A 144,179-nucleotide genomic window follows, 5' to 3' on the forward strand; every position below is an offset into this window, starting at 1 on the left:
ATTAAGAAAATGGTAATAGGAACATACATATTGATAATCACCTTAAATGTAAATGGATTAAATGCTCCAACCAAAAGACACAGACTGGCTGAGCAGATACAAAAATAAGACCCTTATATATGCTGTCTATAAGAAACCCACTTCAGACCTAGTGACACATACAGACTGAAAGTGAAGGGATGGAAGAAGATATTCCATCAAATGGAAATCAAAAGAAAGCTGGAGTAGCAATACTCGTATCAGATGAAATAGACTTTAAAATAATGACTGTTACAAGAGATAAGGAAGGACATTACATAATGATTAAGGGATCAGTCCAAGAAGAAAACAACAATTATAAATATTTATGCACCCAACATAGGAGCACCTCAATACATAAGGCAAATGCTAACAGCCATAAAAGGAGAAATCAACAGTAACACAATAGTAGTGGGGAACTTTAACACCCCACTTACACCAATAGACAGATCATCTAGACAGAAAATAAGGAAACACAAGCTTTAAATTACACAATAGAGCAGATAGACTTAATTGATATTTTTAGGATATTCTGCTAGAAAGAGGAAGAATACAGTTTCTTCTCAAGTGCACATGGAACGTTCTCCAGAATAGATCACATCTTGGGTCACAAATCAAGCCTTGGGAAATTTAAGAAAACTGAAATCGTATCAAGAATCTTTTCCAACCACAAATGCTATAAGATTAGAAATCAATTACAGGAAAAAACCCACAAATACATGGAGGATAAACAGTGTGCTGCTAAATAACCAAGAGATCACTGAAGAAATCAAAGAAGAAATTTTAAAAAACCTAGAAACAAATGACGACAAACACACCATGATCACGCTGATCCAAAACCTATGGGACACAGCAAAAGCAGTTCTAAGAGGGAAGTTCATAGCAATTCAAACTCACCTCCATTTTCTCACCTTTTATTTGAGAAAAATCTCAAATAAACAATCTAACCTTACACTTAAAGCATCTAGAAAAAGAAGAACAAAGAAAACCCAAAGTTAATAGAAGGAAAGAAAGCATAAGGATCAGAGCAGAGATAAATGAAATAGAAACAAAGAAAACAGTAGCAAAGATCAATAAAACTAAAAGTTGGTTCTTTGAGAAGATAAACAAAATTGATAAACCTTTAGCCAGACTCATCAAGAAAAAGGAGAGGGATCAAATCAATAAAATTAGAAATGAAAAATGAGAAGTTACAATGGATACCACAGAAATACAAAGGATCATAAGAGACTACTACAAGCCACTATATGCCAATAAAATGGACAAACTGGAAGAAATGGACAAATTCTTGAAAAAGTACAACCTTCCAAGATTGAACCAGGAAGAATTCGAAAATATAAACAGACAAATCACAGGTAATGAAATTGAAACTGTAATTAAAAATCTTCCAACAAACAAAAGTCCAGGCCCAGATGGCTTCACAGGCTAATTCTATCAAACATTTAGAGAAGAGTTAACACCTATCCTCAAACTCTTCCAAAAAATTGCAGAGGGAGGAACACCCCCAAACTCATTCTACAAGGCCACCATCACCCTGGTAGCAAAACCAGAGAAAGATAACACAAAAAAAGAAAATTATAGTCCAATATCACTGATGAACATAGACACAAAAATCCTCAACAAAATACTAGCAAACAGAATCCAACAACACATTAAAAGGATCATACACCATGATCAAGTGGGATTTATCCCAGGGGTGCAAGGATTCTTCAATATATGCAAAACAATCAATGTGATACACCACTGAAACTGAGCAGGACCCTGCAGGGCCCTCCTGGGTGCAAGCCCTTCTGTGTCTCCAGTTCTGGTTTGTAGAAAAAGCTTTCCTTTCCTAGGCCTTCCTGAAGTTTCAAAGAGTAGACTCAAATTAATGATTAGAGAAGTAGAAAATGCGAAACAAAGGACTTGAACAATAGAGTCAGAGGACTCCTAGTTCCTCCTGAAGGGATATAGATAACAGTCTGATGCATATCTTTGAGTTGTTCTGCAGAAACTAAGACTCCCATCTGGTGGAGGGTGTTGACTACATGTGGATCACAAGATCATAGACCCCAGACTGGTAGGAACCAGAAGATTAATGATTAATATTCCTGAAACTTCACCCTGTTACCTCACCACCAACCAATCAGAAGAATGTCCGCAAGCTGATCACGCATCCTGCAACCCTCACCCCTAAAGTTGCCTTTAAAAACCAAAAGCCATTGGGAAGTTTGGGTCTTTTGAGCATTAGCTGCTAATTCTCCTTGCTTGGCGCCCTGCAAATAAATGCAGTACTTTCCTTTATCACAGCCTGGTGTTAGCTGCGTGTCAGGTGAGTGGACCCAAGTTGCGTTCAGTAACAACACCATAGGTTCTTTGGCCTGTTTTTGAATTTTTTATAAATACTATGTTCTCTTTTGTTTATGGCTCCTTTATGGCTCAACATTGAGATTCACCTATGTTGTTGTGTGTAGCCATAGCTCAATGATTTTTACTGCTGTGTAATATTCCCTATATGAATATACCATACTTTATTCTATTGCTGATGAACATTTGGGCTGTTTTCAGCTTTTATCTATATATTATGAATTGTGCTCTACGAACCTCTTGAAATGTTTTATAGGGAACATATGCATACATTTCAATTGAGTAGGTATGTAGGAGTGAAATTGCTGGGCCATAAGGTATACATATGTTTACCTTTAGTAAATACTGTCATATAGTTTTTACAACATGATCTACCAATTTAACTCTCACCAGCAAGGTGTGAGAGTTGCATTTGCTTCACTTCCTTGCTAATATTATTAATCTGTCTTTGTCATTTTAATCATTCTGGTGGGTGTTGGTGGTATCAGATGGTGGTTTTAATTTGCATTTCCCTAATGACTGATGATGTTAAGTATCAGTTTGGCCAAAAAGTTCTTTCGGGTTTTTTCCGTACGATGGCACAGAAAAACCCGAACGAAATTTTTGGCCAATCCAGTAGCTTTTCATATGCTTATTGCCATTTGGTTATCCTGGAAATTCTCTTTTGATTACCTTTATTTTGTTCAGTGAGATAAAGATGATTTTATGAGATGTGTATGGGGGAAGAGATATTGGAGGTTTAGAAAGAGGAATATGTATTAAATGATGGTTTCAGATTGGAAACTGGAAAAGAAGCCAGATTAAGGGGGAAAAAAGATGCCTGGCAGTATTAAGAACCCACTGACATTAGGGAAAGTGAGTTTGAAAAGAAATCAGCCATTCATTCACATTCAGCTGCAAGAGTACAGGCATACATTAGGCAGAGGGTAGCATTTACTCAGGTTTGTGATTTATCCTAGCAAGTATGAGAGAGAGGCAAAGGAGTTGAGGTTATGTTAAAGGGAGTGATCATAATGATGGACATAGAATTTTATCTGAGTAACATGGGGAGGGGAGGGGATGATGATGGGATGATATAAGGGGTGTACTGGAGTGTCATGTCCATGATGTGTTGGGATTGCTTTGAAGTGAGGGATTAATCCTACTTCAAGGAGTCTATTGAAGGTTTTTAGAAACAGTGACACTTGAACTAGGTCTTGGAGTTCACCAAATGATGAAAGTAATGAAGGGTTTTCCAGGTAAGCAAATGGGATTACCAAATGCATGAAAATACAGGGTATGTTCAGGGAAATAAATGTAGTTCCTTACAGGTAAAGAGGAGGTAGCTGGGAATGAGGGCAGGTGAAGATGAGCCTAGAAGGTGGCCAGATTACAGAAAACCTAGTGTTCTGCTTCTGTCAAGTAGTTTGGACTTTATCTGTAAGCAATGAGGACCTGTAGAAGATACTTTTAAAAGAAATCTTTAATATGGAAATCTTCAAGCATATACATAAATAGAATAGCATAATGAAACTCCCAAGTACCCATCATACAGTTTCAAAAATTATCAACTCCTGACCAGCCTTGTTTTATCTACCCTTGGCCTAACTTTCCAACCCCAACTGGGCTCTTTTGAAGTAAAGCCCAAATACATTCTTCCATTCATTTATTCTTTAGTATGTATATCACAATTGAGATAAGTAATAAACATTTTAAAAAACCAACTATATCATACCTAAAGTAGTAATAGTAATTCCTTAATTTAATGATACCAAATGTTTTTAAATCTCCCCCGCTGTGTCATAATTATGTTTTACAGTGGGTTATTTGAATTAAGACACGTTGGGTTGATGTATCTCTTAAATCTCTTTTAATTGTAGATTCCACCCTCTACCTTTATTGTATTGGCAGTTTATTTGTTGAATAAACTCGGTCTTTTTCCTCAACAGTTCCCCATATTTTAGATTCTGCTGATAGGATCTCAGCAATATTATTTAATATATTCTTGTCCCCAATATTTCTTGTAAACTGGTATTTAGAGTTAGAAGCTTGAAGGGATTCAGGTTTGAATTTTTGTCAAGAAAATTTCATTTTGGTATTTTGTATTTCCTATTCCATCACATCAGGAGGTACATATGTCTGTTTGGTCTGTTTTTTCTTCTTTTTTTAATGTTCGGATTGAACTGTGGGGTTTGGAAGTTGTCAGCCCAATTATACATTTCCCATAACCTTTTCACCTAATCGTTTTAGTAGCCATTGATGATCATTGTTTAGTTCTTTATATTTCATAACAAATTGCAAAATGGTGGTATCCTAATTCTACAAATCCTTTTTTATTTAAAATTTTCTATAAAGCAGAACTTTTCCTTATCAACAGTATTGCTACTCTGAAGAACAATTATTTCCCGTTACCAGTGTTCAGAACAATGAATTGGTTACCTAATGACAAACATTTATGTGTATTCATTTAGAACTCAAGAATTGTTAAAAAAAAAAAAAACAACCACATACTTTATATGCTGTGATTCACTGCAATTATTTGATGATGCTCAAAATGCTCCATCTTTGGCTAGTGTATTTTCCTATGGCTACAGTACCAAATTATCACAAACATAGTGGCTTAAAACAATAGAAACTTATTGTTTCACAGTTCTGGATGCCAGAAGTTCAAAATCGGTTTCACTGGGCCAAGTCAAGGTGTTGGCGTGGCCACACTCCCTTTGGAGGCTTTAGGGGAGAATCTGTTCCTTGTCTCTTCCAGCTTCTGGTGGTTGCCAGCATTCCTTGGCTTGTAGCCACATCACTCTAATCTCTACCTCCATGGTCATATTGCTTTATTTTCTCCTGTATGTCTAATGTCCTTCTGCATCTCTCTTATAAAAATACATGTGATTACACTTAGGACCTATCCTGATTATCCTATACTTTCCCCATCTCAAGATCCTTAGTAACATTTGCAAAATTTTTACTATATAAAGAAACATTTACACATTCTAGGGATTAGGACCTGATACCTTTGGGGACCATTATTCAGCATATGAAAACTAGTGAGAACTCTTTAAAGATGGTTCCTGTTTCCTTGTGACATGACTCCAGTAATTTTGGTTAACTTCCTTATTTTCTGTTACAAGAAGACTTTTGAAGCTTATTATATTTCCTATACCTTACCTTTAATCAGCCATTCTCATAGTTTTTTTTTTTTTTAAGTGTGAATGGTATTTATAAACCACAATTTGGGCATTAGGGATGCTCTTTGCTAATGGGTTGTCATTGAATCAAAAGGTCCAGGAATCAAGGGGGTAAGTGAGAATGACACTTGGCAATGTTACATCTAATAACCCACTCAAAGAATTTTTGCTTTCTGTACCTGCAATTTTGGGTTCTGCTGATTGGGTCCCAAAGGAAGAATACATCCACTAGGAAACCAACAATGCTCCCACTGAACTGGAAATTGAGACTCCCATTTGAGCATTTAGGGTTCTTGTGCCACTGGACCAATGGGAAAAGAAGGGGGTTATTATACTGACTGGGGTGCTTGATCCCAATTATCAAGGAACATATGGCTGCTGCTAAAAAATGTGACTCTCTGGAGTGCCTTAGTGCCCCCATATTCAGTTGTAAAAGTTAAGGAAGGCTATAGCAATTCACTAAAGGAAAATTCACTAAGAACTTAAATACTTCAGGAACGAAGTTTAGGGTCTCCCCACCAGGTAAAGAAACCCCAGTCAGCTAAGGTGCTGACTGAAGGCAACTGGAAAATGATATGGGCTATGAAAAGAAAGATCAGTCTGATGGCTATTTAATTTATAAAAATGAGGACTATGCTGTCTGTTCCGTGTGTTTGTGTGTGTGTATAAACATTACATGTTAATCATTTCCCTCTCTCTTCTGTTGTTACATATAAAAGTTTTGGTGGTGACTCATTTTTATAATTTAGTCTTAACAGTACAAAATATCTGGGGAGTGGGTATGTGTGTTGAATTAACTAGGAAATGAATTAACATCTCTAGCAGATGTTCATAGTGGTAGGAATTTGTGTCTTTCTTGTGGGGGATAGATTAAGCATATTTTGTAGAAGAGATAGTTTGTTGTTGTATGTAAGTCTCAAAACAGGCAAAAGGATGGGAATATATGCTGAATAGTCAAAGGAGGGTGCTGGATATTCTCTTTTCTTTCAGCTCTGCATCAACTCTTCTGTATTTCCCTTTGAACTGCTGTGGCAGGAGGAGATCCACAAGCTACATTTCCCAGACTCCCTGCAGCTGGATTTCTGCTTAGTTCTGCCTTTGAGAGGCACTACTGGGATACTGGAAGGTGAGAAGAAGGGAGAAACTATGTTTCTTAGACATTCTGGTAGTGTCACAAGCAACGGCAGTGATAGCAGAAGTGACAGTAGATGCAGTGGCAGCTGTGGCTGGTTAGTGTAGGACAATTAGTTTCTGATCAGGCACATGTTTCAACAGTAGTAGCCTCAGTGGCATAGTGACTGGGAGCTCCGAGTCATACTGTTTTCCTTTTTGCCTCCTCCAGCACTAGGGATGTTAGCTGCTTCCTCAGTTCCTATTCTTTAGACACACTTACGTTTCATCTGTTGCTCAAGCTGTTGGAACCCCTTTGTAACAAACTCCTTGTATTAAATTCCTTCCGTTTGAAATACTTAATGTGGTTTCTTTTTCCGAGTGGACAATGACTGATACATTTCCTCTAAAGTAGGCACAGGCTTCCCTGGTGGTGCAGTGGTTGAGAATCCACCTGCCAATGCAGGGGACATGGGTTCGAGCCCTGGTCCAGGAAGATCCCACATGCCGCGGATCAGCTGAGCCTGTGCATCACAACTACTGAGCCTGGGCTCTAGAGCCCATGAGCCACAACTACTGAAGCCCACACATCTAGAGCCACAACGAAGAGTAGCCCCCGCTCGTTGCAACTAGAGAAAACCCGCACGCAGCAACGAAAGACTCAATACAGCCAAAAATAATAAATAAATTTATTTTAAAAAAATAAAGTAGGCACTAGAGAGGCCCCCAAACAAGCTGAAGACTTAGTCGTTTTCAAGGCTCCTACAGGTTAAGTTTCAACACAGGTAGATTACATAACACTGTGTATGGTGGTCTGGGATTTCAGGGGAGGTTAAGAAGACCTGTGAAGCAGAATGGTGAGGAAATCTTAGAAGTGGTGAGGCTTGAGTAGAGCAAACAGATCTGTGATAGGCAGGGAGGAGACAGATTTGTCCCTCAGCATTTTTTATAAGTTTAATAACAGTTGTAAAATAGACATAAAATTTACCATCTTAATCATTTTTACGTGTACAGTTCATTCATGATGTTGAGCAACCAACCTCCAGAACTTTTTCATTTTGCAAAACCAAAACTTTACACCCATTAAACAACTCAATCCTCCAGCCCTCACAGCCTGACAACCACCATTCTTTCTTTCTCTAAAAATATGACTGCTCTCTATATAAGTGGAATTATATAATATTTATCTTTTTTTGACTGGCTTACTTCACTTAGCATAATGTCCTCAAGGTCCATCCATTTTAGCATGTGTCAGGATTTCTTTTTAAGGCTGAATGATATTTCATTGTATACGTATATACAATTTTGTTTATCCATTCAATTGTTGATAGACACTTGGGTTGCTTCCACCTTTTGGCTATTGTGAATAATGCTGCTATGAACATGGGTGTACAACAAATATTTCTGAGTCTCTACTTTCAATTCTTTGGGGTATAAATGCAGAAGTAGAGTTGCTGGATTATATCAAAATTCTATTTTTCACTTGCTTAGGAACTGCCATACTGTTTTCCATAGCAGCTGCAACATTTTACATTCACACCAACGGTGTACAAAAGTTCCAAGTTCTCTACATCCTCACCAACACATATTTTGTGTTTCTGTTTTTGATAGTGGCCATTTTAATGGACGTGCGGTGGCCCTTTTTAAGCACTTCTAAGATTTTGTTGTATTGTTTTCTAAGTACATAGTTTTTAACAAGAAACCCATGAGTTTGTTATCTTTGTCTCTGTGGTTACAAAGTGACTTACCTCTGATTACTTAAAAAAATTTTCTCTTTATCACTGGTTTTTAGCAATGATATTATGAGGTATGTGGTTATCCTGTTTAGAGTTTATTAAGCCTTCTTTTCTCTGTTGATTTATCGTTTTCATCAAATTTGGAAACATTTGACTATTTCCTAAAAATTGTTCCTTTCCTTCTTGGTGGGGGAGGGCGGTTGGCACACAATATGTAGAAATCTCCACTTGATATAATCCCGCACGTCACTGAGGCTCTTCATTTTCTCATCTTTTTGTCTCTGTGCTGTATTATTTTTAAATTGGAGTATAATTGCTTTACAATGTCGTGTTAGTTTCTGCTGTACAATGCAGTGAATCAGCTATATGTATACCTATATTCCCTCCCTCTTGGACCTCCCTCCTACCCCCCCACCCCCGCATCCCACCCATCTAGGTCGTCACAGAGCACCGAGCTGAGCTTCCTGTGCTTTATAGCTTGTTCCCACTAGCTATCTGTTTTACTCATGGTAGTGTATATATGTCCATCCTAATCTCCCAATTCATCCCACCCTGCTCTTCCCTTCGTGTTCACATGTCCATTCTCTACATCTATGTCTCTATTCCTGCACTGTTCATTTGTACCATTTTTTCTCGGTTCCACATATATGCATTAATATACGATATTCATTTTTCTTTCTGGCCCACTTCACTCTGTATGACAGACTCTAGGTCCATCCACATCTCTACAAATGACCCAATTTCATTCCTTTTTATGGCTGAGTAATATTCCATTGTATATACATACCACATCTTTATCCATTCATCTGTCATTGGACATTTAGGTTCTCCATAGCAGCTGTATCAATTTACATTCCCACCAACAGTACAAAACGGTTCCCTTTTCTCCACACCCTCTCTGGCATTTATTGTTTGTAGATTTTTTGATGATGGTCATTTTGACTCACGTGAGTTGGTATCTCATTGTAGTTTTGATTTGCATTTCTCTAATAATTAGTGATGTTGAGCATCTTTTCATGTGCCTCTTGGCCATCTGTATGTCTTCTTTGGAGAATTGTCTATTTAGGTCTTCTGCCCATTTTTGGCTTGGGTTGTTTGCTTTTGTGATATTGAGTTCCATGAGCTGTTTGCGTATTTTGGAGATTAGTCTTTTGTCTGTTGCTTCATTTGCAAATATTTTCTCCCATTCTGAGGGTTGTCTTTTCGTCTTGTTTATGGTTTCCTTTGCTGTGCAAAAGCTTTTTTTTTTTTTTTTTTTTTTTTTTGGTGTACGCGGGCCTCTCAGCGTTGTGGCCTCTCCCGTTGCGGAGCACAGGCTCTGGACACGCAGGCTCAGCGGCCATGGCTCACGGGCCCAGCCGCTCTGCGTCATGTGGGATTCTCCCGGATCGGGGCACAAACCCGTGTCCCCTGCATCGGCAGGCGGACTCTCAACCACTGCGCTGCCAGGGAAGCCCCGTGTGCAAAAGCTTTTAAGTTTAATTAGGTCCCATTTGTTTATTTTTGTTTTTATTTTCATTATTCTAGGAGGTGGGTCAAAAAAAGAGCTTGCTGTGGTTTATGTCAAAGAGTATTTTTCCTGTTTTCCTCTAAGAGTTTTAGAGTGTCTAGTCTTACATTTAGGTCTTTAATCCATCTGGAGTTTATTTTTGTGTATGGTGTTAGGTAGTGTTCTAATTTCATTTTTACATGTAGCTGTCCAGTTTTCCCAGCACCACTTACCGAAGAGGCTGTCTTTTCTACATTGTATGTTCTTGCCTCCTTTGTCATAGATTAGGTGACCATATGTGCATGGGTTTATCTCTGGGCATTGTCCTGTAGCATTGATCTATATTTCTGTTTTTTGCCAGTACCATACTGCCTTGGTTTACTGTAGTTTTGTAGTATGGTTTGAAGTTGGGGAGCCTGATTCCCCCAGCCCCATTTTTCTTTCTCAAGATTGCTTTGGCTATTCGGGGTCTTTTGTGTTTCCGCACAAATTGTGAAATTTTTTGTTCTAATTCTGTGAAAAATGCCATATATATAAATAATTGTTTTGACAATTATTTATTAATCAGTTTGATTCCCTCAAATCCTGTTTTTCACCTTTGCTAGGGTGGTTCTAAGCTAGAGTAGCTTTTACTCCATTTTAGCCTACTATTGAGGCATGACCCTCTGGTGTCTCACTATTTGATGCCTTAGGTGACTACTGAGAACTGTTTACTCTGGTTCCCCACCCTATGTGAGCTTTGGGAATTGCTGTTTATAACTAACTCCCTAGCTACTCTTTGCTTGGTCTTGTAATGCGTCATTCTACTTATGTGCAACCAAGTACACAGCAAACACTCTAGGGGACCCCTGTTTTGATTCCTTTCTAGAATGCTGCATCTTTCAATCACCTCAGTTTTCCTCTCTGATCTCAGTGTCTTCTCAACTCAGCAAGGTTGTCAGGCTCTGTTTAGGTTCCCCTCTCCCTGTGTCTATAGTTTGGGTATTTAAAAATATATATATATATATTTGGCTGCTTCAGGTCTTAGTTGTGGCATGCAGGATCTTCGTTGCAGCATGCGGGATCTTTAGCTGTGGCATGCAAACTCTTAGTTGCGGCATGTGGGACCTAGTTCCTTGACCAGGGATTGAACCTGGGCCCCCCCTGTACTGGGACCCAGTCTTAGCCACTGAACCACCAGGGAAGTTCCTATAGTCTGGGTATTGCCTCCATGCAGTGAGATGGAAGGTTGTAGACCTCAACTATTTCTTTGCCCCCTTTCTCAGAGATTACAGCCTTGTGCTGCCTGTTTTCCAATGTCTGAAAAACACTTTCATATATTTTGTCTACTTTTCTAGTTGTTTATGGAAGGAAGTCACGTCCTGTCCTTGTTATTCTGGAATGACTAGAAGTCTCTGAAGATGGGAACTTAAAAAAAAATTGAGATTAAAATTGACATATAACATTAGTTTTAGGTGTACAAAATGGTGATTTTATATACATGTATACTGCAAAATGATTACCATAATGTTAATATCCATGTTAATGTTAATGTTAAATCCATCACCATACAGTTAGAAATCTTTTTTCTTATGATGAGAACTTTTAAGATCTACTCTCAGCAACTTTTAAATATACACAGTTGACCCTTGAACAATGAGGGGGTTAGGGTTGCTGATCCTCTGCAGTCGAGAATCCATGTATAACTTATAGTTGGCCTTCTGTATATGTGGTTCTTTTGTATCTGTGGTTCCACATTTGTGGATTCAACCTACTGTGGATCGTGTAGCATTGTAGTATTTACTATTAAAAAAAAATCCCTGTATAAGTAAGTGGACTCGCACAGTTCAAACTGGTGGTGTACAATACAGTATTGTTAACTATAGTCACTGTGCTGTACATTACATTCCCTGGACTTATTTATAACTGCAAGTTTGTATCTTATGACCACTTTCACTCATTTTGCTCACCCTGTCACCATCTGCCTCTGGCAACAACCAATCTGTTCTCTGTATCCATGAGTGCAATTTATTTTAGATTCCACATATGAGGTCATACGATATCTGTCTTTCTCTAACTTATTTCACTTGGCATAATGCCCTCAGGAGCCATCTGTTTTGTTGCAAATGACAGGATTTCCTTTTTTTAATGGCTGAATAATCTGGTTCTTGTGGGCCATAGATGACACATTTTCTTTATGCATTCATCCATCAATGGACACGTATTTTCCTGTCTTGGCTATTGTAAATAATGCTGCTTTGAACATAGATGCAGACCTTTTCAAGATAGTGATTTCATTCCCTTCACATAAATACCCAGAAGTGGAATTGCTGGATCATAAGGTAAGTTTTACTTTTAATTTTCTGAGGAATCTCCATACTTTTCCATACTGGTTGCACTAATTTACATTCTTCCCAACAGTGCACGAGGGTTCCCTTTTCTCCACATCTTCACCATTGTTTGTTGTTTTTTGACAGTAGCCATTCTAACAGGTGTAAGGTGATGTCTTACTGTGGTTTTGATTTGCATTTCCCTGGTTAATGATGAGCATAGTTTCATGTACCTGTTGGCTGTACTTATGTCTTCTTTGGGAAAATGTCTATTCAGAATTGTCTTTTAGCTATTGTCTGAATTCTTTATATTTTGGATATAAATCTATCAGGTATATAATTTGCAAATATTTTCTCCTATTCTGTAGGCTGCCTGCTCATTTTATTGATGGTTTCCTTTGCTGTGCAGAGCAGCTTTTTAGTTTGATGTAGTTCCACTGAATTTTACTTTTGTTACCTTCGCTTTTGGTATCAAATACAAAAAAATCATGGCCAAGACTGATGTCAGGGAGCTTTACACGTTTTCTTCCAGTTTTATGGCTTCAGGTCTTAGGTTCAAGTCTTTAGTCCATTTTGGTTAATTTTTTGTGTGTAGTGTAGGAGAGTGGTCCAGTTTTCCCAACACCATTTATGCACAAGACTGTCCTTTCCCCATTGTACATTCTTGCCTCCTTTGTCATAAATTAATTGACCATATATGTGTGGGTTTATTTCTGGGCTCTCTGTTCTGTTCCAATGATCTATGTGTCTGTTTTTATGCCAATATTATCATGCTGTTTTGATTACTACAGATTTGTAATAGTCAGAAAGCAGGAAGCGTGATGCCTTCAGCTTTGTTCTTGCTTTGGCTATTCAAGGTGTTTTGTGGCTCACTTTGGTAAACAGAATGCGTAAAAGCAGAGGAAGAAAGTCTCAGAGAATAAGAGTTGGGACATTCACGAGAGAACACTGTTGACAGTTTTCTTGCACAAATGCTCTCTTAAACTAACGCTGCTAAATCCTTTGCTGTATGTTGCAAAGTTCTTATACCTCTTACAAGGTAGAATGCCTTGCCCCAAACCCCAAGCACATTCTATCTACCTATGTACTAGAAAACTAAGATTCTATTATTACTACAGCATATAAAAAATAGCTAGATGAATTTTCACCAAATTAGGGGGCATTTTTAGAATGGATTGACAAAACAAATGTTGCAAATTCTTATGGAGAATTTGCACTTTCCCTTACCATGCATTGTTTTGTTTGTTGATTCCAAATTTTATAACTATGCTACAAATAATTGCTTCTCCAGTTGAGTGAAAACACACACATACATTCCAATATATGTACATATTTTACTATTAGTGATTCAACTATGACCCACTCAAAACTGACGATAACGTACCTTGACACTAGGATTGATGTCTACCAAGAGAGAAAATACTTTTTTTCCCCTTAACATCAGCTGAAGACAGATCACTATAAACAAACCAAACAATGACCAGTCAGGCATTAGACCCAAAGAAGCTATTCTTTGTCCACTATTTGGGTGTTAAAGTAGTACTCAGTAATACATTGAGACAGGACCAGCTGTAAGTTACCACACAAAGCCCAGATTTTACATTTAGTTCTACTAATAGATGAATTAATGGACTTTTTTTCTTCTTCCACATTAACAGGCAAGTAAGCTTATTATCAGAGTCTGTGGCCAGGTGGGAGAGCTTACACTAAAGTGGTGTAAGCTCTGGCCGTGTCTCTTCTGTAATTTCCAGTGAAGTCCGAGTACTGCTGTGGGAAAGATTAGAACACCTATATCATTATGCAAATGTTAGCCATGTGTATACAACTAATTAGAACTGAGAGGCGGAAATGTCAGGCTATGACTTCTGTACTCCTGCCCAGGCGAAAAGAGAGGTGTGTATGTGGTGGCTGTCCTAAGTACAAGAATTGGTTTCAACTGGTGGAATGTGGTATAATCCCTAGGATTTACACCTAGGTACACTATAAACCCTAGGTATTCCACACCAGTTACCTGGATGAGTACGAGTGAGTACTGAGAGTGATGTAAGTTCTTCCTGTCCTTTGCTGTGTTTTCTCATGACTCCTTTGTTAAGAGCTCACAAGGGAAGAGCTCAATATGGGTTGTACTCAGATACAAGCGGGTTTAAGTTTTGAATGATGGATAGGGTCTTGATTCTGAAAGGTAAGTCATGAGAAATGAAGGAAACAGCATAACCAAGACAAAAGAGAAATCTGAGATCTGACTTGTTTCTTTCTCAAACTGAACTGGAGCAGACTATGTGCTCATTGGTAGGGAAGGTCAGGAAAAGAACACTGGAAAAGATTGTGCAGAATGGGCTACAAGGATGAAAGTTAGTTTTAATTTAAGAATCAAGGACTACACTGACGTGCTGAGGTAATACTAGGAGCCCGAAGGCATTACTCCAATTAATAGGTCATGGCAGTCAACCATTTCCTGTAAGAAACTCATCATCTAGGTCAACGTTACTTTTGTATGTTTGAAAGCACAATCTAGTGACATCATTTATAGGATTTAAAATCCCCCAAAGTATACACCTCCAGCCCTATACTTTTCTTAATATCTCAGAGACAGTTAATAACATGAAAAAAGTTTAAACCATAATTTACTCTTTAAGAAACAGAAATTTCTACAACCATTGTAAGTTTACTATCAACATAACCTGTCTCCTAACCATTATGTTGAACCTCCAAAATGAAAAGGGATTGATCTTGACTCACTGCAATTAAGAAAAATCCTAATTACGTAACCTTTGGTAATTAAGCTTCTAAATCTGTAAAAGGGGAACAAAGTTTTTCCAGGGCTGTTGTGAGGATTATCTGGAAGAATATAAGTAACACAGTACTGATAATGAAGTTAGTGATGTTGGCCATTATCTTACATAGATCAGACCTGAGCACTGATTACTTAGAAATGATGAAACCTATTATATAACATGCTTCTACAACTAAAAAATAGGGGGACAGTGTGCAATATAAAGATCTTTTTTAGTACTTTAATAGGTTTATGAAAAGCTATTTTGCTGACGATTACTGCCAACTCTATTATCTCTCAGCAGAGTGAGAGTGAAAGGACGGCTTCACATTGAAAAGGGTGGAACTGGGAATGACCACAGGATGGGGCTGTAAAAGCCTACTTCTACTAAATGATAAACATTCTCCCTCTGTGAAATTTTAGAAATGCCACTTTCTTCATCATATATTCCTAGATTGACAAAGAAAACTTTTTCCTTCAAGTACACAAAGATATGGGATACATTTAATAGGACTTTTTATTGAAAGTCTAATAACTGGTAAGATGTAGAATATTCTAAAAATGAAACCTGACTGATATGGACAATTTAAGAAATAATTTACATGTAAAGACTACATTTTGTTGTTTAATTTTTCCTAGTTGAGTTCTACTTAGATTTTTCACACCAATAATTACCCTTGGTTTCGTACTTAAAAAATTTTTTTTGTAAGGAAAGTTCCAGTCTGGAATTTTGGTCTTGCCCCTGCTAATGCTTTCAGCAGCTAAACTAACAAACAATTGATAAAAACTAACTTTACTGAAATGAATGCATTTTCTAATTTCCTTTGCAAGGAACACGGTGCTCTTTCAAAATGCTTATCTAATATTTCCATATTGCTTAGTAGCTCTAGCAGTTATTACTCACGTTGAGTTTTAAAATGAATTTATTAAAGAATGGTCTTAGGAAGGCCACAATGTTTGATTTGTCATTAAAAAAAAGTTCTGTTTCTTCATGCTGTATAACAAGGTAATGTAACAAGGTACAGAATTATAAGCTTCTTTCTACTGGAATTCTCTGATAGTACGGCACAGTGTAGTCATTTCTGCAATGCTAGAATAAATTAAAGAAAAGTCTCTTCTATGCTTCTCTTCAAAAAGTGATGAACAATAACAGGATGGCATTAAAAAGCCATTTTTTTCCTATTCATTCTGTAGTATTGGAGCCAGTATCTAGGAAACAGAGGAGAGAAACAGTAAATTCAAGCAGCAACTTAAATATGTTGAGAAAATCTTTCTTTCTTTCAAAAGTAAAACAGGAACTAACAGTGGTGAAGAAGGGGAGACAAGGGTGGAAAGGAAAAGCTGACCACAGTAATATCTTGTGCATGTAAATGTCTTTTTACCTCTGCCTTAAAAGGAAAGTTAATGCTTAGCCTCCATATTTATGTTAAGAAAAATCAAGTTATACTATATTTGGTTCATATAGCTGCTATACTTTTTTTCAAGTTCTCTACTGTCCAAAAATTTAAAACTGCAAAGGACTATAACATAGAATTGTTTTAATTCCTGGCAAGAAAAAGACCCAAATTCTAGCCACTATCAATCACTTCCTCTGCTTCTCTATTTGGAATTGAACTTTATTTCAGAAAGCTGGCTTTTAGAAGAAATGGGCTTATTTCACAGTAGTACTGCATTTATCTGGTTACTAAGGAATGGTATTAATTATTACTTAAGCTTCTACCTCTAAATGCCACGACTATTTATATTTTAATGATTGATTGTATTATTTTCTGCTGACACGAGTGCATGGAACACAATCTTAGCTTTCCTTGAATACTCAACAGTCTTTTCTTTGAAGAACAATTACTGTACTGTGCTGTAAGTGGGGCAAGTTCCTCAGAAGCCACTGCAGTAGGTAAGGCTGATTTGTATTTTATATACACTGAAGTTTGAAAAAAAACAGATAATCTTATATCTTTAAGAAGCAAGAGAAATACACTCTAAGGACTACCTATAAGGAAAATACATATGTTTACATGGACTCTTTGATTTTATTAAGTTTGCTCAGGGGCCTTCACTGACTTTTTGGTTCTTAGCTATGTTTCAAATGATTGATTGACACTCTACTAGTCTACATCTGTGCTGTCCAATGTGGTAGCTACTGGCTAACCACATGTGGCTATTTAAAGTTAAGAAAATTAAATAAGAATTAAAACATTAAACTTCTCAGTTGCCCTAATCCATTTCAAGTGCTTAACAGTCAGATGTGGCTATTGGAGAGTACAGACAGGAAACATTTCCATGAGCATGCAAGTTTTATGAACAGTACTGATCCATAGCATTAACTCATTTTGATAGTGGTCTATAAATTATACATTAATGCTCAAATTCTATAGTCTAGTAAAAATATGAAAACCTAAGGGTTATAAGGGTACTATTAGCCTAAATTATAAGAGAGACATGAAAAAAAGTATACATTATCTGACATACAGAAATGTTATCTGTGATCCAGGAACTATAAAATTATAAACATAGATTTTTTTTGGTTGTTACAGCAAAGAACAAAGTTATTTGGTAATTATATAAAAAAGTCATCTTAAAGTTCTTAGAATGGTTATCCCTAGTTAACCTTCCGAAATGTATGAACCACTGTAACATTACTAGTTTCAGACACTGACATCTGGAGATGATTTCTTTAAAAAGGGATAAAGCTATATAATTTTAGGCAGCTATCAAAAATCAGGTTTAAGAGAACAGTTAATGACTTATGTGTGGAAAATGATATATTTGCAAATGAGTACATGCATACATATATTACTGTAAAGATATGTAGAAATAAAGACTAGAAGGTTATACATTAAAATATTAAGTGATATGTTATCTCCAGATGATGTTACAAATGACGTTTTTCTTCTGTGTGGTTTTCTGTCTTTATATCTTTTCAGTGATAGGGCATTTCTTTGAAACCCAAAACATAAAAACCTAACCTACAACCTGAGAAACGTAGGGTACTGCTTTCTACATTTCTCTTGTTTTTCAAAATTCCCCTTCTTGGAAAGTGACAGTATTCTCTATTTAATTTCAGGAATAGCTGCTTTAAACACAAACTGTTCAGATTACAAAATAAAAGTAAGTATATTTCAAATACAATTTATATATTTAAAATTCAATTAGCAAAAAGAAACTATTCATGGAACAGAAAGCAGAGATGTATAGGTTTTGAAACATTTAAGGACCTGAAGAAGTTCCTAGGTCTGCTGTAAAAATATCTGCATGTAACAGACCAGAGGACTAGATATTTACCATTATGACTGATAAGGCTCTTATGGTTATTTAAAGTCTTTTAAATAATCATTTTTAAAATATAAAATGTATAGGTATCCAACAAAACAGACACCATTGGATAAACTGCTGAAATTAAACCCTTCCTTAAAGAAAAAGAAAAGCTTTAGAAACACTTCAAATCTGCAACTGAAATAGGGAAGAAAAGCTTATCAATATGCTTCCCCCCTGCCCCCGCACACAAAGTCAACCTGTGGAAGTAGTCTATGTGTCATATGAAATGTTTATACCTGAAGTTAGTAAGAGGACTATGTGAGATCTGGAATCCAGAATCTAGCTGAGAAAGAAGCCTGGTCTCTATCTGGGAGTGGCTCACTGGGCATTTTCTCCCTTAATTTCAGATGAAAATTTTTTAAAGACTCATGAAAACAAGATTTCAAGTAGCTTTGCTTTCACAGTAATTAGGGCAAACACTTACTTTTACCATCACAGGCTACAATTTTCACTTTATCCACTTTAATAAGTTCTGTCACCTCTCTGAATTCAACATCATTCAATACAAAAGTCCACACATTATCGCAGAATCTGTATGTATTTAGAGAGCCCTTTAAAACAAAACATTTAGACAAACCATGAAAAGTCATTTTTCCCCCCTCACATTTTTCTCCAGACAATTTAAGAAAACCTAGCTACAAGTACATAATTCTCAAAATAGGATGAAAATTAAGAAAAATCTTAAGCAAGCAATCTTAAGTGTTAATCATACTATCACTTAAAGAAAAAATTCTAGATAAATTTGCTAAGGGAAGAGTTAAAAAATATTTTAGTTAGCAGACTATTTTCAGCACTGGAAAAGCCTGAAATTGCTTACCTGAAATCTGAAGAAAAACTGAATGGAAATTTGAATCTGTATTTCTACTGCCCTCATGTGGCTAAATTATGAAAATTCATTTGAATTTTTTATATGACTACTTTTTAAAAGCAACCGATTTTATTGTGTATGTTGGTTCTCTGAATTTGTACAAAAGCAGGGAATTCCTAGAAACATTAATTTTCATCCTGTGACTTAGCTCAGATGAGTTACTGTATTAGCCACTAAAATTACAACATTATTGTCCTGTGCAACTGACATTCTAATTAATACATATTTCTCCAAAAAAAATTTTATCTGAACATTAAAAGGAACTTTTTGAAAAGTGTGATGTGTGATGAAGGTGAAAGGGTGGACACCAACAGAATATAATCAAAACCTGAGAGATATATACATGCACAAGTATTTACATATGAAATTTAGTATTCAATGAGACATTTATATGCCTTCAGAAAAAAAATTCAGCACAAAACTGTTCCCTGCAGTGTTACTTGTAATATCAAAAATTGAGTTCTCATTAATGGCTTAAGTTATAATAATTAGGGATATTATAATGGCTATGAATGAATAAATTTCATAAACATGAATAAATACTATTTGTTAGACTATACTAGGCACTGAGGATACAATGGTAAACAATACACATATGATCCCTGCCATCCAAGAAGCTTAGGTTAGCAGGGGAGATCACTAAAACAAGTAAATACATAGTGTAACAGTGCTATGAAAGATCGTTACTGGGTACAATGGGGGTACAGTAGAGGCATCCAAGGGTACAGGAGATAGGACAGAGAAAGCTTGAGTCCCAAAGAATGAAAAAGAGTCAAGGGAAAGGTGGGACAGCAGAAAGGAAGACAAACACTTGGAATGGGATAGTAAGTTCCTGAAAGGAGAATATGACAGGAGGTCCTAAGGTGAAAGAGATCATGGAGAACCTTGGGAAAGCTTTTCCCTATTGTGAGGGCATTAGGACGTCAATGAAGGATTTCAAGCAGAGGAGTAACATGATGAGATCTGCATTTTGCATTTTTGGTGATAACATGAACAGACTAGAGGGGAGTCTGACTGGAGGAAGGAGAGAAGCTGAGAAGCCGATAGCTTTTAGCTGGCTGAATCAGACAGGTGAAAGTGGCTGGGCAATAGCAAGGCAAGGGGGTCCAGGGAAGTGGAGAGATTTTAAAAGGTAGATCTGCCAACGCTTGATAACCAGCCTGATACGGTCGGGTGGGGAACAGAGAAATCTTTGTCATTCCCAAGTTTCTGGCTTGTGTAACAACGCATTCATAGAAAAAACTGGTTTGGAAGGAAAGTTAAATTTGAGTTTTAGCCACATCTTACCATATCCAGTAAGCAGCTGGAGTGTAGAAGCAAGCATGGGAGCATATCAATTTTAAAGCCAAGGACTGGATGAGATCATTCAAGGAGAATATGTGGAGCCCTAGATAACCCTTAAGGAAAACCAGCAATTAAGTGATACAAAGTAGCCTGAGAGAGGAGCCAGAGAATAGGAAAAAAAAAGCCAAAATAGTAAGATTTCAAGGGAAGTATGGGTTTCAAGAGACTAATCAATAGTTATCACTAATTATGCATTAGATTTAGCAATAAATAACTTGCCAAGAGAAGTTTCAGTGGAGAGGTGGGAGTAATGCATAGAAAATCACTCAGGACATATTAAGTAAAAAGATGCAGAGTTGTAAATGTAAAAAAAAAATTTGTTTAATTAGATCTGTTCCTTTGACTACAGCTTGAGCCATTGGAAGGCTGAACAACCAAATGCCAACCTCAATGTTCATTTTTGGCTTGTGTGTAATCAATGATCCTATAAGTGTGTAGGTTACTGTCATATCCAGTTGGTGGCAGATGTGTCAATAATTTGAACCAGGCAAGTCACTGCTATTTATGATTAGCATGTGAACATTCAAATATGCTGAAATTCTGTTCTTTATATTAAAAATTTCCTTCTATATGATAGATAACATGTGGCTAAACTATCTTTAATGCACCTCTAATAAATACATATATTTTTTACATATATCTACTGAATAACACTTTTTTAAAGTTAATTTACCTTTAGCTAAAGAGATCCAAACTAGAAACCTACAATAATACAACTAGAAGACCACTCAGGCCTTGTGAACCCTACAACTCTGATAAGTAGTCAAACAAATTTTCTACATGGGCAAGTATGTATCAACATGGATCAATTTAGAATTAAAGGATCAGATTCTGAATGACAAACCAGGCACATTTGTATGTATGGTTGTACAAAAAGGAAACTTTGCCGGCATTATTACTGTTAAAAATTCAAGAATCCACTGATAAAATTTTATAAAGACATGTTTTACTCCAGATCATTGTTAGGCATGTGAAACTGATGTGACTTATTTATATGAATATAAAATACATGCAGATTTTACCCCTTCACTAAAATAAGTCAAATGGGGCCTGTCTTCTTTTGCCGTGTATACCCAATAGCCAGAACAATGCCTCGTATTTAATAGGCATTGAAATGTTCGTTGAATAAATGATAATTTTCTTTTGTGCTTTTCATCACAAACTAAAACCAAAAACCCCAAACACTGATGTTCTCTTAAATGCAAATTAACATCTATATTCTTTTCATTTGTTGATTTTCATATCTTTTAATCTGAATTTGCCATCGAATTGAGAAAGACAGTTTTGTTCAGTTTGGGATTACTGTTCAAAGTACAAATGATTCAAATGAGATCAAGCTACCAGAAGAGACCATTATCTGCCAACAGGTCAGGTCTTTATAAGCCATGTTATCTAAGAGTAGGTGGGAGGCAACGTGAAGTTTCTAGAAATAACTCTGAGCTTCCCTGGTCAGAGTTTAAAAAACATAGCTGATCCTTAGAGATTACTCTCACTTACCTTCAATCTTGCAGATAATGTTTCAGACATTTGAAATCTCAGTAACTCTTCAGGGAAGGTAGCCAAACATACATAGGCTGATTTGTGAAACAACAGAACAAGAATCTAAAAACAACTCTATATCTCAGATTAAGTGGATGAACTTAGTATACAGATTTAAACATCAAGCAGAATTCAGTTATCAAACAAGTTCCAAAGTTTGATTAAGACATCTCTTTTTATGATTAATAAATATGTAGGTGTCCTAAAAAGCACTATTGCTAACAATCATGGTGCAGCTTGTAGATTTAAGAAAATATCCTTACCCTGAAATTGACTCTGTTCCTGACCCTCTGTGCCAACGCTGAATTTATAGCCTTATCAAACTGAAGTAGAACTTGAAGGGCAAGTTGGGGGGTAATCTGTTGAGACTGAGAAAAAATAAAGGTCATGAATATTCTTAGAGAAGAACATTAAAGAAAAAATAAAACAAAAATACATGAATTATAAGGCTTCCCTGGTGGCACAGTGGTTGAGAATCTGCCTGCCAATGCAGGGACATGGGTTTGGGCCCTGGTCTGGGAAGATCCCACATGCCGCAGAGCAACTAAGCCCGTGAGCCACAACTACTGAGCCTGCGCGTCTGGAGCTTGTGCTCCACAACAAGAGAGGCCGCGACAGTGAGAGGCCCGCGCACCGTGATGAGGCATGGCCCCCGCTCACCACAACTAGAGAAAGCCCTCGCACAGAAATGAAGACCCAACACAGCCAAAAATAAAACAAATAAATTTTTTTTAAAAAGCTAAAAAAACAAAAAATCATGAATTATCATCTAAAATTTAACTGAGGTTAACCAGAGTCTCTAAACTAGAATTCCTTATTCTTTTTTGCCATAACTGACAACTAAGAAGCAAAGCCTGACAATATTTTCTTGCATTATCTTGACACAAACATAATTTTAAAAAGAAAACATGCAGTGATGTTACAGCACCAGGACAAAACTTTGTCTATCACTCCTTCACAGTATCTGGAAAGAAGTATTCGATAAATTGAAGGAACCAAGTTTCTTTTAAATAAAAAACCTGGGACCAATAATACATTAAAAAAAAGTCTAATCTTATATATGAAAATAAATGGAAATGTATAATATGTTCTTGGATGAGAGGTTTACATAAAAAGGTTAATTTTCCTAAAATTAAAATATAAATTCAAAATTCTAATTTAAATCTCAAGACTTGTATTAACTTGTCCAAAGTTACCTTAAAGCTACATAGACTGCCATTCTCATAAGTATGAGAACAAGAATTATTATAGATCCATCTAAATAAAAATGTTGATTTTTAGTCCCTCACCTGTATAAGCTCATCGAGGCTCTCCTGAAGACTGTTTCCCAAAGTGGTATTTCTGTACAACTGATATGCCATGGCTTAGGAGGGAGAAATTCTTCTTCTTATTCAGGCTTGCATTGATATCCTAAAAATTTAATATGAAACTATTAAAAAAAGTATAAATTACATATGTAACATAGTCTACTTCATATTTTCTAATATATACTATTAGCATACTACATAATAACTGAGGAATTGCAAGGAATAGTTAAAAATAGTTTTTCTATTTATTTTTTCTATTATTTTGACGTAGGCATTTATACTCCTTTGTACAAAGTACAGATATATATATTAAAATGTACATCTTTACCATTTCTTTCAAATATCTACCTTTTGACCTAGTCTAGAATTTACCATGTACCATTCTTTTCTACTTACTGTCAAGTCACTGATCCAATCTTCAGCTCACATTTGAATGCCTTCCCCTTCATTTTCCTGTTCTCTTAAAATTCAGTATTTATAGAGTGCCTACCCAGAAGATAGCACTGTGATAGGTACCATGGAGAGGAAGATAAATAAAGATACACTTCTGACCCTAAAAAATTTATACTTTAGAAAAGGTAACAGACACATAAAAAAGTTAAATAGAGAATAAGAACTGTGATAGAGATTATATACAGTTATTATGGAGGCTGCCTGTGGACTGAATGAGTTGGCTCATCACAAAAGCTTCCTGATTCTTCAAGCTAGACTTTAGGCCAAGCAAAGGAAGAAAGTCATCTTAGGCTGAAAAAATAAATAGAATGAGTAAAGCCATAGAAGGATGAAATAATACAGCCCATAGACAGAACTATAAATTGTTCCATATTAAGGTATAGGTATGAATAGGAAGTGGTAGGAGATGAGGCTGAAAAAGATGACATGGATGGATTTGTCAGGAGAGGTGCCAGGATTTTATAATGCAGGTAATGGGGAGCCCCTGAAGCTTTCTAGACAGGAAAGGTCAGACAAATGGGCAGCAATGTAAACAATGTAGTCAAGTGCAAGATTAGAAAGAGACGAGGGATGAGGGCTCGAAGAGGGTGCCAGTAACACATATTCAGCAAATACTGAGCTTTTACTACATGTCATGTATTAGATACCTGACCTCATGGCACTTTCAGTTTAGAGATAGACAGAAGGAGACAGCTGTATTCCAGGTAAGACTCAGCAAAAGTAATAGTTATCAGTCTTCACATTACACACCTTGTGAGCATTTGATACACTTGATCATTTCTGCCTTCTTGAAGTCTTTTCTTTGGCTTCTGGGACCCCACACTCAGTTTTCTCCTCCCACCTCACTGGATAGTACTGTTTCTTGTTTCCTTCTGTTGGTTGCTCCTCAGCAATCTAACTTCTAACTAACTACTTGAGTGCCCCAAGGCTTCTCACGTCTTCTCTATATGGTTTACTCCCTTAGTTACCTCATCTAGGCTTATGGCTTTAAATACGTTCTATTTATCTGTTGATGACGTGCAAACTTACATTGCCAGTCCTGACCTTTTATATTCCCATGTTGCCATATATAAAACTGCCTACTTGACACTGGATGGAAATATAAAGTGGTAGATCAAATTAGTTACAAACCAAATTCTGGATACTCCTCCAAACCTTTTCTGCCCTCGGTTTGTCCACCTCAATTAACAGTAAATCTAGTCTTCCAGTAAGAGGGCCCCAAAACCTTATAGTCAAATTCTCTCTCACCCTGCGTGCAATCTGTCAGCCAATCCTTTCAGTTCTTCCTTCTGAATATAACCAGAATCCAGCAACGCTGACCATCTCCACTGCTAGCACTAAGTCACCATCAATCTGTCACTAAGATTTATGGTGATAGCCAAGTAAGGCGTCTCCTTCTTTCTACCCTTGTCTATCCCACCCCTGCCCCCACAGCAGCCACACTGAGCCTTTTAAAACACAAATAAAATCTCATCACTCATCTGTTCAAAACCTCCCAAGGCAGCATCCTATCTCAGAGTAAAAACCAAGGTCCTCCTAATGGTTTACAAGGCCTGCATGATCTGGCCCGCCCCCCCACCCCACCTCTCTGAACTTGACTTCTTCCACCTACTCCGTCATTCACTCTGCTTCAGCCATACTAGTCCCTTGCTCCAATATGGCAAGACGTTCTTGCTTTAGGGCCTTTGCACTGGCTGTTCTGTTTCAAATGTAATGCGCAGACACCTGCAGGGTTTACCTCTCATCTGATTCAGATCTCTGCTCAGATGTCACTTCATCAGAAATAACTTTTGTGACCAACGTATAAGAAAGAACTACCTCCCTTCCCCTTTACACTGCTTTATTTTCATTTATACCACTAATCGAAGCTGACATATATATGCTTATTCTATTTCCATCCACTAAAACAGACATTCCCTCAAGATAGGACTTATGCTCAGTTATATATTTACTATCTAGAACAATGCCTAGTATGAATTCAGTAAGTATTTGTTAGTGAATAACCTGGTGATATGTCAAAATGCTAATATCAAACTGTACTGCACTTACATGCATTTATAATAGGTTTTCTACTTTACTGAGGAAAGTGAAACAATGAAAACTTCAACTCTCAAAACTACATCTAACTACCTACCAATATCTACACCCATATACTCTGCCTGTCACTATAGTCAAACTAGCCATGCTGTTACCTAAATACAATCCTTCTACCTGTGGATCAGGTCCTATCCCCCCTATTACGGACAGGATATTTTTCCAACAATTCAATTATTCCTTCTATCCCTATCAAATTTCCCATCTCTATGGATCCTTCCCATTAGCAAACAAACAGACAGCTACTTCTCCCATCTTAAAAAAAAGTCTCAACTCGCTTCTCTGGCCAGCTCACTCTATTTCTCTATTCCTCTTTGCAGCAAAAACTCCTGAGTTGTCTGTACTCACTGTCTCTCATTCCTTTTCTCACACTTTCTCTTAAACTCACTCCTTATACAGTTTTGCCTCAAGCACTCAAATGAAACAGATGGTGAAAGTCACCACTGGCAATGCTAAAACTAATAATCCTCAATTCTTAGTTCTCAGCAGACTTAATCATTTGACATGGCTGATTACTCCCTCCTCTTTGATAAAGGATCTTGGTTTAGCTTCTGGGACAGTACACTTTTTGGGTTGTTCTCTTAAACTCACTGGTTCATCCTTCTCAATATTGTTTGTTGGTTGAGGCTCTTCTCCCTTAACTCTTAATGTCACAAGACACCTCTGTGGTTCTCTGCTTTCTGTCTACACTTGTTCCTTGGTGATATCGCTTTGTGTCATGGTTTTACAAACCACTGCTGATGATTCCCAAATTCATATACTAGAACAGACCTTGCCCTGAACTCTCACTCCTGGATCCAACTGCCTACTCAACATCTCTATGTGTTGTCCTTCCCATCTCAGTTGATTAACTCCATACCTCTATGGGCTTAGGCAAAAACCTTTGAAGTTATTCCCGACCACCCCTCCCTACCCCCAGTCTGGCCATCTTACCTCCACATCCAATCCCTAGCATAACCTGTAAACTCTACCTTCAATATGGATTCAGAATCCAACCATTTCTCACCATGTCCATTGTTATCACCCTGGTATGTGCCACCATCACCTGTCATTGGGATTCCTGAAATAGCTTCCTAACTGTTTTCCCTACTTCCATGCTTGGCCCCTAGATTCTAATCCCAATTCAGCAGTCAGGTGATCTTTTAAAACAAAGGTTAGAACATATCTCTTCTCTGTGCAAACCTCCCATGGTTTCCATTTCATTCAGTCCTTATAATAATCTGGCTACCCATTATCTCACTGACCTCATTTGCCATCTCCCCCTTGTTCTTGCCCTTCTCCAGACAAACTGGCTTCTCCTTGTTTTTCTTAGAACATGACAGACATGTTCCTGCCTATGTAAGCCTTTGTAAAGGCTCTCCTTTTTTTTTTTTATTTATTTTTTATTTTTTTATTTATGGCTGTGTTGGGTCTTTGTTTCTGTGCGAGGGCTTTCTCTAGTTGCGGCAAGTGGGGGCCACTCCTCATCACGGTGCGCGGGCCTCTCACTATCGTGGCCTCTCATTGCGGAGCACAGGCTCCAGGCGCGCAGGCTCAGTATTTGTGGCTCACGGGGCTAGTTGCTCCACGGCATGTGGGATCTTCCCAGACCAGGGCTCGAACCCGTGTCCCCTGCATTGGCAGGCAGATTCTCAACCACTGCGCCACCAGGGAAGCCCAAGGCTCTCCTTTTTACCTGGAATGCTCTTCCCCCAGATATCCTCTGGTTTTTCTTAATTCCTTCAAGTATAGCACGTATTTAATGAGGCCTAAACAGACCACCATATTTAAAACCCCAACTCCCACCTCCACTCTGTAACTGCCCAATCCCCCTCACCCTGCTATGTTTCTTTGATGGCACCATCACCTTCTAACATGTTATATAGTTTCCTTAGTTTATGTTTATTTTCTGCATCCTTCAATAGACTGTACAACCTACCAGGGCAGGGACTTTTGTCTGTTTTTGTTCACTGAAGTAAACCAGGCGTCTAGAACAAACATTTCCTGAGACATAATAGGAGACAATGGAATATTTGTTCAATAAATAAATGAACACAAAAAAATCAGTTAGTAAAATGTATGTGGGTAGCTGAGGGGGGATAAAAAGGGCAAGAAGGGGTCCCAGTAAGAAGATATAAACTTGATAAAGTGAGAGTACAGAATCTTGTGTCCTGCCCATTTAACAAAAGTCTAAGAGTTACCGGAAAATAACTATAAGTTAATAATGAATTATCAGAAAGAGAAATAATCCCATTTATGATTGCATCAAAAAGAACAAGATACTTAGAAATAAATTTAGCCAAAGAGAAATAAATTTAGCCAAAGAGAGGAAAGACCTGGACATTGAAAACTATAAGACAATGATGAAAGAAACTGAGTATGACACAAATAAACAGAAAGAAATTCCATGCACGTGGACTGGAAGAATCAATATTATTAAAATATCCATACTACCTAAAGCAATCTACAGATTCAACACAATTCCTATCAAAATTCCAATGGCATTTTTCAAACAAATAGAACAAACAGTCCTAAAACATATATGAAACCACAAAGACACCAAAATGCCAAAGCAATTTTGAGAAAGAAGGACAAAGCTCGAGGCATCATGTTTGCTGATATCTAATTCTATCGCAAAGCTATAGTAATCAAAACAGTACATTACTGCCATAAAAACAGATGTATAGAGGAATGGAATAGAATAAAGAGCCCAGAAATAAACTTACACATGTACAGTCAAGTAATTAACAACAAAGGAGGCGAGAATGTACAATTGGGAGGGCTTCCCTGATGGTGCAGTGGTTAAGAATCTGCCTGCCAATGCAGGGGAACGGGTTCAAGCCCTGGTCTGGGAAGATCCCACATACCGCAAAGCAATTAAGCCCGTGCGCCACAGCTACTGAGCCTGTGCTCTAGAGCCCCAACGCCACAACTACTGAGCCCGCACGCCGCAACTACTGAAGCCTGTGCACCTAGAGCCTGTACTCCGCAACAAGAGAAGCCACTGCAATGAGAAGCCCACGCACCGCAATGAAAAGTAGCCCCTGCTCACTGCAACTAGAGAAAGACCGCGTGCAGCAACGAAGACCCAACACAGCAAAGGAAGGAAGGAAGGAGGGAAGGAAGGAAGGAAGGAAGGAAGGACAATGGGGAAAGGACAGTCTCTTCAATAAAGGGTGCTGGGAAAACTGGGCATCCACATGCAAGAAAAAAGACACTGGACCATTATCATACACCATACACAAAACTGAACTCAAAATGGATTAAAGATGTAATGTTTAATGTAAGACCTAATATCATAAACCCCCTAGAACTCCTAGAAGAAAACATAGGTGGTAAGCTCCTTGACACAGGTCTTGGTGATGATTTTTTGAATCTGACACCAAAAGCAAAAGCAATAAAAGCAAAAATAAATAAGCGGAACAGGATCATACTAAAAAGCTTATGCACAGCAAAGGAAACCATAAAAAAAATAGGCTACCTACTGAATGGGGGAAAATATTTGCAAATCATGTATCTCATATGGGCCTGATGTCCAAAATGTATAAAGAATACATAAAACTCAATAGCAAAAAAACAATCCAATTAAAAATTGGACAGAACATTTGCAGCAACACGGATGGACCTAGAGATGATCATATTAAGTGAAGTCAGAAAGAGACAAAATATCATACGATATCACTTACATGTGGAATCTAAAAAATGATATAAATAAACTTATTTACAAAACAGAAATCAACTCACAGACAGAAAACAAACTTATGGTTACCAAAGGAATTGGCGAGGGGAGGGGGCAGGGGATGAATTAGGAGTTTGGGATTAACATATACACAATACTACATATAAAATAGGTAAGCAACAAGGACCTACTGTAGAGCAAAGGAAATTATACTCAATATCTTGTTATAACCTATAAGGGAAAAGAACTTGAAAAAAAAAAAATATATATATATATACATATGTATAACTGAATCACTTTGTTGTACACTTGAAACTAACACAATGTTGTAAATTAACTATACTTCTATAAAAAAAATTGGGCAAAAGATGTGAACACTTTTCCAAAGAACATATACAGATGGCCAACAGATACATGAAAAGCTGCTCAACATCACTAATTATCAGGGAAATGCAAATCAAAACCACAGTGAAATATCACCTCACACCTGGTAAAATAACTATTATCAAAATGACAATTAATAGCAAGTGTTGGTGAAGATGTGGATTAAAGGGAACCCTTGTGCATTGTTGGTAGGCATGCAAACTGTGGTGCAGCCACTATGGAAAAGTATGGACGTTTCTCAAAAAAGTAAAAGAGAACTCCCATATGATCTAACAATTCCACTTTGGAGAACTTATCGGAAGAAAAAGAAAACACTAACTGGAAAAGATATATGCACCCACATGTTCACTATAGCACTATTCACAATAGCCAAGATATGAAAACAACTTAAGTGTCCATCAAAGGATGAATGGATAAAGAAATTGTGGGATGGGAGACAAGATGGCAGAGTAGAAGGACATGGGTTCACCTCCTCTCACAAAAACACTGCAATCACAACTAACTGCTGAACAACTATTGACAAAAAAAGACTGGAACCTACCAAAAAAGATATCCTATATCCAAAGACAAAGAAGAAACCACATTGAGATGGCAGGAGGGGCACAATTGCGGTAAAATCAAATCCCATACCCACTGGGTGGACAATCCACAAACTGGAAAATAAGGATTACCACAGAGGTTATCTCATAGGAGTGAACGTTCTGAGCCCCACATCAGGCTCCCCAGCCTGGGGCCGGGTCTGGCAATGGGAGGAGGAGCCCCCAGAGCATCTGGCTATGAGCGTCTGTGGCTTTTGACTGCAGGAATTCCACAGGACTGGGGGAGACAGAAACTCCACTCTTAGCACACACAAGGTCTTGTGCACACCAGGACCCAGGAGAAAAAGCAGTGAACTCAGAGGATCCTGGGCCAGACCTACCTGCTGGTATTGGAGGGTCTTCTGTAGAGGTGGGGAGCAGCTGTGGCTCACTGCAGGGACAAAAACACAGGTGGAGGTAGTTCTGGGGAGTACTCATTGGTGTGGGCCCTCCTAGAGGCCGCCATTTTCTCACCAACACTTGGCCCCACCCAACACCCTCTAGGCTCCAGTGCAGGGACACCTCAGGCCAAAGAACTGACAGGGTGGGAATACAGCCCCACCCATCAGCAGACAGGCTGCCAAAAGTCTTCCTGAGCCCACAGCTGCCTGCTAAACACACCTCTTTTTTTTTTTTTTTTTTTTTTTTTTGCGGTACGCAGGCCTCTCACTGTTGTGGCCTCTCCCGTTGTGGAGCACAGGCTCTGGACGCGCAGGCTCAGCGGCCATGGCTCATGGGCCCAGCCGCTCTGCAGCATGTGGGATCTTCCCCGACCGGGGCACGAACCCGCATCCCCTGCATCGGCAGGCAGACTCTCAATCACTGCCCCACCAGGGAAGCCCTAAACACACCTCTTGACACAGCCCTGCCCACCAGAGGGACAAGACCCAGCTGCACCCATCAGTGGGCAGGAACCAGTCCCTCCCACCAGGAAACCTGCAAAAGCCTCTTAGACCAGCCTCATCCACAAGGGGGCAGAAGCAGAAGCAAGAAGAACTACAACTCTGCAGCCTGTGGAACAGGACCACAATACAGAAAGATAGACAAAATGAGATATCAGAGAAATATGTCCCAGATAAAAAAGCAAAATAAAGCCCCAGAAGAACAACTAAATGAAGCAGAGAAAGGCAATCTACCCAAAAAAGATTTCAGAGTAATGATGGTAAAGACGATCCAAGATCTCGTAAAAAGAATGGAAGCACAGACCTAAAAGATGCAAGAAATGTTTAAGAGCAAGCTAGAAGATTTAAGAAGAAACAAACAGAAATGAACAATAAAATAACTGAAATGAAAATACACTAGAAGGAATAAATAGCAGAAAAAATGAGGCAGAAGAACGAATAAGGGAGCTGGAAGACTGAACGGCGGAAATGACTGCCACAGAACAGAGAAAAGAAAAAAGAATGAAAAAAAATAGGACAGTTTAAGAGACCTCAGGACTTTGTTAGATGCACCAACATTCACATTATATGAGTCCCAGAAGGACAAGAGACAGAAAGCACCTGAGAAAATATTTGAAGAGATTAATAGCTGAAAACTTCCCTAACATGGGAAAGGAAAAAGTCACCCAAGACCAGGAAGCACAGAGTCCCAAAAAGGATTAAACCCAAGGAGGAACACGCCAAGACACATAGTAATGAAACTGACAAAAATTAAACACACACAAAAAATATTAAAAGCAACAAGGGAAAAGCAACAAATAACATACAAAAGAATTCCCATAAGGTTATCAGCTAATTTTTCAGCAGAAACTGCAGACTAGAAGGGAGTGGCAAAATATATTTAAAGTGATGAAAGGTAAGAACCTACAACCAAGAATACTCTACCCAGCAAGGCTCTTGTTCAGATTCGACGACAAAATCAAAAGCTTCACACAGGCAAAAGCTAAGAGAATTCAGCACCACCAGACCAGCTTTGCAACATATGCTAAAGAAAGTTCTCTAGGTAGACAAGAAAAGGCCACAATGAGAAACAGGAAAATTACAAATGGAAAAGCTCACTGTTAAAGGCAAACATACAGTAAAGGTAGGAAATCATCCACACACAAATATGATATCGAAATCAGCAATTGTGAGGAGAGCACAAATACAGGATATGGGAAATACATTTGAAATTAAGACCAGCAACAGAAAACAATCTTGTTTATGTACAGACTGCTATATCAAAACCTCATGGTAATCACAAACTGAAAATCTACAATAGATACACACACACAAAAGAAAAAAGGATCCAAACACAACACTAAAGTTCGTCATCAAATCACAAGAGAACAAAAGAGGAATGGGAGAAAAAAGACCTAAAAAAAAAAACCAAAACAATTAAGAAAAGGGCAATAAGAACATACATAAAGATAATTACCTTAAATGTAAATGGAATAAATGCTCCAACCAAAAGACAAAGACTGGATGAATGAATACAAAAACAAGACCCCGTATACACACTGTCTACAAGAGATCCACTTCAGACCTAGGGACACATACAGACAGAAAGTGAAGGGATGGAAAAAGGTACTCCATGCAAATGGAAATTAAAAGAAATTTGGAGTAGCAATACTCGTATCAGATAAAACAGACTTTAAAATAAAGAATGTTACAAGAGACAAGGAAGGACACTACATAATGATCAAGGGATCAATCCAAGATATGACAATTGTAAATATATATGCACCCAACACAGGAGCTCCTTAATATATGAGACAAATGCTAACAGCCATAAAAGGGGATATCAACAGTAACACAATAATAATAGTGGGGGACTTTAACACCCCAGTTTCATCAATGAACAGATCATCCAGACAGAAAGTCAATGAGGAAACACAGGCCTTAAATGACACATTAGACCAGGTGGACTTAATTGATATTTATAGAGCATTGAATCCAAAAGCAGGAGAATACACATTCTTTTCACGTGCACATGGTACACTGTCCAGGACTGATCACATCTTGGGCCACAAAGTGAACCTTAGTAAATTTAGGAAAACTGAAATCATATCAAGCATCTCTTCTGACTACAACGCTATGAGATTACAAATCAACTATAAGAAAAAAACTGTAAAAAACACAAACACATGGAGGCTAAACAATATGCTACTAAACAACCAATGGATCACTGAAGAAATCAAAGAGGAAATCAAAAAATACCTAGAGACAACTGAAAATGAAAGCACGACGATCCGAAACCTATGACACGTAGCAAAAGCAGTTCTAAGAGGGGAGTTTATAGCACTACAATTTTACCTCAGGAAATAAGAAACATCTCAAACAACCTAACCTTACACCTAAAGCAACTAGAGAAAGAAGAACAAACAAAACTGCAAGTCAGTATAAGGAAAGAAATCATAAAGATGAGAGCATAAGTAAATGAAATACAGATGAAGAAAATGACAGAAAAGATCAATGAAACTAAAAGCTGGTTCTTTGAAAAGATGAACCTGATAAACCTTTAGCCAGACTCATCAAGAAAAAAAGGGAGAGGGCTCAAATCAATAAAATTAGAAATGGACATATTGAGAGAGTGGCATGGACATATATACACTACCAAACGTAAAATAGATAGCTAGTGGGAAGCAGCCGCACAACACAGGGAGATCAGCTCAGGGAGATCAGCTTGGTGCTTTGTGACCACCTAGAGGGATGGGATAGGGAGGGTGGGAGGGAGGGAGATGCAAGAGGGAAGAGATATGGGAACATATGTATATGTGTAACTGATTCACTTTGTTATAAAGCAGAAACTAACTCACCACTGTAAATAAAGATGTTAAAAAAAAAAGAAATGAAAAATGAGAAGTTACAATGGACACCACAGAAATACAAAGGCTTGTAAGAGACTACTACAAGCAACTATATGACAATAAACTGGACAACCTGGAAGAAATGGACAAATTCTTGGAAAGGTACCACTTTCCAAGACTGAACCAGGAAGAATTAGAAAATATAAACAGACCAATCACAAGTAGTGAAATTGAAACTGTAATTAAAAACTTCTAACGGGGCTTCCCTGGTGGCGCAGTGGTTGAGAGTCCGCCTGCCGATGCAGGGGACACGGGTTCGTGCCCCAGTCCAGGAGGATCCCACGTGCCGTAGAGCGGCTGGGCCCGTGAGCCATGGCCGCTGAGCCTGCATGTCCGGAGCCTGTGCTCCGCAGTGGGAGAGGCCACCACAGTGAGAGGCCTGCGTACCGCAAAAAAAAAAAAAAAAAAAAAAAAAACTTCTAACAAACAAAAGTCCAAGACCAGATGGCTTCAGAGGCAAATTGTATCAACCACTTAGAGAAGAGTTAACACCTATCCTTCTGAAACTATTCCCCAACATTGCAGAGGAACACTCCCAAACACATTCTGTGAGGCCACCGTCATCCTGATACCAAAACCAGATAAAGATACCACAAAAAAAGAAAATTACAGGCCAATATGACAGATAAACATAGATGCAAAATTCCTCAAGAAAACACTTGCAAACCAAATCCAACAACACAGTAAAAGGATCATACATCATGATCAAGTGGGATTTATGCCAGGGATGCAAGGATTCTTCAATATCCACAAATCAATCAGTGTGATACACCACACCAATAAATTGAAGAATAAAAACCATATGATCATCTCAACACAGGCAGAAAACGCTTTTAACAAAATTCAACACCCATTTATTTTAAGAACTCTCCAGAAAGCGGGCATAGAGGGAACCTACCTCAACATAATAAAGGCCAAATATGACAAACCCAAAGCAAACATCATTCTCAATGGTGAAAAACTGAAAGCCTTTCCTCTAAGATCAGGAACAAGACAAGGATGTCCACTCTCAGCACTATTATTCAACATAGTTTTGAAGTCCTAGTCACGGCAATCAGAGAAGAAAAAGAAATAAAATGAATACAAATTGGAAAAGAGGAAGTAAAACTGTCACTGTTTGCAGACGACATGATACTATACATAGAGAATCCTAAAGATGCTACCAGAAAACTGCTAGAGCTCATCAATGAATCTGGTAAAGTTGTAGCACACAAAATTAATACACAGAAATCTGAGGCATTTCTGTACACTAACAATGAAAGATCAGAAGGAGAAATTAAAGAAACAATCCCATTTACCGTCGCACCAAAAAGAATAAAATATCTAGGAATAAATCTACCTAAGGAGGCAAAAGACCTGTACTCTAAAAACTATAAAACGCTGATGAAAGAACTTGAAGATGACACAAACATATGGAGAGATATAACATGTTCTTGGATTGGAAGAATCAACACTGTCAAAATGACTATACTAACTAGGGCAATCTACATATTCAATGCAATCCTTATCAAATTATCAATGGCATTTTTCACAGAATTAGAACAAAAAATTTCACAATTTGTATGGAAACACAAAAGACCCCGAACAGCCAAAGCAATCTTGAGAAAGAAAAATGGAGCTGCGGCAATCGGGCTCTCTGACTTCAAAGTGTGCTGCAAAGCTGTAGTAATCAAAACAGCATAGTACTAAAATATACATCAATGGAACAGGATAGAAAGTCCAGAGATAAACCCATGCACCTATGGTCAACTAGTCTATGACAAAGGAGGCAAGAATATACAATGGAGAAAAGACTGTCTCTTCAGTAAGTGGTGTTGGGAAAACTGGACAGCTACATGTAAAAGAATGAAATTAGAACACTCTCTAACACCATACACAAAAATAAACTTGACATGGATTAAAGACCTGAATGTAAGACTGGATATTATAAAACTCTTAGAGGAAAACAAAGGCAAAACACTCCCTCACATAAATCACAGCAATATCTTTTTTGACCCACATTTTAGAGTAACGAAAATAAAGACAAAAATGAACAGGTGGGACCTAATTAAACTTAAAAGCTTTTGCACAGCAAAGGAAACCATAAACAAAACGAAAATAACCCAGAGAATGGGAGAAAATATTTGCAAACGAGGCGACCTACAAAGGATTAATCTCCAAAATATACAAACACCTCATGCAGCTCAATATACAAAACAAAGAAAACAATCAAACAATGGGCAGAAGATCAAAATGGATGTTTCTCCAAAGAGGACATACAGATTGCCAAGAAGCTCATGAAAAGACGCTCAAGATCACTGGTTAGTGGAGAAATGCAGATCAAAGCTGCAATGAGGGGCTTCCCTGGTGGCGCAGTGGTTGAGGGTCCGCCTGCCGATGCAGGGGACACGGGTTCGTGCCCCGGTCCGGGAAGATCCCACATGCCGCAGAGCAGCTAGGCCCGTGAGCCATGGCCGCTGAGCCTGCGCGTCCGGAGCCTGTGCTCCGCAACGGGAGACGCCACAACAGTGAGAGGCCCGCGTACTGCAAAAAAAAAAAAAAAACAAAACAAAAAAAAACCACACACACACAAAAATCCCTGAATATAGAGCTATCACATGATCCAGCAATCCCACTCCTGGTCATATAATTGGAGAAAACTGTAATTCGAAAAGATACATGCACCCCAGTGTTCATTACAGCATTATTTACAATAACCAAGACACAAAAGCAACTGACAGAGGAGTGGATAAAAAAGATGTGGCATATATACAATGGAATATTACTCAGCCATAAAAATAGAATGAAATAGGGAGAGAGGGGGAAGATGACGGAAGAGTAAGACACGGAGATCACCTTCCTCCCCACAGATACATCAGAAATACATCTACACGTGGAACAACTCCTACAGAACACCAACTGAACGCTGGCAGAAGACCTCAGACCTCCCAAAAGTCAAAAAACTCCCCACGTACCTCTGTAGGGCAAAAGAAAAAAGAATAAACAGAGACAAAAGAATAGGGACGGGACCTGCACCAGTGGGAGGGAGCCGTGAAGGAGGAAAGGTTTCCACACATTAGAAGCCCCTTCGCGGGCGGAGACTGTGGGTGGCGGAGTGGGGGAGCTTCAGGGCCACGGAGGAGAGCGCAGCAACAGGGGTGCAGAGGGCAAAGCAGAGAGATTTCCGCAAAGAGGATCGGTGCCGACCAGCACTCACCAGCCCCGAGAGGCTTGTCTGCTCACCCGCTGGGGCGGGCCGGGGTTCGGTTGGAGTGCAGGGAGAGGACTGGCGGCGTGAACACAGCCTGAAGGGATCAGTGCACCATAGCTAGCCGGGAGCGGGAGCGAGTCCGGGACAAAGCCTGGACCTGCCGAAGAGGCAAGAGACTTTTTCTTCCCTCTGTTTCCTGGTGCGCGAGGAGAAGGGATTAAGCGCGCTGCTTAAAGGAGCTCCAGAGACGGGCGCGAGCCTCGGCTATCAGTGCGGACACCAGACACGGGCATGAGGCGCTAAGGCTGCTGCTGCCGCCACCAAGAAGCCTGTGTGCAAGTACAGGTCACCCTCCACACCTCCCTTCCGGGGAGCCTGTGCAGCCCGCCACTGGCAGGGTCCCGGGATCCAGAGACAACTTCCCCGGGAGAATGTAGGGCGCGCCTCCGGCTGGTGCAACTTCATGCCAGCCTCTGCCGCCACAGGCTCGCCCCGCACTCCGTACCCATCCCTCCCCCCAGCCTGAGTGAGCCAGAGCCCCCAAATCAGCGGCTCCTTTAACCCCGTCCTGTCTGAGCGAAGAACAGACGCCCTCCGGTGACCTACACACAGAGGCGGGGCCAAATCCAAAGCTGAACCCCGGGAGCTGTGCGAACAAAGAAGAGAAAGGAAAATCTCTCCCAGCAGCCTCAGGAGCAGCGGATTAAATCTCCACAATCAACTTGATGTACCCTGCATCTGTGGAATACCTGAATAGACAACGAATCATCCCAAATTGAGGAGGTGGAGTTTGAGAGCAAGATTTATTATTTTTTCCCCTTTTCCTCTTTTTGTGAGTGTGTATGTGTATGCTTCTGTGTGAGATTTTGTCTGTATAGCTTTGCTTCCACCATTTGTCCTAGAGTTCTATCTGTCCTTTTTTTTTTTACTTAAAAAATTTTTTTTTCTTAATAATTTTTTTATTTTAGTAACTTTATTTTACCTTACTTTATTTTCTTTTATCTCTTTCCTTCCTCCCTTTCTTTCTCCCTCCCTCCCTCCCTCTCCCCCCCCCTCTTTCTTTCTACTTTTTCTCCCTTTTATTCTGAGCCGTGTGGATGAAAGGCTCTTGGTGCTGCAGCCAGGAGTCAGTGCTGTGCCTCTGAGGTGGGAGAGCCAACTTCAGGACACTGGTCCACAAGAGACCTCCCAGCTCCATGTAATATTAAACGGCAAAAATCTCCCAGAGATCGCCATCTCAACAGCAGCACCCAGCTTCACTCAACGACCAGCAAGCTACAGTGCTGGACACCCTATGCCAAACAACTAGCAAGACAGGAACACAACCCCACCCCTTAGCAGAGAGGCTGCCTAAAATCATAATAAGTCCACAGACACCTCAAAACACACCACCAGACGTGGACCTGCCCACCAGAAAGACAAGATCCAGCCTCATCCACCAGAACACAGGCACTAGTCCCCTCCACCAGGAAGCCTACACAACCCACTGAACCAACCTTAGCCACTGGGGACAGACACCAAAAACAACGGGAACTACAAACCTGCAGCCTGCAAAAAGGAGACCCCAAACACAGTAAGATAAGCAAAATGAGAAGACAGAAAAACACACAGCAGATGAAGAAGCAAGATAAAAACCCACCAGACCTAACAAATGAAGAGGAAATAGGCAGTCTACCTGAAAAAGAATTCAGAATAATGATAGTAAAGATGATCCAAAATCTTGGAAATAGAATACACAAAATGCAAGAAACATTTAACAAGGACCTAGAAGATCTAAAGATGAAACAAGCAACGATGAACAACACAATAAATGAAATTAAAAATATGCTACACGGGATCAATAGCAGAATAACTGAGGCAGAAGAACGGATAAGTGACGTGGAAAATAAAATAGTGGAAATAACTACTGCAGAGCAGAATAAAGAAAAAAGAATGAAAAGAACAGAGGACAGTCTCAGAGACCTCTGAGACAACATTAAACGCACCAACATTCGAATTATAGGGGTTCCAGAAGAAGAAGAGAAAAAGAAAGGGACTGAGAAAATATTTGAAGAGATTATAGTTGAAAATTTCCCCAATATGGGAAAGGAAATAGTTAATCAAGTCCAGGAAGCACAGAGAGTCTCATTCAGGATAAATTCAAGGAGAAACACGCCAAGACACATATTAATCAAACTGTCAAAAATTAAATACAAAGAAATCATATTAAAAGCAGCAAGGGAAAAACAACAAATAACACACAAGGGAATCCCCATCAGGTTAACAGCTGATCTTTCAGCAGAAACTCTGCAAGCCAGAAGGGAGTAGCAGGACATATTTAAAGTGATGAAAGAGAACAACCTACAACCAAGATTACTCTACCCAGCAAGGATCTCATTCAGATTTGATGGAGAAATTAAAACCTTTACAGAAAAGCAAAAGCTGAGAGAGTTCAGCACCACCAAACCAGCTTTACAACAAATGCTAAAGGATCTTCTAAGCAAGAAACACAAGAGAAAGAAAAGACCTATAATAACAAACCCAAAACAATTAAGAAAATGGGAATAGGAACATACATTATCGATAATTACCTTAAATGTAAATGGATTAAATGCTCCCACCAAAAGACACAGACTGGCTGAATGGAAACAAAAACAAGACCCATATATATGCTGTCTACAAGAGACCCACTTCAGACCTAGAGACACATACAGACTTAAAGTGAGGGGATGGAAAAAGATATTCCATGCAAATGGAAACCAAAAGAAAGCTGGAGTAGCAATTCTCATATCAGACAAAACAGACTTTAAAATAAAGACTGTTAGAAGAGACAAAGAAGGACACTACATAATGATCAAGGGATCGATCCAAGAAGAAGATACAACAATTGTAAATATTTATGCACCCAACATAGGAGCACCTCAATACATAAGGCAGGGCTTCCCTGGTGGCGCAGCGGTTGACAATCTGCCTGCTCATGCAGGGGACTCGGGTTCGAGCCCTGGTCTGGGAGGATCCCACATGCCGCGGAGCAAGTAGGCCCGTGAGCCACAACTACTGAGCCTGCGCGTCTGGAGCCTGTGCTCCACAACAAGAGAGGCCGCGATACTGAGAGGCCTGCGCACCTCGATGAGGAGTGGCCCCCGCTTGCCACGACTGGAGAAAGCCCTCGCACAGAAACGAAGACCCAACGCAGCAAAAATAAATAAAATAACTTAATAAACTCCTACCCCCAACATCTTCTAAATCTTTTTACGTTGTAAAAAAAAAAATACATAAGGCAAATACTAACAGCCAGAAAAGGAGAAATCGACAGTAACACATTCATAGTAGGGGACTTTAACACCCCACTTTCACCAATGGACAGATCATCCAAAATGAAAATAAATAAGGAAACACAAGCTTTAAATGATATATTAAACAAGATGGACTTAATTGATATTTATAGGACATTCCATCCAAAAACAACAGAATACACATTTTTCTCAAGTGGTCATGGAACATTCTCCAGGATAGATCATACCTTGGGTCACAAATCAAGCCTTGGTAAATTTAAGAAAATTGAAATTATATCAAGTACCTTTTCCGACCACAACGCTATAAGACTAGATATCAATTATAGGAAAAGATCTGTAAAAAAATACAAACACATGGGGCTTCCCTGGTGGCGCAGTGGTAGAGAGTCCGCCTGCCGATGCAGGGGACATGGGTTCGTACCCCAGTCCGGGAGGATCCCACATGCCATGGAGCGGCTGGGCCCATGAGCCATGGCCACTGAGCCTGTGCGTCCGGAGTCTGTGCTCTGCAATGGGAGAGGCCACAACAGTGAGAGGCCCACGTACCGCAAAAAAAACACACATGGAGGCTACAAAATACACTACTTAATAACGAAGTGATCACTGAAGAAATCAAAGAGGAAATCAAAAAATACCTAGAAACAAATGACAATGGTGACACGATGACCCAAAACCTATGGGATGCAGCAAAAGCAGTTCTAAGAGGGAAGTTTATAGCAATACAATCCCACCTTAAGAAACAGGAAACGTCTCAAATAAACAACCTAACCTTGCACTGAAAGCAATTAAAGAAGAACAAAAAAACCCCAAAGTTAGCAGAAGGAAAGAAATCATAAAGATCAGATCAGAAATAAATGAAAAAGAAATGAAGGAAATGATAGCAAAGATCAATAAAACTAAAAGCTGGTTCTTTGAGAAGATAAACAAAATTGATAAACCATTAGCCAGACTCATCAAGAAAAAAGAGGAGAAGACTCAAATCAACAGAATTAGAAATGAAAAAGGAGAAGTAACAACTGACACTGCAGAAATACAAAGGATCATGGGATATTACTACACACAACTATATGTCAATAAAATGGATAACCTGGAAGAAATGGACAAATTCTTAGAAATGCACAACCTGCCAAGACTGAATCAGGAAGAAAGAGAAAATATGAAGAGACCAATCACAAGCACTGAAATTGAAACTGATTAAAAATCTTCCAACAATCAAAAGTCCAGGACCAGATGGCTTCACAGGCGAATTCTATCAAACATTTAGAGAAGAGCTAATACCTATCCTTCTCAAACTCTTCCAAAATATAGCAGAGGGAGGAACACTCCCAAACTCATTCTACGAGGCCACATCACCCTGATACCAAAACCAGACAAGGATGTCACAAAGAAAGAAAACTACAGGCCAATATCACTGATGAACATAGATGCAAAAATCCTCAACAAAATACTAGCAAACAGAATCCAACAGCACATTAAAAGGATCATACACCATGATCAAGTGGGGTTTATTCCAGGAATGCAAGGATTCTTCAATGTATGCAAATCAATCAATGTGATACATCATATTAACAAATTGAAGGAGAAAAACCACAGGATCATCTCAATAGATGCAGAGAAAGCTTTCGACAAAATTCAACACCCATTTATGATAAAAACCCTGCAGAAAGTAGGCATAGAGGGAACTTTCCTCAACATAATAAAGGCCATATATGACAAACCCAGAGCCAACATTGCCCTCAATGGTGAAAAACTGAAAGCATTTCCACTAAGATCAGGAACAAGACAAGGTTGCCCACTCTCACCACTCTTATTCAACATAGTTTTGGAAGTTTTAGCCACAGCAATCAGAGAAGAAAAGGAAATAAAAGGAATCCAAATCGGAAAAGAAGAAGTAAAGCTGTCATTGTTTGCAGATGACATGATACTATACATAGAGAATCCTAAAGATGCTACCAGAAAACTACTAAAGCTAATCAATGAATTTGGTAAAGTAACAGGAAACAAAATTAATGCACAGACAGCTCTTGCATTCCTATACACTAATGATGAAAAATCTGAAAGTGAAATCAAGAAAACACTCCCATTTACCAATGCAACAAAAAGAATAAAATATCTAGGAATAAACCTACCTAAGGAGACAAAAGACCTGTATGCAGAAAATTATAAGACACTGATGAAAGAAATTAAAGATGACACCAACAGATGGAGAGATATACCATGTCCTTGGATTGGAAGAATCAACATTGTGAAAATGACTCTACTACCCAAAGAAATCTACAGATTCAATGCAATCCCTATCAAACTACCACTGGCATTTTTCACAGAACTAGAACAAAAAATTTCACAATTTGTATGGAAACACAAAAGACCCTGAATAGCCAAAGCAATCTTGAGAAAGAAAAATGGAGCTGGAGGAATCAGGTTCCCTGACTTCAGACTATACTACAAAGCTACAGTAATCAAGACAGTATGGTACCGGCACAAAAACAGAAAGATCAATGGGACAGGTTAGAAAGCCCAGAGATAAACCCATGCACATATGGTCACCTTATCTTTCATAAAGGAGGCAGGGATGTACAGTGGAGAAAGGACAGCCTCTTCAATAAGTGGTGCTGGGAAAACTGGACAGGTACATGTAAAAGTATGAGATTAGATCACTCCCTAACACCATACACAAAAATAAGCTCAAAATGGATTAAAGACCTAAATGTAAGGCCAGAAACTATCAAACTCTTAGAGGAAAACATAGGCAGAACACTCTATGACATAAATCACAGCAGGATCCTTTTTGACCCACCTCCTAGAGAAATGGAAATAAAAACAAAAATAAACAAATGGGACCTAATGAAACTTCAAAGCTTTTGCACAGCAAAGGGAGCCATAAACAAGATGAAAAGACAACCCTCAGAATGGGAGAAAATATTTGCAAATGAAGCAACTGACAAAGGATTATTCTCCAAAATTTACAAGCAGCTCATGCAGCTCAATAACAAAAAAACAAACAACCCAATCCAAAAATGGGCAGAAGACCTAAACAGACATTTCTCCAAAGAAGATATACCGACTGCCAACAAACACATGAAAGAATGCTCAACATCATTAATCATTAGAGAAATGCAAATCAAAACTACAATGAGATATCATCTCACACCAGTCGGAATGGCCATCATCAAGAAATCTAGAAACAATAAATGCTGGAGAGGGTGTGGAGAAAAGGGAACACTCTTGCACTGCTGGTGGGAATGTGAATTGGTACAGCCACTATGGAGAACAGTATGGAGGTTCCTCAAAAAACTACAAATAGAACTACCATATGAGCCAGCAACCCCACTACTGGGCATATACCCTGAGAAAACCATAATTCAAAAAGAGTCATGTACCAAAATGTTCATTGTAGCTCTATTTACAATAGCCAGAAGATGGAAACAACCTAAGTGTCCATCATCGGATGAATGGATAAAGAAGATGTGGCACATATATACAATGGAATATTACTCAGCCATAAAAAGAAATGAAATTGAGTTATTTGTAATGAGGTGGATGGACCTAGAGTCTGTCATACAGAGTGAAGTAAGTCAGAAAGAGAAAAACAAATACAGTATGCTGACACATATATATGGAATTTAAGGGAAAAAAGTGTCATGAAGAACCTAGGGGTAAGACAGGAATAAAGACATAGACCTACTAGAGAATGGACTTGAGGATATGGGGAGGGGGAAGGGTAAGCTGTGACAAAGTGAGAGAGTGGCATGGACATATATACACTACCAAACGTAAAATAGATAGCTAGTGGGAAGCAGCCGCATAGCACAGGGAGATGAGCTCGGTGCTTTGTGACCACCTAGAGGGGTGGGATAGGGAGGGTGGGAGGGAGGGAGACGCAAGAGGGAAGAGATATGGGACCTTATGTATAACTGATTCACTTTGTTATAAAGCAGAAACTAACACACCACTGTAAAACAATTATACTCCAGTAAAGATGTTAAAAAAAAAATAGAATGAAATAATGCCATTTGCAGCAACATGGATGGACCCAGAGATTGTCATACTGAGTGAAGTAAGTCAGACAAAGACAAATATCATATGATATCACTTATATGTGGAATCTACAAAAATGGTGCAAATGAACTTATTTACAAAACAGAAACAGAGTCACAGATGTAGAAAACGAATTTATGGCTACCGGGGGAAAAGCGGGGGGATAAATTGGGAGATTGGGATTGACATAGACACACTACTACATATAAAACAGATAACTAATAAGGACCTACTGTAAAGTACAGGGAACTCTACTCAAAACTCTGTAATGACCTATGTGGGAAAAGAATCTTAAAAAAAAAAAAAAAAGAAGTGGGTATATGTATAACTGATTCACTTTGCTGTACACCTAAAACTAACATAACGTTGGAAATCAACTATATCCGCCCCCCCCAAAAAAAAACCAAGAAGATGCATGCACTTTTCTTTCACTGCAGCATTATTTACAATAGCCAAGATACCGAAACAATCAAAGTGTCCATCCATGGATGAATGGATAAAAACAATGCGGTATATAGAATGGAATATTATTCAGACATTTAGAAAAATGAAATCCTGCCATTTGGCACAATGTGAATGGGCTTTGAGGTCATTACACCAAGTGAAATAAGTCAGAGAAAAAAACACCACATGATCTCACTTACATGTGGAAACTAAAAAACAAAAGAGAAGAAAATTAAGCTCATAGATAAAAGATTGAGAGTTGGGGGAAAGGATGGGTGAAACTACAAACTTGCAAATATAAAATAAGTAAGTCATGGGGATATAATGTACAGGATGGTGACCAGAGTTAATAATACTGCATTGCATATTTGAAAGTTGCTAAGAGAGTAGATCTTAAAAGTCCTCATCATATGAAAAAAAAATTTTTTTCAACTATGTTTGGTGACGGATGTTAACTAGACTTATTGTGATCTTTTCACAATGTGTACAAATATTGAATCATTATGCTGTACACCTGAAAGTAATGTAGTTAAGTTATATGTCAATTATACCTCAATTAAAAATAATTTTAGAAATAGCTGTTATTTAAATGTTAGTTTAAGTTACTTGCTTTAATAATCTTAGATTTCTAAAAATTCCTTGTGAAATGTTTAATTTTTTCAGATGTGGTATGAGCCACGTAAATTTAGTATTACTCCATTTTGCAGTTTAGAAAATTAAAGTAGAAGGCTCCACATTCGGAAGTAACCTGATAGTCCTAGTCTTTCCTGAGCAAACCATCCAGTTTAAATTCATTCCGGTACGAGTTCACATGAGGTTGAAAAGCAGACTTCAAGCACCGAAGACACACAGAATGAGACACTTAAGAAACGCCGCCCCCCACCCCGGCAAGCCCGCCCCGATACTGTGGGGAAAAATCACCATGTAAGCTTTAAGACTTCCATCTGGCTAAAAATACGGTGCTGGGCTGAGGACCCCTGCCCCCCAATCCCCCACCCTCCGGACTGTTCACATGGCGCCCCGAGTACAAGCCTCCCAGCCGCCTCCCTTTCCTTTCCTTCCCTTCCCACCCCGGTAAGCGCCGCGGGGCCATCCCGGCAGCAAAGTCGGTAACGGGCCGAACGCAGGCCGAAAAGGCCCTCGCAGAAGACCCAACGGACGCAATGCCTGCTCTGAATGGTGGCAGAGAGCGCGGGCCGGCTCACCCAGTACCTGTGGAAAAGGCGCTTCCCGCCTCGGAGCCGACAGAAGTGGGTCGGCCAGAAACCCAGCAAGAGATTCCTTCTTCGCCGGAGTACCTCTCCGGCCACCGCAGAGAAAGCAGCGTTAGGTCGACGACCCGGAAGCACTCGCAGAAGCTGGAAATGACGTAGGCCCATGAGCCCCGCCCATTCCTGCTCCCGCCAACCACTCAAGTCTTGTGAGAGGGGAGGGATGTGGAGAGAGGAGGAGCGTGGGGCCGCAGTTTTCAAGCCTCAGACCGCTAAACAGGTTTAGCTCCCAAGTAATTCACCAGGTTCACTAAATCGTTAATAAGAGAATTACCATTTTACAGACTCTTCACTGTTAGACGCACAAGTAGAAAAAGTAAGGCAGTCACATTTTATTTCTCAAGTGTGTTCAGCGTAATACTGTTGAAGACCCAGTAATACAAAATTGAAGACAAATTCTTAAGTTTATAGCCAAGTATTTCTTAACGAAACAGGGCGGCAATTCATTTAACCCTGCAAGCGTTTAGTTTGTGAATCACAGAATTTCAATTCGGGAGAATCTGTATTTAAAATTTATGCTTAATGCAAGACAAATACTTCAGTTTGTATTTGCGTTTACGTAATCCCAAACGGTATCCTAACTGGATTAAAGGCAGCAGTAATGTGCACAGCTGTTTGCCGTTAAGCAGTTGAACAGTGATTAAGGAGTAAATGCAAAACAACTGCAACCAACTTGAACCTCTGCGCAGGTCCACAGAGTAAACAGGTTATTTTTTATGCCGTGTTTTCAGCCACTTATTGAACTGATTTCATTGGTGGATTCCCCATAACTAAAATAATTCTAAACTATGAAATACAAAGTGTGCTTATAGTTAATGTTTAAAATTGAAGCAGGATGAACTCTTCACCCACTTGAATAGGAAGCAGCACCCAAACTACAGAAACAAAAGGTCTAAAACTATTTGAAAAGCTTACAAGATAAACTTTGTAAAAATTCAGTAGTGAAATGGGAGACAGAAAAATGTGGCAAATGAGTCAAAACCAAAACTTTACAATTAATTTATTTAAATTCATTAACGTTGCAAAAATACGATGTGCAACAAATCAGGACACAAGTTATTGTATTCCTAACAAGTCAGAGAAAAAGAAAATATTACATCTTCTTAGTAAATCAAGACCAACCTTAGTATTTCTTACAGGGACCACATCAACATCTTGCACACACAGTCTTCAGAACTGAATTTCTCTCACTGTAAAAGGAGAGCACTAGGCTACGCAACATTATCTGAACAGTGGTAAATGATCACAGTACATTAATTGTGTCTAAATGACAGCATGTGAATTTATGGTAAGAAAAATGTATTAATCTTTGAAATATATATCAAAGTGCATTAGTGTCTAACGAACTCTGAATTGTGTTCCATGTGCCCCAAGGGCTGTGCAAGTCAGTGCCCTGAACACCATAAATATTTACTAGCTAGTTTATGTAAATAAACTGTTTAAGGGGCATAACTTCAGAAAACTCAAATATAAAAAGTGCAGTAGAGTAGCTAATTAACATTATTTTCCAAGTTCCTCCTTAGCCACACTGAATGTGAAAACGCATAAAAATTTCAAAATGCAAATGTTTTAACCTCTTGTAGAATGTCTTATAAAATAGAATTAGAGAGATATTATAATAATTCTTTAGTAACATGAAAGCATTAAACTTTGATTTTCTTCTGGTGTTTGATGTGTTTGTTATATTAAGTGCTTCATGTAAACTTTTCATAAAAGTAGTTCTCAAAACATAAGAAATTAAGTAGATCTATCATATATAGCTGCAACAAAGTAACAGTTCTGTTCAAATTTTAGTGTCACTCCTTGCTGCTCAACACATTATTTTCAATTACCATTGAGAATTTTAAAGGATTACATTACTGGGACTCACCACTGATATTGATTCTAATTCATTCAGGATCTTGGGATGGGAAGAGGGGGATGAAAGGCTCTCCAGGTAATTCTTCCTTACTATTAGAACATTGAGAATCTCCCACTTCTCTTACCAGCTGACCTTCTCATGCAAGTCTAAGTCCTTAACTCTTTCTCCCAGCAACTCAAATTATACAATCCCTGTTCCTACAAGATAAACTCTAACAGAATAGTTGGTCTAACTCTTAAGTACATTAATTCCTCTAGCTATCCCACCCTTCTGACATTTGTGATCCACTTCTCAAATAGCTATACAGGATGAGAAAAAAAAGGCATGAAAACAAAACAGAATGTGGTAGCCATATCTACCTATTTTCAGTCTATCTCCTCCTCCTCCTGTAGGAGCAATGATAGCAATTTTCCACATATCACATATCACATATCACATATCACATGGGCAAAAGGATGAAGCTACTGTCACCTTACACACAACTTTACCAATCTCACTAGGAAACTGGACATATCCTAATGCTAATATTTAACTATCAATTGAAGAAATCTAAGAAGCCCCTTCTCCTTTAATTCAAACACTTTCAAATTCCCTGAGCAATCACATAAAAACAGCCAGAGTAACACAGTCATTTAAAAGAAGACTATCAAAAAAGCAGATTCCTTACCTTTTTAAATTCTGGAATTGCAGTTGAAGAAAGTCTAGCAACCTATATATACCTGTCAATCAGCAAATTTCAGTATTCAGTATAGTTACTAAAGAGTGATGTCCATTTTGGAACAATACATTAAATGTTTACCAGCTATGAATGTCAAAAGTAACGTAACCCTACACTTTAATCTGAGCATTGTAATTGCTGACCCTCCCTGTTTAAAACCTGCTTTTGTATGAAGAGACAAAGCAGAGGAAAATATGAATTTTCACTGTTAAGTATTACCAGCCTTTGCCCCCTTCACTCCACAGTCTTATTCACATATTCTGTATGTAGCCTGCAGGTTTTCCTGATTGATACAAAAATGGTACCAACCGCTGCCATATACAGCACTTCCCTTAACAAGGACACATTCAGTGGAATCTTAGCTAACTCATTATCCCTTTATAGTTTTCTTTCTCTTACTTCCTTGTTTTGTTATCTTCCTTTCCAGGTCCTGCTAGGCCCTACTTGGAATCATATTTCTTTATATTCCCCCCACCCCCAGTTGAAGACTATTAAGCTTAAACTGTGGGATCAATATAGTGCCTTCCCTTGGTGCTAATAAGGAATATGACCAAGCAGAACACAATCAGATTACTTTATAAGAGAAACTTTTGACTAAAAAGAGGCACTCAGAACCCAAATACAACAAAAAATAGTGGCATAAGCATCAAATTAAACAAGTTAGAACCATGATCCCAGCAGAAAGATAAAATAACACAATTATATGTACTTTCACCTCAATCAGTAATGGAAAATCAAAACTGAATGATATGGGGAAAATGTCACATAGCTAGTAATTACAAATAACCAGTTTAATAAATGCTTTTCCTCTGACCTACTTGTTATGATCTTAAGTCTCATAGCTATGAAACATTACGGGGCATGTCCCCATACCAGATTTCATCTAGGTATAGGTTAGAACAGGTATTCTTTTAAATCTAGTGATTCACAGCACATCCCTTTCGTTATATCCCAAACGTTATCACTGTTCCCTCTAAATTTTAATGTTCTGATAGAATATAGGCTACCTCTACTTTAAAAAATATGTAGGAAAATGCACCACTTTTGTAACGAGTTGTATCTATAATTGGGACAATGCTTGCAAATGCAAAAGTCAATAAACAGTAACGTGTTGAAATTGAAGAACTGGGTACTTAAATGTGGAGGAAAGCCACCTATTTAAAAAGCTCAACCAGGTTTGACTGAGACACAAATTTATAGATGCAAGACTACTTATACTGATGAAAGGTCACTTAAAGCACTCTACAAATATAGACTCTAATCACAATTAAATTCAATATGATCTTTTATTCGTAAATTCAGAAGGAATGCCTAAACTGTTACTGTTAGTTTGCTTTTTGAACACAAAGTATTTCTAAGATCTGAGCAAGCAATAATGGTTTTAGATTTATTGACTATAATGACATTAGTTCAGGATCTGCCTACAGCAGCTGGATCCAAGTGAAGTCAGGAGGCTGCTAAGGAAAGTCTCATCCTGGGAATCCTCCAGCATCTGCCATAATTGGACTTGGGTTACTGTGTCAAGTTTACGACTGAGGAGGACAAAAAGTAAAGGAAATTCTCTTTTGCAATAGAAAACTTTACACTAAAAACAGCAATGATAAAAGCCAGTCTAGGATAGAATAAATCCTAGAGGTTTAGCTCCTGCACCTCAATTTTACTACTCTTTTGTAAATTACCTTATAAGAAGGGCTGGAGTGTGGTGTGACCCTTAAATCAGGCAGGTACTAAGTTTACCAAATGTATAAGTCACACAAGTATATGACACAGTATTAGACCAACCTGTTGTTTTGACCAACCTGTTGTTTTTGAATGATTTTGTGGGTAATTAAGTTCTATCTGGGGCATAAATACAATTTCAATGTAGAGTCAAGGTACTTACCAAATTAAACAAGGAGTTTATATGCTTACACCAAACGCAGAACACCATAATATGATGATGCTCTAAGACTTACAAAATAACTTAATTTACAGTACTGTCAACATAATTCAACAGAAAATGGGAAAACACACCTTATCTGACTGGGTCAAACACCTGATATGAGAGCATTTTGGTAAAGTGCCCACATTGAAAGTAGTTAAAAAAGCAGCCCCTATTTTCTAAAGAAAGGTAGTGACAGTGAATAACTCATCACATTCTCTGAATATTACACTGCACTCACACAAATCCAGGAGAGTGATACCCTGGACACACAGCTTATTTCACATTAGTGAACAAACCTAAAACTTTTATGAAGTTCTGACTTTTGGCCAGAAGATAAAATGTCTGATATATACATATATACAAACCCCAATTCTTAACCTCTTAAATTCTCTAATTCTAAAAATGGCTTTTTGACTTGTCTTTATGCTTAAAAAAAAAAGTGTGCAATACACTTGTATTTGTGTCTGAATTAAGAAATAAATGTTAAGTGAGAAAAAAACTCAGAATGGTACTAATCTACTTAGATTATGTATATGACCTTTGGGTATTCATGAGAACCAGTTTAACTGTCCCTCACTTTATGAGCATATTTTCTAAGTGACCAGGAAGTGTATTTAACCATTTACAAAACAAAAATTTTAACGTGCATTTTACAAAATCATGGTCTTATTTACCTGCATATTCTTCCATAAGAAAGGTATACATTAAAAAATATTGCTCAAAAACATAAAAATATATATTATCTCTTTCCTTTTCCATTTAGGCATATAAATATTTTACTGAAGAAAATGCATCATTTAATAAACAAATGCAAAAACTGCTTTATATAAAGTGTGGTTCTCTGCTATTTAGCAATATAAAATATAAAATGATTACAATATAATTAGCTAGTAAAGAGCTAAATTCAAGAGATCTGCAAACCAGTACAGCAGTGAACAGTCCCTTATACAAAAGTCCATTAAGAAAAAGTCAAGTCAGTTTTGTAACAGGTTACATAAAAATCAGGACCAATAAATGCATTATAAATGCAAAAAAGCACTGCTTCATCAGCACATTCTTCAGTCGTGTTTGGACTAGATGCCAAACTTACTGTTCACTTTTCGGTTCATCTTGTTTTCCATTAAGCTCTTGATCAACTCTGTTTAATGAAAAACAATATAGATAATAAGATATAAGCAAATGAACAATTCTCTTTCTAAAAATAATGGCTAATTTTACCATAGATTATTATTCTGTTAAAAACAAAGCTTTGCAAAGAAGCAGACATAGTAAAAAGGTTACCAAACATTTTCCCAACCAGGAAAGATAATTTTTAAAGGCAAGAGGACACTGGCAAGAATGTGACTTGTTTTTTTTAAAAGATTGTAAGATACTTTATATACAAATGCATATAAACTTTATTAAAAGTTCAAATTACAACAGGCATATTAAAATGTTGAACTGTAGCATGGCTGAGGCAGGGAGCTAAGTGATCTGAGTGGCAGGAAAAATAACTCCCTCCAAAATGATGTTAACTGAAATATTTAAATGCCACTAATGCCATCAACTGATCAACTTTTAAGTTCAGTGGTAAAAGTACATATTTATGGATGCCATAATTATTCTCCAAAATTTATTGGTACACTTAGAATGTGAATACTTTTTATTTATCTTGATAGTAAGAAGCCACAGAATTTAATAATCAGAAGTATCTAGATGTAGATTAAAAATATGACTGGATCAGGAGTGGGATGCATAGAGATCACATCAAAATTTAGGCAAGTGGGGATTAGAAGAATTATGTAATTACCACACAAAAATTATAGACAACCCTTCACAGATAATGTACAACAATCTCTTACTGTTATATTTGTATATTTATATTTGTAGTAGTTTGAATCACTGATGGAGGAGAGTTTAAAACAACTTGGTATGATATACGAAGATACTTTTCACACTTGTTTCCATTACTACAATCACCTGATTAACACTTTAAAATATTTTTTATATTGGTAACAAAAATTTGAAAGGTACATATTCTTGATAAGGCATGCAAAACACATCAATCTTTTCAACATGTGAAATATCGGTATGAACTAATTTCATAATCACTTTATTTTTAAACTCTGTTCAAATATTTTAACAGTCAACATCTACCTGGCTACACTTGCACTGAGTTATTTGAAACAAACATCTAAAACATTTAAAACTGCTATATTTCAGCACACTCACTTTTGAATCCTTATCACCAGTACTCATAGAAATTTCACCTTGGGTAATAAGCTCCCGCATGCAGTTTCTGTTAACTTGGTTTTAAAAACATGCCCTTCTATTTTTAAAACTTGAGTGTTACCCTTTTCAAGCTGACAAGGATTTATTATTTTTCAAGGCTAAAGAAATTTTGTACAAAAACTTAGAAGTGCCTAAAAGATATATGTAATGATTCTATTTAAGATTAAATGAAACAAAAGTTAAAAAAAATCAAGATAAAATAATATTGGTAGGTTTCAAACAATACATTTAAATAAAAAGTACAATTCTACTTTTTTTCTGATGCCTAAGTTACTTAACTAAGAATTTTGTAAAAAAGGCACAACATAGCAGATTTCATCAACAAAGGCAATTCATTTTGAAATCCATGAAGCAGCTGGCTTCAAAATATTCTACAATTATAGACTACATTTTAAACTTCAGCCACTTGTCTGGCAAATTCACACCAATGTCTTGAGAGGAACGAGAAATTAGCAAGATTTAAAATCACTGTCCTTATCTCTATCTTAAAATGTTTAGCTGTAAAGTGTCACATAGAAATGTAAAGCTATGACTCTATCACATGGTCAACAGAATTCTTGCTCATCAACAGAGCCAAAATTTGTTCAAAGTTAAGAATATTCCAGCTCCAGTTCCTTACAATGGTCCAAATGGTAACTACATACAAATCTCTCACCTTAACTCTTATGGGACTGTATCAAACTGTTTTGCTAATTTAGTTGTTAATATTTTAAAAATCCATTAACAAGTTAGATCTAAATCCTATAATTTTCTAAATTACTATATAAAATGGTAACTATTTTATACACTTGCCTTTCATCTTCTGTGCCAAGATATTAACAGATGACAGTTTGTTATGCTCAAAGCAGAAGTATTCAAAATTAAATTAAAGATGGAAAGCAGAGTGTTTAACTATTAAATGGTACATTGAACTTTTAGGTATTTTATCACATGTAGAATTTGACTAGTTAGCAGGCCATTTAAGCATACAAGAAAATCAATGTTGGTTAGCCAAAGAATATGTGCATTGCAAATATAATCATCAACCCCAGGGGGGAAAACTGATACATTAAAAAAGTGCATAAATATTTCAAAAGCACAAGTTAGAGATTTAAAGTATGGTGAAACTGGTAAGGTATTATAAATAATTGGTTTTCCAAATAGTATTCTTAGGAATTTACTGTCAGTATTTATACCAAAAGCAGGGAGGAGGAGGTATGGTCTTTATTTTGTAACTGGCATTATTATGGTGTTAAAACAGAGTGAATCCAAGCCATACTCAGCATCAGGAACTTTGGATTCACTCTATATTTGAATCCTGGGGTATATTTATATTTACAAATGCTATTATCTTTGTCTACGAGCTAACCAACCAATAAGGAAGAGTTAGTCTGTGCAATGCAAATGGACTAGTCTAGATGCAACCCAGTCAAGGTGTGCATATACCTTTTCTGTTTCTTTTTTAACTTTTCTTCTTCATACCTTGGTAGGGAAGAGTTATTTTAGTAAACATACATGTTATGAAGATGAACAAAAACTCAAAAAAAGGCACTAAAAATAAACTCATAAGTTTGCAGGCAAACCCAAAAATATTTAACATACGATACAGGAAGTCAGAACTGACTTAAGAAATGTGGTTTTGACACATTCAACAGACTAAAACCTCACATTAATAGAACAAAGAAACATTTTTCTATATTATAGCACTGTGATACTCAAGTATTTATGTTAACAGTGTTCTACCAATTCCTTTTAGAAGTTAGATAAGTGAATTTGGTAAACAGAACAAACTCCAGCCACTGGAAAGTATTAAGGTTAGACTGATATAAATATTTTACTTCCCTAATAATATTATTTGATGCCATGACAAGCTTACTCAAATCTGGAGACCAGCATGTTCAAGTCTGGAGAATGTTCCTTAGTACTAACCAATCAAGAAACCATCTCTTAAGACTGTAACTATCTTTAAAAATATAAATGAACCAAACCAGAAACAATTCCTCCTCCTCAACTGATAGCCTGAAGAAAATGGTGACTTATGGGGAAAGTGTTGGGAAGTGTCTTCTTTCCCCTTTTCTTTGTTATAAAAACAAGAGCAGTTATAAAATAATTATAATATATGAAGGGAGAAAGAATGGGTACTGAAATATTTACCTCTTGCACATCAAAATATAAAGATCCAATACAATTAAAGAAATGAAACAAAACATACTGTTTTATGCATTCTGGTATTCCAACATATTCCATGGGGACAAGTTCCGCTAGTTCTGCCAAATTAAAGACGTATCTAATTTTTTGGCTGAATTTTGAGCTATGGAAGGAAATAAAGATAATTACCTTAATATTTCTGACCAAGAGAACTGACAAGAAATTCATACAAGGAGTCTGTGGGGGGTTTTTTAAGAGTCAATGGTTCTCAGAAAATTACCTAATAAATGGTCTTGTAACAGCCAGAAGTGTTCTGATAAACCAAGAGGGATGTACAATGATTAGAGACTTTAGGTTTTTCCGTAACCTGGAGTTTAAAAAAAAAAGAAAAATTTAAAAGTTCTACAAATTCTAATGCTAGAAGAAAAGCTAAGACATCAGTAAGTATGTGCAAGTCTATACAAAAAATTGAAAAAAATCCTCATTCAAGAGTTGTCATTTGGATATGATATTCCTAAAGACAACAAAAGATAACAAACAAAAGAAAATGCACTCCTGAATTCCAATGGTCCTTCCCACTGCCACGAAATGAACTCTACTTCATTTGCCTAAATTTATGTCCACAGTGTAGCCTGTTATTAAATGTCTCCTAGTATACATTCACTTGTCTTCAAGACTGTCAACCAGGGGTAGAAGCCAATACTGAATATAGAAGTAAGCTCTTTTCATTTTTCTGGATGGAGGGGAAACTGTTATTAATTTCTTCAACACCATGAAAGGCACTGGGCAGGCAGAAAGGTGAGGGGAGAGATCACCATAGGAACAGGCAACATGAATCAGATCTAATGTATTCTTATGGAGTCTAAAATTTTGATTAAAAGTTAAAAGCATTATCCTAGACAACTTAAAATGATGAAATAGGGCTTCCCTGGTGGCACAGTGGTTGACAGTCCGCCTGCCGTTGCAGGGGACGTGGGTTCGTGCCCCGGTCCGGGAAGATCCCACATGCCACGGAGCGGCTGGGCCCGTGAGCCATGGACGCTGAGCCTGCACGTCCGGAACCTGTGCTCCACAACGGGAGAGGCCACAACAGTGAGAGTCCCGCGTACCGCAAAAAAAAAAAAAAGATGAAATAAAAACTGCTGTTTTTATCATCATATTTCACACTTACAGTGATGACTAAGTATTTAAAAAAAAAATCACAAGAACCAGCCAATGTCATGTTCAGGTATGAAGAGAAACCTGTTACTGGATCTGAGTTGATTAACCTAGTTTGAATTAGCTGTGGTCAAATCAAACCAAATAGAGGATCAAAATTCCTTCCATTAGCACAGATGACTAACTCCCAGGAGAATACATTTCTAGATCTCATTCCAAAGAAAGATTACGCCTAAATAAGCGTCTTAAGTAACAAAATATACTAAGCACTATAAATGAGGCAAAATCCAGAATGTAATAAAATAGGAAATGTACTAAATTCTCCATCCTTTCCCAAAATGTAAATTATAGGAAAATGTTTGATGTGGTACAAAGGAGAAATAAAGAGCTATTTTATAAGTTTGAAAATAGAAACTTACTATGAAATTAATAAATGTAATTTCTGAAGAAATACATGGTGACTTTAAGTGGCAACAGAAAATAAAATTTAATCTAATAGGACATAATAAACATTATTCAGATTAGCTTTCCACTTGCATTTACAATACCTTCTATCAATTTGTTGATAGCATTTCCTGAGCCATCCCAGACTGGGCATTTTTCTTCGAGTTGTTGCACCATTTAAATAAACGATCATGTAGTTTTCTGCTACTAACAGCTCCAAAGTGCCAATAACGTACCTGTAAAAATAAAGTCTTAGAAACACTGCTATGCAGAACCAAACCAGGTTACCCAAATAACGCAATTCCCTTCCCTCCCCTTCAGTGAGAGCAAAAATTTTAAACAGCATTAGTTGGTATTATGGTTATTTAAAGAAAAAAAGTTCTTTTCTTTTAGAAATACATCTTAAAATGTTTATAAATGAGATGATGTCTGGGATTTGTTTCAAAATTATGTCATGGGGAGGTATTTGTGGGAATAAAGTATAAACTGATAATTGTGGAACTGGGTGATTGTTACACAAAGATTTAATATACTTCTCTCTGCCTTTGTATATGTTTGAAATTTTCCCCAATAAAGCACTTAATGTGTCCTCAAGTGTAAAATGAAGTTGGAACACATAATCTGTAATATCTCTTCCAGTTTTAAAATGACAATTCTTCTGTTGAGTTGGAAAATGGATAGTTTTTATAACGCCAAGAGAGAGACTTAAGGAATCAGAACTAGGATTATTTATATTGGGTTGGCCAAAAAGTTCCCTCAGGTTTTTCTGTAACATCTTATGGAAAAACCCGAATGAACTTTTTGGCCAACTCAATAATTTCTACCCAGCTAAATAAAGTTCCCTTCCTTAAACTGGAGATCGAATGTACTCAATTCTGTCCAAACATTTTTGTGATGATCTACTTACTTAAAGAGATTGTCCATCAGGTATCTATAGTTAGGTTGACCACTTTCAGGCATAAAACAGACAGCAAACACAACAATGGCATTTAATCCATCCCCATAATATCCTGAAAAAGAAACCAGCATGATTATACTCTGAAGATTTTACAGGGGATATCATTTATGGTTGATAAATTACAGTGGTGCATGTTCCACACATTTCTGAATCAAAAAGTATGGGGTTTTTTTGATCTGACCCTGTATAGTCTTACAGAGATCTTTAAATCCTCTCTTCTCAAAAAGAGAATAAAATGTAAAGAGGAAAGAGTGGGCATAAAAACCAGAAATCCAGTTAAATTAGCATACTGAGAAAGTTGCCTTATTTTAGCAAGTAGGTAGATAATAATCCAACCAGAATACAACATCTGCAATAAAACATTCTTATGCAACTTCTGCTTAAAGTAGTTGCTCTTTAAAAAATAGTTTTACATTCAATGTCTAGCATTTTGTAGCTTTTAGGGTATTAAAAAGTAAGAAAAGATTATGTCTGACATAAGTCTAAGTGAAGAAAAACAGCACTAAAATATATGTTTTAATTACAATCTCTAAAATATAAATGTTTTAATTCTCATACAGATATTAAGCTGTAACCAGCAACAAATACTTCTGCTTTAACTTTCATTCCTATTGTTTACAAACATGCACTAAAAAGGAACATTTCAAGTACATTAGAATATTCACTACCTTGCTTAATCCCTTAGTCACAAAACACCTTGTGGTAACTCAATAGGATAAAATGGCCCTAATTATTTTCTCCTAAAAAAATAAAGTGCTATTTCTCAAAAATATTAGGTTTAAACAATGAGGCAGGTCTCACAACTTGCTTCCAATGAACTAGATGAATTAATACATGTCTGTGGACTTCGTGATCCATATTATCCTGTTTTCTTCACTGAGTAAGACTAAATTAGGCAGAATAATGTAACTGCAAATATTCAAGAGATCTGCTTTCAGATGAATGAAGACTACAGAAATAAGCAGAATGCATTTGGCAGAGGGTAAATTAAGCAGAAATGACTATGTGAAAAAACCCATCTGCTTGACCTATGTGGCCCCCTGTCCTGAATTAGGAGGATTTCAGGTCGTATGACATGCTCTATAGAGTTGTATTTTGACTACCACTAACATTCTGGTGCTATTTACACAGTGACTATGTAAACTTCTACATACAAGACAGTCAGACTGATAGATGCTATAAATGCACTTCATAGCTTTTCCCATTTGACTTGTAAATTTCTTAAGGAACAAAGCCTTATTTTTATATATTCCATAAATATGCAAAGTGGGTGTTCCAAAACAATGTGGAACGAACTAATTCTCTACTTTGTGGTAAAGCTAAATGATTTGTTCAGGGTTTTAAGGCAAATTAAGATTCATATTTTAAAGGGCTAGGTTGTATTTATAAGCACAAAAGAGTGTAAGAACATTCACAGGGGACTTCCCTGGTGGTGCAGTGGTTAAGAATCCGTCTGCCAATGCAGGGGACACGGGTTTGATCCCTGGTCCTGGAAGATCCCACATGCCGCGGAGCAACTAAGCCCGTGCGCCACAACTACTGAGCCTGCGCTCTAGAGCCCGTGAGCCGCAACTACTGAAGCCCTTGTGCCTAGAGCCTGTGCTCTGCAACCAGAGAAGCCACCCCAATGAGAAGCCTGTGCACTGTAACGAAGAGTAGCTCCCCCTCGCTGCAACTAGAGAAAGCCTGCGTGCAGCCCAACACAGCTCCCCCGCCGCCAAGAACAAATGAATGGCAAAGACAAAAAAAAAAGAGTGTTCACAGCAGTTTTAATCATAATAGCTCTAACTGGAAAATAACTCACAAGGCCATCAAAATAGCAATGGATAAGCAAACCGGCAGTAACAAGGAATGAACTATGGATACATGCAACAACATGGTTAAATATCAAAATCATTATGCTGAGTGAAAGTAGACAAGAGTGTAAACTATGATTCCAGTTACATAAAATTCTTTAACAAGCAAAACTAATCATGGGGTAGGCATTAGAATAGTGGTTATTGGAGAAAGGGTATTCATTGAAAGGGAGAACCAGAGAATTTTCTGGGGCAATGAAAATGTTCTGTCTGTCTGGGAGTGTAGATTATAAGTGTATATGGTTATATGGGCAATCATCAAAATTCAGTGAACTGTACACTTAAGATTAGAGCATTTCTTATGAAATAAGTCAGACAGAAGAATGACAAATACTGTATGTCACTTGTATCTGAAATCTAAAATAGCTGGACTCACAGAAACCGAGACTAAAATGGTGGTTACCAGGGGCTGAGGGTAAAGGGGAGATGTTGATCAAAGTACAAACTTCGAGTTAGAAGATGAATAATTTCTGGGGACTAATGTGCCACATAGTGACTATAGTTAACAATACTGTATTATGTACTTGAAAGTTGCTAAAAGAGTAGACTAGACCTTAAATGTTCCCACCACAAAAAAGAAATGGTAATTATGTGATGTGATACAGGTGTTAGCAAATGTTATGGTAGCAATCACTCGCAGTATATAATGTATCAGGGACTTTCCTGATGGTCCACTGGTTAAGAATCCACCTTCCAGGGACTTTCCTGGTGGTCCAATGGTAAAGAATCCGCCTTACAATTCAGGGGACTTGGGTTTGATCCCTGGTCAGTGAACTAGGATCCCACATGCTGCGGGGCAACCCGCGTGCCTCAACTAGAGAGTCTGCGTGCCGCAAACTACAGAGACCATGTGCTCTGGAACCTGCGTGCCACAACTACAGAGCCCAGGCGCCCTGGAGCCTGCTCACCACAACTAGAGAAGAGAAAACCTGCATGCCACTGCTAGAGAGAAGCCCACGCACTGGAACGAATGATCCCGCGTGCCACAACTAAGACCCAATGCAGCCAAAAATAAATAAAATAAATAATAAAACATTTTTTTAAAAAAAGAAAGAAAGAAAAAGAAAAAAAAGAATCCACCTTCCAACGCAGGGGACGCATTTTCGATCCCTGGTTGGGGAATTAAGATCCCATATGCCGTGGGGCAACTAAGCCTGCACGCTCTAAAGCCCACATGCCACAACTACTGAGCCCGAGGGCCACAACTAAAGAGAAACCCACATTGCAACGAAAAAGCCCACGTGCTGCAACAAAAGACCCCACGTGCTGCAAGTAAGACCCGAGGCAGCCAAATAAATAAATAAATATTAAAAATATATATATATATATATAATGTATCAAATCAACATATTTTACACCTTAAACTTATACACTATGTCAGTTTTATCTCAATGAAGGTGGAAAAAAAAAGGAATATGCAAATGCTACAAAAAAAGGATTGGAGTAATCCACTGTATATAAATTATAAATGAATAAAAAAGGGAGAAAGTCCCAATTTAGGGGTATCTAGGGATAACGGTGGAAGGAGACAGTTTTCACTGTACACTCTTACACCTTCTGAACTTACTGTATGCACGTGTTAACAATTTTTAAATGTTGGCTTTAGCCTTTTACTTCAAACCTGTTACATTTCTAAAAGGACATGATGTTTATTGTGCTTTCAAAATTATGTAATACCTCAAAGGAGAGATTCTCTTAAGCATTCAGATTTCTGATATTGTATTAAAAAATCTAAAAAATCTTTGGTAACCGTTACCTCCATGGCTAATAACTTTTTTATAGGGTTCAATTGCTTTCATATCAACCCTGTGGTCCTGTTCTCCAATTCTGAACATACGCCAGCGTCGTCCATCTTCTTTTTCCTCTGCTGCTGTATATTCAGTAATTGAGCCTTTCCTAATAACTTCAGTAGTCTTGGGTTTCGGAAGATCATCTATCAAAATAAAAGGTTTTTGAATCACAGATTATTATTTATAAAATAAAAATCAAATTACATGTTAACCACTTTACTATCTAATTAGATTGTTCAGAGAATTTTTTTATTATACCTTTTGTGGAATTTTATTTAGTTATTTTTGAACATTTTATTTTATATTGGAGTATAGTTGATTAACAATGTTGTGACAGTTTCAGGTGTACAGCAAAGTGATTCTTTTCCCACTTAGGTTGTTACATAATACTGAACAGAGTTCCCTGTGTGTGGAATTTTAAATATTTCTTCCGTAATAGAGGAAAAGGCTTATTCTTGATATAAGGCCATTTTGTTTTTGGAAATCATGGTTCTTTAACTTTTTTTGAATTGCTTAATTCAGAAAGGACCTAATCGCAGTACAACGTACATCCACAAATTCAGAAACGATAATTCATACAGCCATCAAAATCTTAGTACACTGGCCCTACAATGCCTTTCCAGATTCTATTTACAACATTGTCCTTGACAGACAGTTACCACTATAGGTTACTTAAAACAACTCTCTGGGAGCCAATGTTTTTTGTTGTTGAGCACATAAATGATTCCCCAAACATTATAATACCAGATAGAAAGTGGTTAACGAGTCAATGATTATTTCTCATTTGATCAGTCTTATAAAGCACAAAATTATTGATAATATTCTGAAGTGTACATGCAAAAGTCTATTTTAAATTGACATTAGTCAAAGCACAAGCACCAATGATTAGGTATAATTTACATTTTAAGATTGCACTTTAGCTGATTTTTAATGAAGCAATGATTTTTGAAATTTTAGTATCATAGTCCTTACCAAAAGATGGGGGAAGGGGAAACCTACTGTATGTTAGTTGTTTGTTTCCAAGACAAAGCTGTTAACGGAAAATATCCTTCCAGGAAATGACTACAGCAGCATTAAAGAAAGAAGAGACAAAACACATAGGCAGAAAACTATTTCAGTATCTTTATATAAAATATTGCTTATTACCGGATTGCATACTGAACCAGTGAAACAGGGAAGAAAAAAGGAGCAAAAGATAACAGCACATTAAGGACCTTACTCTTTACTGCAGATAACATAACTAATGATAAACACTGCTTTGAAATAAAAATCACTTTAAAGATGAACTAAACATATATAAATTATTAACAGCTATAAAGATACTGTAGAGAGCAGTTATCTAATTAAAGAAAGCATGTAAAGCAAAACACATGCCAATTCCTTTCAATTCCAAATAACTAATGATAAAGAATATAAGGGTGGGCTTCCCTGGTGACGCAGTGGTTAAGAATCCGCCTGCTGATGCAGGGAACATGGGTTCGTGCCCCGGTCTGGGAAGATCCCACATGCCGCAGAGCGGCTGGGCCCGTGAGCCATGGCCGCTGAGCCTGCGGTCCGGAGCCTGTGCTCCACAACGGGAGAGACCACAACAGTGAGAGGCCCGCGTACCGGGAAAAAAAAAAAAAAAAAAGAATATAAGGGTGGAGGCTAGGAGAATACATTAATTCAAGGTAGTTGTTTACAAAGTGCAGCACTATCAGGGAAACCTATTTAAAAAAAAAAACACCCTAAAAAAAAAAACACTCCCTTCAGAACTCCCTCTCTGCAAATTCTTAACTACTTTTAGCACATTCCCTAAAGCATAAGTTTCTTCAAAGCTTTTCTTCTTAGTTATCTACTGAATAAAAGAACATGCCATAATTATCAAGCAATATTGGGAGCAACACGGAAACACATAAGTTTACAGCATTGGGCAATTAAGAAAAAAATAGAGCCACATGTGTAATCTACTATAAACAGTTTTGAAAGCCATCATATTCAGTGTTTAGCCAAATTTCATATCTTTGCAACAAATATATGAACTTTAGAAAGTATAACATTTCAACAAAATCCCTTAGCCATTGATTTTTTTCAACAAAATCCCTTAGCTGGTTTCATGATCAAGTTTTAAGTCTTTCCAGTTATCCTAATATGAAAATGCCACTATGTATGTATATAAACACGAACATTCATTAATAAAAATCAGGTAAAAATAATGAAACACTTACCTTCCCACTCAAATTCATTACTGTCCTCCGATGGTGTATCTAAGTCATCTAAGTCAATCTCCCCACTTTCATCCAAATCATCTGACAACACAGAGCCATCACTAGGATCCAGGGTTAGGCTAATGTCAGGAGCCATTAGTTTCTTTCTCACTTTATTGCCATTAACTTCTAGTGAGGCTGGAATGGGTAAAAGAAAAAAAAAAAAAAAAATGAAAGATATATTTAGAAAAAATGCTTAGATGTATAAACTGAATAAGAGAAAAACTTTAATCACTTTATTCTTGAGAAAATAACATTAAACACAATTCCAAAGCACTTATTTACAAACTTTGGATTTTGATCACTATTGCTTCTGTATCACAGCAAGGTGACACATCCCAGCAAGGATATGCCTTTTTAAATAACAGAAGCAGACCTTATAGTCACCTTTTACTATTAAAAATTATCTCCTCTCACCCCTTTATGGTTGAAATTTCTAAAACTCAAAGGTATGTTTCTGGAAAGTATTCCAAAGCAATCCAAAAATGCTTTCCTAAACATTCAAATTACCCTTTGGCACCCTATGATAGAATAAAAACTGAGTATATTTTTTATCTTGACAAAGAAATGTGTTCAAAAAAGAGCACAGTTAAAGTCTATCACTAAGTGTCAAGTTCTTACCAGGCTGACTCTCTGGTCCAGTTACAGCTACTATATCTGCTTCAATACTATCATCTTCCGGTAAAGGTCTAGAACACACAGACACAATTTTAAATTCAGAAATTAAAAAAAAAAGTTTTTGAAGTTCAAAGATCTATTAAAATAGCTTATAGAAACAATTATGTGGAAAACTGAATAAACCAATGTTTCTTAAGGTTTAGTAATTTACAAACCACTGTTAAAGAAAATTTTCAGACTGTCTGAATTGACTTACATATTTACATAAGCAACACATAAAAGTAGATATATATTCCTTATGTAACTGCTCTTAAATACAACTACAAATTAAAAAATCATTAATCTACAAAACAAATATACTTCAAATGCATGAATTTAATGTGATGCATGATACAATGTATAATGAAGCTGAACTGTCACTCACAATGGGAATATGGTAATGATGATTACATATTTTGAGCTCTACATTTCTTTATTACTATTATCATGCTATGCTATGCAATGAGTCAGTACTCTCACCAGCTGTCCATATTCCAACTGCTAAGGAACCTTCTTATGCACTGGGATGGTCTTCTGACCAAGATGACATGGAAGCATCACTTAAATATAAAGTCTGCCTTTGCTCTTTTTCTCTTAACCCAACTGGTGCCAATACAATTGTAAACACAAATGCAAATGTGTCAAGGTAGCTTGCCAGATAACCTAGAAAGCTCTTCCTTGTTTACTTAACAAGCTTTTTCTGAAAATAAAAGCATACAACTTAACAATTCCTGTAGACTTCTAAAGACCATCTTCCCCTAGAAACCCCTCAGTCTCTATTACTAGTATTAAATGAATACTTTGCAACACTGGGTTTCTTTAAGAAGCCCGATATTCATTTAGTAAGTCAGCAATCCCCAACCTTCTCGGCACCAGGGACCGGTTTCATGGAAGACAATTCTTCCACAGACAGAGGGGCAGTGGGGGGATGGTTCAGGCAGGAATGCGAGCGATGGAGCAGCACTGAAGCGGCAGGTGAAGCTTCACTCACTCGCCCTCCGCTCACCTCCTGCTGTGCGGCCAGGTTCCTAACAGGCCACAGACCGGTAGTGGTCCGTGGCCTGGGGGTTGGGGACCCCTGTAGCAAGTGACATCTCAATAAAGAAACTGTGAAGTTTTATTTATCTGTTTTCATTTAAAAGCATTGCTCACATTGGAAAATCTTCATCTTGCCATTCTTCCTTAAGTTCAACACCTTCCATCCTCAGCCTGGACTCAATGTCAACTACAAGCTCCTGATAATCCAGAGAGCCAAGGTCCTGTAAAAAAGAAAAAAAAAATTTATAGGCTTACTTTTCACTTTATCTGCTGAAAAGATGCAATAATCTTTTTTTTTTTTTTTTTTTTCTTTTTGCGGTATGCGGGCCTCTCACTCTTGTGGCCTCTCCCGTTGCGGAGCACAGGCTCCGGATGCGCAGGCCCAGCGGCCATGGCTCACGGGCCCAGCCGCTCCGCGGCATATGGGATCCTCCCAGACCGGGGCACGAACCCGTATCCCCTGCATCGGCAGGCGGACTCTCAACCACTGCGCCACCAGGGAGGCCCAAGATGCAATAATCTTATACCTTAGTTCATACTTCCACCCTGATCATGAAATAAATTTAGTTGGTTGCAACTACAACTTTTTCCCCCCAAGAATTAGAACAGAAAACAGAGTGTATATATTCTAGTAATTACTGTTTGTAGTAAGGGTATTGTGCAGTGAAGTACTTGCTTCCATTTGCATATATGCATGTGTGCCCCAGGACACGATTTAAAATTTACTAGGTACTGTAAATTATGTAAAAGCAATTTGCAGGATGGGGGGCACAAATAATAAAAGTAAATAAATATATGCTCTATTCTACACCCATAATTAAATTTTCTGTCCTTTGGAGAGAGGTTAATTCTAGAAATTGAACACTAGGTAAATAGCATTTAGACTCGCTTGATTCAGCAGAGTCCAAGTGGTGTGCTGTCTCTTATATTACTTCTCTACAGTTCCAATGACATAATTCCTGAGCCACTTAAAGAAGGCTATTCAGTACCTGTCCAGTAAATGAATTATGCTACGTTCTGATTTGCTTCATATCTATAATAAGCTTTTCTCATGTAGTTTAGCATGAGTTTTCAGACACTGAATTTAGTGAATATTTCTATTCACGCAACTCCATGTTTTAACTTAGTTTCAGTTTTTCCAAGAAAGGATGTGGGTGTCACTATCCTCAGTTTACAAAATGAAGGATCTAGAGTTTGATATGGTTGATGGAATAAGAAATACAGGTTTAAGTATATTATTTAAGAAGTCATTAACATCAACTGGTTAACAGTGCAACAAAAATCATGACAACTTTAGGGGGCAAGAGGTATAAACGGAATATTTAGTTCACTTACATTAGAATAAGTCAATAGATGTCTAAAGGTATCTTTTAAATAAGAAGTAAAACATAGATGTCTTAAGAGATAGAAAGTATTACTAGTTAACACTAGCAGTTTTAAAACAAAGTTAAAAGTGGCTGACACCAGTGGAAGAAGAAATAAGGTGGGAGGGGGAGAAGATGCTATTCATGGTAAATCCTTCTAAATTATGTAACTTTTAAAACCATGTATGTATAACTTGTGGTCATATTTTATGGTTGCCTTATCTGCTGTGTCATTACAACATTCAAGAGATACACAAAGTTGTACCAAAAAACCATTATGTTCCAGAACAACAACAACAAAATTACATTGGAAATTTTCTAAAGTGTTAGATTTCACATAATAAACTAAATTCATATCTCTGCCAAGACTGGGAGGCTCTTTTCCCAGTTTGAATTCTTACTTATGCTCAAGAGATTTCAAACATTCTCAAAAGGTCTAAATTTTTGAGGAACCACTTACAAATAGAAAAAAGCAAATGCTGTCTTTTCTTCACCAACATGTTTGCTGGGAAAAGTCAGTTAATTTATACATAGGAGTAAGGCATTTTTAATTCTCCGGGAAAAACTGAGCCAGGCAATTTTGAGAAATGAGTGGAAAACACACTTAAAATATAATAATCTTGACTTATTTAGCAGTTTCTCTGTTTCTGATACATAACCTATAAAGTAATCTGACACACCTTCAAGGACCACTTCATAGACTGTTCTCTGACAGCAACTCTTACTCTCTGTAGAGAGGAAAACAAACAAAAAAGGGATACCTACTTTAACAAATAATTTTCTATTTAGAACACAGAATTATTAGAAAAGCTCCCCAAGTTATGATCAATAAAACCCAAATACTTAATACTTATTACTCTAGAATTCATGTTCAAGTGAGACTGCAGCATTCTATTACTAAAGGTTGAAAACTGACAGTCTATTCCAACTTTTATAACTTTTTTTCTTTTTTGGCTGCGTTGGGTCTTCATTCCTGCGCACGGGCTTTCTCCAGTTGCAGCGAGCGGGGGCTACTCTTCATTGAGGTGCACGGGCTTCTCACTGCAGTGGCTTTTCTTGTTGCGGAGCACAGGCTTCAGGAGTTGTGGCTCACGGGCTCTAGAGCACAGGCTCAGTACTTGTGGCACACGGGCTTGGTTACTCCGTGGCATGTAGGATCTTCCCAGACCAGGGATCGAACCCATGTCCCCTGCACTGGCAGGCGGATTCTTAACCACTGTGCCACCAGGGAAGTCTCTCAACTTTTAAATTCATTACACTTCTCAGTGTTTTTTCAAATCTTTGATACTCACTATGAAGTGAATTAATGTTTTTTCCTAGATTTAATAATCAGAGCTTTCATTATTTAGTTTCACATTTTTACTGGGTGCTGGAAAAATATTAGGATGTTCTGAGTATGTTTTTTCAAATACCCCACATACTCAGAAAAACATTTAATATTTCAAAAATATAAGTGGTGACGAAGTTGCTACCACTATAGTCCCAGCATCTAGCACAGTGTCCAGCACATAATGAGTCTTTAAACATGAGTTAAATTTAAAAATAAACATTTAATTGTAAGGTTTAGCACTGAATAGTAAGCATTTGTTTAACAGCTCAACCTCTTAAGCCTTTTTTTCTAATTAAACTACATAAATAGTGTTCCTGTTAAGTTTTACCCCTCAAAAAGAGTAGTGAAAATACTTGGGGCAAGCTACATACAAGCAGTGTCTATTTCTGTTGGTAAAATTATTCCTTGTTTGTAAGAGAAAATACACACCTTGTGAAATTCTAAAAGATAAACCATGTCTTTTAGCTGCTTTACCACGTGAACAAGTCAACGACGTGAAAATACTTCTCTAGACACAGACAGCCAGAGTCTGTCAGCTCATTTAGCTGATTCATTCAACTTTTACCTTAATATCGAGTCATGTGATGTTAATACACCCCAGCATATGGACATGGCTATTTAGTTTGGGGATAATTAATTAAGCTAGTTAAACGAAACCTAGGAGGAGAGAGAAATCCAGATTCACTCTTAACCATTTCATCACAAATTTTAGGGGAAAAGTACACTAGGTAAAGTTTAAATGACAGAGAGAGGACTGTTCTTAGAAGTACATTATCAGCAGCTGTAAGAACAGGAAACAAGAAAGGAGCAATATAAGCACAACTACTCTGAAGGAAATCAGGATACTGCTGATTCACACGTTAATCGCGGCTGTTTCCCGTTTTTTGTTCATTGATTTGGTAAATCAGAATGGGGAAGGAATACTTTAAGATGCCAACTGTTAAAATAACCAAATGCAACAGGAATACCCTGATTTCTCAACAAATGTGTTGTAGTGGTGGCACATCATTACTTATGCCAGTTAGCAGTGGAGGTCACAGAGACAAATTCAAAAACAGTAGATGACCTAAGTGAGGTGTGGTGGTAAATTCAACCAAGAGGAAAACGGGGATTTCCCCATGCAGCCTAACAATTAAGCAAAAATTAAATATTAAGATCATATTTAGAACTGCCTGAATTATAACTTACAATTTTACATGACAACTTTACTATTATGTAGTTTAACCTAGATGCTGGAATAGGTGCTAATAACCAACACGTACGCTGAAATCAATGTGGCAAAAGGAAATGTTTAGGCAAGGCTTTCACATCCCCATTTAAAGGAAAGGGCTTCATTCTAAATATTTATGTTCACTTTTTCCTAAGAAGCTGGCAATACTGGTAGCACTACAAAAAAATGCTTTAGGCCAGCCTATGTGTTTAGGAAGGTCACCAAAACACCTGTAAAAATCCTATATGCTTGTCATTGTTTCCTTGAGAGCAGAGTCGTGCAGGTTTTTAAGAATGAAATGACACAAAGATATCATATCGCCTCACACCTTAGAACGGCTATTATCAAAAAGACCAGAAATAACAAACGTTAGCGAGGATGAGGAGAAAAGGGAATCCTCGATGGGAATGTAAACTGGTGCAGCCACTATGGAAAACAGTAAGGAGGTTCCTCAAAAAATTAAAAACAGAACTCCCATATGATCCAGCAATTCCACTTTTGGGTATTTATCAGAAGAAAATGAAAACGTTAACTGGAAAAGATATCTGTACCCTCACATTCACAGCATTATTTACAATAACAAATATATGCAAGCAACCTAAGTGTCCATCGATGAATAAACACACACACACGCACACACACACACACGCAAAGGAATATTATTCAGCTATTTAAAAAAAACTTTGCCATTTGCAACAACATGGATGGACCCTGAGGGCATTAGGCTAAGTAACATAATTCAGACAGAGAAAGACGAACACCATATGATCTCACTTATGTGTAGAATCTTTAAAAAAAAAAAAAAACCAAAAAACAAAAAAACAGAAAAAAACCCAAAACCCCCGAAACCAAGCTCATAGATACAGAGAACATACTGGTGGTTGCCAGAGGTCGTGGGGTGGGAGGGGGGTGAAATGGATGAAGGGGGTCAAAAGGTACACACTTCCAGCTATAAAATAAGTCAGTCCTGGAAATGTAATGTACAGCATAGTGTCTATAGTTAATAAAACTGAATTAGATATATGCAAGTTGCTAATAGAGTAAATATTAAAAGTCCTCATCACAAGAAAAAAAAATTTTGTAACTAACTTTGGATGTTAAGTAGACTTATTGTGGTGATCATTTTGCAATATATTCAAATATCGAATCATGATGTACACCTGAAACTAAAAAAAGTCATGTCAATTATATATCGCAATTAAATGTAACACCCTATCAGAAATGTTAACACAAAATTCAAGAGAAATTACAATAGTGCTGTTTCTCAAAATTGTGAAGATAAAGCACAGGATAATTATGCCAACTATACAAGGTACATTATATTATCAGTATGCAGAACGTACTGGAAATGCTCTGAGACCTTTAAGAAGATTAAAGTCTAAAAACTGATCTGTAACACTTTGCTGTGGAGTTACAAATATTGGATGTAACATAAAATTATAACTTTGGGGCTTCCCTGGTGGCGCAGTGGTTGAGAGTCCGCCTGCCGATGCAGGGGAAACGGGTTCGTGCCCCGGTCTGGGAAGATCCCACATGCCGCGGAGCAGCTGGGCCCGTGAGCCATGGCCGCTGAGCCTGCGCATACGGAGCCTGTGCTCTGCAACGGGAGGGGCCACAACAGTGAGAGGCCCGCGTACAGCAAAAAAAAAAAAAAAAAAAAAAAATTATAACTTTGGAATATTATTATCATCACATTATACTAGCACTCTGCTTTATAGGATGCAAACTTCACATAGCATCTTTTGATCCACTATCAGCCAAAGTTAAATTATCGGATCTGGCTATCCATATACTTCCTTTCTTAGGTGCCTTTCTCCACCACTGCTCCTTCTACGAGCATTACACCAGAAGAAGGAAGAGAACTACTTTCCCAAAGAGTGCTTTTCCCCTTTACTAACCACTTGTACATCCATCATCTCATGCATCCCACCCAAAAACTTTGTGTCGTATAAAACACGGATGTTATTATCCCCATTTTATCTTATATATGAGGCAAATAACACTACATTTTGGTTTCCATATCAGACCTAGACTGTTTCTAATACAGCACACCGTCTCCAGTTCACTGACAACTTTCTACAGAATAAGGCTGCAATGCCAGATTTGGCTACACTTAGCTTCAAAGGTCCTGTAGTGCCTAAAGACTACGATAGCACGGACTTATGATGATCTAGTTCAAGCTCCATGTTTGCAGAAGTGGACCTGTCATACTTCCTGTCTAAACCCAACAATATTAGGCTGCAATAGAGGAGATCATGAAAATCAAAAAGAGAGTATGGAGAAAATGTAAAATGATAAGAACTAAGGAGGAGATATGCAAAATCCTAAGAAAACAGTCTGTAGGGTAACTAGACACGGTAACTTCAGTTATAATTTTGAGGAAACAACACCCATTTACAAATGGCAGAAATTCTTATATAATTTTAGAGAAAAAATACGTTTAATTTTAAAAATTAAGTAATTAAGCATTAGGAGAAATAGCCTGATTTTTTTTAAAGTGCGAAAAAAAAAAACCCCACCAAAACACAATCACACTTCATTAAACTAACTATATGGAAGGCGCTACGACTACCTAGATGACAAAAGCCGTGCTCTCAAAGAGCTGCCCAGAACAGGGAAGACCAAGGGAAAGTTTCAAAGCAACGTAACAGACCCAAATACATTTCTGATTTAATAGGAGTTGCTCTAGTAGATCTCCAGTAGCATCAAGAAACTCAAACCACTTTTGCCAGGTACGGAAGTAAAAGGCAAGTGTCTGAATCCACGCAGGAACTGGGCTTTTCACATATCAAAGTCCATTAAAGCCCTGATTACAAATGCCGCTTCCGTGTCTATATTCCCCGAGGGTGTGGAGCACATTGGACGTCCAAGTTTCTTTGTTCTGCACCAAGACCAACGCTGGTGACAAATAAGGGACCAACGTGGCCCAGTCACTGCCCCCAGAGCGGGGAATGTGCAGAGGGGCAGAGAAGAGGGCACCAGCCCTACAAACGGAAAAGGGGTGGGAGAAGGGGGGGACGCAAGGGTGGCAAAAAGCAAACAGAAGCCTGGCCAAGGGCGGGGGCCTAAGCGGGGCGGGGATCCGGGAAGCGCCTCCGGGCAGTTTCCGCGGCGCCTCCTACAGCGGATACCGCTCTGGGCTCCTCTGTCGGGCGGTCCAGGATACGCGCCCCTCGGACGTCCCCACCGTCCACCCCAGGGCTGTTCCCAGCTCAGACCCGCCGTGCCCAGCCTTCCCGAGTCGCACTGACCCCGGAGGAACCCTTGGCCTCCTCGTCTTCTTCGCCCCTCCAGGCCGGCGACGCAGGGCTGACGGCCAGGTCGCAGAAGGTAGCCCCGAGCGGAGCCCGCTCCCCTCCGACGGTGAGACCCAGGCCCAGTCCCTCAGCCACAGCGGCAGCGGCAGCGGCAGCAGCCGACCCGGATGCAGAGAGCGGCTCCGGCGGAAGTGACAACATCCCGATCTTCTCCAGACGCCGCAGCTGGCGGAAGCCGAGGCGGAGCCGTGGCTTCTTCGGGAAGCCTCAGGGTCCCTCTTCCCGACCACACCCTCAGCCGTGGGGTGGGAGGGAGGGAGGGAGGAGCTAATGCTTGCGCGCAGGCGCCCGCGACTTGGCCCGTGGGGCTGTCAAGCGTTTCTGTCCGGCAGGCGACCTGTTACACACCCCTGCGGCCCTTGAGAGGGAGGCTGCAGGCGCTTCCTGGCCCGGCGCTGGACCGCCGCCCTCGAGTCTCAAGGAGCCATTTTTATATTCTTTATGTTCGCTTTACTGATCATTATGATAGCGCTATATAATAAAATGGATGCAAAAAGAGGAGGAAAAATATCTGATGTCTCACTGGGGAAGTTAACCTCAGAAGAAATCCTTAGAGTTTGGTAAAATTGTCCCGGAAAAACAGCTTTATAACAGTGCTTCTCAAATTGTTACCAGAAAATTGGGTTGACCTCTTAGAGGGAGTTGAGTCAAAAGACAACCAAGGTAAAGATCAGGAGAAGGAAAGATTTATTACTGGCACCAAGTAAGGAGGAAGCTGGGGAATCTTTCCCAAAGCAGTGTCTGCCAAGCAGAGAACTTGGGGAAGTTTTAAGCTAAGGGTTCATGCCATTCATGAAGGGGCTTGAGCAGAGGAGACGCCGGCATAGAACTAGGGTAAAGGTTGACGGAGTCCAAGCTTTAGTTGACTGAAGTCACGAGACTGAGAAAAGGCCAACATCATCATCTCTTAGGTTCCAGTTGATCTGGTGGTTGAGTGCTTCCGGCTAATCTTCACCATTGAAACGGAGCTGGGAGTCTTCACAACTGATTTATCATCTTTGCTATTGTTTCTTCTCTTGCCAGATAACAGTCATTTGCTCTTTTGTTCGTTTAAGATCCTTATTACTGACACCTGTTCAGTGGCAAGCATTGTGGCCAGGCTTGGATCACAAAATGGCTTAGGCCTAAAATGGCTTCTCTTACGTCAAAAAAGCTGGATCTAGTTCTTTTTTTCCAGGGACCCACTACCCTATCTGCTTACAAAAGTATATGTAGAGAACGATCAACTTATTATTTTTAAAAATTTCCAATTAGTTGTGGACCATGCTTTGGTAAGATAAAAATATTAGAAACAGTTCATCATTAGAGTCAACAGGCATAAAATTACCTGCAAAATCGCCGTAAAGTTTCCTAAACACTTATTCTCAATTTCTGTACTACCTGTCTCGCCGTGGACCAGTAACAAACAGTTCTCTGAAGGGCTCAGGTCAACGGGCCGTATTTTGAGTAGCAACACTGCTCTACAGCTTCAAGGAACTAAAATTAGTTTGGAGAATGTAATGATCCCTCTTAAATCCCAAACACTAAATCCCTGCAAAGGCCCAGCAGTCAACTCTTTGGGTAAGGCATTATGGAATGGTGGGGTTTGAGGGAACTGAAAAGCTCAAAATTTTAAGTCATTGACCCAAAATGCAGCTCCCGGGTTTACATTGCTTTGGCAACATTTACTGCTAGCTGGGGGTTAAACTCTCTGTGTCTCATCTATAAAATGGGGAAAAAGTAATACCTACTTCATAGGATCTTTGTGAGATAAAGTCCTATGTATATTGGAACAGTGCATGGCATTGGAATTATATATGTGTTAGGTATTATTATTTTCCTCCTATCAATTTTGCTAAGTAGCTGGCAGAGTGAACAAACAAAACTGATCAACTAATAAACAGAGGGTTTTTTTAAAATAAACTTATTTATTTTATTTATTTATTTTTGGATGCATTGGGTCTTTGTTGTGCACGGGCTTTCTCTAGTTGCGGCGAGTGGGGGCTACTCTTCGCTGAGGTGTGCAGGCTTCTCATTGCGGTGGCTTCTCTTGTTTTCAAGCAGGGCTCTAGGCGTGCAGGCTTCAGTAGCTGTAGCATGTGGGCTCTAGAGCGCAGGCTCAGTAGTTGTGGCGCATGGGCTTAGGTGCTCCATGGCATGTAGGATCTTCCTGGACCAGGGCTTGAACCTGTGTCCCCTGCACTGGCAAGCAGATTCTTAACCACTGCGCCACCAGGGAAGCCCTAATAAACAGAGCTTTAAACAACTTCTTGGACCATGCCCCTAGAACAATTTCATCTTCAGTTAGATTTTTCATAGTTCCATGTCCTGCAATGAGTACTATTCTCCACAGGGTGGCAGAAAATCATTTGAAATCGTATACAATTATGTGGTTTTGCAATCTTTAGTTTCTTTTTCATTTCACTAACTTTATTGTTTAAATAAGTTTGGTCAGTATTTGCTTTGGTTTTGAGTAAACCATTCTACTATTTGACTTTTTATTCCTATCTCATGAATTATCTATTCTTATTGCTGAAACATTAGAAACTCAGATAAGGCAAGAAGTGTAGTCACTATTATCACATTTATGTATATCCTTTCAGATTTTTGTACACATATAACTATAAAAATAGCATATATTTTATAAAAATAAAATAATTTACCTAACAGTTTATAATCTCATATTTTCTTTTCATTTAAAAATATATCCTGGGGACTTCCCTGGTGGTCCAGTGGTTAAGAATCCGCCTGTCAATGCAGGGGACACCGGTTCAAGCCATGGTCTGGGAAGATACCACATGCCACAGAGCAACTAAGCCCGTGTGCCACAACTACTGAAACTCGCGTGCCTAGAGCCCATGCTCCACAACAAAGAGAAGCCACCGCAATGAGAAGCCTGTGCGCCACAACGAAGAGCAGCCCCCGCTCGCCGCAACTAGAGAAAGCCCGCGTGCAGCAATGAAGACCCAACACAGCCAAAAAAAAAAAAAAAAAAAAGAGTTCGGCTTGCAATGCAGGGGACACCAGTTTGATCCCTGGTCAGGGAACTAAGATCCCACATGCCGCAAGGCAACTAAGCCCGCACGCTGCAACTACTGAGCCTGTGCTCCACACCTAGAGAGAAGCCCCGCACCACAACAAAAGACCCTGCATGCCGCAACAAAGACCCAATACAGCCAAAAAATAAATATTTTAAAAATATGTCCTGAATTCCTTTTCAGGTCAATATGTATATTTCAACACCATAATTTTTTTTTTTTTTTTTGTGGTACGCGGGCCTCTCACTGTTGTGGCCTCTCCCGTTGCGGAGCACAGGCTCCGGATGCGCAGGCCCAGCGGCCATGGCTCACGGGCCCAGCCGCTCCGCGGCATATGGGATCCTCCCAGACCGGGGCACGAACCCGTATCCCCTGCATCGGCAGGCGGACTCTCAACCACTGCGCCACCAGGGAGGCCCAACACCATAATTTTTATTATGGATAACTTATGTACTAACAATTCCTTACTGAACATTTAGGTTGCTCAATTTTGGATACTCTATGCACTGTTAAAGACAACACTGCATGGAGTATCCAAAAGGTCAGAAACATAGGACTAACTTATTTTCAAACAATATACTAGTTATATTTTCAAATAATACGCTCAATATATTTTCCTTCAACTTTTAGGTGAAATACCTTGAAGCAATGGGTTCAATTATTAATCTGAAAAAAGAATAATAGACGCTATTTTCCCTGTGTTTCCAAAATTTTGGACAACCTTTAGTGTATTGTTACAATCACTTGTTTTCCCTATGTGGCTCCTTGAATAGGCAGGTATTTAGACTCTTAAAAATTAGAAAATAATTCAGAGGTGCCAACTAAAGAATGTTGCTAGCCATGTGGTCCTACAAGGATTGAGTCATTAGCCATTGCAGTTGCTGACTTTTAACAGACTCTGAAAGGAGTTCAGGGCAGAGATCAGGAATGAGGCACTCTGTGCTACAAAACTAGCAGAACAGGCCTTTAGATAATTAGATATTTTCAGGAGAAATTTTTTATGAACCTGGATTGTTCCATCTGCCTATACTTAGAAAAGCACTAAAACCTTTAAGATGTGTGTTCCTCATGATTAGCAGCAAACTTCCCCCAAGATCCGTGCTTGGTTGCACATACCCCCTTTGCCAAAGTCACATGTATACTGACCTCCTCCTTTACCTCTTTGGAGCAGTTTCTCAGAGCTATCTGAAAGGGTGTCTCCCAGGCTATATAGTCTTCAGGAAGACACTGAATAAACTCTACTAGCAACTTTTACATTGTGAGTTTTTTTAAGTCCACAAAGGAAAAAAGTGTGTCTTCCAGACCCTAAGCAGAAAGTGATACATTTGGAAAGTGATACTTTAGCTCAGAGCCACCATCAATCTTTTCCTTTGTGGTTTTTGGTTTTGGTGCTATGTTTAAATAGGCCCTCCTCACCCTAAAATTATACAAGTAGTCATAGTTGTTTAGAGTTCATCTTTTTAAAAAATACGAACATTAAATCCAATTGGAATTTTGTACATATGCTTATGATATGAGGTAGGAATCTGATTTTTACTGTACTGACAAAATATTCCACCTAACATCATTTATTAAATAATCCAGTAATTTTTTTAACTTGACTAGGACTCAATCAAGTGAATGTTTACCTTCAAAGTTATCATCTAAGGCAATGGTCCCCAACCTTTTTGGCACCAGGGACTGGTTTCATCAAAGACAATTTTTCCACAGACCGGGGTGGGGTGGGGATAGTTCAGGTGGTAATGCGAGCGATGGGGAGCGGCAGATGAAGCTTCGCTCGCTCATCTGCCACTCACCTCCTGCTGTGTGGCCCGGTTCCTAACAGGCCATGGACCAGTACCGGTCTGCAGTCCAGGGGTTGGGGACCCCTGGTCTAAGGTTACCCACTTCGTTCAAGTATCCATTCACAAACATTTTGACAAACCTTTGTATCCATTCACAAACCATCATTGGACAAACCTTTATTGGACAATATTGTGAGTCCTGAGGGTTGGGCCCTACAGGTGAAAAAGACACAATGTTTGTCTTCAAGAAACTCACAGACTAGTCAGGGAGAGGGGCAAATGAAGACAGTAAACAATTTGGTGGATTGAGGTGATGTTGGTACTTCCAAGGTGCAGCTAAATAGAAGGGAGCTAAACAGATTGGGGTGGGGAGTGGAAGGTAGGGTCAGGAAAGGAAGACTTTCTGAAAGAAATGATATCGAGCTTAAGAATAAAAGGAGGATCTTCCAAGCAGAGGGAATGGCATATGCAAATGCATGGAGTCTTCTAGGAAGTGCCCACTGTTCATCATCACAAGCAGTGAGATAAGCAGGTATGAATGGCTAGTAACAATAATAAGTAATTAAAGGCCAGATTAAAAAGGGACTTTTTGGACTTCCCTGGTGGTAAAGAAGTTAAGACTCCACCCTTCCAATGCAGGGAGCACGGGTTTGATCCCTGGTCAGGGAAGTTCTGCATGCCACAGGGTGTGGCCATAAATAAATAAGTAATTTTTTTAAAAAGGGATTTTTTCCTAAAAATAGGAATACCATATGATCCTTCAATCCTACATCTGGGTGTATATCTGAAGAAGAACATAATTCGAAAAGATACATGCACCCCCATGTTCATAGCAGCACTATTTACAATAGCCAAGACGTGGAAGCAACCTAAATGTCCATCGACAGAGGAATAGATAAAGAATATATGGTACATATATACAATGGAATATTACCCAGCCATTAAAAAGAATGAAATAGTGCCATTTGCAGCAACATGGATTATCATACTAAGTGAAGTAAGCCAGCCAAAGACAAATATAATATGATATCACTTATATGTGGAGTCTAAAAAAATGATGCAAATGAACTTATTTATAAAACAGAAACAAACTCACAGACATAGAAAACGAACTTATGGTTAACCAAAGGGGAGGGAGGGAAGGATAAATTAGGAGTTTGGGATTAAAATATACACACTACTATATGTAAAATAGATAACCAACAAGGACCTACTGTATAGCACAGGAAATTATACTCAACATCTTGTAATAACTTATAATGTAAAAAAAGATATATATGTATAAAAAACTGAATCACTTTGCTGCACACCTGAAATTAACACAACGTTGTGAATCAACTATATTTCAATAAAAAAAATTTTTTAAGTAAAAAGGGATTTTTTTAATACTAAGGATTTATTCAAGCCAATATAATGAACGACATAGAAAAGCAATCAATTATCACTTTATAATTACCCTCCAAAAGAAGAAATTGAAACATGTCCTACACGATGGCAGCCTCGTTAGGATAAGTCCTAAGAGAACAACTCTGAGAGGGATAACACTCATTGGAATATATACTTTAGTATGTGTGTTACTTTGTCATACTTCATACATCAAAACAAAAGCACTCAGTCAAGGTGGACTTAAGAGGTGCTGTCCCTGTTCCACCCCAACCCCAACCTTGGACCAGAGGTTAGATGAGGGGTGATGAAGAAGAAGACATCGGAGACAATGCTAAGAAAATGCTTGTGTAAATTCAAATTTCAGAAGACATAATGTACGTTAAACAAAATTCTTGAAGGCTGCTGTACTCTCCACTATATAATTTTATAGACAGATTGTTATTCTTGCTTATGAGCATATAAATTCAATGATGTTTGGCAGCTCACTCATAATTTTGAAAAAAAATGAAGTATCCTTTTTACATGGGCTGAAGATGTCTTTGCTGGTTGAGCTTGAGGGTAAAACCGGATACAATTATATATTCAGTTAATTATTCATAACTTAAGTCTGAAATGAATGTGTATATATTTTTCACTTTATAAAATTCAAAACTAAACCCAGCAGCAGTTTTGTCTTTGGCATGGTGACAAGTTTCTTTTCTACAGTGAACCAGTAAAAGAAATTGTTCCAAAGAGAATTTCTGCTTCCCTATTTCAGAAAATTCACACTGGACTGCATACATGTATTACACCTCACTCTTGAGTGATGCTTCCACATCCCACAGGACAGGTACAGGGACGCAGCAGCACACATTCCTACGAAATATTTTCACACGCAGAGTTAGGTTATGGCCATTTTAGAGGAAAACTAGGCTTATTTACTGGACAATTTTAGTCCGCAGGACTTTAAGGATTCAACTCATACAGGGAAATAGCTAGGTTATGGGTTAAAGTCATGTGAGAATAAGAGTTCAGATCTAGACATGGTCATGTTTGTTGGGGATGATAGGGGATGTGCATTTCATCCAGCAGAAGTTAGGAAAGACTAGTACTACCTCAGATTACTGATCAAAACTAATAGTGTGAACAAAGCTTCAAGTCCATATTCAAGTCCTTTGTGAAGATGTTAATACAGTGTCATAAAAGAAATGGCAAATATGAGGTAAAAACTATCTGACAGTATACATTTTATAATATAAAAGCACAAAATTTGGCAAAATCATGGCAACAAATAGATTGGAGATCGTGATTCACATTTGGAAAGCAGATGATGGACAGAGATCCATCTACCCTGAGTAGGGGTGGTTACCAAAAAATCACTCCACTTATTAATTAATGTTCTTGCAAAAGTATAAGACATAGTATTACCATGCTTGGTTTATGACTAAAATAAACATTAATTTTGAAGAGGGAAGTTGATTTTACTCTTCCTTCTCTCCTTTAAGATATGAAATGTTAATAGCAGTATGACCACCTATAATCAGAAACATACAAATAAGTAATAGCCTCCAATTACAAAAAGCAGAGTTTGATTGATGATGATGGTGATGATGTTCATTTTTACCAATGATAATGCTTTTCTAATTCTTTCTGGGCTGGGTAAATAAAAGTGAGAATTGATAACTAAAGTGAACTGTCTCAGCCAATTACAGTTCCTGCATCCAGATTAGCACAAAATTAGATATAGCATTGTCATTCAACAAAGCATTAACAATTTGTTCTGCACCTTTAGAATCAAAGTACAATTTTACTTGTTTCAAGAAGACAAGTAAGTGCATTTTAAAATACAAAAACAATTACTGGGTCAACTGGGAATTTCATTCTGTTTAACAAAATGAAGCGCTAACATGGCTCTATGTAAGGCAAATGCATTTTTTTTAATTTTTAAATTTAATTTTTTTATACTGCAGGTTCTTATTAGTCATCAATTTTATACACATCAGTGTATATATGCCAATCCCAGTCGCCCAATTCATCACACCACCACTCCTAGCCCCCCATGATTTTCCCCCCTTCGTGTCCATACGTTTGTTCTCTACATCTGTGTCTCAATTTCTGCCCTGCAAACTGGTTCATCTGTACCATTCTTCTTTTTCTTTTTTTTCCATCTGTACCATTTTTCTAGGTTCCACATATATGTGTTAATATACGATATTTGTTTTTCTCTTTCTGACTTACTTTACTCTGTATGACAGTCTCTAGATCCATCCACGTCTCAACAAAGGACTCAATTTCGTTCCTTTTTATGGCTGAGTAATATTCCATTGTATATATGTACCACATCTTCTTTATCCATTTGTCTGTCGATGGGCATTTAGGTTGCTTCCATGACCTGGCTATTGTAAATAGTGCTGCAATGAACATTGGGGTGCATGTGTCTTTTTGAATTACGGTTTTCTCTGGGTATATGCCCAGGAGTGGGATTGCTAGGTCAAATGGTAATTCTATTTTTAGTTTTTTAAGGAACCTCCATACTGTTCTCCATAGTGGCTGTATCAATTTACATTCCCACCAACAGTGTAAGAGGGTTCCCTTTTCTCCACACCCTCTCCAGCATTTGTTGTTTGTAGATTTTCTGAAGATGCCCATTCTAACTGGTGTGAGGTGATACCTCATTGTAGTTTTGATTTGCAATTCTCTAATAATTAGTGATGTGACCAGCTTTTCATGTGCTTCTTGGCCATCTGTATGTCTTCTATAGAGAAATGTCTATTTAGGTCTTCTGCCCATTTTTGGATTGGGTTGTTTGTTTCTTTAGTATTGAGCTGCATGAGCTGTTTATATATTTTGGAGATTAATCCTTTGTCTGTTGATTCATTTGCAAATATTTTCTCCCATTCTGAGGGTTGTCTTTTCGTCTCGTTTATGTTTTCCTTTGCTGTGCAAAAGCTCTGAAGTTTCATTAGGTCCCATTTGTTTATTATTGTTTTTATTTCCATTACTCTAGGAGGTGGATCAAAAAAGATCTTGCTGTGATTTATGTCAAAGAGTGTTCTTCCTATGTTTTCCTCTAAGAGTTTTATAGTGTCCGGTCTGACATTTAGGTCTCTAATCCTTTTTGAGTTTATTTTTGTGTATGGTGTTAGGGAGTGTTCTAATGTCATTCTTTTACATGTAGCTGTCCAGTTTTCCCAGCACCACTTATTGAAGAGACTGTCTTTTCTCCATTGTATATCCTTCCCTCCTTTGTCATAGATTAGTTGACCATAGGTGCGTGGGTTTATCTCTGGGCTTTTTATCTTGTTCCATTGATCTATGTTTCTGTTTTTGTGCCAGTACCATATTGTCTTGATTACTGTAGCTTTGTAGAAGAGTCTGAAGTCAGGGGGTCTGATTCCTCCAGCTCCGTTTTTTTCCCTCAAGATTGCTTTGGCTATTCGGGGTCTTTTCTGTCTCCATACAAATTTAAAGATTTTTTGTTCTAGTTCTGTAAAAAATGCCATTGGTAGTTTGATAGGGATTGCATTGAATCTGTAGATTGCTCTGGGTAGTATAGTTATTTTCAAAATATTGATTCTTCCACTCCAAGAACATGGTATATCTCTCCATCTGTTGGTATCATCTTTAATTTCTTTCATCAGTGTCTTATAGTTTTCAGCATACAGGTCTCTTGTCTCCTTAGGTAGGTTTATTCCTGGGTATTTTATTCTTTTTGTTGCAGTGGTAAATGGGAGTGTTTCCTTAATTTCTCTTTCAGATTTTTCATCATTAGTGTATAGGAATGCAAGAGATTTCTGTGCATTAGTTTTGTGTCCTGCAACTTTACCAAATTCATTGATTAGCTCTAGTAGTTTTCTGGTGGCATCTTTAGGATTCTCTATGTATAGTATCATGTCATCTGCAAACAGTGACAGTTTTACTTCTTTTCCAATTGTATTCCTTTTATTTCTTTTTCTTCTCTGACTGCCGTGGTTAGGACTTCGAAAACTATGTTGAATAATAGTGGTGAGAGTGGACATCCTTGTCTCATTCGTGATCTTAGAGGAAATGCTTTCAGTTTTTCACCATTGAGAATGATGTTTGCTGTGGCTTTGTTTTATATGGCCTTTATTACGTTGAGGTAGGTTCCCTCTATGCCCACTTTCTGGAGAGTTTTATCATAAATGGGTGTTGAATTTTGTCAGAAGCGTTTTCTGCATCTATTGAGATGATCATATGGTTTTTATTCTTCAATTTGTTGATGTGGTGTATCACATTGATTGTGTTGCGTATACTGAAGAATCCTTGCACCCCTGGGATAAATCCCACTTGATCATGGTGTATGATCCTTTTAATGTGTTGTTGGATTCTGTTTGCTAGTATTTTGATGAGGATTTTTGCATCTATATTCATCAGTGATATTGGTCTGTAATTTTCTTTTTTTGTGTATCTTTGTCTGGTTTTGGTATCAGGGTGATGGTGGCCTCATAGAATGAGTTTGGGAGTGTTCCTTCCTCTGCAATTTTTTGGAAGAGTTTGAGAAGGATGGGTGTTAGCTCTTCTCTCAATGTTTGATAGAATTCACCTGTGAAGCCATCTGGTCCTGGACTTTTGTTTGTTGGAAGATTTTTAAGCACAGTTTCAATTTCATTACTTGTGATTGGTCTGTTCATATTTTCTATTTCTTCCTGGTTCAGTCTTGGAAGGTTATACCTTTCTAAGAATTTGTCCATTTTTTCCAGGTTGTCCATTTTATTGGCATAGTGTTGCTTGTAGTAGTCTCTTAAGATGCTTTGTATTGACTTCCGGGTAAGATGGCGGAAGAGTAAGACGCGGAGATCACCTTCCTCCCCACGGATACACCAGAAATACAGCTACACGTGGAACAACTCCTACAGAACACCTACTGAACGCTGGCAGAAGACCCCAGACCTCCCAAAAGGCAAGAAACTCCCCACATACCTAGGTAGGGCAAAGTGGAGAGATCCCCACACAGAGGATCGGTGCCGAGCGGCGCCCGCCGGCCCGAGAGGCTTGTCTGCTCGCCCGCCGGGGCACGCAGCGCTGGAAGCTGAGGCTCGGGCTTCGGTCAGAGCGCGGGGAGAGGACTGGGGCTGGCTCCACAATCAACTTGATGTACCCTGCATCTGTGGAATACATGAATAGACAACACATCATCCCAAATTGAGGAGCCAGGAGTCAGTGCTGTGCCTCTGAGGTGGGAGAGCCAACTTCAGGACACTGGTCCACAAGAGACCTCCCAGCTCCACATAATATCAAACGGCAAAAATCTTCCAGAGATCTCCATCTCAACACCAGCACCCAGCTTCACTCAACGACCAGCAAGCTACAGTGCTGGACACCCTAAGCCAAACAACTAGCAAGACAGGAACACAACGCCACCCATTAGCAGAGAGGTGGCCTAAAATCATAAAAAGTCCGCAGATACCCCAAAACACACCACCAGACGTGGACCTGCCCACCAGAAAGACAAGATCCAGCCTCATCCACCAGAACACAGGCACTAGTCCCCTCCACCAGGAAGCCTACACAATCCACTAAACCAACCTTAGCCACTGGGGACAGACACCAAAAACAACGGGAACTACGAACCTGCAGCCTGCAAAAAGGAGACCCCAAACACAGTAACATAAGCAAAATGAGAAGACAGAAAAACACACAGCAGGAGAAGGAGCAAGATAAAAACCCACCAGATCTAACAAATGAAGAGGTAATAGGCAGTCTACCTGAAAAAGAATTCAGAATAATGATGGTAAAGATGATCCAAGATTCTATTTCCCACATCCAAAATCTTGGAAATAGAATAGACAAAATGCAAGAAACAGTTAACAAGGACCTAGAAGAACTAAAGATGAATCAAGCATCGATGAAAAACACAATACATGAAATAAAAAATACTCTAGATGGGATCAATAGCAGAATAACTGAGGCAGAAGAACGGATAAGTGAGGTGGAAGATAAAATAGTGGAAATAACTGCTGCAGAGCAAAATAAAGAAAAAAGAATGAAAAGAACAGAGGACAGTCTCAGAGACCTCTGGGACAACATTAAACGCACCAACATTCGAATTATAGGGGTTCCAGAAGAAGAAGAGAAAAAGAAAGGGACTGAGAAAATATTTGAAGAGATTATAGTTGAAAACTTCCCTAATATGGGAAAGGAAATAGTTAATCAAGTCCAGGAGGCACAGAGACTCCCATACAGTATAAATCCAAGGAGAAATACGCCAAGACACATATTAATCAAACTGTCAAAAATTAAACACAAAGAAATCATATTAAAAGCAGCAAGGCAAAAACAACAAAAAACACACAAGGGAATCCCCATCAGGATAACAGCTGATCTCTCAGCAGAAACTCTACAAGCCAGAAGGGAGTGGCAGGACATAATTAAAGTGATGAAGGAGAAAAACCTGCAACCAAGATTACTCTACCCAGCAAGGATCTCATTCAGATTTGATGGAGAAATTAAAACGTTTACAGACAGGCAAAAGCTGAGAGAGTTCAGCACCACCAAACCAGCTTTACAACAAATGCTAAAGGAACTTCTCTAGGCAAGAAACACAACAGAAGGAAAAGACCTGCAATAACGAACCCAAAACAATTAAGAAAATGGGAACACGAACATACATATCAATAATTACCTTAAATGTAAATGGACTAAATGCTCCCACCAAAAGATACAGATTGGCTGAATGGATACAAAAACAAGACCCATATATATGCTGTCTACAAGAGACCCACTTCAGACCTAGAGACACATACAGACTGAAAGTAAGGGGATGGAAAAAGATATTCCATGCAAATGGAAACCCAAAGAAAGCTGGAGTAGCAATTCTCATATCAGACAAAATAGACTTTAAAATAAAGACTACTAGAAGAGACAAAGAAGGACACTACATAATGATCAAGGGATCAATCCAAGAAGAAGATATAACAATTGTAAATATTTATGCACCAAACATAGGAGCACCTCAATACATAAGGCAAATACTAACAGCCATAAAAGGAGAAATCGACAGTAACACACTCATAGTAGGGGACTTTAACACCCCACTTTCACCAATGGACAGATCATCCAAAATGAAAATAAATAAGGAAACACAAGCTTTAAATGATACATTAAACAAGATGGACTTAATTGATATTTATAGGACATTCCATCCAAAAACAACAGAATACACATTTTTCTCAAGTGCTCATGGAACATTCTCCAGGATAGATCATATCTTGGGTCACAAATCAAGCCTTGGTAAATTTAAGAAAATTGAAATTGTATCAAGTATCTTTTCCGACCACAATGCTATGAGACTAGATATCAATTACAGGAAAAGAGCTGTAAAAAATACAAACACATGGAGGCTAAACAATACACTACTTAATAACGAAGTGATCACTGAAGAAATCAAAGAGGAAATGAAAAAATACCTAGAAACAAATGACAATGGAGACACGACAACCCAAAACCTATGGGATGCAGCAAAAGCAGTTCTAAGAGGGAAGTTTATAGCAATACAATCCCACCTTAAGAAACAGGAAACATCACGAATAAACAGCCTAACCTTGCACCTAAAGCAATTAGAGAAAGAAGAACAAAAACATCCCAAAGTTAGCAGAAGGAAAGAAATCATAAAAATCAGATCAGAAATAAATGAAAAAGAAATGAAGGAAACGATAGCAAAGATCAATAAAACTAAAAGCTGGTTCTTTGAGAAGATAAACAAAATTGATAAACCATTAGCCAGACTCATCAAGAAAAAAAGGGAGAAGACTCAAATCAATAGAATTAGAAATGAAAAAGGAGAAGTAACAACTGACACTGCAGAAATACAAAAGATCATGAGAGATTACTATAAGCAACTCTATGCCAATAAAATGGACAACCTGGAAGAAATGGACAAATTCTTAGAAATGCACAACCTGCCAAGACTGAATCAGGAAGAAATAGAAAATATGAACAGACCAATCACAAGCACTGAAATTGAAACTGTGATTAAAAATCTTCCAACAAACAAAAGCCCAGGACCAGATGGCTTCACAGGCGAATTCTATCAAGCATTTAGAGAAGAGCTAACACCTATCCTTCTCAAACTCTTCCAAAATATAGCAGAGGGAGGAACACTCCCAAACTCATTCTACGAGGCCACCATCACCTTGATACCAAAACCAGACAAGGATGTCACAAAGAAAGGAAACTACAGGCCAATATCACTGATGAACATAGATGCAAAAATCCTCAACAAAATACTAGCAAACAGAATCCAACAGCACATTAAAAGGATCATACACCATGATCAAGTGGGGTTTATTCCAGGAATGCAAGGATTCTTCAATATACGCAAATCAATCAACGTGATACACCACATTAACAAATTGAAGGAGAAAAACCATATGATCATCTCAATAGATGCAGAGAAAGCTTTCGACAAAATTCAACACCCATTTATGATAAAAACCCTGCAGAAAGTAGGCATAGAGGGAACTTTCCTCAACATAATAAAGGCCATATATGACAAACCCACAGCCAGCATCATCCTCAATGGTGAAAAACTGAAACCATTTCCACTAAGATCAGGAACAAGACAAGGTTGCCCACTCTCACCACTCTTATTCAACCTAGTTTTGGAAGTTTTAGCCACAGCAATCAGAGAAGAAAAGGAAATAAAAGGAATCCAAATTGGAAAAGAAGAAGTAAAGCTGTCACTGTTTGCAGATGACATGATACTATACATAGAGAATCCTAAAGATGCTACCAGAAAACTACTAGAGTTAATCAATGAATGTGGTAAAGTTGCAGGATACAAAATTAATGCACAGAAATCTCTGGCATTCCTATATAGTAATGATGAAAAATCTGAAAGTGAAATCAAGGAAACACTCCCATTTACCATTGCAACAAAAAGAATAAAATATCTAGGAATAAGCCTACCTAAGGAGACAAAAGACCTGTATGCAGAAAATTATAAGACACTGATGAAAGAAATTAAAGATGATACAAATAGATGGAGAGATGTACCATGTTCTTGGATTGGAAGAATCAACATTGTGAAAATGACTCTACTACCCAAAGCAATCTACAGATTCAATGCAATCCCTATCAAACTACCACTGGCATTTTTCACAGAACTAGAACAAAAAATTTCACAATTTGTATGGAAACACAAAAGACCCCGAATAGCCAAAGCAATCTTGAGAACAAAAAATGGAGCTGGAGGAATCAGGCTCCCTGACTTCAGACTATACTACAAAGCTACAGTAATCAAGACAGTGTGGTACTGGCACAAAAACAGAAAGATAGATCAATGGAACAGGATAGAAAGCCCAGAGTTAAACCCACGGACATATGGTCACCTTATCTTTGATAAAGGAGGCAGGAATGTACAGTGGAGAAAGGACAGTCTCTTCAATAAGTGGTGCTGGGAAAACTGGATAGGGACATGTAAAAGTATCAGATTAGATCACTCCCTAACACCATACACAAAAATAAGCTCAAAATGGATTAAAGCCCTAAATGTAAGGCCAGAACCTATCAAACTCTTAGAGGAAAACATAGGCAGAACACTCTATGACATAAATCACAGCAAGATCCTTTTTGACCCACCTCCTAGAGAAATGGAAATAAAGACAAAAATAAACACATGGGACCTAATGAAACTTAAAAGCTTTTGCACAGCAAAGGAAACCATAAACAAGACCAAAAGACAACCCTCAGAATGGGAGAAAATATTTGCAAATGAAGCAACTGACAAAGGATTAATCTCCAAAATTTATAAGCAGCTCAGGCAGCTCAATAACAAAAAAACAAACAACCCAATCCAAAAATGGGCAGAAGACCTAAATAGACATTTCTCCACAGAAGATATACAGACTGCCAACAAACACATGAAAGGATGCTCAACATCTTTACTCATTAGAGAAATGCAAATCAAAACTACAATGAGATATCATCTCACACCAGTCAGAATGGCCATCATCAAAAAATCTAGAAACAATAAATGCTGGAGAGGGTGTGGAAAAAAGGGAACACTCTTGCACTGCTGGTGGGAATGTGAATTGGTACAGCCTCTATGGAGAACGGTATGGAGGTTCCTTAAAAAACTACAAATAGAACTACCATATGACCCAGCAATCCCACTACTGGGCATATACCCTGAGAAAACCATAATTCAAAAAGAGACATGTACCAAAATGTTCATAGCAGCCCTATTTACAATAGCCCGGAGATGGAAACAACCTAAGTGTCCATCATCGGATGAATGGATAAAGAAGATGTGGCACATATATACAATGGAATATTACTCAGCCATAAAAAGAAATGAAATTGAGCTATTTGTAATGAGGTGGATAGACCTAGAGTCTGTCATACAGAGTGAAGTAAGTCAGAAAGAGAAAGACAAATACTGTATGCTAACACATATATATGGAATTTAAGAAAAAAAAATGTCATGAAGAACATAGGGGTAAGACAGGAATAAAGACACAGACCTACTAGAGAATGGACTTGAGGATATGGGGAGGGGGAAGGGTAAGCTGTGACAAAGTGAAAGAGTGGCATGGACATATATACACTACCAAACGTAAGGTAGATAGCTAGTGGGAAGCAGCCACATAGCACAGGGAGATCAGCTCGTTGCTTTGTGACCGCCTGGAGGGGTGGGATAGGGAGGGTGGGAGGGAGACGCAAAAGGGAGGGGATATGGAAACATATGTATATGTATAACTGATTAAATTTGTTATTAAAAAAAAAAGATGCTTTGTATTTCCATGGTGTCTGTTGTAACTTCTCCTTTTTCATTTCTAATTTTATTGGTTTGAGTCCTCTCCCTCTTTTTCTTGATGAGTCTGGTTAATGGTTTATCAATTTTGTTTATCTTCTCAAAGAACCAGCTTTTAGTTTTCTTGATCTTTGCTATTGTTTTCTTTGTTTCTATTTCATTTATTTCTGCTCTGATCTTCATGATTTCTTTCCTTCTGCTAACTTTGGGTTTTGTTTGTTCTTGTTTCTCTAGTTCCTTTAGGTGTAAGGTTAGATTTTTATTTGAGATTTTTCTTGTTTCTTGAGGTAGTCGTGTATTGCTGTAAACTTCCCTCTTAGAACTGCTTTTGCTGCATCCCATAGGTTTTGGATCTTGTGTTTTCATTGTCATTTGTCTCTAGGTAGTTTTTGATTTCCTCTTCGGTTTCTTCAGTGAACTCTTGGTTATTTAGTAACATGTTGTTTAGCCTCCATGTGTTTGTGTTTTTTACGTTTTTCCCCCTGTAATACATTTCTAATCTCACAGCGTTGTGGTCCGAAAACATGCTTGATATGATTTCAATTTTCTTAAATTTACTGAGGCTTGATTTGTGACCCAAGATGTGACCTATCCTGGAGAATGTTCCATGCACAGTTGAGAAGAAAGTGTAATCTGCCGTTTTTGGATGGAATGTCCTATAAATATCAATTAAATCTATCTGGTCTACTGTGTCATTTAAAGCTTGTGTTTCCTTATTAATTTTCATTTTGGATGATATGTCCATTTGTGTAAGTGAGGTGTTAAAGTCCCCCACTATTATTGTGTTACTGTCAATTTCCTCCTTCATAGCTGTTAGCAGTTGCCTTATGTATTAAGGTGTGCCTATGTTGGGTGCACATATATTTATAATTGTTATATCTTTTTCTTTGATTGATCCCTTGATCATTATGTAGTGCCCTTCCTTGCGTCTTGTACATTCTTTATTTTAAAGTCTGTTTTATCTGATATGAGTATTGCTACTCCCACTTTCTTTTGATTTCCATTTGCATGGAATATCTTTTTCCATCCCCTCAGTTTCAGTCTGTATGTGTCCCTAGGTCTGAAGTGGGTCTCTTGTAGACAGCATATATATGGGTCTTGTTTTTGTATCCATTCAGCACGCCTGTGTCTTTTGGTTGGAGCATTTAATCCATTCATGTTTAAGGTAATTATCGATATGTATGTTCCTATGACCATTTTCTTAATTGTTTTGGGTTTGTTTTTGTGGGTCCTTTTCTTCCCTTGTGTTTCCCACTTAGAGAAGTTCCTTTAGCATTTGTTGTAGAGCTGGTTTGGTGGTGCTGAATTCTCTTAGCTTTTGCTTGTCTGTAAAGCTTTTGATTTCTCCACTGAATCTGAATGAGATCCTTGCTGGTAGAGTAATCTTGGTTGTAGGTTCTTTCCTTTCATCACTTTAAGTAGGTCATGCCACGCCCTTCTGTCTTGTAGAGTTTCTCTTGAGAAATCAGCTGTTAACCTTATGGGAGTTCCCTTGTATGTTATTTGTCATTTTTCCCTTGCTGCTTTCAATAATTTTTCTGTCTTTAATTTCTGCCAATTTGATTACTATGTGTCTCGGCATGTTTCTCCTTGGGTTTACCCTGTATGGGACTCTCTGCACTTCCTGGACTTGGGTGGCTATTTCCTTTCCCATGTTAGGGAAGTTTTCGACTATAATCTCTTCAAATATTTTCTCTGGTCCTTTCTCTCTTCTCCTTCTGGGACCCCTCTAATGTGAATGTTGTTGCATTTAATGTTGTCCCAGAGGTCTCTTAGGCTGTCTTCATTTCTTTTCATTCTTTTTTCTTTATTCTGTTCCACAGTAGTGAATTCCACCATTCTGTCTTCCAGGTCACTCATATGTTCTTCTGCCTCAGTTATTCTGCTATTGATTTCTTCTAGTGTAGTTTTCATTTCAGTTATTGTATTGTTCATCTCTGTTTGTTTGTTCTTTAATTCTTCTAGGTCTTTGTTAAACATTTCTTGCATCTTCTTGTTTTGCCTCCATTGTTTTTCCGAGGTCCTGGATCATCTTCACTATCATTATTCTGAATTCTTTTTGTGGAAGGTTGCCTATCTCCACTTCATTTAGTTGTTTTTCTGGGGTTTTATCTTGTTCCTTCATCTGGTACATAGTCCTCTGCCTTTTTATCTTGTCTATCTTTCTGTGAATATGGTTTTTGTTCCACAGTCTGCAGGACTGTTGTTCTTCTTGCTTCTGCTGTCTGCCCTCTGGTGGATGAGGCTATCTAGGCAAATGCATTTTTATTTCATACAAATATAAAAATGAAAAGGTTGTATTATCTAACTCACTATTGTGATGCGCTAAATGTTCTGGAAACATATTTCCCAAAATACTTTACCTCCTAAAAGTAACTACCTGAACTGAGAGAATCTAGGTGATTTTTTATATTCTGAAACATTGGAACTCTGTATATAAATAAAATGTACTAACTCAATTTTTTAAATGAATTTCAGTAAAACCGAGGAGACAATATTAATATTGTAACATTCTTTTTCACTTACACAGTTCCCTTATACTTAAAGGCAAATGCCTTTCTTCTCATATAATTACTAATGCACCAAATTATACTTACTAAGAGAAAGAACACTGTGTAAGATTGACCTAGAGTCTGTGACACAGAGTGAAGTAAGTCAGAAAGAGAAAAACAAATACCGTATGCTAACACATATATATGGAATCTAAAAAAATAAATAAATAAAGGTTCTGAAGAACCTAGGGGCAGGACAGGAAAAAAGACGCAGATGTAGAGAATGGACTTGAGGGCACGGGGAGGGGGAAGGGTAAGCTGGGACAAAGTGAGAGAGTGGCATGGACATATATACACTACCAAATGTAAAATAGATAGCTAGTGGGAAGTAGCTGCATAGTACAGGGAGATCAGCTCGGTGCTATGTGACCACCTAGAGGGGTGGGATAGGGAGGATGGGAGGAAGACACAAGAGGGAGGAGATATGGGGATATATGTATATGTATAGCTGATTCACTTTGTTATAAAGCAGAAACTAACACACCATTGTAAAGCAATTATACCCCCAAAAAATTAAAAAAAAGAACTCTTTGTAGTTTCAGGTATTTATAGAATGGGGAGAGATGAAATGACAGAAGTTTAGCATGAATTGTCATCTTTAAAAGATCCTTAATCTCTAAAATTGTATAGTATTAACCCTTCAGCAGATTACCCATTACTATGAGGAACTTTACATATATACATACATACGTACGTACATACATACATACATACATACATACATATATATATATATATATATATATATATATATATATATGAGGTGCTATTCCATCTGACAATGACCTTACCCAGGCACTATGAACAAACACTGTATCTAATATGCCTTGTGTGTAGTCTGGGATATGAGAGAGTGTAGGGGTGAATTTGAATCAATAAGATGACTAATGCCTGAAATTGCATTATTAGTTTTTCCTTAATTAGCTAAAGGCACTGATTCATGTTAGAATGCAATTATTTTTCATAGAATGGCTTAATACATAAACCTTATGCTAAAATGGAAGGCTAGGACTGGATTGAGATTAGGAGAGGCATTTTAGTCCTTATTCCACTACAGTCTCTGTGACCTTGGGCAAGTTACCTATGTCCCCTAGAACTTCAGTTTCCTTGTCAGTAATTTATGAGGTACCCGAGACTCATTTTTACCTAGTTTAGCATTTTGTCTGAAGCTGGGTTTATCATTTCATTAAATTTTAGGAATTCACTAAAATGTTAAGTGGATATTTAAGTACAAACAGCTGAAAATTACACGCCTTACATGTTATCATCTGTCTTTTCTAAAAATGGCATAAAAAAAGGAAGACAATCCAAATACATACATAAAATCCATGCCAGGTGATAGGAAAGATACTGTAAAGAATCTGAATATTTACCAAGGGTATTGGTATTTACAGTTTGCAGGTTTGCACAATACACTAGACACAGGCTTGAACTCAGAATCAGCAAATTTCCTTTAAAATTCCAACTTGACCACTGAATTTGTAAGTCTCCCCCCTTCCCTACCCACCCCGCTCCATGTAATATGCATACTCTAAGACTAGGAAACAGGCAACAGCAAATGAAGAAATAGATGGTAGTCTCAGGGAGTCTTAGGAATTGCCTTGAATTGATATTTTTTGTCTAAGGACCATTCTGAAAATGAGGAGTTGCTTCAAAGTTTAGTTTATAGGCATGCCTCTTCTTATAATAGTTTTTGCTTCAGTTCTTTATTTGATTGGAGGTACAGAAAACACATGCTGCAGTGAAATCACTTGAAACTTGTTTCTCTTTTTGATCTTAATAATTCTTTCTGTGTTTTGACTACTAAAAAAGCCATTCTCTAGCAAACCAATATCATGGCATAGCTATCTATTTTAAAAGTATTAATAAAAATGTATATATTTTTAGGTTCTTATAGCTAGGGTATATTTTCTAAAGGTGTCCCAGGGGCCTCCTCAAGAAGGGATCTTTTTGTTAAATTAATAAATCTATCCAAAAATAAGCTTCTCATTTCAATCTATTTTAGAAAAAACAAAAAACTCACAGGTTGAGGCCTTTACTGCCCATCTACCCTCACATCCTCATAAATTGGTTTGGTGTTTAATTTTTGATCTAGGAAAGAATAATTCATTTTTATCTTCATTTAATTTAAATAGTCAAGGAGTAGTCTATAGAGATTGAATAAATTTAATCCTTTTGCAGTTAGTGTCAAATTAATTCATTCTGGATGTGGATAACTAAAGAAATACAGACCCTCCCACACACTGACAGAAACCTTTATCAGGTTTAATGTTTTATGTAAATGATACTACTTGAAAGGAAGCTTGTCTTGTTTCTCCCTCCTCCCTTCCTGTCCTTGTTAATTGTTTATTTTTAAACTAAACTTTCTTTTTCAGCATCCTCTGAGGACTGCAGTCTTCACTGGATCAACTGTGTGATCCTACAAGGATAATATTCTGCCACTGATTTGGCTCCTTTGGGTAGAGAAATTAAATTTTCTCCCCTAATAAAGTTCATAGCTACATAACTTCTGTGGGATGCTCCAGCGAGGATGACCTCACGAGGACGATCTGGCTATGTGTTGTGTGCAGCAAGCAGATAGGGTCATTGTAAAGAGCCACTGGTTTCACAGGGCACGATCCATCTGGCTCATTCCAGGCTTGTCGCAAGGGATGATTTCTGAGGACTGTTGTCCCTCCTATCGAGAAGCCCAGACACAAAAAGCTACCAAGTAGGTCAGCATCCAAAACATTTAAAACACCCTTTCTTCTTTCTTTTCTTTAAGATTAGCATTTGGGGTTATATGGTTGATGTCCATATAGGTTTTATAATTAACCATCTTAATAGAAGAAGAATATAACAATTTAATACACTTCTTTTAATTACTGGTACAGCTATAAGTGCATAGTGGCGATTGCTAAACATGACTCTTCAAGATTTCTTTTAAAAAGATAATTTAGTTATCTCTTGTCAAGTCACTATTTAATGTTATTTTCTATATTTGCTGTGATAAGCATTAAAATCTGTATATTGGTTGATAAATCATTGTTTAGGAGTGTCTAAAGGGTAGAGTAAATGGTATGAAATTGCCATAGTGTAATAAATGGTTATTTGATAATGAATGAAATTGTTTGAAAATACTGTTAAAATGTCAGGTTTAAACATATACATCATTACTCAAAAGGAAGGCAAACATGGAAACCACAGTGACATCATAAATATACTGCAATAAACACATTTATTTATACCAGGCAAGTTGTAGGTACTTTGTATAAATGTGTACAAATTGATATATGAAGTTAATTTCAATCTGTAAAAGTAATTGCATTGGTTTAACTTATTTAACTCTCCTTACAATAATATTTATTGCAGAAAGAGAAGGTAAAGAAATAAATGATGATAAATAGATAAAATACATAGGAAATGGGAATTGTTTTACAATTTAATTACACTGTCACATAAAATTATAACACAAATACACCAACCTGACAGCAGAAATACATTAAAATTCTATTATCTAATGCGGAGAACAGTTTTTTGTTGGCTGTTATTTCACCTGCACATTTAAAATACTTTTATTTTTTTCCACCAACATGAAATGTCAAACGATCTCAAAAGCAAAAAGGGTAAGCTGGGAACAAAAACTGTCCGAAAGAAATGTTCTGCTTTGTCCCATATTGTGAAGATTGATACACAGTCTAAGAAAAGGGCAACAAAAGCACCCCATCCCTCATGATTGGTATATGGAAGAAATGTAAACTCAGAAACTCACAATAGAAAATGAAGTTAACCAATTTGTTAGACTTGTGCAGAACTCACAGGATGTGCAAATAACTTAGTAGCTGTACATCTTAAATAGCATAACATTTCATTTTGGGATAAATAAATATACACGGCAAAAGATTCATTGGTCTTATAAAACCAACTTGGGCTTCCCTGGTGGCGCAGTGGTTGGGAGTCTGCCTGCCAATGCAGGGGATGAGGGTTCAAGCCCTGGTTTGGGAGGATCCCACATGCCGCGGAGTAACTAAGCCCGTGCACCACAACTACTAAGCCTGCGCTCTAGAGCCCGCAGGCCGCAATTACCGAGCCCACGTGCCACAACTACTGAAGCCCGCGCGCCAAGAGCCAGTGCTCCACAACAAGAGAAACCACTGCAATGACAAGCCCGCACACCACAACAACGAGCAGACTCCGCTCACTGCAACTAGAGAAAGTCCACGTGCAGCAACGAAGACCCAACACAGCCAAAATAATAATAATAATAAATTAATTAATTAAAAAAAAGTAAAATCAACTCAAACATTTATTTCCTAATACTTTCTAGGTATATGCTAGATGCTGGGGCACTATTTTGACTCTGTCTTTAAAAAACTAACCATCTAATAAGGGAGATGAGACATGTTCATATGAAATAAGGCATTTATGTCAGTGTTGGTTATTTACTTGTTGATCTGTATATGTATTATTTTGCTCTAAGTTTCTAAGCCATAAGTTGCAACCAGAATATAGTGTCAAAAAACTTTCCATTAAAAATCTTCAACCTTGTTGCCACAATTTCTGTCTCTGACATCTAATCCTAAAAATTCTGCAACATACTTAATAATATCTAATCTTGTAACATATTTAGGTTATTAGGGCAAGAATAATGTTACCTAGTTTATGGAAAGTACACAATTTAGTTTGAGAAAAGTGAACATGATAATTAAACTACTCAAAGGGAAAAAGTAATTGAAGGAATGGGTGAGAATTAAAAATAATTATGGGAGTGAAAACTTAAAGGTTTAATGCAATTAATAATACAAAGTGATTCAAAAGCATATCATGAGCGTCAAATATTTAACCATGGCCAATAAACTAACTTTTTAGATGATATTTACCACTTATGAAACAAAGCCATATTTCTCTTTCTCTTTCATTTCTCTCAATATCCATTCAAATAGAAGGCAAATGGGTGGATCTTTTATAGTTTGGGGGGTTAAATAAGACACTGCAAACACAATACTTGGATCTTAACAAACTGGACTTCTGATTTGTTATAAAATGACTAATGGGGAAACACAAGTGATGAATGAAAAACAAGAAGACAGTTTTCATGGACTTAACTGGCCAATCAGGGCTTATCTGAAATTAATTATGCTGTTCTCTAAAGGAATCTCTGATAATTCTCTTATCACTGTATTTGAAGCATTTTTAATAGCAGAAGTTTTACGGAGTCATTTTACAGTTTTGTCTGCTGATATGCATATGTATATACAGTCATTCTATGTATATTTATTTATGTATAGGTTCTATCACATGTACATTTTCAATGGTAACATTTTTTTCTTAAGTAAAACAAGCAGAGGGAATGATGAAAATACAGTTGCAACAGCATCCAAATAGTTTTAAAATTTTTAAATAATAAAATAAGAATACAAATTTTTAATGTTATTTCCATTTTTATTGCCGTTAAAAGATTATTTTTAATAAGTCAGATTTAATGATGAGATAAATGTAAACATAATTCTTATTAGAGAGAGAGCTATATCTGATTTTTCTTAATGGCATGATATATGATAATTAAAGTGTGTTTTAAATCTTAAGGGTTTCTAGGCTCATTTTGGCTCCAACTGGTGAATTTATTTATAAAAGAAAAGAAGTAGACATTGAAATAGGTAAAATACAATAATAAAAGTAATTCAGACATGACAATGGAAAATGGAGATGCTTAAAAAGAAAATTTAGAGTATCAGATATCGATGAGAGTAGAATCATAAAATGTTATTCCTAGAATGGTTTTCATACTCCTATAAATTAAATAAACTGACTCACTTCTGAACATTAGGTCTTCAAAATGATATGTATATACTGAAAATATGATATTTTTTTATTGGCTATTGCTATAGAAAGGGTCATAAGTAATGCCAGCCATTATTAGAATTTAGAAGACATCATTTACTACACTTCAGAATGGCCTGTTAAATACAATCATTATCTAAGAAAATACTGAACATGGGTTGTAGTTAACTTTTAACATATTGGAAAGACTGTTAATATAAAATTCAAATTCCTCTATTCTCAAAGGGTACAGTATTTAACCATTGTAAAAATTTATACCCCATCTTAAATTTAAAGACACAACTCAAGAAAGATAACCAATGTAGTAAAACAGAAATGCCTACAACTCTCTGACCACATAAGATGCTATCATGCTAACACAGAATTCTTTTGCCTTTCTTTTCTAATGTCATCCCAGCCTTATTGCTTTCACTAATCCTAGTACACCACTTACTTATCTGACACACTTTCCTAAACTGTGTCATTTGGGTGCCTGTTTTGTGTGATTGTGTGTGAACTTGCAAGACGAGAATAGGGAAATAGGAGAAATTCTCCTCCTCTTCCCTAAGATTAGAGGTGGTCTTATAATAGTCCACTCCCCCTGTTTACACAGAAATTACATTCAAGTCAGGTCACATAAAAATAGAAAATTACCAGTTGTGTCTGCCTATTATGTCAGTAGAAGTATGAACTCTGAAATGCTGCACAGACCTTCCTAAGACTTGACCTGTCACAGATGCCTGTGAAAGTCTATAGGCAGAGACTTCTCTAAGATGTGGAAAGTAGGGGTTAAAATTGCCCAGAGTCCTATGCTTGGAGTGGTTCTAAACTCTTTCAGGATTTAAGCAGCTGTTCCTACATGGTGCCAAAGAAAGTAGAGGATGGAGGAGGCTACCAATTGGTGCTAAAAATAGATTGAAAGTCCAGGTACACATTTGATTGATATGCTGTCCCAGCTTGGCAGGCCTTCCTTGCTTTCAGACCTCTTCCTCACTTTGAACATGAGCTGTGGAAATATTTTATTTTCTTCCCTCCCCCCTTAGTATATCCATTGTTGTTTTTGTCAATTTCTCTGTGTAAAAATAAATTATTTTACTTAATTTAATACATATATATTTCTTGCTGAGGTTGAGGGGTGGAGCTAGGAAGAGGATATTACATATGTCAATGAAAAATTAATCAGTTGATCTAAGAAAGAAGATCTCACCCCAAAATTTTTAAATTTGGCCTTTAAAAACTCTTCCCTGAAAACCATCAGGGAGTTTGGGTCTTTTGAGCTTGAGCTGCCTGTCCTCCTTGCTTGGCCCCCCCAACAATAAACCTTTCTCTGCTCCAAACTCTAATATTTTTGTTTGTTTGGCCTCACTATGTGCTGGGCACATGAACTTGGGTTCAATAACAGCTGTACCATTTTTCATTCCCCCTGCAATGCATGTCAGTTACAGTTGCTCTGCATCCTTGTCAGCATTTGACATTGTCAGCTCCTTCTGATCTGAGCCAGTCTAATAGACATGTGGTAAAATATGTTGTAATTTAATTAAACCATTTCATACCTATGGCATTTGTTTCCATGGGGGAATTCAGTAAAGTTTAAATAATTCTGTCCACAAGGAGCTTGTCTTCTAGTTGAGAAGCTAATACAAACACACAAAAATCAAATGGAATAGTAGTCCAATACAATAGCATGGTTACCTAAAAACTGGGTTCACCTCTTGGTTGGTGTTGAGCCAAAAGACACAATCAAGCCAAAGATTTGGAGAAGGAAGGATTTATCACTTGCAGCAAGTAAGGAAAACACTGGGATCTTTCCCAAAGCAGTGTATCCCTGCAAAACTGGGGAAGTTTTAAGCTAAGGGTATATGCATATTCATGAAGGGTGTCAACAGAGTCCAACCTTTAGTTGATTGAAGTCACTGAAGGTCAGAAAAGGTCAGTCAACATCACCATCCCTTAGGTTCCAGTTGATCTGGCGGGTTGAGGCATCAGGCTAATCTTTACCGTCGAAACAGAACAGGGAATCTTCACAACTGATTTATTATCTTTTCTATTGTTACTTCTCTTGCTTGATAACAGAATTTGTTCCTGAATTCTTCTGTTCCGTTGAGATCATTAATTACTGAGACATGTTCAAGGGCAAGCATTGTGGTCAGGCTTAGGTCACATAATGGCTTAGGCCAAAAATAACCTCTCTTCTGTCAAGAAAGCCACGCCTGGTTCTCTTTCTCTGGGGACCTTCTACCCTATCTTCTTACAGCAGGAAAGGCATCAAAAGAAAGTTCACAATTGATTCCAATGAATTCTTTGATTAATCATTGCTATAGTAGTTAACTATCCCTGAATGTTGTTGAGGACACCAAGTCTAAAGGACTCTTCCTTCACAATGTTTCTAGTTTTTTCTTTCTGGTATCATCTCATCCTAGATTACTACAGCAATTTCTAACCTGTTTTGTGTCCTCGAGATTCTTTCTACTACAATCAATCCTAATTTAGCCATTGAACTAATGTATCTAAAACAGTTTTCTATTGCTGCCTAACAAATTACCACAGATTTAGTGGCTGAAAACAATACTCTTTTAAATGTTCACAGTTCTTTGGGTCAGGAGTCTGGACATAGTGTGACCGGGTTCTCTGCTTAGGGTCTCACAAAGCTAAAATCAAGTTGTTGGCTGGGCTGCATTCCCATCTGGAACTGGGGCCCTCTTCCAAGCTTATGTGGAAAGTTCAGTTCTTGTGGTTGTAGGACTCAGGTTCCCATTTCTTACTGGCTAACAACTGGGAGATGCTTTCACAGTTCCTTAAGGCCATTCTTATTCTATGATAGGTGACCCTCTTTATCTTCAAAGAGGAATCTTCCATCAAATCCTTCTCATACTTCAAGTATTTCTCTCTAAGGACTGATCAATCCCATTTAAGGGCTCATTGGATTAGGTCAGGTCCACCCAGTATAATCTACTTTCCTTAGAATCAACTATTCTATACAACATAACCTAATCATGGTTGTGATGTCCCATTCACACTCAAGGATAGGAATTAGACTAGGGAGAGGGAATCTTGGGGCCATCTTACAATTCTATCTACCGTATACAGTAAATAGCTATTTAAACTTAGCAACATTAAAAACAAACCTACTTTCAATGCTCACTGTTTATTGCATCTTACTTCTTTCCTCTGGGTTTACTTTTCTCTTTGAAAAGATTATTTATGATTTGACATTGATTATATTATTATTTGACAAGATTCTTTAGTGATTATTTTATTGAGGGTCAGTAACAGGTAAACAATTTTAGTTGCCAGAAAATGTCTTCATTTTATTCCCACTCTTAAATTACAGTTCACGGGGCTTCCCTGGTGGCGCAGTGGTTGAGAGTCCGCCTGCCGATGCAGGGGACACGGGTTCGTGCCCCGGTCTGGGAAGATCCCACATTCCATGGAGCGGCTAGGCCCGTGAGCCATGGCTGCTGAGCCTGCGCATCCAGAGACTGTGCTCTGCAACAGGAGAGGCCACAACAGTGGGAGGCCCGCGTACCACAAAAAAAAAAAAAAAAAAAAAATTACAGTTCAGACTTGTGTGGAATTCTAATTGACATTTACAGCTACTTCTCCATTGCCTTCTGGCATCTGAAGACTGAAGTTGGATATTAGTTTAATTGTACTTCCTTTGTCACTAATGTTTTCTCCTCCTCAATAGCATTTAAAAGTTTTTAACAGTGATATTTTCCAGTTCCACTAGGACAAGTCTAAGTGTGTACTTATTTATTTTCCTCTTGGTTTCTAGAGTACATTTTCAGTGTAAGGACTCCTGTCTCTCAAATTTTGCAAAATTCTTTATTTTTTTCAAATATTGCTATTCCTGTATTCTTTTCATCTTTTTTTCCAGGAACTCTTAATAGACTTATATCCAAAATAATTTATTCTCCATGTACATTAACTGTTCTTTCATATTCTTATTTCTTTGTATCTAAGTACTGCATACTCAGAGAATCCCCCAGTGTTGTCTTCCAGTTCAGTAATTCTCTCTTCAACTCTTATGCAGAGTTTGTCCCTTCTACTGATTTTTTAAAAAAGTCCAGTCAGTATAATACTCCATTTGAACACTTTCTAATTAGTTTGCTTTATTAGCCATGCATTTTATTTATTTTTTTACCTATTCTATACTTTAAAAAAAATTGTATTTCTTTGCAGAAACAAACTATATTTGTTAGATTTTTTAAAAATTACTTTCTTTTGTCTCAAGTAAATTTGCTTTTTGACCACAGTTTTATTTGGCTCCCCTTCTTAGAATTAGTTTCCTTCTTATGTTTTAGAATTTAGGTTTTCAGATTCTGGGGTGGGAGGTTTTTATTTTTCTCTCTTTTTTTTTGTGCTTACCTCCTGCTGTCTAGTGATTTTACAGTTGCCTTCACAGGATCTCCCCTAGAGGCCTCAGGTGAGAACTCAGTGTAGTGGCAGCTGTTCCTAGTTCCCATCCTAGAGGATATTATTAATATACAAGGCAATATTGGATCAGGTCCAGGTAAAGAGGATGTGTCTGTGTCCCTTCACCTCTCTAGATGCTGATTTTCTCATAAATCATATTCCTGGGCCAAAGCATCCTTGAACTTGACAGAGGAGCTCCACCCCTAGTCATGGCTTCAAGCAGTGAGAGGGGCTTAATTCCCAACTCTTCATGAGTACTTTACTCCCTGTTATCCCACAGAAGCTGATCTGCTGACCTCCTCTATATGTCTCCAGACCCAGAACATGTTCCACAGCTTCAGCCCTAGACATCTGCTCAAGATTTTGAGCAGAGGACTGACATAATATCATGCACATTTTAAAGAATTATACCAGCTGCTGCATTGAGAATAGGCTTTGGGGATCAGTGGTGTGGCTGAGGGGAGCAAGAGTGGAGGCAGGGAGACTAGTGAGGAGGCTGCTGCAATGATCAGAGATGATGGTGGCTCAGACCGACACAAGGGAAAGCAAAGAATCAAGGATGACTGCTAGAGTTCTGCTTGGGGCAGCTGGGTGGATGCAATGCTCTTCACTGAAATAGGGAAAAAATTAGATCTTTTCCCAAATAAGTGAGGTGGTTGTCCAAACCCAGATGATTCGGGTTTGTTGCAGGTCCCTCAACTCCAGATGTGAAGCCAAGAGTCAGAGGAAATTTTGTCTCCAACATAAAGGTCAGACATCTATTGGACCAAAGGATCAGAGATCCCAAAACGATCAGCCCCTCTAAAATTGGGATGGGTCACCCTGATAAAGGAGCTCTTTGGTATTGACAGTTAATGGCTAATTTACCCTAGACCCAGCTTAGCTTCTGTTTCTGTATATTCACTGGTGCCTACTCGCCTGAAACAGCCTGAAACAGCATCCAGTCTGATTTTTGGGAGTGGGGCTATCTTCTTTCTCTGTGATACCTCAGGTTTAATCCTGTTACCCTGGCAGTTAGCCTTGGCATCCATACCACCAATGAGAAATCAAAAGATAATTTAGATTCATTACCAAAGTATCATTTAGGGTATGTCTCTGTGTGTAGAAAGTGAAGTCAAATGTTGAGGCATTATGAGAATTATTCAGGCAAAGACATTTCTTCCTCCCTTATATGGATATTTCATGAAAATTTTCTAGGCTTGTCATTAACTAGCTCATTACCTTAATTAACCACTTCATTATGTAAGTGTAGACACAGCCTTAAAGTTATTTGTACTGTTTCTTCCTGTGTGTAAATAACTGTGAAGTAAAAATATTAATTTATGAATGTAATTGTGTAGGTGATCACTCCACATTTACTCAGAATTAGCAATTAGTGCATGCAAATCAGCTAAGACAAAAGTCTCTCCGATCCTGTTCAGAATACAGGAAGAGTTAATTTGCAAGGATGCCTGCTTCTGGCCCACCTCATTCTCAAAAGTCACGTTCTTGCTTCTGAAAATCAGAAACCGACCATATTTGTTGTGAGCTTTATGATCAGTGTTAATGCCCTTGCAAACACAAGAAATAAAATGCTAACAAATCATCATCCATTACTAATTATATTTACCTAGACAGATAAAGTTGGAGGGAAAAGAGTGGATCATATTTTTTTAAAGGCGTTTCTCATTTTGCAAACAAAGATGAAATTTATAGCTTAATTATTCCTCATAGTGCCATACAGAGCCTTTGCTGTTAATCATACCCAAGTCCTGAGATTTTGCTCCCAAAGAGGTATAAAATGTGTATTGACTCCCAATTAAATCAATTCTCCCTCCAGTGTGGGTAGTAGTGCTAATGGGATTTAATGTTCCTGAGGTTTCACTGGGGTCCACAGTAGGAGAAACTCTGATGTAGATGGAATATCATTCCTTCAGCAACACAAATATCAACTAACACAGAATAGTACATCTGTCTCTGACATCTTGAATTGTGGAAATTATAAGAATTAGTCATCTTCATTAAAAATCATGCTTGTGGTTGAATAACAGCAGTTGAGTTGCCTCAATCATTGGACAATATTTGGACGCTTATTTCTAGGTTATCTATTTACAAATATACTGTCCCTGAAATGGAGCAGGACCCTATGGGGCCTTCCCAGGACAGACACCCTCCACGTCCTCTGCCTGCCTTTTGTCTGTAGAAAAACTTTAGTCAAAAAATAAATTTAATCAGAGAAATGAGAAAATGCAGAAACAAAGAAAAAGCAGTCAAACAGGACAAAATAATAATAGTATAGTCATTAAGCAAAGTCGAAGACTTTTAGCTCCTTCTCGAGGGCTATAATGTTCTGAGCCATATTCTCTGAGCTGTTTTGTAGATACTGAAACCCCCACCAGGTGGAAGACATTAACTACATGATGACCAAACTGTAGCCATGACATAAGCTGCCACAATTCCAAGAACTGGCCTCACGGAAATGGGGAACAAACCGACCCTGGAACTGAAGATTAACGGTAGTTAAAACAATCAAACATGATGCTGATCAGACCACTGCATGACTAATTTCAAGACGATCGTCAGAACAGACTATGATGTTCTACATGTAGCCGCCTCTCTCTATCTATACACCCCTGAAACTCTCCTTTAAAAGCTCTTGCCCACTGGCCGGCAGAGGGGAATTGGTCTTTGGACATAAGTCCGCATTCTCTCCCAGTTGCCAGCCTCATAAATAAAGCAAACTTTCCTTTCTACCAACACCTGCCTCTTGAGTATTGGTTTTTGAGCAGTGAACAGCCGGACCTGAGTTTTGGTAACATCCCAAAGTTTTATAAGATGCATCCACAGGTATGTGTAAACTGAGCTACATGTGCTGGCCACTGTGATCACATATATTCTTTTTTTTTTTTTTTAAATATGGAACGCTTCATGAATTTGCATGTCATTCTTGTGCAGGGGCCATGCTAATCTTCTCTGTATCATTCCAATTTTAGTATTTGTGCCACCAAAGCGAGCACATCACATATATTCTTAACTCTTCATGTACCTTGGGGAAGCTCTCAGGTGCCAGACTCCCTAAGTTGAGAGCTACCTTGAAAATGCATGGACTGGAGTGGTTAGGGAAAATGAAGGTAGCTATCCAATCCATTTCTCATTTACTCATGAATTTGATGTTCCAACTTTTATTGTCCCGCTTAGTGCAACTCATTGGTATCACCACCAGAGGGAACAAGGTTAATGTTTGGAGAGAAAAGCAAGTAGACTTACATCACTACTCATAGCAGTGATAGATAACTTGCCTATCAGAGGCTGATATCTAAATGTCAGCCACATGCTAGGTATTTTACAACATTATTTCTTTATTTTTAATGTCTTAAGTTTAAATTATATTATCTCTTTTTAAATAAAAAATATATTCACAAGTTTAAAAAATTTTAAAGTCCAAGAGAGTATAATGTGAAAACTCTCCCCTGCCACCTTTGTCCCTCAGCCTCTCAGCTACCTTTCCCACAGGCAACTAATGTTAGCAGTTTCTTGTGATATTTCACTTCACACGTATGTAATGTTATCTGTTTCTTTCGAGCTAACTTATGCATATATATGTAAATGAATACATTCTTTCCCTACCCTTTTAAAGATAAATGGTAGTATGCTATACACACAAATGTGCATTTAATGATATATCTTAGAGATTGTTCCATATCCATACAAAAAGAGCTTCCCCAATCTTTTTTTATGATGTCATTGTATACATGTGCTGTAATTTATTCAATCAGTTCTTTATTTTTATTTTTTAAAATTTATTTATTTATTTTATTTTTGGTTGCGTTGGGTCTTTGTTGCTGCACATGGGCTTTCTATAGTTGCGTTGAGTGTGGGCTACTCTTTGTTGTGGTGTGCAGACTTCTCACTGCATTGGCTTCTCTTGTTGTGGAGCATGGGCTCTAGGTGTGTGGGCTTCAGTAGTTGTGGCACATGGGCTTAGTTGCTCCATGGCATGTGGGATCTTCCCAGATCAGAGATCAAACCCATGTCCCCTGCATTGGCAAGCGGATTCTTAACCACTGCTCCACTAGGGAAGTCCCAATCAGTTCTTTATTGATGGGCATTTAGGTTACTTAAAATCTTTTGTGATTACAAACAATGCTACAATGAATAAACCTGTAAATATACTATTTCTTAATAATGCAAGTTTACCTTCTGGAAAGAGTTGTCAGCAGTAACTTCATTTTGTACCTTAGAACTCCATCTTGTTAAACTGGGAACTGTGCTGACCTGACTCTGCTGACTTAAAAAAAAAAAAGAAGCTATTTGCTGAGAAAGTAATCCCTGAGAACTGCGTAGAAATGTGCCTTTACTGAAACATCCTTGACAAGCCAATAAATTCTTACAGGAAAATATATATATATATATATTTTATATATATATATATAATATATATGCCGTCCAATCATAGTTCTTGGCAAACAACTTATGTAAACTAAATGTACTTCTCTATTTTCCTTTTAAGACCCCTACTTTTTGCTCCCCAGACAGGACATTTCATTATTCTGGTTGCTGTCAGAATCTGTGCTTCCAAATTGCAATTCTAAGACCCCAAATAAATGCATTTCTTTGTTTACGGTCTACCTCTTTTTCTGAGATGACAACCTGTAGGATACATTCTTAGACCGTAGTAACTGGGGCAAAGAGTATACACACCCATAGGCTGTTTCCAACCACATCACCATTTCACACACAGCAGGGCTCAGAGAAGCGACTCACTCAAGGACACACAGTTATTAAACACTGGAGCCAGAATTCAAACGTGTTTTTTCCATATCTCCACATTGCTCTTTTACTGGCTGATAAGATTTTTCCTCAATAATAAATAATAACTGAGTATGTATATGTACAATGTGTGTGGTAAGTGCTTTGTAGGATACAAAGGAGTAAAGACATGGATACTGTCCTCAAGGAGGTTATGATTGGGTAGTTTTAATAAAAAATTGGAAGGAAGGAAGTGGATGAAGCTATGGAATATATATACACCCCACACACCTATACTACACACACACACACACACACACACGTATATGTATATGTATTGGGTTGGCCAAAAATTTCCTTTGGATATTTAAGTAAAAATAAAAGACACATTTTTCATTTTCACCAAGAACTTTATTGAACAACGTATTCACCATTTTGTTCCACTACCTTCTGCCACTTTTCATGCAACTTCATAATTCTATCTCCCAAAACTTTTTATCTTTTTGAGCAAAGAACGGTTCCAGGCGTCTTTTACAGTCTTCCAGGGAATTGAAATTTTTTCCATTAAGAGAATTTTGTAAAGACCAAAATAAATGGAAATCCGAAGGTGCAATGTCTGGTGAATACAGCGGATGAATGAGAACTCCCCAGTCAAGCTGAAACAGTTTTTGTCTGGTCGTCAAAGAAACATGCAGTCTTGTGTTATCCTGATGGAAGATTATGAGTTTTCTGCTAATTCTAGACGCTTTTCATCGAGTGCTACTTTCAGTTGGTCTAATTGGGAGCCATACTTGTTGGAATTAATTGTTTGGTTTTCTGGAAAGAGCTCGTAACAGAGGACTCCCTTCCAATCCCACCATATACACAACATCACCTTCTTTGGATGAAGCCCAGCCTTTGGTGTCGTTGGTGGTGGTTCATTTCACTTGCCCCACGATCTCTTCCTTTCCACATTATGGTACAGTATCCATTGTTTTAAAATCGGAAGGTTTTTGTTACTTTTCAGTAGAGGATCACATGTGGAAACACGGTCAAGAAGGTTTTTATTCCCGCTTAACTTACGTGGAAACCAAACATCAAAGCCATTGATAACATAACCAAGCTGGTGCAAATGATTTTCAATGCTTGATTTGGATATTTTGAGTGTGCTATCTCCCGTGTGGAATAACGTTGATTGTTCTCAATTAATGTCTTGATTTGATCGCTATCAACTTCAACAGGTCTACCTGACCATGGAGCATCATCCAGCGAGAAATCTCCAGCACAAAACTGCACAAACCATTTTTTTTTTTTTTTTTTTTTTTTTTGCGGTACGCGGGCCTCTCACTGTTGTGGCCTCTCCCGTTGCGGAGCACAGGCTCCGGACGCGCAGGCTCAGCGACCATGGCTCACGGGCTTAGCTGCTCCACGGCACGTGGGATCTTCCCGGACCGGGGCACGAGCCCGTGTCCCCTGCATCGGCAGGCGGACTCTCAACCACTGCACCACCAGGGACGCCCACAAACCACTTCTGACACATTCGATCAGTCACAACACCTTCTCCATACACTGCACAAATCTTTTTTGTGTGTTTCAGTTGCATTTTTACCTTTCTTGAAATAATAAAGCATAATATGCCAAAAATGTTGCTTTTTTCTTCCATCTTCAATATTAAAATGGCTACACAAAAATTCACCAATTTTGATAAGTTTTTTTTAAATGCACGCCGATATGACAGCTGTCACAGTACAATCTAACAAAATTGTTTCGAATGAAATTAAAGACAACTAAGCGCTACTAGAGCCATCCTACGGGAAAACCAGAATGAACCTTTTGGCCAACCCAATATATATCTATATATTTACACACATATACATACATATGTAATTTAAAGTAAATACTAATAATGGAGGTGACTATTTAAGCAGTATTAAATCACCTCTGCTACAAGTCTGCTATCTCATTTATTCATTCCTTCATCAAAATTTATTGAGAACTTGCTGCATTTTTCTGTATACTCCTGAGTCTTAGGTCTTATTTGTAGACTTCTACCTTGGTCCTGATTCCCAAATCCTCATCTGCTAACCTCCTATTCAAGATGTTTCCCTTCAGACTAAAGTCTCATCTTGTCCTTGGTCTCCCTCCCCTGAGACGGGAGCTCTGTTCTGAGCTCTAGGCCAGTGGCTGGAGCCCAGCTGTTTGTTGACAATGTTTCCAGAGGCTGAAACTCAAGTGTCCAGTCTCTGGCTTTCACCTAGCCCAGATCTGGAGTGCCAGGTCTAGAGCTTCCCTATTGTCCTGGCTCATTTAAAATAAATGGACACAGCCTTTATATGGATAGTAAGGTTTGAAAGATATAACCTATGAATAGGAAGTTTTTTCAATTACAAAGCGTTATACAAATGCTAATTTTTATCATGAAAGGATAGGACCCCAGGTGTAAATTTAGGACGTTATCAGCACAGAGGTGCTGGAATATGGCTATGTATATTCAGCCCAATGAAAACACAGGAGACCACTAACAAACATCCTCCTCATACGTGCAAAGTTAAATAGAAACAAGGGCTCATAAATGCACCATATTCAAAAGCATATGAATACATCTGACAGGTGTACTTAAAGCTTTCTTGAAGCTTTATAAAAAGTTTTTTTAAAGTAAAGAAAAGAAAAAGCAAAACTCTGACCAGAAGGCACATAGTATAGTAGACACTATTGGCTGCCTACCCAACGGCCCTTTCCATCTTCCCCTATTTCTTGCTGGCAGAGCTGATTCTCATTTCAGAGGCTTAAGTGTCAGAAAGGTAGTTTCCCAGCTTTCTTGCAGCTAGGGCATTGGCATGGGACCCAGGAAGTCTTGGCCAGTGGACCTGAGGGGAGGTCTGCTGGTGAAGTTCTGTGAAGTTTTCCTCCCTGATAAAAAGAGAAACATTACCCTTTCTGCCTTTGAACATGGTTACTAACTTGATGTCTGGAGTAGCAGCAGCCACCTTGCTACAATGAGGGAATGAGTGTGAGGACGACAGACAATACATGGAAGAGAACTGAGCATTAAGACGGAAGAGCCTGAGTCATGGATGTCACTGCTGAGGGACTGAATTAACCTTCCCTGTAGCCTCCCTGCAGCCTCTACCTATAGACACATTTTATGTGAAATGGTAACTGATCTTTTATTTAAGCCACTTTCAGTTAGGTTTTCTATGCTTGCAGCTAAAATAATCCTATTTTTAAACATAATCTTTACATTAACTATCTTAATTTGTTATTGTCCTGGGTATTTGTAAGACCAATTTCATTCACCTACCATCTTTCTCTGATTGAGACTTTGGCTTGAGGAATAGCTACAGTGTAGTAGAGGTGTTAGCAGGTAATGAGATTATGTATATTATACAGCTTAATTTTTACAAGCCAAGTTCAGCTGGTTCTCCCACTGCACAAGGTAATATTGATTCTGTTTTACAGATCTGGTAAGTAAGGTAGAGTGTGCTGTAGACACCTGCCCAGAGAGAGGGTGTTAAAATTGATATAGAGAATTGTATGTCTCTGATTCGGTTCTGCTGTTAAAATTTCTGATTTATGTAGTTAAAATTACCTGCCAAAATACAATGACATGATTAAAGAATATCCTCTCCACTCAAAGCATGCTGCGAATTTTGTTTCAGTTAATTGGAGATACGTGTGTATGTCCAGGGTTTGTAGAGCCCCACTATTTATTTTCTTTTCATCTAAACTGACCCAGGAGATGCTTCTTTCAAGCTTTCATGCAAAAAGGTGAATTTAGTGTACATTTTCAGTGTTGTGTTCTATACTTTAAGTGCACAATGACCATAACTGCAAATTTACTCAAAATCTGATGAAGAATCTCATTTTTTAGATACTTGCAAGGCTCTTGTTCTGTGATCTCAGGCCCATGCTACTAAGGGCTTTGCCTTTGCAAATGATAAGAATGTTGAACACATTTCATTTCAATGAATACAATTCAACATGAATCTCAAATTCTTTTAGTAAGAGTTTGCCAGACAAGAGATATTGTGTACTCTGGCAACATTACTAATTATTTCAGTCTTATTAGTTTTTCTCATTATTCCTTATAATGAAATTTATAATTGTAACATGATCTTGAATGGATTAATAAGAAAAGCAATAAAAAGATGTTGAAACTTGCATTAGCAAAAGACCATATTTTAATATTTTTTTATATCCAGATAAATAGTCTTTAGAAGACTATTCTAAATCTGATCTAAGACTAATCTATTTTAAAAGTTCTATTGTAGAAATTAGAAAGTAAGTGATTCAATTATAGTAGACTATTTTTCAGGAATATGATCAATGAGCAACAGGTAATGTATTAAAGAGAAAAGATAAACAGCATTTCCCAAATATGACTATTTCCCACATTTTAGAAGTAAATGTAATCTTGCAGTGACTTGGAAGTACAAAACTATATATTGTGGAAGCTAACTGAATTACAGATGAAGCAATTATGCTTTATAATATAATCTTACCAGTTTAAGGCTGAAAATTACCAAAGTGCACAAATACACATTAAAAAACAAAAATTGGGCTTCTCTGGTGGCGCAGTGGTTGAGAGTCCGCCTGCCGATGCAGGGGACGCAGGTTCGTGCCCCGGTCCGGGAAGATCCCACATGCCGCGGAGCAGCTGGGCCCGTGAGCCATGGCCGCAGAGCCTGTGCGTCCAGAGCCTGTGCTCCACAACGGGAGAGGCCACAACAGTGAGAGGCCCGCGTACCGCAAAAAAAAAAAAAATAATAATAATAATATTTTTTTGCATTGCAAGGATTATATTCATTTTTAACAATTATAAAATACAGATAAAAAACAGATAAAAATAAACATATAAATAAACATAGTCCCATTACTCAGAGATTACAATGTTATGATATATATTCTTTGACCTCTCTTTGTGTCATGTATATTATGCTGTACAGCTTCTAAAAGATGGGATATTATAGCTTACATATTGTATTATATCCTGATTTTTTAGTTTGAAATTATTTCAAATTTACAAAATTTTGAAAGTGCAATACAAAGAACTCCCTAAACCCACCATCCAAAGATCCTATTCAAGTTTTAGCAACTGTATGAATAAATGTTCTTTATACAAAAGGATCTAATCCAGAAATAGACATTGCTCTTAACTATCAAGTCTTTTTAATATCCTTCATTGTGGGACAGTTCCTCAGTCCTAACTTGACTTTTATGACCTTGACATATGTGAAGATTACAGGTTAGTTGTTTTGTCAACTGTCCCTCTATTTGGTTTTGTCTGATGTCTCCTCATGATTAGATTCAGTTTATGCATCTTTGGCAGGAATATCACAAAGGAAAGTTGTGCTCTCTTGCTGCGTTTTATAAGATGGCATACTATTTGATTTCTCCTCTACTTTTGTTAACTTTTGATGTTAACTTTTGTCACTGGTAATGTATGGCAGGTTTTTCCCTATAAAATTACTTGTTTTTCCTTTGTAAGTAGTAAATATTTTGCATGGAGATACTCCGAGATGATATATATATCCCATTTTCCAACCAAATCTCTTCCACTAGTTTTAGCATTTCTTGATGTTTCTTAACTAAATTTATTATTACTGTGATAGCTACCAAATGGTGATTTTCTAAATCCATTATTTCTTCTACACTTGTTAGTTGACATTCTATTATAAAGAAGAGAATTTTCTTCATTCATTTATATCAGTGTGGATCCATGGATTTCTATTGCTTCCTATTACTATCTATTTCTATTACTTCCATTAATTATTCTGACCATGAAATTGTCCCATATTTAGCCAATGGGAATCCCTGAAAGCTAGCTTCCACATCCTAGTGACATGTCCATACTGTTTTTTGAGCACTGCCTTACTTTCTGGTACAAGATGTTCCAGGCATATTGTGTACTTCCCTGCTCTAGCCCTGAAATCAGCCATTTCTCCAAGAAGCCCTGCTTCTTTTTCGTGGAGGTTCTTTTTAATGCAGAGGTCTTTTAAGACTTAGGAAGTGGTGTGCTTATTGCTACTGGGATGTTGATGCTCCCAGACACTGAGGGAAAGATACATTATGTATAATACATATACATTTACATTTATATTTGGTTTTATGTTTATGCATACTGAAAGCCATAAATTCACAATATCACCAATTCCAGTCCAATACTGCAGAGGTAATTCTAACCTTCCCTCTTTTCATATTTGTAACTCTCTTTTCTGACAGTGAGAAACCTTGTTCTCTTAATCCATTGCTCAATCTGCCAACCTCTGGTGGGTCGACTTGAGCCTTATTTAAAAAAAATCTTAATATATTATTATCTTTCCAAGTCACTAAATAATGATCTACAAGGCCATTTTTAAAGGCTAAATGTTATTCCACTAAAGGTATACTTGACCATTTAGGTTGCTTCCCAGTAATGAATATTCTTTTATCTGAATCTTTATATAATCCATTATTATTTAATATTTCTAAAAGAGAAATTACTGGGTGAAAGGTAAACATATTTTTAAGGCTCTCAATTTACAGTGCCACCTTTTATTTTATTAAATATAAATATATATATTTTTAGCCGCCCCATGCAGCATGTGGGATCCTAGCTCCCAGACCAGGGATGGAACCCATGTCCCCTGTGTTGGAAGCGTGGAGTCTTAACCACTGGTCCGCCAGGGAAGTCCCATAGTGCCACATTTTCAAGTTGAGTAAAACTGTGTGAAGTTGGATCCCACTTATCTGGAATTTATAATCACTCTTTCATGGGTTGGACTAAAACTGAACTCTGCAGTGGCTAAAAAAAGTGGCAATTACCTCATAAAATGAAAAACATGGAAGAAATATTTACTCAAGAGAGCAAATGGTTCTCAAACCCCTTACAAGCATCTATTTAGTAGCTACTTCCCGAATGTCAGATTTGTTCAAGCCACTTGCTGAGCACTACAGGTTACATAAGGTTGCATTAGATGCCAATTCCTTCCTTCAAAGTGGCAAGGAAACCATTAAATTAGTGAATTAAAAATCCTTAATTTATTCATCAAAAGAAGGCCCTCTAGGACCTCTGTTTGGCAGGACTTCATTAAGGATTAATTTTCATTATTTAAAAAAAACTTTTAAAGGGCATTTAAAAAAAGTCTATAGTTGAGACTAATTCAGAACAGAATTTTCTTTTATATCCTGTAGTACATTTTTCTTATTAGAACATCATAGAGTACTTTTTTTTTTTTTTTTTGGCGGTACGCAGGCCTCTCACTGTTGTGGCCTCTCCCGCTGCTGAGCACAGGCTCCGGGCGCGCAGGCTCAGCGGCCACGGCTCACGGGCCTAGCCGTTCCGCGGCATGTGGGATCTTCCTGGACCGAGGCACGAACCCGTGTCCCCTGCATTGGCAGGCGGACTCTCAACCACTGCACCACCAGGGAAGTCCTAGAGTACATTTTTATTATCCCTATCCTTCAAACCCCGCCTCACGTCCCACTTAAATCCTATGCTCTACTTGCTTATAAGGCCATGCCAAACCCCCCATACAACACAAAAACATATAAATACATACATAAAATTTAATTAATCTATCCAACAAAGCATGAACACTTCAGTGCTCAAAGTAAGACAGACCTAGAAAATAAACCCTAATTATACCAATGAATTACTTAGATATATACCACTTATACAGACAGACATCTCCCTAGATCTATTAGCCATTTTTATTAAAATTTAACACTAAATCTAACATAAATCACACAAAACTATATATACATTACTTTTCTATATAAACACAACCTGTTAATGGAGCTTAAAACCTTAAGCAACGCCCTGAAAATGCCTAGATGAGTTTATTAACTCTATAACCTTTCTATTAGTTTGAAATAAAATTACACAGGCAACTGTGTGCACCCCAGTGAGAATGCCCTCTAAATCATTAAGATTAAAAGCATCAGGTATCAAGCACAGTAACAGTAGTAGCTCAAAATGCCTTGCTTAACCACACCCCGACGGGAAACAGCAGTGATAAAAATTAAGCCATAAACGAAAGTTTCACTAAGTTATATTATCTAGGGTTGGTAAATTTCATGCCAGCCACTGCAGTCATACGATTAACCCAAATTAATAGGAAACCTGGGGCTTCCCTGGTGGCGCAGTGGTTGAGAGTCCGCCTGCCGATGCAGGGGACACGGGTTCGTGCCCCAGTCCGGGCAGATCCCACATGCCGCGGACCGGCTGGGCCCGTGAGCCATGGCTGCTGAGCCTGCATGTCTGGAGCCTGTGCTCCGCAATGGGAGAGGCCACAACAGTGAGAGGCCCACGTACAGCAAAAAAAAAAAAAAAAAAAAAAGGAAACCTGGGTAAAGCATGTTAAAGAGTAATAAAAAATAAAGTTAAATTTTAACTGAGCCATAAAAACCCACAGCTAAAATAAAAATACATTACAAAAGTGACTTTAGTATTTCCTAATTACATGACAGCTAAGACCAATACTGGGATTAGATACCCCACTATGCTTAGCCCTAAACCCAAATAATTATAATAACAAAATTATTCAACAGAGTATTTACTAGCAGTAGCTTAAAACTTAAAGGACTTGGCGATGCTTCACACTCCTCAAGAGGAGCCTGTTCTATAACCGATAAACCCCAATAAACCTCACCAACCCTTGCTAATTCAGTCTATATACCGCCATCTTCAGCACACCCTAAGAAGGAATAAAAGTAAGCATAAATATTACACATAAAAACTTTAGGTCAAGGCGTAACCTATAGGATGGGAAGAATATATTCTATTTCAAGAATATATTTCTCACACATGAAAGTTTCTATGAAAACTAAAAGCCAAAGGAGGATTTAGTAGTAACTTAAGAATAGAGTGCTTAGTTGAACAAGGCCATGAAGCATGCACACACTGTCCGTCACCCTCCTCAGGTATTATAACAACTTTCTATAACCTGTTAACAAACACCAACTATATGAGAGGAGACAAGTCGTAACAAGGTAAGCATACTGGAAAGTGTGCTTGGATCAATCAAAGCATAGCTTAAATAAAAGCACCTCATTTACACCTAGGGAATTTCATAATCTATGAATACTTTGAACAAATCTAGCCGAAACCTCCACAAATTTTACTAACACAAGCAAATTAATCATTCACTCAACATTTAAAGTATAGGAGACAGAAATTTAAAACCACCTTTGGCGCTATAGAGAAAGCACCATAAGGGAATGATGAAAGAAGCATTACAAGTAATAAAAAGCAAAGTTTACCCCTTTTACCTTTTGCATAATGATTTAACTAGTAAACATTTAACAAAAAGAACTTATGCTAAATATCCTGAAACCAGATGAGTTACTTATGAACAGTTTGTAGAACAAACTCATCTATGTAGTAAAGTAGTGTGAAGGTTTATAAGCAGAGGTGACAAGCCTAACGAGCCTGGTGACAGCTGGTTGTCCAAGAAAAGAATCTTAGTTCAACGTTAAAAATTAGCAAAAAATATTATAAAATTTAATGTATTTTTAAATGTTAATTTAAAAAGGTACACCATTTGGGACTTCCCTGGTGGCGCAGTGGTTGAGAGTCCGCCTACCGATGCAGGGGACACGGGTTCCTGCCCCGGTCCGGGAAGATCCCACATGCTGCGGAGTGGCTAGGCCCGTGAGCCATGGCCGCTGAGCCTGCGCGTCCGGAGCCTGTGCTCCGTGACGGGAGGGGCCGCGGCAGTGAGAGGCCCGCTAACCGCAAAAAAAAAAAAAAAAAAAGAATCTGCCTGCCAGTGCAGGGGAGTCAGGTTCGAGCCCTGGTCTGGGAGGATCCCACATGCCGCGGAGCAACTAAGCCCACGCACCACAACTACTGAGCCTGCACTCTACAGCCCACGAGTCACAACTACTGAGACCGCGTGCTGCAACTACTGAGGCCCACGCGCCTGGAGCCTGTGCTCTGCAGCAAGAGAAGCCACCGCAATGAGGAGCCCCCACACTGCAACGAAGAGTAGCCCCACTCACCGCAACTAGAGAAACCCCGCGTGCAGCAACGAAGAGGCAATGCAGCCAAAAATAAATAAATAAGTAAATTTATTTTTAAAAAAAAGGTACACCTTTTTAGAAATGGATACAACCTTATCTAGAGAGTAAAAATAAACAACACCATATTGGCTTAAAAGTAGCCACCAACTAAGAAAGCATTCAAGCTCAGCAATAACTTTATCTTAATATCAACAATAAGCAAATCATCTCCTAGTTGGACTGGACTAATCTATTAACCAATAGAAGCAATTATGTTAGTATGAGTAACAAGAACTATTTCTCCTTGCATAAACTTACATCAGTAACTGATATTATACTGCTAGTTAACAGCAAATAAACACAACTCAACATTAAATTATTAAGTATGCTATTAACCCAACACAGGCATGCACCCAAGGGAAGATTAAAAAAAGGAAAAGGAACTTGGCAAACATAAACCCCACCTGTTTACCAAAAACATCACCTCTAGCATAACTAGTATTAGAGGGACTGCCTGCCCAGTGACAACTGTTAAACAGCCACTGTATCCTGACTGTGCAGAGGTAGCATAATCATTTGATCTCTAAATAAGAACTTGTATGAATGGGCACATGAGGGTTTTACCGTCTCTTACTTTTTTGGGGGGTCTTCACTGCCCGGTATGTGGGATCCTAGTTCCCTGACCAGGGACTGAACCCCAAGCCAGGGATTGAACCCAGGTCCTCGGCAGTGAGAGTGTATAGAGTCCTAACCACTGGACTGCCAGGGAATTCTTACTTTCAGTCAGTGAGACTGACCTTCCTGTGAAGAGGTGGGAATAATAAGATAAGACGAGAAGACCCTATGGAGCTTTAATTAATTAATCCCAGAAACCTAACTAAACCACCAAAGGATAATAAAATTTTCACATGGGTTAACAGTTTTGGTTGGGGTGACCTCGGAGAACAAAAAAGCCTCTGAATGATTAAAGTCTAGACTTACTAGTCAAAATATACTATCACTTACTGATCCAAAAAATTGATCAACAGAACAAGTTATCCTAGGGATAACAGCACAATCCTATTTCAGAGTTCATATCGACAATAGGGTTTACGACCTTGGTGTTGATCAGCACGTCCCTGTGGTATAACCACTATTAAAGGTTCGTTTGTTCAATGATTAAAGTCCTACATGATCTGAGTTCAGACCAGAGCAATCCAGGTTGGTTTCTATCTATTATATATTTCTCCCAGTATGAAAGGACAGGAGAAATGAGGCCTATTTTTAAAAAGTGCCTTAAAACCAATTAATGATATAATATTAACTTAATTAATATATAGAAAATCTTACCCAGCAAGGTTTGTTAGAGAGGCAGAGTCTGGTATTGCATAAAACTTAAACCTTTGTAACCAGAGTTTCAAATCCTCTCCCTAACAAAATGTTTATAATTAACATCCTAATACTCATTATCCCTATTCTTTTAGCCATGTGTTTACAGAATAATTGTGAATTCTTCTGTGCTTACAGAATTGTGAATCAAAATATCAAAAACGGATTTTTCAAATTCTAGAACAGTCTAGTCACTTGGTTTTTTTAGGGAACATGAACTTAGTATAGATACTTTCTTTGGCCTACATGCAGAAATTGGCCTACATAAGGTACACTACACTAAAAATTCAGAGAGCAGACTCTGAAAGGGACGTGCTGAATGATATATTCACTGTTTTTACTGGACTGGGTACTTGCTACCCCTGGGACACTGAGATACGTGAGCAACACCCTGCCCTCAAGAAAGTGGAACACAAGAAGGTGAACAAGTTAATAAAACAAAGACCTACTCTCCCTGAATTAAGAAAATGAGAAATTATTTTTTTCATTCCCAAGTAGGCTCTCAGTCATACTGTCTGAGGAATCCAGTCTGATAAATGAAGCAGTAGGCCAGGGAGATGAGAAAAGTCCCATGTTCTACCGCAGGTCTTCCAAGGGCTGAAGTCACTGGCGAAGGGTTGGTTTCTTTAATTATATCTGCTACAACGTAAGCATGCAGTCACTCTGAGGTTAACATTCTTCTAGTACTTTTCTTTCCCTTCCCCTCCTTCATACCTTCTAAGAGTTTCTAATGAAGAATAGCTCTTAGAGGCTCTTGTAGGCACATGACTCGGATCCATGAATCTCGCTGATTCTTGGACCAGGGATAAGAAGATCCAATCCTTTGAAAAAGTCTTCTCATTTCTCCAATGAACAGCACTGTGTCCTGTTTCTGCTGGGCTTCATTTATCATTCCCTCAAAAAATCTCTCGCAGACACTATCATATTCTCTGTTTCTAATGGGCTCTAATACTGGAACCACCTTCTCATTGTCCTTTGGGAAACTTTTAGAGGACTCGTTGCATTTCTTTGAATGTTTAAAGGCAGATTTCTAGATTTTAAAGACTTAGTGGGATGGTGGCAAACTCATTTTAATCTGAGTGCCTGTAATGTTAGATTGAGGTTCTGAGCTTCATCTGAGCTTCGTGGCAAAAGGGTACTGTGTCTGATTGCTGACGTGTGACAGACTTGGCAGAGAGTGGCTGCCCTCATGCCATGTATTTCCCATCCATGACTTAGTGACCCATTAATGCTGCTTCCAATCTTTTCTGGACTAAAGATAGGGCATCAATAATTCAATGTAACAGCCAGTGGCTCTTTAATTCTTTCTCTGATTCCTGTGTCACTCTGACCACTGCCGGGTAGAGCTATGGTATGCTCAGTCCCCTGGAGAGCTCCTTCAACCAAACTCCCTCTTTCAAGTTCAATCTTAGGGAATCTTCTCAGATTGTTCCTGAGGTCTCTTTTTCTGCAGGTAGACTTCACACAGTGGGGACTGGAAGAGTGGGGAGGCGAGGATATCTACTTTCACATGATCTACACCAGACATTAACAGGGGAAAAATGTCCCATCACTGTCAATGGAATGAATATTCTATCAAAATGGCTCTTTCATTCTCCAGGATTGAGATTAACTTTACCTGCTGAACATGGTAAAATTTATTTCAGTGGCCTATGACCACCATCTATCAGCATCTGACCCCAATCTATAAAAAACAATAAGCATGATCTTAAGGCACTCTTAGGGGCTGTCTAAGAGATGTATATTTGCTGACATACAACCTGACTGAAGCCAAACACCATTACCCCTGTGACTGATTGGAGGGCGGCTGTAACTGAACAGTTTTATTTCCCTCCAGCAGCTGAGCTCCCTGACCAGGCGAGCTGAGCTGACACGGCATTTCAAGTCCTGTTACCAGCTCAATGTTTCTCTTGTTAAAAAAAAAAAAAAAAAAAAGCACCTCTTCATTTAGCCTCTCCATCTTGATCATTGCTGATGGGCTATCAATAATCTCTAGTTGGTTGAGCAGCTGGCTGAAGGTTAAATAAATTCTGCCGGCTGTTTGCATGATTGTACCCGAGTGGAAGGATTCCAATTTGAAGCAGTTTTCTTGCCAGTGCTCCTCGGAAATGTTTCTAGAGTCAAAAAAGTTAAGAAATTCCATATCGAAGGCCCCCATGCACTTGAAATGGAAACAGGAGCCACAAGAATGCAGACATGAATGAAATGGGTTTTTCTCTATTTCAGATTTTCCTCAGAGTAATTTAGAAGCCAAAGAACGCATGGAATTAATTATTAGCAGGGAAAATTCTTAGAACCCTTAAGTCCTTTTCTGGATATTGGTATTTGTTTTTTTCAAAAGGAACCAAATTATATTTTCAAAAGTTTGGCCAATAGCAGTAAGTGGAGGAAGGTGTATCATGAACTGTAGTCTTACTATATAAGGTTTTCAGTTGCTCAACAGTAAACTTTTAAAATACTTTATTCACATTCAGGACATGTTTTTTTTAAGTAAAATTTGGTTCTGTTCCCTCACCCCCCATATTACAAAAATAATATGCATTGATTATGGAATATGACAAAGTACAGTTAAGCAAAAAGAAAAAATCACCATTGGAGTTAACTTCTCAACATTTTATTGTGTATCTTTCTAGCTTTTTCCATAAATACTTATAATTTCTTCTTTTACTAAAATGTGATTTTACTGACTATAAAATATTGCAGCTGTTTTATATATCTGGTTTAAAAAAAGCATGTAGATGTTGTTAAGGATATATTTTTAGCTTCTGGAAATTATTTAAACTGTTTATTTGGTGAGAGTTTATGCTGTCAGAACCTCACAATAGGTTCCCCAAGAAACTCTCAACTTCTGGGGTCTTTTCTATGATACCACATTTCTTGATCTGTAATTTTCTAATTTCTGACAATAAAAGCGCATCTTGTTTGCCTAAGTCATAACTATTTGATTGTAGATAAGCTTATGCAAATTTCCAAAGAATTTTTTACAGTTACGATATTTGGGGCATTGCTTTACAAACAATAAAACCCTTCACTTCCTTTTGAGTAGTTTAGAAAGCACTTTTAAGGACGTTTCATGTGATTCTCACACCCTGTGAGGTCTCCAGGATGATAGCACCCCCATTTTACACTTCTGTGGGCTTTGCACTGCCCCTTCTGCTTGTCACATACGAGGCTTTTCTACATAATGTGACTTACACTATTTCCTATTCTCTGGAAATTCTGGCATGGTACAACTCAACTGTGATAAAGCTTGGTCTTTCCACACTTTTCCTAGCTCTGTTAGGTACTTATCATTCCCTTACATTTGTAGTCATTGCCATGGCAAAAGATGAAGTTTAAGTTGTCTAGAGAAAGTGAAGACTACACGGTGTATTATCTTGATTCCTATGGCTTTGCTCTGCCTTGCGATTAACTTACCATGTTTTGCTGAGTGACAGAGGAAATAATAATAAAGTGGAAATGGACATGAGTTTTAGTGATTTAGAGAGCTGCTACTCAACGTGTGCTCTGTAGGCCAACAGTATTGGCATCATTTGGGAGCCTGTAAGAAATGCAACAATATCAGGAACCATCCAGACCTACTGACTCAGAATCTTCACTTTAACAAGAGTCCCTGGTTATTTGCATATACATTAAAGTTTGAGAGGTGTCTTTCTAGAAGAATAGATTTCACAGGAAGAGTTAAAATGCTGAAGCTCAGTCTTTTGTCACTGAGCATTTAAGTGATGTAATCTGACACAAAGACATTGAAGTTATTTTGATTTCTTTTAAAACAATCATCTCAAGGTATGACGCTGGCTTTTAACTTGTAAAAAGTGGCTTCTGGGGCTTCCCTGGTGGCGCAGTGGTTGAGAGTCCGCCTGCCGATGCAGGGGAAACGGGTTCGTGCCCCGGTCTGGGAAGATCCCACATGCCGCGGAATGGCTGGGCCCGTGAGCCATGGCCACTGGGCCTGTGCATCCGGAGCCTGTGCTCTGCAATGGGAGAGGCCACAACAGTGAGAGGCCCACATACCGTAAAAAAAAAAAAAAAAAAAAAAGTGGCTTCTGGATGAATGGATAAAGAAGAGGTGATATACACACACATACACACACACACACACACACAATGGAATATTACTCAGCCATAAAAAAGAATGAAATAATGCCATTTGCAGCAACATGGGTGGACCTAGAGATTATCATACTAAGTGAAGTAAGCCAGACAAAGACAAATATTGTATGATATTGCTTATATGTGGAATCTAAAAAAAATGGTACAAATGAACTTATTTACAAAACAGAAACAGACCCATAGACATAGAAAACAAACTTATAGTTACCAAAGGGGAAAGGGGTAGGGGAGGGATAAATTAGGAGGTTGGGATTAATATATACATACTACTATATATAAAATAGACAACCAACAAGGACCTACTGTATAGCACAGGGAACTATACTCAATATTCTGTAATAACCTAAAAGGGAAAAAAATCTGTAAAATATGTACACACACACACACATATATATGTGTGTATATATGTGTGTGTAACTGAATCACTGTGCTGCACACCTGAAACTAATACATTTTAAATCAACTATACTTCAATTAAAAAAAACAAAATGAAACAAAAAAACAAGTCAAAATGATAATGTTTTGGAGATATCAGGTAAAATAAAATGATTTAAAAAAAAAGTAGCTGTGGTCTGTTCCCTTAGCTTGGTCACTGATGTTGATCTCTCATGAGTTGGTTTAGGGTGCACCCTGAATGGATTTAGAAAGATGAATCAGATGACTTATCAAAGTATCTTCAAGCTTAATAATACTAATAGAAAAGCAATAACAAAAAACTTCTAGATGACTTACTCTGCGCCAGGCACTGGTCTAAGCATTTTATTTGCAGTAACTCACTTCATCCTCACAACAATCCATTATGATAGGTACCAGTACTGTCCCCATTTTACAGATGAGAAAACTGAGACTTTGAAGTGTTGAGTAATTTGCCCAAAACGATTCAGAGAGTAAGTAGCAGAGCTGGGAGTTGAGTACAGGCTAACTAGCTCCAAAAGTACATCCTCTTAATCACTCACTCTGCATGTGACTATATAAAAACACAACACTTTCACCTTTTATGTGAATTTGAAATATACTAATTTGAAATCATATAGTATAAAAATATAAGTTGACTCTCTCCTCTGTACAAAATTTTAAACAATGTATGTAATCTCAGATGAAAAAAAAAACTGTCAAGTGTCTCATTTTGAAGCGGCCTGGTTGAGGGACTTGTAAACTGCGCTTATGCTATTGCCACATGGTGGCGTCACTCCAACTGGCAAGAAATACAAGCTATCCTTTGTCAGCCCTAAGGGAAAATCAGCCTTGAATTATGCTAGGCCTTTGGGAGTAACCCTCAAACACAACGTAACTCCCACAAATTTGACTGACTTACTGGAGGTCTGGTTCAGACTGTCTGGGTTAATTTCAAATGAAAACTTTCAGCTCTGTATATTATTTTCACTGTCACTTTGAGTTGTCACATTAATTTCAAAGTTCACCTTTCAGAAAGACAGTGAATTTGGGAAGAAAGGGCTGGAAAAGATTGTAACTCAGCAGTAACTCACCACTTTTTGTTTCTACCACCATATCTTAGCCAGACTTTTCCTGTGTAATACATGCACAAAAAACGTGGCTCATGTGGTGTCTTCTTTGGGGGAACGATGCAAATTGTTTCAAATTAGACAGTAGACCATCCAACTACTTTTTGTTGTTGTTATGAAATTCACATTATTTTATTAATATCCTGTCTCACTATAAAATGTTCTATATGCATTTTATTAACAATTAAAGGGAATTCAAATTAATTTTGCTTAATAGAATTTTGTTTAATATATATTTATATTTTAACACATTCTTTATGATATTGGAAAATACTGTGGATGTTTGGATATTACTAATACAGGAAATCAGCAGATTCCAGTGAATATTTTTCTGCTTGAAAAGTTTATGACCATGACGGCAACTGTTCTACTTCCTAGAGCATGAGAATAACCAGAGAGACTCGTCCAAAGTAGGATTTCATCAAGAAATAAAATCTAGACAGTTTTTCTATTGCTAAGGTGATCATAAGAACATTGGAGTCATAATTTACTGAACTAATAATCATTTTACTCTAAGTTCAAGGCACACGTGAATTCCCCATAAGAAAACAAGTTATCTTGTGTCATTTTAAAACTGTCAGTTTATTCACAGGCCAGTCATTAATATATGTACCAATATACTAGAAATATAGACCTAATAAAACTGGAGGTTATGGTAAGTCATTAATTAAGACTGGCAGCTTTGGAAAACTGTCTGGATCAGTTTTACAGACTCATGTCAGAAGTGTTCTATAGTAGTTGGAAGGGTTTCTTTCAAAAGATAGCTCACAAAATTAAAAAAAAATTATTGACCAAAAACTACATATAAATATAAAAATATGTATATTTAAATTTCTTCTCTGAAGGCCCACAACCTGCCTTGTTGACACCATTTCAGACACTGTAAATGGAAGGTGAATACCCACTAAAGAGAAAAAATGAAAAGAGGGTGTTACTTGTTCTCCTCCCTGACTCCAGCAGGTGTGACAAGGGAGATAGATGATGGCATGACACTAAAAAGGCAGCTCAGTTATTGAGAGATGAGAGAGCACCTGGAGGTTAGCTCTGTGCCAACTTTTATTGAGCACTTACCATGAGTTCATGGACCCAGTGCCCAACACAGGAAACTTAACAGAATAGCTTTAAGCACAAATGCTGGAGCCATACTGCTTGGGGCTTTTATCCTTCCTCTACCACTTATTTGCTGTGTGACCTAGGACAGGTTACTTAACCTCTCTGGGCCTCAGTTCCCTCATCTATAAAATAGGGAGACTATTAGTACTGACCTCAGAAGGTTGTTATGAGGATTAAATGGGTTGATGTTTGTAAAGACACTTAAAACAGTATTTGGCACACTCTATTTATAGTTTTTTTAAAAAAAAGCTTTATCTCTGTCTTCTCCAATTCCCTTAAAGCCTGCAGTGAAGTCCACCTCATGACTCTACATGTGTGAACTTATCTTTTAAAACCACAAGTAGCTTCAGTCACCCTCACTGCCTTCTGGATCGCATTCAAACTCCTTGGTGAAGTACAGAGACCTTATACAATCCTTCTCTCCAGTTTCTGAACCTTATTTTCAGTCATCCCCTATATTCCAGATACACCAAACTATTTGCTCTTCCCCAAATCTGGCAAGTTCCATGCTTCCAAACTTTGCTTATACTGGTCCTTCTACATGAAATCCCTTTCCTCTTTATCTAGCTGGTGAACACTGTAAGGCTTAGCTCAACAGTTTCTTCCTGTAATAAACCTTCCTGGGCCCCTCCTCTTTGCCTGTCCCTCCTCCCCCAGCATCAGCCCCCAACATGAATTACTCACTATTACATCCATCCTCCCCCCTGAAACTGTTAGATGTCATTACGTTAGCTGTCACTCTAGAGTATACATTCCTAGAGGTCATCTGTTTCCCCAAACATCTGGTAAACAACTATTTGTCATATGAAGGTTGATGATAATTCCTTACTATACGGTATTGCCTTTCAATGCAGCCCCACCTTCCATCTTTGACCCTTCCCATCCTGGATTTTGATCTTCCGGAGAAACCTAGTTTTTCTAGTTCAGTCTCTTCTCTGTGATCACCTGAATTGGCCTAAGCACCCACCTCTGGAGCCAGCCCACATAACTCCTTCTAGATAATTGGGGAGGTTGTTGAGTTTGTGCTGGATTCCAGCCCTATCCCTCCTGGCCTGGGCACTTATGTGCAGTGTACAGACCACTGTAGTTTATGCTCCTGCAACCACTTCTCATTTGAAGAAGGCTATCTGCCTATTAAAGACTTTATGTCCCTGGAAACAAAAGGAATAAGCACAAAGTACTGTATTTTGGGTTTAAATATTATATTTAAGAAATATATTTAATACAGAACATGAGAGCTGTCCCAGACACGTGTATTAGTCACTACCTCTAATTCCTTCTCTCTGTCTTAGGCAAATGTTGTAGAAATTCTTCCTTTTCCACACTCAGTACTGAGGTTAGTCATGAAACAAGCACCTGAATCATAGCAGCTGGCTTCCCTTTCAAATCACTAACTGGCCACTATTGTGTTACATTGTATGGCAATACGTGTTTTGGTATCAACATCAACATTTTTTCATGTTTTAAAGGTTTTTACAGGGGGAAATTGCTAATCATGAGTACCTTGCTCTGAATAGAATCCAAGTTCTTAAGAGAGATTTCTTTTCTGTTCCATATTCTTATTTCTCTGGCTTTCATGAAACATGATACTGGCACAGTAGACTCATAAGAATGTAAAGTATACTCAGAATGAATAGGGCTTTTCGTTTTCTTTCTTTCTTTTTTTTTTTTTTTGAATCTCTGTAACATTTGGAAGCTAATCAACTATCTCCAGTCAGCAGAGACCCTGAGTAGCCAAAAAAGAAAAATTACTAGAAGATATGTTTCTTAGACATGGAGATAGAAACTAATGAAGTACCATGGGTAATTAATGTGTTTTGAACTTACAAATAAGAACTACTTCTTTGGAAGGTAAATAAATGAGAGACTGACATATTTTGATCTCACTTTCTGTTGTTAGGAATGAGGTGTAGGACCACAGACATCATTATGAACAGCAAGGACAGAAGAGAGAAATCTAAGGTGCTTCAATGATCATTAACATGAAAACATGAAGATGCCCATTACTTAGTTTTAGTAAAGGGGGTCTGTGAGTCAACCCATTTGGCCTGTTCCCAGAAAATGGGTCAAGATACTATCCTAGTATTTGCAAACCATACAACTGACAAGGGTTTAATTTCCAAAATATACAAACAGCTCATACAACTCAACAATAAAAACCCAAACAACCCAATTGAAAAATGGGCAGAAAACCTAAATAGACATTTCCCCAAAGAAGATATATAGATGGCCTACAGGCACATGAAAAGATGTTCATTGTCACTAATCATTAGAGAAATGCAAATCAAAACTACAATGAGGTACCACCTCACACGGATCAGAATGGCCATCATTTAAAAAGTCTACAAATAGGGACTTTCCTGGCGATCCAGTGGTTAAGACTTTGCCTTCCAATTCAGGGGATGAGGGTTTGATCCCTGGTCAGGGAGCTAAAATCCCATATGCCTCGTGGCCAAAAAAAAAAAAAAAAAAAAACCCCAAAACAAAAAAAACAGAAGCAATACTGAAACAAATTCAATAAACACTTTAAAAATGGTCCACATCAAAAAAAAATCTTTAAAAAAAGTCTACAAATAACAAATGTTGGAGAGGGTGTGGAGAAAAGGGAACCCTCCTACACTGTTGGAGGAAATGCAAACTGGTGCAGCCACTATGGAAAACAGTATGAAGCTTCCTCAAAAAAACTAAAAATAGAGTTGCCATATGATCCAGCAATCCCACTCTTGGGCATACATTCAGAGAAAACTCTAATTCAAAGAGACACATACACCCCTATGTTCAGAGCAGCACTATTTACAATAGTCAAGACATGGAAACAATCTAAATGTCCATCAACAGATGAATGGATAAAGATGTGGTACATATAACAATGGAGTACTACTCAGACATAAAAAAGAATGAAATACTGCCACTTGTAGCAATGTGGATGTAACTAGAGATTATCACACTAAGTGAGGTAAGTCAGAAAGAGAAAGACAAATATCATATGATATCACTTATATGTGGAATCTAAAATAGGACACTAATGAACCTATCTACAAAACAGAAACAGACTCACAGACACAGAGAACAGACTTGTGGTTACCAAGGGGGGTTGGGGGGTGGAGGAGGGATGGAGTGGGAGTTTGGGGTTAGCAGATGCAAACTATTATACACAGAATGGATAAACAACAAGGTCTTACCGTATACCACAGGGAACTATATTCAATGTCCTGTGATAAACCATAATGGGAATGAACATTAAAAAAGAATGTATATCTATATTATATACTATATATATAAACTGAATCACTTTTCTGTACAGCAGACATTAACACAACATTGTAAACCAACTATACTTAAAAAAAAAAAGTAAAATACTATCCTACATGAAAGTATTGAGGTCAGTGCTCAATGTTGCCAGTTCTGAATGACTTTTTGTCTTAGGGTACATTCAATGTGAACCTTATCAGATAAATTGTGTTTGTTTTACATTAAACATAGTGTGTGCTTTCAAAACTTTCTATAGTCATCACCATTCCTGGAGCAGTGAAAAGGAAATGACCAACTGGGTCATTCTGCCTCTATTCACCCTATTTCCTAGCCTGCCCTACAAATTTCCTTTTAGCTGCAAAACAGTTTTGTTATGGATAAATGTTGGTGTTAGAATTAGTTTGCTTTTAAATCTTATTTTATTTAACACACTTAATTTTTTTCCAGTTGTGCTCTGAAAAGAAAGGTGGCAGGAAACAATCACTTATGGTGCGTGCTGTTTTGTGAGATGTACTTTCTCATACAAGCCTTCGAGGGAGGTGTTATTCTTTCCATTTTTCACCCAAGGAAACCAAGTCTTGTAGTGGTATACATCTCTATACAGTTGACTGAGGATTCTAACTCTCATCTGACTCTTCCCCAAAGCCCAGGTTTCTTCTGTCACACCAGGGGTTGGCAAGCTATGACTCTGGTTTTTTTTTTTTTTTTTTTGGCTGTGTTGGGTCTTCGTTGCTGCACGCGGGGTTTCTCTAGTTGTGGTGAGCGGGGGCTACTCTGTTGTGGTGTGCGGGCTTCTCATTGCGGTGGCTTCTCTTGTTGCAGAGCACAGGCTCTAGGAGCAAGGGCCTTAGTAGTTGTGGCACACGGGCTCAGTAGTTGTGGCTCGTGGGTTCTAGAGCACAGGCTTAATTGCTCCACGGCATGTGGGATCTTCCCGGCTCAGGGCTTGCACCTGTGTCCCCTGCATTGGCAGGCGGATTCTTAACCACTGCGCCACCAGGGAAGCCCTGTTTTTTTTTTTTTAATTTAGGTAAGATTGGTTTGTGACATTAGGTTTCATGTGTACAGCATTATAATTTGATTTCTGTATACACTACAAAGTGGTCACCAGCAAAGGTCTAGTTCCCATCCATCACCATACAACTGTCCCACTTCACTCATTTCACCCTCCCCCCTCCTCCCCTTCCCCTCTGGTAACCACCTATCTGTTCTCTGTATCTATGTGTTTGTTCTATTTGTTCATTTATTTTTTAAAAAATAATTCCATATATGAGTGAAATCATACAATACTTGTCTTTCTCCATTTGACTAATTTCACTTTGCATAGGTACATTCACTTAGGTACCGTCCATATTTTGGCTACTGTAAATAATGCTGCAAAAAATATAGGGGTGCACATATCTTTTTGAATTAGTATTTTTGTATTCTTCAGATAAATACTCAGAAGTAGAAATGCTGGATCAAATGGTAGTTCTGTCATTAATTTTTTGAAGAATCTCTATACTGTTCTCCATAGAGGCTGCACCAATTTACATTCCCACCAACACTGCACAAGTGTTCTCTTTTCTCCACATCCTCTTCAACACTTGTGATTTCTTCACTTTTGGATAATGGCTATTCTGACAGGTATGAGGTAATATCTAATGTAGTTTTGACTTGCATTTCCCTAATAATTAGTGATGTTGAACATCTTTACATGTGCCTATTAGCCATCTGTATGTCTTCTTTGGAAAAGTGTTTATTCACCTCGTCTGCACATTTTTCAGTTGGGTTGTTGTGTTTTCATTGTTTAGTTGTGTGAGTTCTTTGTGTATTTTGGATGTTAACCCACTATCAGATATATAATTTGCAAATATCTTCTCCAGTTTGTCTTTTCGTTTTGTTGCCATACAGTGACTTTTAGTTTAATGTAGTCCAATTTGTTTATTTTTGCTTTTGTTTCCCTTGCCTAAGGAGACAGATCCAAAAAGATATTGCCAAGACCAATGTCAAAGAGCATACTGCCTATGTTTTCCTGTAGGAGTTTTATGGCTCCAGGCCTTACGCTCAAGTCTTCAATCCATTTTTAGTTACTGTTTGTGTATGGTGTAAGATAGTGGTATGACTTCTGTTTTTGGAAAGTTTTATTGGGACACAGTCAAGTACATTCATTTACCTGTCATCTGTGATTGCTTTGTGCTATAATGGCAAAGCTGAATGGTCACAAAATCAATGTATGGTGCATAAGCCTAAAATATTTGATAACTAGCCCTTTATAGAGAAAGTTTGCTAATTTTTGATAGTTCACTATTCCCAAGGAGCTTTCATGTGTACATCTTCTGAACAATAAATATATGGGAACAAGGAATTAGTGAGGTTTTTTCCTCCAAAATTGCCCTTTTTTTCTGATTTCAATATTAGTGTAAACTCTCCCTAAAAATTGCAGAACACTATAAAGGAACAAAGAAGAAAATAATGACCATTTATAATTCTGCTATTTGGAGAACAGCTATGGCTGTTCCTCAAGACTTTCTCTATATGTACATGTGCACGTGATTTTTTTTCAAAAATGAAATATTATATATGCTGCTTCGTTATTTGATTTTTCACTTGATATATTTGTACATTTTTTTCATGCCAACAAATATGCATTCATATCATTTTAATGGCTGCATTACATTTGCTTTTATGATTTCACTATAATTCATTTGGCTGATGAATTTTTGTTTATTTGCAGAAAGGAGAAACAATAAATTGCTTACTGCTAGAATAAGTTACGATACAAAGAACACTATCCAAAATTATAAAGATTTCTTAACTACAGTAAAATTATAGGTTTATTTGCAATTTAATCTAGTATTGGGCTCATCTAAATGCAGACAAATCTTGAGATATGTACAGTATTTCACCCTGTACTCTAGAATCCGTGAGGGTTATTTGAGCCTTTTCCAGTGACCCATGTTCAAGTGAGCATTTAACCTTTGAGACCAGCGCTGTTGATATATCCCTGGTTCCACGCCTGGATGTTTTACTTCCCTTGTTATGTTAAAAGGGAGGCAAGCATGCTGTTTGATAACATGGCATAATTAGACTGTTATACCAAATAATAGCCACATCTACAATAGTGTTTTGGCCTGGAATGTAAAACAGTACATATTGTGGAATAGGGGAAGGCTAGTGATCGTTAAATACAAACTCTTCATTTTATAAATGAGGAAATGGAGCTCAGGGAGCTGACTTTGAGAACAGCGCTCTTTTCATTATTAAGTGTTTTTGTGAAGTTTTAAAAATAGCCCATTCTCCCTTTGATTGAACTCTCACTGGGAGCACCAGTCCATAATGCGGATAAAGGAGAGGTGTTCCAGCTGAAGCAGGGTGGAGGGCTGCAGTGCCTACTTGACCTTCTCTTGTCTCCAGATGGGGGCCCCCCTGAGTTCAAGACCAACAGCACTATATCCGGATAGTCATCTGGGTCTTGAACCCTAAATTGGGTTCACTTCACCTGTCTCCTTCGTGCTCTCCTTCCCTCCCCTTTGCTATGTTAAGAAGAGATTTCTAGCCAAAAGGGAAATTTGATTGGGAGTTACTTCTCCCTTGTCCATCAACCGTGTCTCGCCAGAAGGGGAGGACTAATATTTGGGATTAAATGCATAGAAGTGTTTGTTTCATGCAGACTTAGTCTTAAAGGTCAGAAAAAAAGACACTTTCCTTTGACATTGTGCCAACTTCAGAGCAGTTTCTGGTGATGAATATTATGTTATTAATGGTCAAATATATTGGATGAAACATTCATTTTTGTTATTCAGTGGCACTTTGCCACAGGAGTGATCACAAAAGTTTACCATAATTTTTTTTTTTTTCTTTTTGCGGTATGCGGGCCTCTCACTGTTGTGGCCTCTCCCGTTGCGGAGCACAGGCTCCGGACGCGCAGGCCCAGCGGCCATGGCTCACGGGCCCAGCCGCTCCGCTGCATATGGGATCCTCCCAGACCGGGGCACGAACCCGTATCCCCTGCATCCGCAGGCGGACTCTCAACCACTGCGCCACCAGGGAGGCCCACAAAAGTTTACCATAATTTTGAGGACATTTTTATTCCAACGTTTTATGAAAGGTGAACCATTCTATTACCTACTCCAGTGGCATAAATAAGAATTATTAAAAGCCGTCTAGAGTATTACTTTATTGACGTTTCTCACCTGCACATCCTATAATATACTATGTTTATCTTGGAATGACAATACCTCACAGCACAGAAAGAAAACTGAAAACCAGATCTTCTCTAAGAGAAAAGCAAGATCATTATGTAAACAGCCTCCGGGTCTCATCCAGAATATGTCACATAAATATCGCACCATCAAACAAGAAATGTAAATTACTGTACATACACAGTAATTGAAAATTGTATTATACATTAGTGGAGTTGCCCATTTATCTAATCACAATCAGTTCCCATAAAATCTCATTTAGGAAAGTTGAGTGCAACTCAGGGGAGGTGGCTATGGGAATTTCAATCATGGAAATCTAAGTCCAGATTGAGATCTCATCACGTTCTGCAAATCAGTTTTTGCCACGCCTCAGGCATACATTTCAATCTCTCAATTTATTTATATCTGAACTGACCAGCCCGGTCTCTCAACTGGGGAGAAGACAAAAGATCAGACAGCATTCATGACCCTGTTTCTAAATTCTCGTTCAAAGACAATGTTCACGGCGCCACCTAAATGTGTTCTTGGCTTTCTCACCCTTCTCTGACCTCTCTATGGGTCACACCTCTCTGTGGTCACTTACATTCATTCATTTGTTCAAAAAAATTTTTTATTCAAGAAATACATACCTAGCACCTTATATGCCTAGGCTTTGCACTATCAGCTGAGGATGCAAAAGGGTTGAAGCATTCTCCCTGCCTTCAAGGTGCTGCCAGTTTAGTGGGGTTAATAGAAGTCATCAAACAATTGCACCAACATATGTGTAATTTCAAGCTGTGATGGACGTGAAAGAGGAAAGATAAAGGGTGCTACGAGAATGTAGAACAGATCTAGTTTTATGGGGAGCACTTACCCAGGAGTAGGTACAGGTGGGGAAGGAACCAATACCAGGCAGAGAGGATACCACATGTAAAGGCTTGGAGGGGAGAAGAAGCTTGGAGCATAAAAAAATACTGAATCGAGACTGGTGTAGCTGGAGCCCAGTGGACAAGGGAGAGAGACTGCCAGATGAGGCTGGAAGCTGACGATGAGGGGAGGGGCCTACAAAGCCAGATAGGCCAGAGTTAAGGATTTCGGATTGCAATTGGAAACCACTGAAAAAAATTTTAGAACACGGAGGTGTGGAGATGAGATCAGCAGAACCTGACTGGCATTTAAAAAGATCCCTCAGGCTACAGAGTAAGAGAAGAGTAGGGAGGCAAATTTGGGGGTGATTGCAATGCAGGGGAAAGAGTGGTAACTCCGCAAAGGATTGACATTGAAGGAAATAGAAGTGAATGGATTTGAGAGTTGAAATCAACAGGACTAGGGATGGATTGGGGGTTGGGGCCAGTGAGGGCCCCACTGGAGGAAGGTATCAGGGAGGGTTCCCAGGTGTGTGCCTTGAGTATCTGGATATATGGCATTGCCAACCCCTGAGACGGGAACAGAAAAGACGCAGCCTTATGGTGCCATCACATTTGCCTCCATCGCTGTACTTATTGCCATAAACGAATGATAAGTTGTGGACCATAGCTCTTCCCCATAATGATGACAAATGAAGGGATTGAAGCCACTTCCCAGCAGTCTCCGAGAGAACACTGTGAATTCCCCTTCTGAATTTATCAATATAAAATGTGTTAATGGATATTAATATTAGGTCATGGTAAATATGAATACAGTTGCCTTTGAATCTATCACCAACTGCCAGGAAAGCTTCACTATCATCCTCTTAGAATTTCAACAGATAAAACACACAGGCTTTTAGAAATTTCCTCTATGCAATGTCTTGATTATGCATTCTGATGAGAGAGTATATTTCTGAACCATTGTGAACAATAATCATAATCCATTTTAATTTATGGACAATCCATGCCTTGAAGGTCTCTCAGCATTTAAACAGAAAACAACTAAGAGAGTAACTTATAATCAAACAAGGCAATATGCCCAAATAAATAAATCCCAGAGTTGGTCCATAAGTAAACGTCTATACTCAGGACTCAACATTAAAGAAATGCTATATATAAAACTGGCAAAGATTTAAAAGAAAAGTCAAAATTATTCTTCTTACCTGGAGGTACCCTGCAGTCATTGGGCTAGGTAGTAGGACAGAGCCTGGACCCTTGGCTATTTCACATACATGATTGTTCTGTGTAGCCAACACCTATCAGAATGAAGGCTGCCTATCACCTTCTGCTAGCCTCACCAAGAGAAGCATCACTATTCCAACTCCCCGCTTGCCCTGCAGCCAAGATATAGGCCTGAGAACTAGGCTCTACCAATCAGATGCACCAGTAGGAGACTTCGATTTACCTGAGCTACCTGAGAAACACCTGTGTGTAGCATTTTCATTTTTACAGGTGGGGTGGGTGGCACAGTTGCCTAGCTTTTTGGTGCAGCAAAGGCAACAGGGGATTTACCCAAGTGGCTTCAAGGGTAAAGTCCTGGTGCAGAAGTGGCTGTAGGGGCAGAAAGGTGGTATCCTCAGCTGGTCAGGGAGGCAGCAGTAGCGATGGAGACTTCTCACCTGGCCAGGTGCCTTAGGTGCCTTAGGCCTTGCTCTGGGCGACCTAGCCTAATGCTGGCCCTCTAGCCTTTTCACCAACCCTTTTAATTACCCAGTATCCCTCCCCACCCCTCTCTGATGAACATCTGTATTAAATTCACCTAGCTTCAACAACTGGGCACCTTTTGTTCTATTTGCTTTATCCTCTCTCTCTCTCTCCCTCTCTCTCTCTCTCTCTGTGTTTATTTTATTCTTATTTTTTTGCTATACCACTTGAGAGTCTTCCACGTGAAAGTCACTGACCTCCTAACATTTTATTCCTAAATACTTGAGTGCCTCTCATTAAGTATAATCTCCTACAAAACCACAATACTGTTATCAAACTTAAGAAAATTTACATTAATTTCATAACACTGTCTAGGATACGCACTATATTTAAATTCCTCCAGTCTCCACTTTTAGCTTTTACAATTTTTCTTTCCCAAAACAGGATCCAATCTAAGTTCAATATTGTAATTGGTGGTTATATCTCTTTAGTCTCTTTTAGTCTAGAATACTTCTAACTTTAAAAAATTTATTCATGGCATTAACTTTTTGAGGGGTAAAACAGTTGTCTCAGAGGCTCTCCTACATTCTTGATTAGTCTAACAGTTTCCTATTTGTGGTGTTTCATTTCTTCCTCTTTTTATATTCCCTGTAAATCTGAAGTTAGGGCTAGAGTCCTGAACAGGTTCAAGTTTACATTTTTCAGCAAGTGTACTTCATAGGAAGGGGCGTGGATGCCACACACTTATAGCGCCTTCACCACTATTGGTGATAATGGATTTGGTCACTTGGTTAGCATGATCACTGCCAGCTCACTTCACTGTAAATATATGGTTTTTCTCTTTTGCAAGTTATCTTGTAGTAAGTAATCTGTGCTTTACCTACTATGAATATCCTGCTCTTCAAAAAGTTTTACCTTATGATTTTAGTATCCACTGGTGATTTTTGCCTGGCAATATCTTTTTAACAAACTCCTGTTCTCATTTATCAGCCCAAATTAGTCTCTGTTGCTTGTAACCAAGAGCTCTGACTTAGAAAGCCACCATCTATTAGTAAGAAACAGCATGGAATCAGGGGACCAGAGAGCTTGGATTGGCTGATTAACGGGCTGTGTCACTTTGAGGGAGTGCTTGGTCCTGTGTGTGGTGCTGATGGAACCAGTCCCCATGTGCTGTCCTGAATTTGGTCAATCTTTTACTTCTTCCCACCGTGTTCCATGACTCTTCCCATTTTTGTCCTTCTTTTTCTCGGCTCCATTTTCATATCTGGGGGTGGTGGAGCAATGGGGGAGGGGAATGGGAAGAAGATGGGTAAAGGCTGAGGAGTTCCACTAAGCCCCACACAGGCTGGCCCAGACAAGCCTAGGAAATCTGACCACATCCCAGTTCTCAGGCGCTGGCTGCCTCACGGATTCCAAGAACAATGCAATGCCAGTTTTCTCTTTGGGGAACACGCAGCTTGGTGGACTCTAATGCTAGCTGGTAGCTTTTGTTGGATGCCTCAATGTGGATTTCCCACTTCCAACTCAGCCTGTCTTCTCCACTGTGAGCTCCTTGAGGGAAATGAAGCACTCACACAGAGTGGACACACGTAACGTTACTGAGTGGATGATGAGTAAATACCAACTCATCTGTAAACATAACCACTCATCAATTCACACCTTTTTTGACCCCTTTCCTGACCTCCAAAGGCAATGCTTTCATGAGACGGTGTAGCACACGTAGCAAGAGAAATTGACACATCAAGGTGTCAACTCAGTTGCCCACATTTCTAATCAGTTGATGGCAGAAGTAGAAGCAAGTTTCCAATTACTAGATCATTTATTTTCATCATAACTAAGTTCTGGGAAAAACTATCATCCAGAACAGGCTTGAAGAAGCATACAGCTGGCACAGCCCAATTTAGACCTTAGAATCCCTGCTCAGACCACTGCCCCATGAAGCATTTCTTACACTACCTGCTCACCTTTGAGCCATCACACCATTGCTGGACCAATAAATAGCAGAGCATCCAGGCCTCAGGGGCTGGGTGGAGGTAACCCTGGAGGTCTGTGCCTGATTGCCAATTCCCGTAGATGCCCTTAGTTCTTAGTGTAATTGATGTGTCATAGGCTTCATCCCGTGATTTGTTATGGCCTCATTGATTAACAGGGGGCTGACAGAGCCCAGTGTTTTTCTGCTGTTCTCTCTGGCAGGAATGTTTGTTCAGCAAACAAGAAGGAGGGGGGTAGGGTTGAAAACACAGAGACTCTGCTTCCCCTTGTACCTCTCTTCCCTTCTGGGCATCAGGGAATCGGTCAGGGCTGGATTAACTTGACGGGGACTTGATGACATGGGTCCCATCACAACTGGTTGCTAAAGTTTCCTACAGGAATTGATAGTGGCCTCCCTCAATTTTATAAGTAACTGCAGGCTTACAAGACTTTATGAAAAGTTGCTGGTATAGAAGACCTAACTGGCTCTCTTAGCAAAACAAAACAAAACATAATGTAGCCTGTTGGCAAAATGAATTGATGGTGATCAAAAAGAGAATAGTTTTCTCGTAGCTATGTAATGACAGGGAAGGGGCAGGAATAAACCTGTGATAATGGAGAGGTTTTGTATTTTGATCTGGGTGGTGGTTACGTGAGTATATATACATACGTGTGTGTGTGTGTGTGTGTGTGTGTGTGTGTGAGACAATTCATTGAGATGTTCACTTAAGATTTATGCACCTTACTCTGCATATGCTATAATCTTATTAAATTTCTTCTTCTTAAAATATAGCCCGTGGTAATGGAAATAACACTGTATTCAGAGCCACTGACTTCTCATTGTTCACATTTTGGCTGTCTTCACTTCTTCACAGAAGCCTTCGCGGACCATAGCTAGAGTAGCCCACCCTCCCCTCTACACTCTATCCAATTACCTGGTTAATTTTCTTCACTGCACTTACCATCATCTGAATATAGCTTATTTATTAATATACTTACTGGCCATCTCTCATCACTAGAATGTAAATCCTGTAGTGGCAGGGCTTTTGATCGTCCTGTTTCCTACGGAATCCCCAGAAGGAAATATATGTTGACTGTCTGACTGACTGAAGCAGAGATACTTAAGCTGGTATTAGGACTCTGTTATAGGATTAGTCTTATCAAAATAAGGTTAGGAGATCAAACGATGCTCATGGTAAAGACTCAGGATTGTGGCCAAAGCTGAGTTAAGAGTTCACCAGGCCAAGGTCCAACATACAATCCAGAAAACAAAGCCATGGTCAACATCAGGCATGAGTGGTCATCGGGCCAGGTACAAGGGCTACTCAGATGTGCTGGGCCAGCAACAGTGCAACCTCCAGCCAATGAATGGTCACTTACGCACATCAGTTTAGGGGGTCTGAACCTGCTTCCTGAGGTTAGAATACACCGGGGGTTCTCAGCCAGGGCAATTTTGCTTTCCAGCGGACAGGTGGCAATGCCTGGAGACTTTTTTTTTTTTTTTTTTTTTTTTTTTTTGCGGTACACGGGCCTCTCACTGTTGTGGCCTCTCCCGTTGCGGAGCACAGGCTCCAGACGCGCAGGCTCAGCAGCCATGGCTCACGGGCCCAGCCGCTCCGTGGCATATGGGATCTTCCCGGACCGGGGCACGAACCCGTGTCCCCTGCATCGGCAGGCGGACTCTCTACCACTGCGCCACCAAGGAAGCCCCCTGGAGACATTTTTAATTGTCACAGTTAAGGGGAGCAGGACTACTGGCATCAAGTGGGTGGAGGCCAGAGATGCTGCAAAACATCCTACACTGCACAGGACAGCCCCCGAACTCTCAGCAAAGAATTATCCAGTTCAAAATCTCAATAGTGCCCAGCTGAAAAACCCTGGAATAGAGGAGAGGGCAGACCCTATCCAAAGTGGGGGGAAACTGGGATCTCTGCTTTGAAATTGTACAAATACTATGCTTCTCTACTGCTGGAGGCAAAGGCCACAGATTTCCTAGAGGGAAAAAAATTCTATCTGCAAGCACTCTATCCATACTCTAGTCTGTAAGAGATTTTATTTTATGGATATCCCTTTCTCTACAAGCACAGGTTGACCAGTATTTAAGTGTGTTTTACAGTGTCATTCTGGGATGTAAAACCTAAAACTAGTTTGAGTTTTCCTCCCTGGATGAGCTCCTGGCTCCTGGCAGCTCTGCCTGACAACCCGTCACTCTTGGGCTCCAGGCCAATTTCTTTAATGAATCTCTCTAATTTAATTCATATTTTCCCACCTCTCTATTAAGTACCACCCAGGCTCATCGAGCCTAATATTTGAACCATACACATTTAATGACTGTCCCTTCATTAAACATTACAAGCTCTTTCAGGCCTTGGCAGACGGGCGCCCCATTCGATAACCTAGCGCCCCAGCAAAGTCAACAGGCAGGGCCAAGTTCATCCCTCTGCTTCCCGTCTTACAGCTGGGGCTGGAGCTTCGTGGGTGACATGGGCTTTATCACTAGGGAAGCATAAGTTTTCCAGGCCAATGGATTCAGCGCCCTGGCTATATCTCATGCCTTGACACTAGATGTCAGCGAAGGGTAATTGTTGTCTCAATTTAGAGGCCAGCTCAGGTAGCTGCTGGCACCCTCGGTTCATGTTTTATAGCGAAGGTGAAGTATGGCTTCGTTCCCACCGCACACATATATTACAATAAAAGGGGATATCGGCGCCTAGTGTTTTTAAAGGCTAGTCATAAAAGATGAATAACGAGGCAGTTTAAAGCTAAAAGACAGCTGCCAAGCTCAATGGCCATGATGGATGCTGAACACCCAGTATGGAGAAAACCCATTCCTCTGAGACCACCATCCAAAAAATTAATTACTACAATTCAGCATCTTTAAATGTGCCACTTAATATACTGCTACCATAATTAAATTTCCAGCCCTGTGACCTTGAGACCATTTCCTGAGATAATAAATGAGATCAAGGTTTAATCGATGCGGGTGCGAGTAGAAACTGTCCAAGGGTGCAGGGAGGTTCCGTGCTGTGAGTCAAGGCTGGGGGGCGGACAGGGACTCTGCCAGTGTCGGGCTTGTCCTTCTGAGACAGGAGTGGCTCCTAAAATTTCTGTGTTTGCCAACCAGGACGGCACAGTGAGGTGGAAACTGCACAGGACTGGGAGCCAGGAGGCTAGTGTCCCAGACAGAGCTGTGCTGCTGAAATCGTTTGACCTTCATTGAGTCACTTCTCCCTGAGCATTGGAGGCTGTAGATAAAAGGGCTAGACACTTGCTCTCCACAGTTCTTTCCAGCTCTAGTGTTTTCTAATTCTTTCTGTTAAACTGTATGAAGAAACATGTCAGGTGCCCCCTTCCCTCCCAGCAACAGCACTCCCACACCCCATACATCTATCCTTTAGAAACGGTATGGTAAGCAGTTAGGTTTCTTTGTCATTTACCAGCGGGTTATGGGTGCTGATGCAGGGTGAATGGGGTTTGCTAGTATCTCCCCCAGTAGAATGTCACTGTCTTAATAGCCAGGTTCCTTGGAGGGCTACGGACGTCCCCTTGTCCAGCTAAACTCCTTAGCTCCTTGCTAGGTGCTCACATGGAAGAGCACAGAAAATGAAAGGTCTTTGTAAAGAACCTGGCTAACTGAAAGCCAGAGGCAGGTTTAAAGGGTGGGCCACATGCAGTCAGAGAGCTGTGAGGGGAAGGAAGGGTGGGCAATCCCCACCCTGTGCTTTGGGCCTAGGAGAGAGTGGTGCCCACATTTGGTTTCAGTGAAAAACTACTTGGGCTTCCCTGGTGGCACAGTGGTTGAGAGTCCCCCTGCCGATGCAGGGGACATGGGTTCGTGCCCTGGTCCGGGAAGATCACACATGCCGCAGAGCGTCTGGGCCCATGAGCCATGGCCGCTGAGCCTGCGCGTCCGGAGCCTGTGCTCCACAACGGGAGAGGCCACAACAGTGAGAGGCCCGTGTACCGCAAAAAAAAAAAAAAAAACCCAAAAACGACTGAACACCAACTAGGCACTGGGAACCATGCTGGAGGCTGGTCCTTGCCCTCAATTTGCTCACAGCATTTAAGGGAAATGGGAAGAAATCATTTCACAAGTGTCAGAGTATAATCATACAGACGTGTATAAGGTATTGCTGAGCTGGGTGGAGCCTTATTAGCTTCACCTTTTATTCGTCCCCCGTTTCCAGCAGCCTTTTAGAATACCTGCCCATTGATTGGTCTGCAGCAGAATCCCCTCCGCAATAAAAACATGGAAATTACAAGCCTTAATTCACCATCACCTAGGAAAGGTTTGTTTATGTTAGCCTTTTCCTCTCTAAGTTAATACTGAATAAATCTCCCAACTTATCCACCTACCTATCCAATCACATGGCATATGTCTAAGGCAGTGGGACTCAACTGGCGGTGACTTTGACGCTGAGAGGACATTTAGCAATGTCTGAAGACGGTTTGATCATCACAACTGGTGTGGCATCTAGTGGAGAGAGGCCAGGCGTGCTGTTAGCTGCCCCACAATGCACAGGGCAGTCCCTCCAGCCCACCTTCCGAAATCCCAGTTTAAGGTAGTCAATCTCACATCAACTCAACCAGTTGAAGAGTAATAAAAACAATCCCACATCTTGTAACTTTGGTCTTAGTATATCAAAATAACTGGTTTTGCTGATTTTTTTTTTTTTGCGGTATGCGGGCCTCTCACTGTTGTGGCCTCTCCCGTTGTGGAGCACAGGCTCCGGACGCGCAGGCTCAGCGGCCATGGCTCACGGGCCCAGCCGCTCTGCGGCATGTGGGATCCTCCCAGACCGGGGCACGAACCCGTGTCCCCTGCATCGGCAGGCGGACTCTCAACCACTGCGCCACCAGGGAAGCCCTGATTTTTTTTTAAATTAGTGAATTACTTTGATGTTCACTGGTGAAGGCACGGTATAAAGTGCTGTCAGGTGGTTAAAGCAGGCACTGGTGTTCCCGGAATCCTGAGCCTGCACTAACTAGGGATCCCTGACAAAACAGAGTCAAGCAGTCATCAGAGGGGATCATAATGGGGAAGAAAACTGATCCAAGGATTGAGCCCTATAGCACTCTGACATCTAGGGGTCTGGAATATAAGGAAGAACAAGCAGAGAAACCTGAGAAGTGATCAGAAGACTAGGAGAACCAGGAGAGGGGTGTCTCAGAAAGAAAGCAAGTTTTTTCAGGAAGAGGGAGTGATCAGTCTCACTGGGAGGCCAACCAAAGTGGGAACATGGGATCTTAGTGCTGAGGTCTTTTTTTTTTTTTTGCGGTACGTGGGCCTTTCACTGTTGTGGTCTCTCCCGTTGCGGAGCACAGGCTCCGGACGCGCAGGCTCAGCAGCCATGGCTCACGGGCCCAGCCGCTCCGCGGCATGTGGGATCTTCCCGGACCGGGGCACGAACCCGCGTCCCCTGCATCGGCAGGCGGACTCTCAACCACTGCGCCACCAGGGAGGCTCTTATTTTTATTTTTATTGGAGTATAGTTGATTTACAATGTTGTCTTATTTTTAGGTGTACAGCAAAGTCATGCAATATTTTTAAAAATCAAAATTAATGATAAAATTCACGATGAAGAACATCTCAACATTTTAAATAAAGACAGGATCCAAGGCTGCACTTTCAGGACCCTGCCTTACTCTTCTCACTCTGACCCAGACCTTGAGGTCTAGACTATGCATCTTAGAGAAACAACATACACTCGCTAAGTTCAACTTCTTTGGTTGTTTTAAATTTACAAAACAACTAATACTAAATAAAGGAGTAAAAACACGGTTTATTTAAAATTTCAGAATGCATTGACATTAACAAATCCAACTAGAATGAGGTGATTTTTTCTCTGTACTTTTTTTTAAAGAACATATTTGTATTTACATAGGAATGGTGCTTAATGTTTCTGTACAGTTTATTTCATTCAGTCAAGTTTTCCAAAATTAACTGGATGCAGGATTTCTCCTATTTATTTAACATGAGCAAATGTGTGTAGGTGTGAATCAGAGCCTTACTGTGCCCGAGCTGGGTCAGACCCCACAGGGAGCAATGCTTTCATCTTGGACTCAGCATTTTAAGAGAGCTTAAGTATGCAGTTGATAAGGAATTCCCTGGCGGTCCAGTGGTTAGGACTTGAAACTTTCACAGCTGGGGACCTGGGTTTGATTCCTGGTCAGGGAACTAAGATCCCGCAAGCTGTGCAGCTTGGCCAAAATAATAATAAGTTTACACTTGATAAACTGGGAAGTATGGAGAGGAAAGTGGCCAGCATGGCAAGGTACCATCTCCTCACGGGGAAATGACAGAAGGCACTGAAATGTCTCTGAAGAGACTTGGTCACTGTCTTCAAACATCTGAGTATGCTGGGTTAGCGGCTTCTGGCTATGGTTCAGTTTCTCAAGGATGTACCACTCAGGAGGGGGCCTTAGGGGTGATCATCCATCCTGGGACAGGGTGCTCATCAAGGGATGATGGACAGAAGGTGTTGATTTTTTTTTTTTTTTTTTTTGCGGTATGCGGGCCTCTCACTGCTGTGGCCCCTCCTGTTGCGGAGCACAGGCTCCGGACGCTCAGGTTCAGCAGCCATGGCTCACGGGCGTAGCCACTCTGCGGCATGTGGGATCTTCCCAGACCGGGGCACGAACTCATGTCCCCTGCATTGACAGGCAGACTCTCAACCACTGTGCCACGAGGGAAGCCCCAAGGTGTTGATTTTGACGTATATCAAAATTGCTTTTCTGAGAGTATAAGGCCACTCCACCCAGCTGGATATAAATCAGCTCCCTCCCTAACAGGATAGATTGTGGGGTGGGGTGGTAGTAGGATTAAGCCCAACTCAGGGCATGCTGGCTAAACCAGACTTAAGTTGGAGGACACTAAAATAACACCCCTCAGCTTCCTGTTTAAGTGCTGCCTTTCCTTGCAAACCTCATTTTTACAGGTGCAATTTGGCAAAGGAAGTGG

General features: G+C 38.6%; 2 protein-coding genes across 5 annotated transcripts; both read right to left on the minus strand.

The window, feature by feature from the left end:
* Window positions 1-14,867: 14,867 nt before the first annotated feature.
* GTF2A2 (general transcription factor IIA subunit 2) lies at window positions 14,868-46,563 on the minus strand. 2 transcript variants are annotated; one of them, XM_081227610.1, is made up of 6 exons: window positions 46,438-46,563; window positions 30,830-30,879; window positions 23,304-23,424; window positions 22,278-22,382; window positions 18,688-18,814; window positions 14,868-16,157 (listed from the first exon to the last, which is right to left on the minus strand). In XM_081227610.1, the coding sequence occupies exons 3-6, from the start codon at window positions 23,373-23,375 to the stop codon at window positions 16,132-16,134; spliced, it is 330 nt and encodes a 109-aa protein (XP_081083736.1). In that variant the 5' UTR covers window positions 23,376-23,424; window positions 30,830-30,879; window positions 46,438-46,563; the 3' UTR covers window positions 14,868-16,131. The 2 variants fall into 2 exon arrangements, with proteins under 2 accessions (XP_081083736.1, XP_081083737.1); XM_081227611.1 differs by lacking the exon at window positions 30,830-30,879 and having other exon boundaries at window positions 15,432-16,157.
* A 908-nt stretch (window positions 46,564-47,471) lies between these two features.
* Window positions 47,472-72,905, minus strand: BNIP2 (BCL2 interacting protein 2). 3 transcript variants are annotated; one of them, XM_081229236.1, is made up of 12 exons: window positions 72,700-72,905; window positions 67,589-67,636; window positions 65,659-65,765; window positions 64,471-64,538; window positions 63,811-63,987; window positions 61,570-61,746; window positions 57,907-58,009; window positions 57,104-57,235; window positions 55,678-55,764; window positions 55,462-55,560; window positions 54,696-54,731; window positions 47,472-52,137 (listed from the first exon to the last, which is right to left on the minus strand). In XM_081229236.1, exons 2-12 carry the CDS (start codon window positions 67,604-67,606, stop codon window positions 52,086-52,088), a joined length of 1,056 nt encoding a protein of 351 aa, XP_081085362.1. In that variant the 5' UTR covers window positions 67,607-67,636; window positions 72,700-72,905; the 3' UTR covers window positions 47,472-52,085. The 3 variants fall into 3 exon arrangements, with proteins under 3 accessions (XP_081085362.1, XP_081085364.1, XP_081085363.1); XM_081229238.1 differs by lacking the exon at window positions 67,589-67,636; XM_081229237.1 differs by lacking the exon at window positions 54,696-54,731.
* Between the last annotated feature and the right edge of the window lie 71,274 nt (window positions 72,906-144,179).

This window comes from Mesoplodon bidens (assembly GCF_964165515.1).
Source record: "Mesoplodon bidens genome assembly, chromosome: 3".
Classification (NCBI taxonomy): Eukaryota; Metazoa; Chordata; class Mammalia; order Artiodactyla; family Ziphiidae; genus Mesoplodon; species Mesoplodon bidens.

Excerpts from the sequence above, each read along its gene's own strand:
- GTF2A2 (XM_081227610.1), bottom strand. The coding sequence starts at position 23,375 with ATGGCATATCAGTTGTACAGAAATACCACTTTGGGAAACAGTCTTCAG. Across the intron at positions 22,383-23,303 it reads GCCTCGATGAGCTTATACAG|TCTCAACAGATTACCCCCCA; the intron begins GTGAGGGACTAA and ends ATTTTTTCTCAG. Across the intron at positions 16,158-18,687 it reads TGTAGCCTGTGATGGTAAAA|ATACTGGCTCCAATACTACA; the intron begins GTAAGTGTTTGC and ends TCTGTTTCCTAG.
- BNIP2 (XM_081229236.1), bottom strand. Across the intron at positions 57,236-57,906 it reads CTGATGGACAATCTCTTTAA|GTACGTTATTGGCACTTTGG; the intron begins GTAAGTAGATCA and ends TTATTTTTACAG. Across the intron at positions 54,732-55,461 it reads ATACCAGAATGCATAAAACA|GTATGAAGAAGAAAAGTTAA; the intron begins GTATGTTTTGTT and ends TTCCCTACCAAG.